This window comes from Oncorhynchus mykiss, chromosome 7 (assembly GCF_057628025.1).
Source record: "Oncorhynchus mykiss isolate SJ-2025 chromosome 7, ASM5762802v1, whole genome shotgun sequence".
NCBI classification, from domain to species: domain Eukaryota; kingdom Metazoa; phylum Chordata; class Actinopteri; order Salmoniformes; family Salmonidae; genus Oncorhynchus; species Oncorhynchus mykiss.
This window is the reverse complement of record NC_143028.1, coordinates 67,319,415-67,426,502: the sequence shown is the minus strand read 5'-3', so window position 1 is coordinate 67,426,502 and position 107,088 is coordinate 67,319,415. Positions and strand designations below refer to the sequence as shown.

At 42.9% G+C, this 107,088-nt stretch overlaps 2 protein-coding genes and 1 long non-coding RNA gene across 8 annotated transcripts; 2 read left to right on the top strand and 1 right to left on the bottom strand.

The window, feature by feature from the left end:
• The first annotated feature begins 20,388 nt into the window (after window positions 1–20,388).
• pcsk1 (proprotein convertase subtilisin/kexin type 1) lies at window positions 20,389–47,399 on the top strand. The gene is made up of 14 exons (XM_021610543.3): window positions 20,389–20,820; window positions 22,146–22,250; window positions 22,539–22,661; window positions 26,979–27,125; window positions 28,363–28,439; window positions 34,175–34,263; window positions 39,085–39,257; window positions 39,605–39,817; window positions 39,931–40,031; window positions 40,135–40,368; window positions 42,102–42,259; window positions 43,169–43,302; window positions 43,501–43,662; window positions 43,890–47,399. Exons 1-14 carry the CDS (start codon window positions 20,632–20,634, stop codon window positions 44,322–44,324), a joined length of 2,340 nt encoding a protein of 779 aa, XP_021466218.2. The 5' UTR covers window positions 20,389–20,631; the 3' UTR covers window positions 44,325–47,399.
• A 10,404-nt stretch (window positions 47,400–57,803) lies between these two features.
• Window positions 57,804–60,796, bottom strand: LOC149982648 (uncharacterized). The gene is made up of 2 exons (XR_016497539.1): window positions 60,358–60,796; window positions 57,804–59,628 (listed from the first exon to the last, which is right to left on the bottom strand). It is a non-coding gene; the product is annotated as an uncharacterized LOC149982648 (long non-coding RNA).
• An 8,067-nt stretch (window positions 60,797–68,863) lies between these two features.
• ell2 (elongation factor for RNA polymerase II 2) lies at window positions 68,864–105,406 on the top strand. Of its 6 annotated transcripts, none has more exons than XR_016497423.1 (13): window positions 68,864–69,272; window positions 79,353–79,400; window positions 80,212–80,333; window positions 80,550–80,701; window positions 84,594–84,853; window positions 86,092–86,216; window positions 86,328–86,400; window positions 86,631–87,360; window positions 89,725–89,788; window positions 89,967–90,138; window positions 94,688–94,732; window positions 102,024–102,250; window positions 102,598–103,381. XR_016497423.1 is itself a non-coding variant. In XM_021610542.3 (12 exons), exons 1-12 carry the CDS (start codon window positions 69,141–69,143, stop codon window positions 102,712–102,714), a joined length of 2,040 nt encoding a protein of 679 aa, XP_021466217.3. In that variant the 5' UTR covers window positions 68,864–69,140; the 3' UTR covers window positions 102,715–105,406. The 6 variants fall into 6 exon arrangements, 4 of the variants coding, with proteins under 4 accessions (XP_021466217.3, XP_036839937.2, XP_090097943.1 ...); XR_016497424.1 differs by having other exon boundaries at window positions 68,897–69,166; XM_021610542.3 differs by lacking the exon at window positions 102,024–102,250 and having other exon boundaries at window positions 102,598–105,406.
• The last annotated feature ends 1,682 nt before the right edge of the window (window positions 105,407–107,088 follow it).

The following is a 107,088-nucleotide window of genomic DNA, read 5'->3' as shown; positions in this document are numbered from 1 at the left end:
GAGAAAAAGGGGTCAAGTTAAAAAAATATATATTTAAAACTCCGGATTCCAGGCACTCTCGACGGCCAACGTGCGAAAATCAACCGCCTAGTCTGCCACACTACGGGAGTTGATGTAATTCAAGACGTTTACTGGCCGCCTCTCTCTCGGATACTCGAATACCTTCCTCACTTCTGCCATGAAATTCTGTAGATGACAACACATGGCGGATTGTTGCTCCCAAACTGCCGTAACCCAGGAGAGCGTCCTTCCCGACATTAGCATAATAACATAGGCTATCTTAGATCGGGCTGAAGGAAACGAAGATGGCTGTAGCTCAAAAATAAGAGAGCCCTGAGAAAGAAAACCCAAGCAGGTACCAGGATCTCCAGAACATCGCTCCGGTGGTGGTAAGCAGGGTTCTCGGGGAGCCGGGGTAGGCTGTACAAGGTCACCACTAATAGAAAACAAATTACTGGGTGATTGGGCTTTCTCAGAGGTAGCAGGCAGCCTCTGGGCTAACTCCCTGATTTGCTCCATAATCTCCTTAAACCCTTGGTCATGGTGTTCCGTCAAGGAACGGAGCCCTTCCAGAAGGTCTTGTAACAGCTCCTCATGTCTCCCAGCGTGGCGGAGCTGGTCCAAGTCTGCTGTGTCTGTCATGGCCAGTTCATACTATAAGGGCACAAGGCGAGACGCAGATGCAGACACAGGAGGCAGGTGGTTAGGGTCTTTGTCACACAAGGTGCACCTGTGTAGTGATCAGGCCACCAATAATGTATTCTGCTTATTGCTTGCATTAAACATATACTGAAAATAAATATAAATGCAACATGTAAAGTGTTAGTCCCATTTTTCATGAGCTGAAATAAAAGATCCCAGAAATATTCCATACTCACAAAAAGCTTATTTCACTCAAATCTGAAGCTGATTACTTCAGATTTGAGTGAAATAAGCTTTTTGTGAGTATGGAATATTTCTGGGATCTTTTATTTCAGCTCATGAAAAATGGGACTAACACTTTACATGTTGCATTTATATTTATTTTCAGTATATGTTTAATGCAAGCAATAAGCAGAATACATTATTGGTGGCCTCAGTGCCTGTGTGGTTCAGCACACATATGCCAGAGTCAGCATGGGTTCCAATCTAAGATCAACAAAATTGTTTTTGGATAAGCTCAAATGCACAAATATCTTGACAGCTTTATAAAATGAATTATTAAATCCTCATAATATAGGCTTACATTCCACAAGGATGACATCAAATGCCGGCATCAAACTGAAAGTACAGCAGTCAATCACCTGATGGTCCAAATCAGCTCATCAACTCGGCCAGGGAAACACAAACAGTAGCCTGTTATTGTTTTTCACACCTTTCATTGTTTGACAATCGATAGGCTAATGGCTGACCTACAGAATGTATTGGTGTTACGGTGCGTGAATGAGGACCCAAAAGCGAATTAACTTAAACAGAGCTTCTTTAATTACCAAACATAGGTAGGCTCAGACGGACCGGCAGATTCCGACAGGACAAGACAAGGTTACAGCAAACATGACGACAGTCTGGTTCAGGCATGAAACACAACAAACAAGAATCCGACAAGGACAGGAGCAGAAACAGAGAGAGATATAGGGACCTAATCAGAGGGAAAAAGGGAACAGGTGGGAAAAGGGGTGACGAGGTGGTTAGGAGGAGACAAGGCACAGCTGGGGGAAAGAGGGGGAGAAAAGGTAACCTAACAACGACCAGCAGAGGGAGACAGGGTGAAGGGAAAGGACAGAGACAAGACACAACATGACAGTACATGACAATTGGAATATGATCTAATAACAAAGGGGATATTGCAACCATCGATGGCACTAGATTAACGCCAGCTGATGTCTTGTTAAACCATCAATACGTGATAAATTCACCGGCACAGCTGATCTCAATTGCAAACATCATTGTTCACCTCATTCCAGATCCCTAAAAGATGCTGTCAGTGTTAGTCTAGCTTGCAACCAAAGTCTTTCAAGATATGTTCGCCCTCTGGTTGGTTTTATCATCGGAATAACTTAGTTATTTTGGAACAGACTAAGGATGATTTATCTATTTGGCAAGCATTCCTTACAATATAAAGTATTTCCTTGTTTACCAGAGCAAATCTACTGTGGCAATTTACCCAACACATTGTATGAATGAAACTAATGTTGGTGTAGCCTACTGTTATTATTTTATTTGTGTCCTATACATGTTATTCATTAAATACAACTGTCTTTAAAATAAAAGTGTCTGGTATGGTCATTTCTTATCAAGATCGGGGGTAAAATATCCCTGTACTGTCCATATTTTAAATGTGTAACTAAGTCAAGTCAATTTTGTTATTTTTCAAAGCAACTCTTTCATGTGGCATTGCGCTCCATTCCATAGGCTACGTCACTATTCTCAATGTCATCTTGTCTTACATCTGATATTATAGGCCTGTGTGTAATTTGTTTTGATAGGCTACGGTAGGCTATAGTTTAGGTGTAGCCTACTGTACGGCTGCATTTTGGATAAACTTGACATCTGTATGTCGTAGTGGAGACCAATATCTATCTTGTGTTATTTAGCTATATGAAACGCCACATGTTAATGTGTATGGATGCATTTCAGATACATTTGTGTAGATCGGAATGTTGTTGTAACATGACCTACAGGCCTGCAATAGCAGTAGAACATGTATTAATAATCTGTCTTGTGCTTTTTTTAACCAGCTGGCACTGGTCCGAGTGACTTGACTGCCCCTGCACGGAAAGAAAACTGTAGGTTGTCAAGCTCATTTGAATTTCATGATGCGCAGAAAAATATCTGTGACAAAAGAATGATCAAATTAAGACCCAACATCTGTACTGGGCTGTGTTCCCTTGGCCTGGGCTGCGTGTTTCTGTCTGTGTAACTGGAGTCTCGGGTGAAGTGGGGCTCCTCACTATATTTAGATACATGTCGTTCATTACAGTCCCATACTGCTCGTGTCACCAGACCTGGAACCACTGCCAAACGCTATGTCATAAGTCCCCTGGTCCCCTCATAAGTCCCTTCAGCTAGAAATGAATACAGATCTATTCAGGAGTATTTCTGTCTGTAATAAAGCCCTTTTGTAGGGAAAAACTCATTCTGATTGGCTGGGCCTAGCTCCTCAGTGGGTCATCCTATGCCATCCCAGGCCCACCCATGCCCAGTCATGTGAAATCCATAGATTAGGGCCTCATTTATTTATTTAGATTGACTGATTTCCTTATATGTACTGTAACTCAACAAAATCTTTAAAATGTAGACTAAAAACTTGTACAGAAGTAAGAACCAAAAAAACCTAGTCCCAGAGAGCCTTGTGAAACCAAATCACTGAGATGGCTAAAGAAAGGGATCCCATCAAGTGGATGGTGAAATTAGCAGCCTGCATGACCACCTGTTGCACCACTCATTCCTGTAACTGAGCACATGCCTCTTTACCCCACTCGAGGGCGATAAAGTCTCCAGAGTTAAAGTCTGACTGTTGACTCCCAGGCTAACATACTGTACAGTTCTGTGAAAAAGTATTTGCCCCTTTTCTAATTTTCTCTACTTTTGCATATTTTTAATACTGAAATTCAAATCTTCAACCAAAACCTAATATCAAGGGCGCCTGAGTGAACAAATAACACAACAATTGCATAATTATTTCATTTATTTCATAAACAAAGATATGCAATGCCCAATGCCCCTGTGTGAAAAAGTAATTGCCCCCTTACACTCAATAACTGGTTGTGCCACTTTTAGCTCCAACCAAAAGCTTCCTGTAGTTGTTGATCCGTCTCTCACGTTGCTGTGGAGGATTTTGTCCGATTCATCCATGCAGAACTGCTTTAACTCAGTGATATTTGTGAGTTTCCAAGCATGAGATACTCGTTTCACGACCTGCCACAACATCTCAATTGGGATTAGGTCTTGTCTTTGACTAGGCCATTCCAAAGCTTAAAATTCGTTGCACTTTTTGTTCATGGTCCCCCAGTTTAGAAGAGCAAAAGTATTGGGACTAATTCAACTACGTGTATTAAAATAGTTAAAATTAAAGTATTTGGTCCCATAAGTTTACAGACAAAAGGACAAAAAATGCTTCACTGTCCTGTCACATCTGCTCCTGCAATGCCCTCTAGTGCTCATCCTGTGTCTCCTTGACCTACCGCCACTCCCCCAGTGCTCTCTCCCTCTGTGTGTGTGTGTGTGTTGTGTGTGTGTGTGTGTGGGGGGGGGGGGGGGGACATGCTCAGTCAGTCCATGTTTCTAGCCGGTTGTTCCTGGTTTCCCTTGCCTGACGCTGTTTTCCGCTCCGCTACAGTTCTGTCCGCTCTGACTCTGGTCCCTGTCTCCAATCTGACTTCTTGTCAGTCCTGCTACTCTGTCCTGGATTCCCCACTCTACGGCTCCCTTGGATTCCACTCCGGACCTGCTGTGGTCCTACACCTCTCGCTCCAGCCTCAGCCTCCGCACCTGGTTTCCTGCAACCCGCCTTAGCTTCCCTTGGCCTGCACTCAATCTTTCCCCTGTGTTTCAATAAATACCTTGGTTACCTCACCCCAGTCTCCGCATCGGAGTCTGCTCTTGGGTTCACCTGTCCTGCTCCGCGTGACAACTTTTTCACGACACTGTAGGTCTTTAGTTCTCAGTCAGTTATTCATCACATAAGTGTAGTTGAGTGCACCACATCTGCACTAACAGTGGTAATTGGCATGTGTATCCGCACCATGATGTGAACATTGTTTAGAAGGGTCTTACCTGAGCCTTAGAGGCTGCAGCAGCTCGAGTATTATAGGGCCTGTCATCCACCTGCTGCTCTCCAAGTGTGGTACTAGAAGCTGTTCTCTGCTGCAAAAGACACACACATGTCCCTGTTCAGAAAGCTATACTGGAAATATATGAATACAAGTTTAAATGATTTAAAACAAATCCCTAAAATACATTTTTTGATACTAAGTGCATTAATTCTATTAACTGGGAATTGTACAAATATTGAATTCAATTGAATTTCACAGATTAAATGTTTTTACAATTCCATTCAAACAGTCCAAACAATTTAATTCCAATGAAATTCCAATTCTATGAAGATTGTTGAAATTCAAATTGAAATACAATAACTAACTGTACCCTTGGAAAGTCCTAAGGTCTGCTCTTGTTGTTGGCTATCTACCCGAGCATTCTGTTACAGCCACAGAAAACCACCTGGGTCTGGGAAGGAAGTGGTCATCTCCACCTATTGTTGTCTGATAGGTTACTAGCATTGTTTTGGATATTACAGTAAAGTCCCTAACTTTCAGTAAAGCCATAATTGTTATGAAGCCAATGAAGTAATGCTCCATTTTCTTTGAAAGCCAGAATCGTCGGTTTGATTCCTGCTGGGGCCACCCATACAAAAAATCTATGCACGCATGACTAAGTCTCTTTGGATAAAAGCATCTGCTAAATGCCATTTATTATTAATATTATTATACCCATTTATTATATTCTAAGAGTGACATTTACCTGTCATAACAGCCAACTTCAAGCCAACTAACATAACCCTGTCAAATTATACTGTAAAAAGTTCAATCAAAATTCAGATGGTGGTATGTAACTGCCATATTGGTGTCACAAATTATTATGATTATTATGATCTCCTTATGTGCCAATATGTGCAAGTGAAGATGTAAATAACAAATAATGAATCTGTCTCAACTTGAACTTGCACACTCAGGAGATGTTCAGAGACTGGATATACTGTAATGTTTTATCCAAATAAGAGTTAAAGCTGCAGGCAATGGTGCCTGCAGCTGAATGTGTATTTTATCATATCTAATGTTTAAACAGTCACACACCCTACTAAATAATGTTCTAGCCTGCCAAGAAATGTGTCCCAACCCTTTTTTATGCTACATAACATGTGATTCATTTCACATCAATAGGCTTCTTGTGTATTCTACTACTCATTGTAAACTAATACATCAACTTTGCCAAGACAATAGTTGGAATGGCTGTTTTGTTTCCAACAGTGGAAGTATATTAAGTGTCTAAAATAATGCTGCCTCAGATGGAGATGCACATGCCCAGATATATTACTGCCTGAAGGATATTATGTTAATTTAGACGTTGAATGAGAAATAGCTGGATAATAGCCATATACTCACAAGGCTCATCCAATAGGCAGCATACGCCATGGGAAAAACGGTGAGAAGCAATTAAGATGAGAAGAATCGACTATAGCCTACGGATACCTCTGTCCGAACATGTGTAGCATCTAGTCTAGCCTGTTTCCCGTGTCTTTTTTAAGCAGAATTATTTCCCATGCGTTTCGGGAACATAACCACTCCCTTATGTTCAAACAATGTTACAGTAGACTAATAACGATCTTACCCTAAACGAAGTGTCTATATGGGGCGGTTGTGGTGTCGTCAAGAGACTGCTAGGTTTGCATTCTACGGCATATAGCTTCATCTTTTTAGATAAGTTTAACCGACGAATCTATCGTTTCCGCATAACCAATTGACAGTCGAGTGTTGAACTGCATTCACAGCCTTTCATCCAAAACCATAATACGTGTTTTGGGTTGCGCAATTCGTGCGTAATGCAAAAGCACGTTTTTTAAAAAGCCTCAAACAAAGCCAGATTCTTGTAATATAGCCTATTCCTTTATCCATAAGGATATCAGCAAATAGTTTCTCAAAGTTTGTTACAAAAACTATGACCTCTCTCTGGCTACGAGTTAGATGACGCCAATTGAGGCAAAACTCGCGCTTACTCGTCGGACATTCCTGCATCCAAACGCATGCATGCGTTGGAACGTTGCTTTATCGATTGCACAGTTATGGCCACCTCTAGGTCTAGGTCTCTTAATTTTAAAATAGTTGACTGAAAAAGTAGCCTAACCTGCAAAAATAATTTTAAACGGAAAACTCACCTCCTGTGACTTTTTATGATGGCCATGGGCATGGCTTCTCTTTTTGTGCGGCATTGCTGGAACGCAAATATCTTATTTTCTATTGCCAAGGTTAACGGTGGCCCAACAGATATACTTCTGTGAACAGAATGAGTCAAATCTGCCCCTCTGTTGTGAAAGTACTTGCCCCTCCCGCCAAGAACTATTTCTTCACCTATGTTTTTGCTACGTTGCCTATGACAAAATCTATTTGCTCAAATGAAATCAGTGTGTGTGTGTGTGTAAGTAAATCAGGGGGTTTATAATTGCTTAAAGGGGCAATATCCAGTTTTACATAATTTTTTAAACTTATAAATTAATGATATGTAACCATTGATTCTTGAAGAATATAAATGCCTCGTGAGCTTAGTTCGACTGTAGTACCCCATCAAAACCCCAAACATACGCTTGTTTTACTTCAATGCTTGTAAACAAAGTAAATGTAAACAAACACTACATAGCCTCAAAACATGGTTAGAACTATACGTTTGCTATCATGGATCGTCAGTCATTGCATCCATAGCTCTGTCTATGAATTTGAGATTAGTTACATTTCTCCGGCCCCATTACCCAGCTTTTTACCGAAACAGGCTTCAACTGCTGATTAACGCTTTACGAAACTGAGGCTTTTGTATTTAATTTCTTATCAGATATTACCCCTCCTTGCTGTAGTTCCCCAGTAACTGTAATAGCTCAACAAACCACCCATAACACATACACAGTAGCCTAATTTGAAACCACATCCCAATCAAGTGTTTAGTGGAGTAAAAAAGTAAGACAGGGAAGGGTCAAAGCCAAATCCTCAAGCATAGGTTACATTTGGTATCCTGAGTAGCGTAGCGGTTTAAGGCACTGCATCGCAGTGCTTTAATTATCACTACTGGTTCAAATCCAGGCTGTATCACGTTTGGCTGGTGTAGGCCATCATTGTAAATACGAATTTGTTCTTAACTGACTTGCCAGAATAAATAAATAAAATAGAAAATCTATATAGGAACATATATATATGGTCTATCAAACAACTGATGTGGCTCTACGCATATGCTCTTTATGCAATCACATGTTATTGATGACAGCTTCACTGGTGTATTGTTGGTCTAATAGTCAGTTGTCTTTTTATCTAGATTGTGGATTTTTCTTTCTTTCGCTTAGGCTACTAAATGGAAAGAGAAGTTTTCTCGGTTGTAAACATACTCTTGGAGCTTTCACAGTCTTTCAGACCAGAGTGAGAAGCCACACCCCGTAATTACAGAGAACGTAGTCACCACCACGATTGTTTTGATTACGCTCCCAGTAGGAGTTCTATCGGTTATGCCACCTGGTGGTATTCAATGATACTGGTTGGCGCGGGGATGTTTCGTCATGGATATTCCCACACATTTGATCTAAATTCACAAATGAATCGTTATATTCTCAACACAAACACCTACGATAAAGCTTCCTCAAAAACGGAAGCGTTTTGGGGTTTAAAGTCCGTAAGGGGTGTTGTGTCTTATGTACGACTTCATTTGGGTAGCTAACAAAATACTTTTTCACAAATATAACTTTGAATCCACAACTCAACAACATCCTTGGTGTAATGGCTAAGATGTTAGATTGATAGTCCTAGGTAATAAAAGACAGTAATTGGTTGCAGGTATAGCGATGCTTCCACAGGCAGCAGCATGGGAGTTTTGTCCAGGGGGTGGTGCAATTTTACCATTTAACTGTTCTACTTTTATTTGTTTCAACGCTAATATTGTTACCATTTTCCCCCAAAACACTGTTTAGGTCTTAATTTGGCCAATTGCTGCAGTGGTGTTACTGATTTAACCCTACAGACATTTCATGGCTTTTGTCCATTTGCTTAAATGCTCCTTATTTGGAACATGGAAAAAATGCTTATACTTTTCTATATAATATCAGTAAAACGTGAAAAATCACATGAGCATATGGTGCTCAATATAAAACAACATTTGTAGCACAGGTTACTTCCAATGTAATATGTGGAACGTGTTGAGGGCATTTCATCAGAAGGGTTGGGTTTGGGAATGAAGCAGTGAAGCCCACCGCCCCACCCCCTGGTGTTCAGACAAGAGAGAGAAACATGCGTCACCAGCGAGTGTGTGAACATCAATTTGTGACCCAGGGATCAGATGTGTGTGTCTGTGTGTGCACGCGAGCTTGCAGGAGAAAATATGATGATGAATCTCTTTTTTATTTTTCATTTAACTTTTATTTAACTAGGCAAGTCAGTTAAGAACAAATTATTATTTACAATGACGGCCTAGGAACAGTGAATTAACTGCCTGTTCAGGGGCAGAAGGACAGATTTTGACCTTGCCAGACGCACCTTTCGGTTAATGGCCCAACACTCTAACCACTAGGCACCTGCCGCCTCGAATCTCTTTTCACCTGAGGGATACCGTCTGTAAGATATGGTTGCTCTTCAGAACTCACTGTTCCTTCACAGTCCTGCCGTAAGAATGGCACAATCTCTGTTATAACATAAGTTGTTATAATATTGTGTCAGTTAATGACAACACATAAATTACTTGTGGCTGTACACATCCTTCGGATGAAATGTCCAACCGAGGTATTACAGATTATGAAGTGTCCTGGCTAAATCCCCAACATGCCCCTTTTTCTGGTCACGTTCTTAGCTGACTACATTGCAGACACATTTGTATTTGTTTGTCAGTTAGTCAGATGCTCTTATCCAGAGCGACTTACAGTAGTGAGAGCCTACATTTTCATACTTTTTTCCTGACACATGCCAGATGTCACAACGCCTGGATAGGTGTTTAACATGTCAGATAACCACATATGATATAGCAATCTGAGGCCCGACTACCCATTCAATAACGTTTTTTTTTGCTTGTAAGCAATCATGTTTTCAAGACATGTAACTTTCAAAATACAGAAATCATCCCCGTATGATGCATTTTGCACCATATGATGCAAGTAACAGTTTTTGTGACAGTTTGTCTTTTACTGTATAATATGATAGACAAATGCAATGATTTTGCAAGAAATATGAGTATTTCTTTGTTTATAACCAATAATTACAGTAACACCCATGTTTGTGCATGGCCATTCATAACATCTGAACAGTCTGATGGTGCCCAGGTTATATCTGTTTACATCTTATTTGGCACTCTACAGGACCTCAAGACTATCTAAACTTAGTATAATTCATGTATCATTTATACAATCTTAATTATCACTTGTTTTCATAATTTGGCTACTTAGCTCAGGGTCATTTTAACGTGTTAAATTGCCCCGAACCCAGCAACCATGACAAGACTACAAGTGCCTAGCAAGAAACAACAATAGTGACACGTCATTCATGTCCATGTTTAGCCAACATATAGTGAAGACAATTATACTAGTTTGAATTATTGGACATTAATGCTCAGGGCAGTATACGAAAAATACAGCCAGTGGAAAAAAATCCTTCCACCCCTAAAAAAACTAACATTTGCCCATAAAACGTGCAAATAGTGAGATATTTGGCTGTAACGTTTCAAGCAGCTAGAGAACCTACAGTGGAAAGAAAAAGTATGTGAACCCTTTGAAAATACCAGGATTTCTGCATAAATTCATCATATAATATAATTTGATCTGATCTTCATCTAGGTCACAACAATAGACAAACAGTCTGCTTGAACTAATAACACAAAACAATTATACGTTTTCAATTATACACTTTATTGAACACACTGTGTAAACAGTCACAGTGCAGGGTGGGAAAAGTATGTGAACCCATGGATTTAATAACTGGTTGACCCTCCTTTGGCAGCAATAACCTCAACCAAACGTTTTCTGTAGTTGCGGATCAGACCTGTACAACGGTCAGGAGGAATTTTGGACCATTCCTCTTTTCAAACTGTTTCAGTTCAGCAATATTATTTTGATGTCTGGTATGAACTGCTCTCTTGAGGTCATGCCACAGCATCTCAATTGGGTTGAGGTCAGGACTCTGACTGGGCCACTCCAGAAGGCGTATTTTTCTCTGTTGAAGCCATTTTGTTGTTGATTTTCTTATTTTTTGGGTTATTCTCCTGTTGCATCACCCAACTTCTTTTGAGCTTCAATTGGTGGACAGATAGCCTAACATTCTACTGCAAAATGTCTTGATAAACTTCATTTTTCCGTAGATGATAGCAAGCTGTCCAAGCCCTGAGGCAGCAAAGCAGCCCCAAACCATGATGCTCCCTCCACCACACTTTACAGTTGGGGTGAGGTTTTAATGTTGGTGTGCTGTTCCTTATTTTCTCCACACAGTCTTGTGTGTTCCTTCCAAACAACTCAACTGTACTTTCATCTGTTCACAATTTTTTTTGCCAGTAGCGCTGATCCAGGTGCACTTTTGCAAACTTCAGACATGCAGCAATGTTTTTTTCAACAGAAGTGGCTTCTTCCATGGTGTCCTCCCATGAACACCATTCTTGTTTAGTGTTTTACGTACTGTCGTCAACAGAGATGTTAGATTGTTCCAGAGATTTCTGTAAGTCTTTAGCTGACACTCTAAGATTCTTCTTAACCTCAATGAGTATTCTGCACTGTGCTCTTGCAGTCATCTTGCAGGTCGACAACTCCTAGGGAGAGTAGCAACTTTCTCCATTTATAGACAATTTGTCTTACCGTGGACTGATGAACATCAAGGCTTTTAGAGGTACTTTTGTAACCCTTTCCAGCTTTATGCAAGTCAACAATTCTTAATCTTAGGTCTTCTGAGATCTCTTTTGTTCGAGGCATGGTTCACATCAGGCAATGCTTCTTGTGAACAGCAAACTCAAACTTTCTGAGTGTTTTTTATAGGGCAAGGCAGCTGTAACCGACATATCCAATTTCGTCTCATTGACTGGACTCCAGGTTAGCTGACTCCTGACTACAATTAGCTTTCGGAGAAGTCATTAGCATAGGGTTCACGTACTTCTTCTAACCTACACTGTGAATGTCTAAATGATGTATTCAATATAGACAAGAAAAATACAATAATTTGTGTATTATTAGTTTAAGCATACTATGTTGTGGTGACTTAGATGAAGGTTAGAAAAAATTAGATTACCAATTTCTGCAAAAATCCAGGTAATTCCAAAGTGTTCACATACTTTTTCTTGCCACTGTATATGTGCGTATTTATTTTTTTATTTTTTTATTTCACCTTTATTTAACCAGGTAGGCCAGTTGAGAACAAGTTCTCATTCACAACTGTGACCTGGCCAAGATAAAGCAAAGCAGTGCGACAAAAACAACAACATAGAGTTACACTTGGGATAAACAAACATACAGTCAATAACACAGTAGAAAATCTGTATACAGTGTGTGCAAATGAAGTAAGGAGGTAAGGAAATAAATAGGCCATAGTGGCAAAGTAATTACAATTTAGCAATTAAGACTGGAGTGATAGATGTGCAGATGAGGATGTACAAGTAGAAATACTGGTGTGCAAAAGAGCAGGAAAAAATATATATATATGAGGATGAGGTAGGTAGTTGGTTGGATGGGCTATTTACAGATGGGCTGTGTACAGCTGCTGCGATCGGTAAGCTGCTCTGACAGACGTGCTTGAAGTTAGTGAGGGAGATATAAGTCTCCAACTTCAGTGATTTTTGCAATTAGTTCCAGTCATTGGCAGCTGGGAACTGTAAGGAAAGGCGGCCAAAGGAGATGTTGGCTTTGGGGATAACCAGTGAAAAATAATACTCTGTGAGTTTCATCACTCAAGCTTGTTTCTGTTTCAAGAAATTCAAGGTGTTACAATTGCCCCCAGTCTCAACTATATGGTAAGGATTGTAAACAAGACTCCATTGCTCTATCTCTCTGTCAATGCTCATCAGCCTTTCTTCCCACTCTGTCCTCTGTCTCTCATCTCTGTCTCCTTCATCAGAAAGGGTGTGGATGAAGTGTGCAGCAGGGGTTTTGGCAGAGCTCAGCCCTGTGCCAGGAGGAACTGCTGGTATAGACCTGAGAGGTGACAATAACACTGTGAACCGTGGCAATGCTTTCACAGATACAGCTGACCTTCAGGCTGTATCTCCTCCACACTGATAACAGCCTATCGCTACTGCACAAACGTTGGGAGTGTTTTCCTCAATGTTTCCAAGGTCTACGAGCCCCATTGTTGTGTTGGAGGTTGGGTGACATTCAAGGTGACATTTTGACAGCGGTAAATTGTGGAGATATTGTCCTGAAAATATCTGTTTCAATCCCAATTGTGGTAGATGCAGATATGTATTGTTTGCTGTTGATTACGCTTTGAAATGCTATCTGTGGCAATTGAATTCTGGGCTGACATCCAGTTCTTGAGTCTCCTGCGGTTCCCTCCATTCACCTAACCTGAATGGAGAATCAATGGACTCTAAGGCAGACAGATGTGTCAGTAACTGTCTTTCACACACTGATGCTTGATGATGGCCTCCACTCTGTCCTCTCTTCACATTATTTGCTCAAGTAGCTGGTGTGTTTACCACACACACACACATACACACACACACACATACACACACACACACACACACACACACACACACACACACACACACACACACACAAACACACACGGCGACAAGCGAGGCTTGGCAAGGACTGAAACTGCCTGGACCTTGGCTCAATCTCAACTGGTCATATCAATACAGTTTCTCACTTGCTCCTCAATCTGGATTTCTCTCAGGGGAATCTATATGGCAGGAGTACAGAGGGAGGGAAAGTGTGCACATAACAGATTGGTATTTTGGTCCCTCTTTTGTCTCCTGGCATATAATTGTTTATGCTTTATCTATCAATTTTTCCAACAATATCATTTATATGCACATATTCTCATGTCCACGCTTCACTTGCTCCAGCCTGGTTGGTTGCAGTTTGTAGAACTGTTCCTGAACAGTTCCTGTATCAGTTGGTATGAAGAAATAGCCCATAGGAGACAGCAAGGCTAAGAAAGAGAAAACCTCTAATTATCTCTCTATCAATATCTCACCCTTTTTCCTTATGTTTGACTCCCCCCCCCCCCCCCCCCCCCTCCCATGGTTACCGAGTCCCCATTACTTCCAATCACTTCTTCCAGCAGTTAAGGTGGGACTTGACTAATGCCGAAACCCTCTGTATGGAATCAGGGGGTTCCTTCAGACATTGAGAATTCAACAGGAGCCCTTTTGTAACAACCTCCTTATGGTTCCCTATAGTCTGGCTAACACCTAACTCTTTAAGTCTGGAATGGCTCTTTGATGTCGTCAGCACAATGTGTTGATAATGAAGGGGGCTGTGCTTTTACTGGTTGGCTCTCCTCTGTGTCTTTCTCACTCAAACACCCACACGCACAGCCAAACACAGCCCCCAGCGCTGCCCCCTTCCATTACAATATCTCCCTTTTCAAATCCAAACAACGAGAGGTCTCTAAAGAATTTTGTTGTTGTTGAGAGAACCAATCAACCAATTTCTGAGCGAATATTGCATTAACAAACGGCCTCCTTTCCAGACCAGTGCGGTCACAGCTGTAGACAAGGTTACGGCAAAACATGGCTGTATCCGAAGATCGTTCCAAAGCAGGTGGTTCCGCAGGTTTGAGTTGATGGATGCAACACATTGGTGGTGGATGGGGTGAGCTACCTACCCCCATAGGTAGCCATTGGGAGCTTAGTGAAAGGCAAACAACTTAAACCCATTAATTATTATCATAATTATAAATAGAATGCTACGGACTTATTTGTTTTGTGTGTATTGTGTATGTCCACTGTCATTGGGGTAGATATATTTCCTCAGTTACATAAGATGGAGGGAGCCCTGAAGATCACCCTCCCTCGCTCTGACTCCTCCCTCCCTCTAACCATTCCTCTTTCCTTTCCTATAACTCCATCCCCCACCCCTTCTTGTCTGAGCAGATTGGTTTCTTCCCTCTCTCTGTCTTCTTTTCTAATCTGGGGGTTTTGTCATAGCTCGTTTGGTGAGATATGGGAAGAATTTAATCTGCTCCTTGTGTTGCCGATAAAGCCGTAAGAGAGCGAGAGAGAGAGAGAGAGAGAGAGAGAGAGAGAGAGAGAGAGAGAGAGAGGGAGAGAGAGAGAGAGGGAGAGGGAGAGGGAGAGAGGGAGAGGGAGAGGGAGAGGGAGAGAGAGAGAGAGAGGTGGTTGCTGTGACAACCACACATCCTTGACGAATGGCATGGTTGAACTAGGAGAAGTAGAGACACAGAGGAGAGGGGAAGAAAGAGAGATAGGGAAAATAAGAAGATAGAGTTTTTAATGAATGTCGGGGTATATTGTGATTCTAAATATGTTTTGGTTGATTTTTGGGATAGAGACTTCAAGACCATCTCTGTCATCTGCCTTTATAGATGTTTATCTAAGTCTCTGATTTTAGCAGTCACCACTGTCTTACATGTGATATTTGTGCTATCAACCATACCCATAAAGATTAGCTGCCCAAAGGGAAAATGTAGTGAGGAGTGGGTGTTCTCCAAGCAGCCTACAGACCATGCTGGGGTCTCCATTAGTCTTGCTGCTCTGTAAGCAATAGAAAGGACACTGAACTGTTAAATGGTGTGTGTGTGTGTGTGCGTGTGGATGACATACAGTATCTGTGTTGCCTACTGCAGAATGCATACAAATCTAGTGCACAGCATCAAGAACAAAGTCTGATTATGTTATTATAGAAAGAGATGCCACTGACGGCTCAGTGGGCTGCTAGCAACACCATGATTGTGGGTTCAAATCCAACACAAGTCACATATGCTGAATCAATGTGATACCTGTAATTTGTTTTGGATAAAAACATCTGCCACAATGACCATGAACTCTGTTAGCAGTAGCACTCTATTCCACAGAAAACAAGCGAAAACAAGTCATTGCTACACAGACGAGCTAGCTGCTGTCCCCCCTGGAGAGTGAGTTTCTAAACCCAGAGGCGCAACATCGCGAGACTTGCAGGAAAGCTTGCGAAACAGATCAAAACAGACCAGACCAAGGTTTGGGCTTTAAAAAGTAAATGAAATAAGTGGAAAAAGTATTCCTTAGTTTATAATTTTCTCAAAATATAAAGGCACAACGTAGATTCGAGCCAATGTCTTAAGTAGTTGAACTCCAACCTCATGAAAGCAGTGGCGGTCAGTGCTGTTTAAGATAAATATTTTTTCATGAGCATGGCCTTATTTCTATTACAGCATATTGGATGACTGTCATACATATTCCATTCACCCAGTTCAATGTAACATTGATAGGTTTAGGCTACTACATAATACTCAAATGTTCCCTAAACCCATCATTAGGCTGCTATAACCTAGCCTATGAATGACATAGTTTACAACATAGGTACACACAGGTTGAGAGACACATTACAGACACATGAACAGTGACACATGGACAGACAGTGACATTCAATACCATCTTGCACACTTTTTCCTGCATCTAGCTGATATACGGTGTAATCGTTACCCCAACAGTTGTAAACAAGAGTTTCTATTGGACAAATTCAGGTATGTTTATTCCCGTTTTGTTCCGTTTGCTTCCGTTTAAGAATGTATTTTTCAACAGAATCGGCGGAATGAATACACCCCTGATCACGCATAAACACAGTTCACTTTCATAGCAGCCACGTTGTAGTACTTCTCACATCTATGCGCTCTCCTCGTCTCACCTTGTCCCTTCAATCGTGGACTTCAATGCACAACACATCAGCTGTATGCGACCAGGCGGAAAAAACATTTCCAAGCCAAACCACTACACACAGCCTACTTTGTTGTCACCAAATTAGCTCAAATAAATTCATAGTCAGCATAGCTAATAGAACTAACACGTTCGTGAACTCGCTACAATCATCCAGTAACGTTACAGTCTACAGTCAGCAAGCAGTTACACCGGTGGGCACGGTGGCAATACATTTGTAAAACCAAAAGCTTACCTTGAATTGGAAGAGTTCCAGTGTTGTGTTGGAAAGTCATAGCCAGCTAGCTAACATAGCATCCTTCTCTTTGAGAAGGGTGTTCCAGTAGGCTAAACTAGCTAGCTAAGTAAGAGAAACTGAAAGTGAAAAAACTGACAATCTCTCTCTCTAGTTCTCGCTTGCTTCTCCTTCATTTTTAAAGAAATGAACTAGTTAAACTGTTTAACTACTGTCTTTCTCTCTCTTTGAGTCAACTACTCAGCACATTTTATGCACTACTGTGCTAGCTAGCTGTAGCTTATCCTTTCAGTACTAGATTAATTTTCTAATCCTTTGATTGGGTGTCAGTTTATGGTGCAAGAGCTCTGACAGGTTGGAGGACGTCCGCCAGAAGTTGTCATAATTAAGTCTATGGAAGGGGTGAGAACCAAGAGCCTCCTAGGTTTTGTATGGAAGTCAATGTACCCAGAGGAGGACGGAAGCTAGCTGTCCTCCGGCTACACCATGGTGCTACCCCACAGAGTGCTGTTGAGGCTACTGTAGACATTTTTTGGAAAATAGTGTTTTAATCGATTATTTGGTGACGTGATTACAGTCACAAATGTTTGTTTTATCTAGAAAATGATTGCTTTTTAAGTGTTTTACAATTTCAATTTTTATGAAATTCACTGAGTAGGATGGTCCTCCCCTTACTCCTCTGAGGAACCCACTGAGGGAAAGTGACAAACTTTCTCGTTAAAAACAATTTTATGTCGAAGGAGTGCCTTTGATTTGACGGCCTGCACATGCACAGTTTGGCAGGAGACAGCCGCTAGACCTGATGACAATTTTCTACGCATGAGCTTAGCTAGCCAACATCCCCATGACATCGCCTACAAGTGTGATCGGGGATTTCTATTGGAGAAGCAGTTTTAGCCTATCTTCATACGGTTCTGTCTTTTGTGACACGTTGACACGTCTCCTCGGCTGACAGTCTCCAATGAGAGACTATATACCTGATTCTATATACCTGATTTCAAAGAAGAGCTTGTGGGGTGTGTGTGTGTGTGTGTGTGTGTGTGTGTGTGTGTGTGTGTGTGTGTGTGTGTGTGTGTGTGTGTGTGTGTGTGTGTGTGTGTGTGTGTGTGTGTGTGTGTGTCCTGCACCCCAACAAGGAACACTGCATGAATGAACACTAATTTCATTGGTGAAACACACATCCCGTGACAGCTGCAGCTCATTTGTTCTACTAAATCCAAGATTGTCATTTTATTATAGCCTACTTTTGACCCTAAGTTATCTTTTGTAACACTTTACATTTAAGTATACAGTACTTTGTCAAGGGTTTATAGTAGTTCCTCTTCCCTCCCTCAATTTTTCCTCTTCTTCTTCCTCCTCCTCCATTTTACATTATAGCCTACCCTCTGTCCAAAATGAGAGGGCGGATTGGACACAAAAAATTATAAAAGCTTCAAAAATATTCCTTTGATGATTTTTTGTGTGTATTTTTTCTTGCTTACATAGCAGTCAAGGGACTAATAGCTTCACACAAAAATATGTTTCGGTTTCTAAAATATCTGAGTTATAGCATCTCTTCCTTTTCCTCCTCTGCAGCCTGTTTTTCAGACTAAAGTCTATCAGGCCATGTCTGAGTGGGTGTCCTGCTAAAGCAAATAGGTGTTGCTAGGTTGAGGTGGATTACAGATCAGATCAGGCAAGTCTCCACATCCTACCTCATCACTCTAGGCTCAATGTGTAGATTTAGTAAAAAGTTGAATGTCCAAATATCTGTAATTTCTTCAATGTTGGGGTTAAAGGTCATATTCACTTCAAATAAATCTGTTTAGTATACTGACTGTCTGTATTGGGCTATCATTTCAATTCCCTCATGAAAGGTCTGAAATGTTGGTTTGTTTATTTATGGTAGAACACGGAGATCAACAAAGTTGAGCAAAGTTGATTTTGTAGCCTACACAATTCCAGGACGTTCATTAGCAGGAGAATAATGATATTGATTGATACTGGCATTTGATATTGATATTTGATTTTTATATTTTATATTTCTGACTTGGTAAAGAAACCAGAAACCCTAACTAGCCATATTATCATGTAAGACCTACGTGTTAGACTTAATTTATAGAGCAGGCGTGCGTGAAGGAAGGTTCCCGCCAATGGGCAATTGTTGAGCGCACAACCTGGACTGAGGGCGTCACTCCAATCAGCATGAACAATACGAAGAGCAATTGATATTGCCGCTCGAGCTCAAACACAGCACAATAGCTTGCCAAGAAGTGAAACAACATCAAATAGAACGCTTTTTTACAACCAAGTGAGTTTGACGCACGACGCGCTTCTTGCTTTGATGAGATGAGAGAGCATAGAATTAGCATGAATTATGTGTGAGTGCGCGTTTTAAGTGGGCCGGGTTAATTTAACTCCAATGTCTCTTCTTAGAATAGACTACATTATAATGTTTGCTGTAACTACAGTCACAAATGTTCTTATGTAGACGATTGCTTATCATTGAATAAAACGAAGCACAAACTAATTTGTAAGTTGTTAATAGTGGTGGACATTTTAATAAATGAATCCATAACATGATACAATACCATACTCTACTTAGTCTACCAAATACCAATAGACTAGGTTACTTAGGCTACTTCAGTAGCCTTTTTTATGTAGTTGTTATAAAGAGAAAATTAGAAGGCCTGATCAAGCAAAATAGACTTTTATTCCTTTCCTTATGCCTAGTATTAGGTTATATGCCCATATTATACAGGCTGTTGTATAAAAGGCTATAATATACAAGCTATATTCAAAGCACACAGCAAATATATATTTCAATCATCCACGTTTTTCCCCGATGGAATCATTTCTCCATATGAAACCACCTGTTTGCTTGAACATTGTCATCGCCCGTGGAGCTGTCCAATACCGTGGTGCTGAAACCGCGTCTACACTCCAGTGATGTGCTGCACATTGCCGTCACCACAGCCTCCGTCGGAGTGAGCTCTCTTTTGGGGTGCATGTAACAGATACACTTGTTGAAAATTGTCAATCTAAGGTATCGTGCCATTATTTTACACATATCAAAGACCTATATTGCAATGCTGGCATGATTTGTCACACATAGGCTAATAGTCAATAGTGCCTATATTAAGCTATTATTGCTCTTGCATTTCCCTTGCACAGCAAAAACAAAAATCATAGAGATAACGCAACAATAAAATAATCATTCAGTTTTGGCGTGCTTCAGATGATAGTCTACTGGGTTGACATAGACTATGCGTTAGTGAGGCGGGGTTACGAGGGTGGGGGTCTCTTCTATTAAAAAAACGATATTCTTGAATGGGGGGAAAGTAGACTATCACGTAGGCTAAACATTAGAGAAGGATGGTGCTACATTTATTTTCCTCTGCATGTTTGGTGCACATGCATTACTATTACAGTAGTATTCATTGTCACCCCTACTAGCTTGAATGAAAAAATACGGGGATATTTTTAGATATAACTTTCCCCTCCCCTCTGACGCTTCTTCTCTCCTCGTGTCTCTCTCGGGACTCGAACATAGACCCTACCCCGTGGTATGTAGGCTCGTTGACGTCAGAGCCGATTTGTAATTTGACGTGTAAATATTCTCGCCCACTTCCAAGGTTTACTCTCCGCTTGCTTTCCTAGATGGTTCAATAAGGCAATAACGCCGTGACAGGTACTCTTTCCCACCCTGCACTTTGAAGGAAAAAATACATGCAAGTCGAGCCAATTTATTTAATATTACTTGCATTTTTGTTTTTAATTTGTTGTCTTGTATGCCTTCCAAGAGCATCAATCAAATATATTTTTAATCTAATCGTATTTTCTCTGAGATGGAAATGAGATGTCGCCGAACAATGGTGATGTGCTGTGCTCTTGCGGTTCTCTGCTCCATCGCTCGTTCCGTAAATGCTTCATTCGGGGACAGACAGTACCTCAACGAATGGGCGGTGGAGATTCCCGGAGGACTGGACGCCGCCAGGTCCATTGCCAAAGAACTGGACTACCGAGTAGTCCGCCAGGTAGGTTAGAGCCACAGCAACGCCCCGGTAACAAGTTTGCTCCCCACAATTGTGGTCTTTGAACCGTGTATCTCTTTACACTATACAATTAATATGCATATTTCTGTGTTCAGTTTGGCTCAGTATCTTGTCTTGGTAACAGTATTCCACTTTTTTATTAGTAATATTCATTCGGTTGTGTACATGCTGAAAGCTGAGATGGAGGGTGCCATGGCAGCCTTGTTCCTGATGTTGTAGTCTACACAGACAGCATCATTACTGAACTTATGCTTTGACTGAGATTTAAAAACAGCAACTATTGTGATTGGTGCACTCTGTCAATCATCTTCATAAGTCTGGTCAGAGTGAGAAGGGAATTTCAATAGTGTAACCCAGGGTTTCACAAACTCGGTCCTCGTGTAACCTATTAAATGTCCATTATTGGCTTTTTAGTTGTTTTACAATCAGTGTATTTGCGTATCACTGTTACTTTACAATAAGTACATGTATATCATCAAACAAGTACAAACAATTAGTCTATCAATGTATTTGGGCGAATGATGGGGATCCAATCCATATTTCATGTAATAGACTGTAACAATGACTCATTGTGTGCTGTATACTGATGATAGCCACCTTCTGTAAATATGTCGATCGCCAATGTTGTAATTCACCTTGTCCAAAACAAACACATTAGGCCTATACACCCCCAGGTTATCTCTCTCTAGTCTACTCAGAGGAAACTAGCGCTCTGACTACACAGGTCAATGGTTAACCTGTGTTTCCATTCAGCTAGGGGGATGGGTAGGATGCCATTTCAACTCCATAATAATAATAGGCCTAACCTGTGGCTCAGAGTAACTCGTATCCTAGATTAGTGTTCTTTTTCTTTGAAGCAGTATCTGTGATTGACTCATTATTTGCACAATGTGCATGCTATTCTGCTAAGCACTTTTAGATTCAGTGGGTTTAGCTGTGTTTCTCTTTCCCAGGAAATTGCTAAACAAGGCCGGCTATAAATATAACTAATAAGGAAACTAGCAGGCCTATTGCTGTTGTGGTGGTATTTGCCTTCCTGTCATTATAATATAATAATTTAATATCAACAGCTACCCATGTTTGAGAATGATCGAAGGTACTGATTCAACAAGCTGTTCAAGACATTTAAAGGGAGATGTCCTTCCGGGTGTAATATGATCCAAGGCACTTGATTAATATATAATTAATAATTATTGCATTAATAATTGCAGGCAGTCCTATGTTACGGGATTGACAGGAAGAGGATAATGGTATTACATCACCTCTATGAAATATTCAATAACCCACCACTCTCCTCCTGTCTGCAGATTGGGGCGCTAGAAAACCATTACTTGTTCAAACACCAGACTCATCCCAGCAGGACGAAACGAAGTGCCGATCACATCACCAAACGCCTGTCCGAGGATGATCGGGTAAACAGTCCTGCATCTGTAACATTGTCTATGGCCGTGTCTGAAATGGCACCCTATTTCCTTTATAGTGCACTACTTTTGAGAAGGGAAGTACACTAAAGGGAATAGGGTGCCATATTGGACACACTGTGCGTCTGTGTCTCTTCTGGTAGACTCCTCTCACGGGTAAATACCTCCAGTTTTCAGAATAAAACACATGTGTGTGTGAATTAGCTACGTAAGCGAATATACAGCATAAACCTAAATATGGCAGACTTCTCATATCTCTCTGTCTCTTTGGGCGTCAAGGTATCGTGGGCGGAGCAACAATATGAGAAGCGGCGCAGTAAGCGGGCGTCACTGGGGTCATGCCGGGACTGTCCGGTGGACGAGCTGTTCAATGACCCTATGTGGAACCAGCAGTGGTACCTGGTAAGTCCCAAATATCCACATGTTCCCATATGTTTCCTATAAGTCATGCCCAGTGTGTAAAATTACACTTTGAATAGTCTAGGTTATTTGGTTGTCTGTGTGGTTATTTGGTTGTCTGTGTGGTTATTTGGTTGTCTGTGTGGTTATTTGGTTGTTTGTCTGTCTGTGTAGTTATTTGGTTATTTCTTGTCATGGTGGCCAATAGCCAGGACCAGAACTGAAAAGCTGAATAAACAGCAGTCTAAAATATGTTTTCTGACCCGACTATCAGTGATGTCAGTTCAGATCCGGCTGGTGTCTGATGCTGCCTTCTGGTTGACCTGATTCACAAACACAATCCTAGCCTGGTCCCAGATCTGCTTGTGCTGTCGTGCCAATTCCTAATGGTCATAGTCATTGGGTATTGGAAAGACAGCACAAACAGATCTGGGACCAGGCTAACACAATCCCAAAGCCCCTGAGATTCAGCACTGGCAGGGACGGACAGCTTCCTAATGAGTAGAAGCTTTGCCTTCACAAGCCTTTTAGAGAAGTGTGTATAGCACCAGTTCATTAGAGGTCTTGCGTAAGACTTAGATGTATTAATGTTGTTGCCTTTCACAATTAGGATCTGTCCAAATGAAAGGAAAGCCTACATGTGTGAGGAACAGCATGTGTCTATATTGCCATGCACGTGTGTGAGGATGAGACAAGTATCTTCAGCGATCACACATGAATATGTATGTGCGAGACTTGAGAAATGTGAAAGAAAGGTTTTAACTCTGCGATAGTCAAATTAATTAGTAATCATCCAAAATCCCAGTAAAAATACCCATTTGTTTAATTGAACATGCTGGCCTGGCAGGAGATTGTAAGGGAACTCTCTCTCCAACCATGATCCAGTGGAACGGAAAAGGCTGTCACACATTAAGACCCAATTTAGCCATACACAATGGCTATTTCAGCCCACTGAGGCCAAGCCAGTGGAGGAGTGTCACAGCTATGTATTCCCTACCGGATACATTACAGACACATCCACTTCATCCTGTGTTTAGGATTTGGCTGAACCAACCTATACTCCATTTTAACTATTTTATTCTATGTCATTACTTTTACAAGTTGTGTTATAATTGCATGCCAATAGGATTTTGCTAACATTGATATGCTATTATGGCCCCCTTGCAATTATTGTGAGAGTGGAGAGAACTTTTGTAACAGTATTTGGTCATTTATTTAATGCAGCGAGTCATTAATTCTAATTTAGTTATTTGTTTTCCATGGCAGCAGTGCTGGCTAAGTCAACATCTGTTATCTCATAATGATAGGACATGTGTGTGCACGTGCGTGTGTGTTTGAGTACGTTTACGTGCGTCAGTGTGTGTGTGTGTGCGCACAGGCGTGTGTGTTTGAGAATGTTTACGTACATCAGTGTGTGTGCACGTGCGTGTGTGTTTGAGTATGTTTATGTGCGTCAGTGTGTGTGTGTGCGCACGGGCATGTGTGTGTGTTTGAGTATGTTTACGTACGTCAGTGTGTGTGCACGTGCGTGTGTGTTTGAGTATGTTTATGTGCGTCAGTGTGTGTGTGTGCGCACGGGCGTGTGTGTTTGATAATGTTTACCTACATCAGTGTGTGTGTGTTTTAATATGGTGACGTGCATGTGTGTGTGTTTGAGTATGTTTACGTACGTCAGTGTGTGTGCACGTGCGTGTGTGTTTGAGACTGTTTACATGCGTCATTGTGTGTGTGTGTTTTAATATGGTGACGTGCATGTGTGTGTGTTTGAGTATGTTTACGTACATCAGTGTGTGTGCACGTGCGTGTGTGTTTGAGTATGTTTACGTACGTCAGTGTGTGTGTGTTTTAATATGGTGACGTGCGTCAGTGTGTGTATTTTGTCCGTTCTTTCTATGTTCCCTGAACTTAATGAACTGAGTCACTCACTGTAGGACATAAGAAAATAAATCTGGATGGATCCTTTTTACTCATCTGAGCTGATGACCCTAATTGAATTGGTCATGACGTGCTCGTTTATGTCTGCCATTGAGAGGGCATAGCTGACAAACATCTACACCTGTCCACTCATTTGTTACAGACCTCTGATTGGTCTAGGCCAGACCTAAGGACTTTCAGTCAGGGATATCAAATATGAAAGAAAGAAAAATAAAGAAATAAAGAATTAAATAGTAGTAATCCCCAAGGGAAAATATAAATAAGGGTGTGTGTGGGAGGACATAAAACGAAGGATAGAGGAAGAGAGATAAAGCTAATGAGAGATATCAGGAATGACATGGAAGTTGAAGGGAAAAAAGTGATAGTGAAAGGAGAGGGGATAAGGAGTGTGTAGAGAGGCAAAAAGGCGGAGGGAGGAATGAAGAACATGACTTGGACAGAGGGATGGAGGTACTGATGGATAGAAGAATTGAAGGAGGGTTGGAGTGAGGGGAAGAAGGCAGTGAGGGAGAAAGACAGAATGGAGAGAGGGAGGGATGGAGAGAAGGATTGGATGGTGAAAGTGATGTTTAGATAGGAAGATGGAGAGAGATAGAGATTGTAGGAGTGGGTGACTGCCTGATAATGCAATCAAAGTAGTGACTCATAATACATTTAGATTACTCCCTCTGTCAAGTGGTGTGTGTGTGTGTGTGTGTGTGTGCGTGTGTGTGTGTGTGTGTGTGTGTGTGTGTATAGGTTTCAGTTTGTGCACATACTGTAAGAGTGTGTGGATGCCGATGTGTTTGTTTACTGTAAGTGTCCATTCTAAATGTTGGCTTGTGCGTGCGAGCAAGGCTGTTTGGAGCCCACAGCTTACGTGCCAGTCAATAGATGAGTCATCCAATACGATACCAAGACAAAGGAGTTACAGAAGCCGTCAACAGGACCCCACAGCCTGATTTCTTACAGAATATTTGATAGTCTGACACATTTATACGTTTTGGTCATTTGGTAGGATATCTATAGGGGGAAAATGTTGTACATTTGATTGTTTTGTCAACCGTCCCTGTTGTAGAAATTAATGGTGTGGTATTTGTGTTGTAAGGATGAATCTGAGGGTTTTGATGATCATTCAAACAGAGTCAGTCTCCAATCTCCCACTACCACCCCCCATCTCTTCACTTCCTCTAGAAGTCAGAGAAAAACAGAGAGAGAGAGGGAAGATGAGTGAGATGGCCCAAAAGAGAAGAGAAATGGGAAAGAAAGAGGGATCAAGAGAGAGAAAAAGAGAAAGAAGGGGTGCAAAAGAGATAGGAAGAAGAGAGATAGGAGAAGAGGAGAAATGGGGAAGAAAGACGGAGCAAGCGAGGAGAAAGAGGAGAAAGGAGAAAAAAGGAGAGCAAGAGAGAGATAGAGAGATCACAGCGATGACTCATTGCACTGGGTGGCGTTCTGCAGTGTCTGTGCATAATGCGGGAGGGAACACAGCAGCTCCAAGACTTTCCTAGTCTTTTTTTAGTCCCTTCTCCTGCTCTGAATCATCCCATCTCCCCTCAGGGAGGACCACTGCACTCTCACTCCCTACTGATTAGCCAATTAACACTAGTTGGGTACCCCAAACATATACACATATATCTACATGAAATACATTAAAGGTATCACTGATTAGACAGAGGCTTGGTAGAGGTGATAGAGGCTTGGCCTCGCACAATGGCACAATCATGAAGTATTATTGTTTTATTATGCGTCGCAAGATTCTCAACCTTAGTGCGGTCTTCAGTGATCCACTTAGTTGAGTAATTTTGTTGTATGGAAGTATTAACCTGCATGCTCTTTACGCCAAGGGTTTCCTACTGTAAGTGGTCAAGAGAGTGGACTCAGCCAGGACAAAGAAAGCAACAAGCTGATAATGAATTCCTGAAGGTCAACTTTGAACATGACAGCCTCCATTAGCGAAGAGGGAGCTAGCAAAGCGAGGTGGCCATCTTCAGTTGACCTTTCTCCGTTGTTTTGGATACTGGCCTATGATACTTGATATTCACAGACGCAATTTAGTTGGAGTACCTCACTCTTAAGGCACCACAGCTGTGCTGTTCTTTTTCCATTGTTTGAGTCGTATGGGAGCTAAATCCTATATGGAAATCCAGTGCCAATGTCATGAGATCTTGTCTTATAGGGATTCTTCAGGATTTTGTCAAACTACACTCAGAGAAATAAAATGGTATCCATGAGTTCATCTGACTCTAGGGAAGTAGATAAAGGGCCTCGTTGCCAAAATCCTGGAGTATGCCTTTATTGCTTAATGTACTGTGCACATGATTTAACTACAAACAACTTAAACTACTCTCCCTCTCCTTCTCTCTCTCTCCTTCTCCTCTTCCCCCTCTGTGTCGGCCATTCCAGCAAGACACTCGGACGTCGTCCTCCCTGCCCAAGCTGGACCTCCACGTGATTCCTGTGTGGAAGAAAGGGTTCACAGGAAAAGGAGTGGTCATCACCGTGCTGGACGACGGTCTGGAGTGGAACCACACCGACATCTACCCCAACTATGTAAGACCATGTTTCCACGGCAACAGTAAGGGAGAGCGTTCCCATAGCAATGTCAGTGACACTTACACAGCCATTCATGAAGCAGTAATAAATTGCTATATGATAGGTGGTGATGACGGTTGTATAGTGTGCATTGAGGACAGAACTGGACATCAATAATAGGAGGAGTTATTGTGGTTCTAGATTGTTTTGTAGTTGCTGCTTTGACAGATATAATACTTGGCTAGTATAACTGCAAAGTTGTCTTTAGCATTTACCAACGTTTTTCCTCAAGTTGGTTAAAGGTTATAGTGAAGAAGTCTTAGCTAGTGACTATTGGTGTTTGCTCATTTTGAAAAAGTTTCTGTCAAAGTTTCAAATAATCAACATTTAGGTCGCCAAACCCAATTGCAAGTGAGACGATGGCTTTGAACAATATTTTTTTGGGGGTCAGGTGTTTTTGTAAAATTAACCAAAGCTCATTAGACAGTCATGTTGGCACATTTCTCAAATCTTGAAATGAGAGGAAATCTGTGAATCTTGAGATATCTGCGTTTTGGTGGCAAACAGTCATTTCTCTGTCTGACACCAGGCATTGACAGACTAGCACTAGAATCTCCATATAGAGAGGCAGATTGCGAGAGAAAGAAAGACAGAGAGATAGAGAGAGGGGGAGGGAGAGAAAGTATGACAACAAGGCTGATAGAATAGACTCTGACTATAATTAGTATGGCTGTGATTAATCAATGGACTCAAGTGAGACGCTCATCCATCTTCACTCATCGATGCCCTCTGCTTTCATTTGCATAATTTTCACAGATTAATTCTTGCCTTAATTGACACTAAAAGTCATTTTCTTGAGCTTATTTGTTTTCATGTACATTAGAGCAGACTGGTTTTAATGATTCTGATTCAAAATAAAAACTTTAGAATTATTAGATGCATTGTCCACACGCTCATTTTAACTGCAGATTATATTGTCTTGTTCAGTTACTTCAACCTTTTAGCAATAAACCTTTAAGACAAAGACATATTGACAAGTGTTATACATTCCCCTCTCTCAAACCGAATGGCTTTGTTTCAGCCCTAAATCATTTCCTCCGTGTTCCTCTTGTCTGGGGTTCAACCATCCATAGATGTTATTTATACAGTCCATCTCAGTGACAATAGGTTGGCCCTTGGTCTAGTAACCTGTTAAGTGGGTTGCCAGATTGGGTTCTGAATCCTGCTGTGATTTCCCTGTCTCGTCCTTATCCAGGACACAGCAGCCAGCTACGATTTCAATGACAACGACCCTGACCCCTTCCCCAGGTACGACTCCACCAATGAGAACAAGTAAGTTGGTTATTTATTTCAGGGACATACCTGCTATCATGGCTATTTGTGACATATGGGAGTGTGTAGGTAGGGCTTTAAGTGTGTAGGTAGGACTTTCGCACACATTCATCTGTTTTCAAACCATAATGTGTATATTCATGATTTACATGCATACTGTATGCCTATATTTATGTGGGCTATCTAGCATAGTATCCCATCAAAATGAGTCATCTCCAGTAGTAATAGAGAATGTTATTCATCATGGATCAAGGTCCCATGCAGTCTGAAGGCCACCATAAAACCCATGTAATTCACTTCCTAGTTACGGCATCCTCTCTGTCGATTAAATAACCATATCAGAAGGGGGCAGGCTTACAGTAACACCCTACCTCTGTGATTGCCAACAAAGGGTATATAACAAAGTATTGAGATACACTTTTGTTATTGACCAAATACTTATTTTCCACCATAATTTGCAAATAAATTCATTAAAAATCCTACAATGTGATTTTCTGGATTTTTTCCTCATTTTGTCTGTCATAGTTGAAGTGTACCTATGATGAAAATTACAGGCCTCTCTCATCTTTTTAAGTGGGAGAACTTACACAATTGGTGGCTGACTAAATACTTTTTTGCCCCACTGTATATGGATGAGCGATGGTCGAGCGGCATAGTCAAGGTGCAGTAGATGGTATAAAATATAGTATAAACATGTGATATGAGTAATGTAAGATATGTCGACATTATTCAAGTGACATTATTTAGAGTGGCATTGTTTAAAGTGACTAGTTATCCATTAATTAAAGTGTGAAGTGATCGGGTCTCAATGTGGGCAGCAGCCTCTCTTAGTTAGTGATGGCTGTTTAGCTGTCTGATGGCCTTGAGATAGAAGCTGTTTCTCAATCTCTCGGTCCCAGCTTTGATGCACCTGTAGTGACCTCACCTTCTGGATGATAGCGGTGTGAACAGGCAGTGGCTCGGGTGGTTGTTGTCCTTGATTTTCTTTTTGGCCTTCCTGTGACATCGGGTGCTGTAGGTGTCATGGAGGGCAGGTAGTTTGCCACCGGTGATGCGTTATGCAGACCGCACTACCCTGTGGAGAGCTTTATGGTTGAGGGCGGTGCAGTTGCCGTACCAGGCTGTGATACAGCCCGACAGGATGCTCTCGATTGTGTATCTGTAAAAGTTTGTCAGGGTTTTGGGTGACAAGCCAAATTTATTCAGCCTCCTGAGGTTGAATAGGCGCTGTTGCGCCTTCTTCACCAAACTGTCTGTGTGGGTGGACACCCAGGAACTTAAAACTTTCCACCTTCTCCACTTCGATGTGGATAGGGGGGTGCTCCCTCTGCTGTTTCCTGAAGTCCACAATCATCTCCTTTGTGTATCAGACACACACAGATGATCCAACTGGAGCTGTTGATGTAAAATAATGTTATAACAGTCATATTGATAGGGTTCCTCGTTGACTTGCTTTATATATTACGGTAAATGTGAATTTTTTTAAATGAAATACATTTCCCAGGGAATCTATAGACTGACCAATTTTCAACATTTACTGGAAAATGCTGTATATTGAATTATTCTACTACATGTCCAAGAGATCTAGCCTGGGAGCCATATACTTCGTAACTGAAATGCATTCCAGGTGACTACCTCATGAAGCTGGTTGAGAGAATGCAAAGAGTGTGCAAAGCTGTCATCAAGGCAATGGGGGGCTACTTTGAAGAATCTCAAATATAAAATATATTTGGATTTGTTGAACACTTTTTTGGTTACTACATGATTCCATATGTGTTATTTCATAGTTTTGATGTCTTCACTATTATTCCACGATGTAGAAAATATTAAAAAATAAAGAAAAACCCTTGAATGAGTAGGTGTGTCCAAACTTTTGACTGGTACTCTATATGTTGTACTGTAGGTTACAGGCTAGTGTAACGGTCTTCTAGGTGTGAAGGAGAGTCGGACCAAAATGCGGCGTGTAGATTGCGATCCATGTTTATTGTGACTATAGCAACATGAATCCAAATACAAACAGTGCAAAATAATAAACGTAATGAAAACCGAAACAGCCTAAACTGGTGCAAACTAACACTAAGGACAATCACCCACAAACACACAGTGAAACCCAGGCTACCTAAATATGGTTCCCAATCAGAGACAATGACTAACACCTGCCTCTGATTGAGAACCATATCAGGCCGGACATAGAAATAGACAAACAAGACATCCAACATAGAATGCCCACCCAGTTCACGTCCTGACCAACACTAAAACAAGGAAAACACACACGAACGATGGTCAGAACGTGACAGTACCCCCCCTCCAAGGTGCGGACTCCGGACGCACAACTTAAACCTATGGGGGAGGATGTGGGTGGGCATCTGTCCGCGGTGGCGGCTCTGGCGCTGGACGTGGACCCCACTCCATAACAGTTTTAGTCCACCTCCTTAGCGTCCCTAGATAGGTGACCCTTCTTAATGACAGCTCGGGACAGAGGGTCAGCTCGAGACAGAGGGGCAGCTCGGGACAGAAGTAGCTCGGGACTGATGGGTAGCATAGCACTGAGAGGAAGCTCAGGCAGGTAGTTAGATCCGGCAGATCCTGGCTGGCTGGCAGTTCTGGCAGATCCTGGCTGACTGGCAGATCTGGCTGCTCCATGCTGACTGGCGGCACTGGCTGCTCCATGCTGACTGGCGGCCCTGGCTGCTCCATGCTGACTGGCGGCCCTGGCTGCTCCATGCTGACTGGCGGCCCTGGCTGCTCCATGCTGACTGGCGGCCCTGGCTGCTCCATGCTGACTGGCGACCCTGGCTGCTCCATGCTAACTGGCAGCTCTGGCGGCTCCTTGCAGACTGGTAGCTCCTTGCAGACTGGCAGCTCTGGCGGCCCCTGGTTGACTGGCGGCGCTGGCGCTGGGCTGACTGGCGGCACTGGCGGCCCCTGGCTGACTGGCGGCACTGGAGGCCCCTGGCTGACTGGCGGCACTGGCGGCCCCTGGCTGACTGGCGGCACTGGCGGCTCCTGGCAGACGGGCGGCGCTGGCGGCGCTGGGCAGACGGGCGGCGCTGGCGGCGCTGGGCAGACGGGCGGCGCTGGCGGCGCTGGGCAGACGGGCGGCACTGGCGGCGCTGGGCAGACGGGCGGCACTGGCGGCGCTGGGCAGACGGGCGGCACTGGCGGCGCTGGGCAGACGGGCGGCACTGGCGGCGCTGGGCAGACGGGCGGCACTGTCGGCGCTGGGCAGACGGGCGGCACTGGCGGCGTTGGGCAGACGGGAAGCTCCGATGGCGCCGGGCAGACGGGAAGCTCCGGCAGAGGCGCCGGGCAGACGGGAAGCTCCGGCAGATGCGCCGGACAGGCGGGAAGCTCCGGCAGATGCGCCGGACAGGCGGGAGGCTCCGGCAGAGGCGCCGGACAGGCGGGAGGCTCCGGCAGAGGCGCCGGACAGGCGGGAGGCTCCGGCAGAGGCGCCGGACAGGCGGGAGGCTCCGGCAGAGGCGCCGGACAGGCGGGAGGCTCCGGCAGCGCTGGAGAGGAGGAAGGCTCTGGACGGATGGGCCGGAGAGACAGCCTGGTACGGGGAGCTGCCACCGGAGGGCTGGGGTGTGGAGGTGGTGACGGATAGACCGGGCCGTGCAGGCGCACTGGAGCTCTTGAGCACCGAGCCTGCCCAACCTTACCCGGTTGAATGGTCCCGGTCGCCCTGCCAGTGCGGCGAGGTGGAATAGCCCGCACTGGGCTATGCAGGCGAACCGGGGACACCGTGCGCAAGGCTGGTGCCATGTAAGCCGGCCCAAGGAGACGCACTGGAGACCAGATGCGTAGAGCCGGCTTCATGGCACTTGGCTCGATGCCCACTCTAGCCCGGCCGATACGCGGAGCTGGAATGTACCGCACCGGGCTGTGCACCCGCACTGGGGACACCGTGCGCTCCACAGCATAACACGGTGCCTGCCCGGTCTCTCTAGCCCCCCGGTAACCACAGGAAGTTGGCTCAGGTCTCCTACCTGGCGTAGCCATACTCCCTGTTAGCCCCCCCCCAAGAAATTTTTGGGGCTGACTCCCGGGCTTCCATCCACGACGCCGCGCTGCCTCCTCGTACCAGCGCCTCTCCGCTTTCGCCGCCTCCCGTTCTTCCTTGGGACGGCGATATTCTCCTGGCTGAGCCCAAGGTCCTTTACCGTCTAATTCGTCCTCCCATGACGCTCTCTCCCACTGCGGCTGCTGCTGCTCCTGCTGCCTCTGTTCCTTCTTCGGCTGCACCTTGGTGCGGCTATACTCCCCTGGTTTAGCCCAGGGTCCTCTCCCGTCGAGGATTTCCTCCCATGTCCAGAAATCCTTACAACGTAACTCCTCTTTTTGCTGCTGCTGCTGCCTGTTGACACGCCGCTTGGTCCGTTGGTGGTGGGTGATTCTGTAACGGTCTTCTAGGTGTGAAGGAGAGTCGGACCAAAATGCGGCGTGTAGATTGCGATCCATGTTTATTGTGACTATAGCAACATGAATCCAAATACAAACAGTGCAAAATAATAAACGTAATGAAAACCGAAACAGCCTAAACTGGTGCAAACTAACACTAAGGACAATCACCCACAAACACACAGTGAAACCCAGGCTACCTAAATATGGTTCCCAATCAGAGACAATGACTAACACCTGCCTCTGATTGAGAACCATATCAGGCCGGACATAGAAATAGACAAACAAGACATCCAACATAGAATGCCCACCCAGTTCACGTCCTGACCAACACTAAAACAAGGAAAACACACACGAACGATGGTCAGAACGTGACAGCTAGTGTGTGGGTCAGTAAAAGTAGTTCATAGGAATGAAAGTCAGGCTAACGACTAAACCTTTCCACTATCTGCCATTGTGCCTAGTAGTGTTTGCTTGGGTGGTAGATCCCATAGACGTAGAATTACAATATTACAGATAGTATAATTATAGTAAATCTATTAATATGGTAGATCCTAACCATAACAACTGAAAAGAGTCAATTACACCACATCGTCGGAATTTGATTTGAAGCCGAGGAAGAGAGAGAAAATGGCTTCATCTGTTGGGAAACGTTAAAATCACACAGAAAACCACTTACTAAAACCCTCAATGTTTCAATGCTCCTTCCCCCCCCCCCCCCTCTCTCCCTCTCTCTCTCTCTCTCTCTCTCTCTCTCTCTCTCTCTCTCTCTCTCTCGCTCTCTCTCTCCTTTAAATGAGGACTCACTCTATAACAGCTGTGAGGATCACACACAAAAACACACACACACTCAACCCACCCCACTACCCACCCACTCTTTTGTTGTCAATCTACTCTGGGAGCTCTCTGTATAATTTAGACTACAGCAGCAGGCTGTTTATTGTCTCTTATAAGCATGCCAAATGACATGAAACCAAAGGGCCTTTCATTTTCAATTGACAAGATTTCCCCTCAGTATCAATATTTTCTATGGCAAGCACATAATGAGATGAAGGATCTTAGGTATCCAAAACCGAAGTAAATCGAGTGACACTGGCACTCTTCCAGAGGTTTTATAGTGGATCGGCAAAGTTTTGATGAAATTTAAAGCTTACTGTAAGCAATACTGAGATTTACCATAAACCAGTTCACAAAAGTTTGGATCAGACTGGTGTATTCTGAATCCACTGCTACATGTATATGAAAATATAACTTCATTCCGTTACGGACAGATTGTAAAGAAAAAGTTATGTTTAGTTGTAATTGTGTTTTCTGTTTCTGTATGTACTCAGGCATGGGACCAGGTGTGCCGGTGAGATCGCCATGCAGGCAGACAACAATAAATGTGGAGTCGGGGTGGCGTACAACTCCAAGGTTGGAGGTAATAGATGTAACGCAAGCACACCTGGTGTGTGTGTGTGTGTGTGTGTGTGTGTGTGTGTGTGTGTGTGTGTGTGTGTGTGTGTGTGTGTGTGTGTGTGTGTGTGTGTGTGTGTGTGTGTGTGTGTGTGTGTGTGTGTGTGTGTGTGTGCGTGCGTGCATCTGGGTAACCCACACAGCAGCTGGAAGGGAAGTTGTTCTGGTGGCAGCCTACTTTTTTGAGTGGATGATTACGCAACACCACTTTACCAAATGACTGAGCAACAATTGGGCACCTGTTCCACAGAGGAGGTAGCTAATATTTAATATTAAAATGAGAAAATCTATCAGATCTTTATGTAGGCCTACACCAGTTAACCAATTGTGCTATTGTGTGTTTTTCTCCCGCGTTATTTGTAGCTTATTTTGTACATAATGTTTTGTACATAATGTTTCTGCCTCCATCTCTAATGCCCGAAAAGAGCTTCTATCAGGAATCAAGGTAAGACCCAGATGCAGACTGTCGAAGTACGTTTATGTTTATTGTAGCAACAGGGGCAGGCAAAGACAGGTCAAAGCAGGCAGGGGTCGAAAATCCAGAGGAAGGCAAAGGTACAGGACGGCAGGTGAACTCAGGGTCAGGCAGAGTTCAGTAATCCAGAGGTGGAGCAAAGATACAGGCAGGCAGGCTCAGGGTCAGGCAGAGAGGTCAGGTGGGTGGGTACAGGGTCAGGACAGGCAAAGGTCAAAAACCAGGAGGACAAGGGAAGAGAGGCTGGGAAACGATAGGAGCTGACAGGAAAAACGCTGGTTAGCTTGAACGAACAAAGCGAACTGGCAACAAACAGACAGAGAACACAGGTATAAATACACAGGGGATAATAGGGAAGATGGGCAACACCTGGAGGGGGGTGGAGACAAGCACAAGGACAAGTGAAACAGATCAGGGCGTGACAGCTTCTAGATATCAGGACAGCGATTACTCACCTCGTACTGGAATAAGATTTTTTCTTTAACGAGTCCGACACCAAGGATTTACTTCAGACAAGGTGATTCGCATGAGAAAGAGATGGAGATATTGGGGACGTAGGTGGGGTGACTTGTTAGGATCCTACGGCGAGTGGGTAATCTGCCTCTACCATCAGTACTGCTAGCCTACGTACAATCATTGGATAACAAAATAGATGAACTACGATCACACATATCCTACCAACGGACATTAAAAACTGTAATATCTTATGTTTCACCGAGTCGTGCTTGAATAACATACAGCTAGCAGGTTATACACTGCCTGGGCAAGATAGAACAGCCGCCTCCGGTTTGACAAGGGACGGCGGTCTGTGTATATTTGTAAACAACAGCTGGTGCACGAAATCTAATAGTAAGGAAGTCTCGATGTTTTGCTCACTCTACCTCAGGTGAGCAAAACATCGAGACTTAATTATATCCTCCTGATTCCTGCTTACAAGTAAAAACTGGAGCAGGAAGTACCAGTAACTCGATCAATAAAGAAGTGGTCAAATGGCGCAGATGCTAAGCTACAGGACTGTTTTGCTAGCACAGACTGGAATATGTTCCGGGATTCTTCCGATGGCATTGTGGAGTACACCACATTAGTCACTGGCTTCATCAATAAGTGCATTGATGACATCGTCCCCAGAGTGACTGCACGTACACACCCCAACAAAAAGCCATGGACTACATCAGCACTGAGCTAAAGGGTACAGCTACCGCTTTCAATGAGCGTGACTCTAACCTGGAAGCTAAACATGAACGTGCATAACTATTCACCCCCCCAAAGTCAATACTTTGTAGAGATACCTTTTGCAACTATTACAGCTGCAAGTCTCTTTGGGTATGTTCCTATAAGGTTGGCACATCTAGCCACTGGGATATTTGCCCATTCTTCAAAACAAAAGTGCTCCAGCTCCTTCAAGTTGGATGGGTTCCGCTGATGTACAGCAATTTTAAGTCATACCACAGATTCTCAATTGGATTGATGTCTGGGCTCTGACTAGGCCATTCCAAGACATTTAAAAGTTTCCCCTTAAAGCACTCAAGTGTTGCTTTAGCAGTATCTTAGGGCCATTGCCCTGCTGTAAGGTGAAGCTCCGCCCCAGTTTCAAATCTCTGGAAGACTGAAACAGGTTTCCCTCAAGAATTTCCCTGTATTTAGCGCCATCCATCATTCCTTAAATTCTGACCAGTTTCCCAGTCCCTGCAGATGAAAAACATCTCCACAGCATGATACTGCCACCACCATGCTTCGATGGTGTTCTCGGTGTGATGAGAGGTGTTGGGTTTGTGCCAGACATAGCGTTTTCCTTGATGGCCAAAAAGCTCAATTTTAGTCTCATCTGACCAGAGTACCTTCTTCCATATGTTTGGGGAGTCTCCCACATGCCTTTTGGCAAACACCAAACATGTTTGCTTATTTTTTCTCAATAAGCAATGGCTTTTTTCTGGCCACTCTTCTGTAAAACTCAGGTCTGTGGAGTGTACGGCTTAAAGTGGTCCTATGGACAGATACTCCAATCTCCGCTGTGGAGCTTTGCAGCTCCTTCAGGGTTATCTTTGGTCTCTTTGTTGCTTCTTAATGCCCTCCTTGCCTGGTCCGTGAGTTTTGGTAGGCAGCCCTCTCTTCACAGGTTTGTTGTGGTGCCATATTCTTTCAATTTTTTAATAATGGATTTAATGGTGGTTCGTGGGATGTTCAAAGTGTTGGATATTTTTTGGAGAGCTCCTTGATCTTCATGGTGCCGCTTGCTTGGCCCTTGCTTAGTTGTGTTGCAGACTCTGAGGCCTTTCAGAACAGGTGTATATCTACTGAAATCATGTGACAGATCATGTGACACTTAGACACTTAGATTGCACACACTGCTGGACTTTATTTAACTAATTATGTGACTTCTGAAGGTAATTGGTTGCACCAGATCTTATTAAGGGGCTTCATAGCAGAGGGGGTGAATGCATATGCATGCACCACTTTTCACTTTTTAATTTTGTAGAATTTTTTGAAACAAGTGATTGTTTAAAATTTCACTTCACCAATTTGGACTATTGTGTGTATGTCCATGACATGAAATCCAAATAAAAATCAACTTAAATTACAGGTTGTAATGCAACAAAATAGGAAACACTCCAAAGGGGATGAATACTTTTGCAAGGCACTGTACCATGTGAGGTAAATTACTTCCATGCTCGCTTTGAGGCAAGCAACACTGAAGCATGCATGAGAGCATCAGCTGTTCTGGACGACTGTGTGATCTCGCTCTCCGTATCCGATGTGAGTAAGACTTTTAAACAGGTCAACATTCACAAGGCCGCAGGGCCAGACATATTACCAGGATGTGTACTCCAAGCATTCGCTGAACAACTGGCAAGTGTCTTCATTGACATTTTCAACCTGTCCCTGTAATAACTGAGTCTGTAATACCAACATGTTTCAAGCAGACCACCATAGTCCCTGTGCCCAAAAACACTAAGGTAACCTGCCTAAATGACTACCGACCCATAGCACTCAAGTCTGTAGCCATGAAGTGCTTTGAAAGGCTGGTCATGGTTCACATCAACACCACTATCCCAGAAACCCTAGACCCACTCCAATTTGCATACCGCCCCAACAGATATACAGATGATGCCATCTCTATTGTACTCCACACTGCCCTTTCCCACTTGGACAAAAGGAATTCCTATGTGAGAATGCTATTCATTGACTACAGCTCAGCGTTCAACACCATAGTGCCCTCAAAGCTCATCACTAAGCTAAGGACCCTGGGACTAAACACCTCCCTCTGCAACTGGATCCTAGACTTCCTGACGGTCTGCCCCTAGGTGGTAAGGGTAGGTAACAACACATCTGCCATGCTGATCCTCAACACGGGGGCCCCTCAGGGGTGCGTGGTCAGTCCCCTCCTGTACTCCCTGTTCAATCATGACTGCATGGCCAGGCACGATTCCAACACCATCATTAAGTTTGCCAATGACACAACAGTGGTAGGCCTGATTACCGACAACGATGACAAACTTATAGGGAGGAGGTCAAAGACCTGGCTGTGTGGTGCCAGGATAACAACCTCTCCCTCAACGTGATCAAGACAAATGAGATTATTGTGGACTACAGGAAAATGAGAACCGAGCACGCCCCCATTCTTATCAACGGGGCTGTAGTGGAGCAGGTTGAGAGCTTCAAGTTTCTTGGTATCCATATCACCAACAAATCATGGTCCAAACACACCAGGACAGTCGTGAATAGGGCACGACAAAGCCTATTCCCCCTCAGGAGACTGAAAAGATTTGGCATGACTCCAGCCACCCTAGTCATAGACTGTTCTACCTGCTACCGCACGGCAAGGCTTCTGAACAGCTTCGACCCCCTGAACATCTAATCAAATGGCTACTCAGACTATTTGCATTGTCCATCTGTCCCCCTCTCTTTTACACTGCTGCTACTTTCTGTTTACTATCTATGCATAGTCCCTTTAACTCTACCTTCATGTACATATTACCTCAATTACCTCGACTAACCTGTGCCCTTGCACATTGACTCTATACCGGTACCCCCTGTATATTTCCTCGCTATTGTTATTTTACTGCTGCTCTTTAATTATTTGTAATTTTTTACTCATCTATTTTGTACTTAATACTTATTTTTCTTAAAACTGCATTGTTGGTTAAGGGCTTGTTAGTAAGCGTTTCACTGTAAGGTGATGTATTCGGCACATGTCTCAAATCAAATTTGATTTGATGCATGTTTTATATATGGGCACAAGACCGCACAACGTGCAAAACACTTCAACTACAGTCAATCAAATATATCCTGTTCCATCATGTTGACTTGCAGGGATCCGCATGTTGGACGGTATCGTGACGGATGCCATCGAGGCCAGTTCTATTGGCTTCAATTCGGACCACGTGGACATCTACAGTGCCAGCTGGGGACCCAACGACGATGGAAAAACGGTCGAGGGTCCCGGTCGCCTTGCGTCAAAAGCCTTTGAGTACGGCATCCAGAAGGTAACAAACCAAAGTCCTCTCGTTTTCCCTTTAAAAAAATAGCATCCCATGAATCTACATCATGTTATTCTGTTGTATCACCAAGTTCATATTGATTATAAAATTGACCGTTCAACAGCACTCCACACTTCATAATGACTCATTTATAAATAAGGAACTCATATTATTATTCCAATATAATTATTCCATTTTAACCACATAGAAGTCAAAACAAACTAAAATCCAAACAAATAATCTAAATACATTGAAATTAGATTTAAAAAAAGGGAAGCTAGACAAGGAACCTAAGCAAAAGGCTAGTAAAAACAAACTTAACACTAACTCCTCACCCATCTCCTTCCCCTCAGGGCCGGGGAGGGAAGGGCTCTATCTTCGTGTGGGCATCAGGAAACGGGGGCCGCCAGGGGGACAACTGCGACTGCGACGGCTACACAGACAGCATCTACACCATCTCCATCAGCAGTGCCTCCCAGCAGGGCCTGTCCCCCTGGTACGCTGAGAAGTGCTCCTCCACCCTGGCTACCGCTTACAGCAGCGGAGACTACACCGACCAGAGAATAGTGAGTGACCTTAGCCCCCAGGTCCCCCACACCACTGTATATTGAGATGAGTGTTTGTGTCACATTTTGTTGTAATAACTATGATAACTTTGTTTACTTCTGTCTTCCTGCAGACCAGTGCTGATTTGCATAATGAATGCACAGAGACACACACAGGAACCTCCGCCTCCGCCCCACTAGCTGCTGGGATATTTGCCCTCGCACTGGAACAGAAGTAAGGCAACAATCATGACTTAAACGATTTCCACTAATGAACTAGGTGTTTAGAGACATGTCGGACTTCTTATTTGTCTATCCCCACTAACCCCTCACCCCAGCCCTGAGCTGACGTGGAGGGATCTGCAGCACTTGGTGGTGTGGACGTCTGAGTTCGACCCGCTGGCCAACAACCCCGGCTGGAAGAGGAACGGGGCAGGCCTGATGGTCAACAGTCGTTTTGGCTTCGGCCTGCTCAATGCCAAGGCCCTGGTGGACCTGGCCGACCCGGCCACCTGGAAACACGTCCCTGAGAAGAAACAGTGCATAATCAGGGATGACTCCTTCCAGCCCAGGTACAAAGACACTTGAACATTCTAGTATACCAGAAACATCGAATCCTTCTGACATAACATACTTGCATTTGTCATTAACATTTTAGTCATTTAGCAGACGCTTTTATCCAGAGCAGGAGCAATTAGGGTTAAGTGCCTTACTCAAGTGCACATTGGCAGATTTTTTAACCTAGACGGCTCGGGGATTCGAAACCAGTGACCTTTCGGCTACTGACCCAGTGCTGTTAACCTGCCCCCATGTATTGCTCAATTCAGACTAATTCCGGTGGACAAGCAAATTCATAGAGTGCACCGATAATTCCATTAGGGACAGAATCCCGTGTCCTGAGATGTCCTTACATTTTGGCTCTTCTAATGACATCTGTAGTTTGACCTGTTTCTCATATGGAACAATTATAACAACAGTCAAATGAAAGCTAGAGATTTGTGTTTTTGTGTGTTTATGTTATGTGTACGTGCATATGCGCACATGTGTGTATGTATGTCCACGGTCTGTATTGATAGGAAAGCTAGGATTCCGACTTAGATTTCTTTAATGGAAGGCTCAAACAATCTTTGGAGAAATCTTCTATTTACTAATAACTTTAGGTTTTTAGGCTTTAGAAGTTTAAAGCTAGAGCTAAAGCTAGCTGGCAAATGTTGCATAGCCAACATTTATTTCCAGATTAAACCTCTGAAGGAAGGATTTTTTTTTATCTGAGCAGATGTTTTGTTTACCTTCATTTCGGATTAACTGCTTTAGGACGTGTGAGCGCTAGATAGTTTAGTCACCAGCCCTAGGCTACATCCTCCAAATGACCTTCAGTTCAAAGAATAGGTTTGGTATTTTAGAGTTTACAGTTATGGTTCCTTACCCTGACAGTAGTTTACAGGCTATAAGAGACTGTAGTCCACAGTTCGGATTTCCTTTAACAGCCTTACTTGCCTCTGCTAACCAAACATCAATGGAAGAGATTAGGTTATGAAGACAATATTAGCTATGGATAAAGTTATTTGTGACTACAAACACAAAGGACAAACACAAAACATGTCTGTACAACCCAATTCTTGATCATGTCCCTTTGACAGGCAGCTGGGATTAAGCGACTCATTGGCATGCCACCCAGTTCCCTTTTTACCTAGGCCAGGGATCATCATTAAGTCTTTTATGTCCAACAATAAAAACAAATATGTATATTTTTAAAAGCATTATTTATTTTGCTCAGAAACTTTTGAGGGCCACATAAAATCCCTTTGGGCCACCAGTTAGGTAACTCTGACCTAGGCCATCATGATCACGCCACTCTGTATAATCCAGAGTATTTAAGCATCCATGTGTGTCATTGCTCCAGCCATTCACATCCTGGGTGAATATACGGATTAACCCTGATTCTGAGCTAACCACTGGCCATCCAAATGTATGTGTTGTCATACCTGGTCAATATAACATGTCATAGTTATGTACCTACTCTATACTCAGACAGACAACTCTCATTAGAAATATGTCAGAATGTTGACATGTATCCACAAGTAATATGCCACTTGTGGATACATACCAATATAACCAGTAAATAATGGTTAAATGTCACTATTTTGATTTATAATGAGAACATGTTTTGTCTGACTGTATTCGATTGTACAATATATGAATCGTGGCCAGTATACGTTGAACCAATGTCGTTTGGTTTGGTATGTTATGTTATGGTGGTAGTACAACCACAGTACTAACTTCCTGTCCTTTGTCTTTTTCCCAGGGCATTGAAAGCAGCAGGAGAGATCACCATTGAGATCCCCACCAAGGCCTGTAATGGCCAGGACAACGCTGTCCTCTCACTGGAGCATGTGCAAGTGGAGGCCAGCATCGAGTACACCAGGAGAGGAGACCTACACATCACACTCACATCCCCATCAGGTTAGACACACACACACTATCCTTGTGGGGATCAAACAATTGATTCCATTTCAAAATCCTATTTTCCCTAACCATAACCCTTAACCTAACCTTATCCCCTAACCCTAACTCCTAAGCCTAATTCTAATCCAACCCGTAATTGTAACCTTAAAGCATGAAGCACACCGAGGTACTTATCACAGTGGGAGGACGTTACTTATCTTGCTAGAACAAAAGTGGTACCTGCTGCGTGCTGACCCGGAAGTGACAAACCTACCCTTTGTAGAATAGTGACCAACAACTTGACTTGAGCCAATCAGAGAGCACGAACCCCCACATGGGGCAGCCAACATTGGTGACAACAAACATTTTTATTTTTAAAGATGGCATTTTCTCTGTACATCCACAGATGAGCCAATCACACTTCATATGCAATGTAGGATATGGGATGGTAGCTAGTTATAGTAAGTACACAGATGCAATACACACAACACTAAAAACTTCCTCCAAACTAGCTAACCACTGTAGCAAGTATTGACCTTACAATTAAATCACAATGGATTTGCTGGTTTACATGAAACAGCTGCCTGTGTTAGCTGCCGAATTAGAGCAGTGTCCTTTAGCAAATATGCTAACGCTAGCTAGCTAAACAGTTGGCTATGTGTTGGCACTGGCAGTATGGAATTATGGAGAGTGAATTAAAGTATTTCTTCGTCATATTGCTAGGTAGTTATCTAGCTGTGGCCATCTGGCTAGTATCAACAAGGACTTCTACAAAATACCAACATTAGCGCAGCTAGCTAACACTGGAATCTAGACCATAAGCAACACACACAGACATGCATTGACAAACAACACATACATACAATAGAAAACTGAAAACTGGAGCCAAACAAGGCTATATGAACCATTATTATTTTCTGGTATCAGGCACTAGCACGGTCCTGCTGGCAGAGAGAGAGAGGGACATGTCATCTAACGGCTTCAGGAACTGGGACTTCATGTCTGTTCACACCTGGGGAGAAGACCCCACTGGCACCTGGACCCTCAAGATAACTGACACGGTCAGTCAAGGGATAGTTCCAATCCATTACTTTCCAGTAAAGTTTGTTTAGACGAGTTCAAACTTTATAGAAAATGGAGCTGGCCATTTACAGTGGTCGAACTGCTCCAAATGCCACATAGCATAGGCATTGTGTTGTATCAACATATTGTCTAAACAGGGTGTTTTTTTACACTATTTTTCTATTTCCCTTTGTCAGTCCGGGCGGATGGAGAATGAAGGCCAGATCCTGACCTGGAAGTTGATTCTCCACGGCACGTCAGAGAAGCCCGAGCACATGAAGAAACCCAGAGTGTATGTCCCTTACAACGCTGTCCAGAATGACCGTAGAGGAGTAGAGCACATGGACGACATGATGGAGGTGAGTGTGATAATTAAAGGGACTTTTCACCTCTTTTTAACTTCATATTTATTATCTCCTGAACCATGCTAGTGTCTACATATGAGATAGTTAGATATACATGTGCAAATACGGTCTGTCGACTGTCGTCAGACCTCAAATGCAATTCTGTGTAACTTACTTACCTCATCCACTAAACCATTTCTGTCTGTATGTTTGTTTGTCTTTCTCTCTATCCAACCCTATAGGAACTGTCCACCCAGGCTGAGGCCCACTCACCGCAGAAGACTCAACCCCCTCCTTCTGCCACCCCCAAGATGAAGCAGATGAGGCCCTCCTCCCCACCCCTGTCACCCTCCCTGGCCCTCCTGCGTCTCCTCCAGATGGCCTTCAACCGGCAGACCCCCGCCGCCCTGCCCCAGTCCCCAGAAAAGGCCCCCTCTAGCAGGGGAGAGCAGCACCAGGGCAGGCCATACTCCATTCCAGGGGGAGCAGGCCCTCGCATCACTCCCCAGAAGCTGTACCAGGCCCTGGACAGGATCAACCAGTACCAGCGGGCCGGGCAGGATGAAAGCCTTTACAGTGACTACAGTGACGGCTTCTACAGCGCCAAGCCCTACAGGCACAGAGATGACCGGCTGCTGCAGGCACTCTTCAACATGCTCTCTAACGACAGGCAGTGAGGGGGGGGGGGGCATGGGGTGGAACTCAGTGTGTGCAGGCTTTTGTTCCAGACCCAACATATCCACCCCTGTAGGATTCAGGGCCGATTGAACTAATCATGGTCTACATTGAAGATTGTGCTTAGTTAACTACCGGTAGTTGAATCAGGTGTGTTAGTGCTGGGCTCAAGCCTACACATCCCTGCGGTTCTCCTTGGTCAAGATTGGCCACCCCGGGGTAAGGTGTGAGAGAGATAGGGTGAGGAGGCGGCGGCTGGGCATGGAAGGAGCATGCGAGAGCGGGAGAGTGAAAGCCAGAGAGAAACTCTTCCAGCCAAATGTGTTGTTGTTTTTCCAAATCTCTGCTTTTCTTAACTTGCAGCATTCTATCCTGTCTCTCTGTCTATCTGTCTTTCATTCTGCACAGTTGTAGGTCGGTTGCATCTCAATTCCCGGAAGTAGCTTCCCTTCCTCCTCCCCCTCCTCCTAATGTAGTGAAACCTAGCTAGCCCATAGACTTCCACCATATTGTTTAAGTCTTCTAAGATCAGTATGCATGAAAGAAAAGGGGGCCCAAATAGAATACTTAGATTCAACTAGGATTCCATTCCACCCGCCTCCACCAGCTATCTATCCACCATCATTCCATCCCTTCCTCCAGCCATCTTTCCACCTCAGGATGGGTCCCAATAGTCTTAAAGGGACACTTCACTTCAAAACAAAAGTTAGTAAGATGTTTTCAGGCCTCAAAAGTGGTCTGGTGTAGAGATGAGTTCACGTACCAGGACAAGTGTTTTTTAGATCCAACTGTATGCCTCAACCCCAAATTAATGAAAAAATATAGACACTGAATAAAATGAGGAAATGTATTTCCATTCATTCCAGATTAAGGAAAGGTATTTCCATTCATTCCAGATTTGGCATATATATGTAGCTGGATCTACTCAAGATTTGACACGGGACATAGACTCATCTGTTCATAACTTTTTGGGTATGAATCGTCAGACAAAACAAACTTAATTTTTGAGTCCCAAGAGACAGAGAGAAAAATATTAATAATTGTATATATTTAGTATATCAATTATATTTTGAGGTTCTATTTATCACCTTTACCTATCAGTGGTATTGAAGAAATGGAGACAAGAGAAGGAGACAAGAGAAGGAGATAAGGAAATAACATTAAGACTTTTGGGACACAGCCCTATTCTCCCTTCACTCTACCACCTGCTTGAGCATGCTACCTTCAGAATATACATTTCATAATTGTATTATGACTGACATGATCAAATATTATACAAAGACAATGATTGTTATGTTGTTTTTAAATATACTTGGACTCTAAAATATCCACCTCTCTAAACTCCAACTCTGAAATATCGATTTAATATTTATACTTTGACATGTTTATTTTGTCATGTATTTGTTTTCTGTAAGAGTAGAAGTACTCACTGTGCTACTGTATCTTAAACCCAAATCCTAATTTGAAGAATGTGATTTTAAGATAAATGCACAATTTCAAGTTAGGTTTACGACTATACTTTAATATGCATAAAAAATGCAGTCCCCGTACTGATTGTTTTTCAAACTGAAAGCTCAAAGATGTTGATATGTGGCATATTCTTCACAGGGTGTCAACAAAGCATTGGAGAGTTTGAGAACAGCAGTCTTTTACCCGGTCCTCTTGAGAAAAAGAAGTTCAGTTCTTGGGGAAATTCTTCAAATATTTAATTTTTTAAACAACAACATACAGTCTAAAACAAAATATTTATTTAACCTTTATTTAACCAGGCAAGTCAGTTAAGAACAAATTCTTATTTTCAATGACGGCCTAGGAACAGTGGGTTAACTGCCTGTTCAGGGGCAGAACGACAGATTTGTACGTGTCAGCTCAGGTTTTTTTTTAACTTGCAACTTTCCGGTTACTAGTCCAACGCTCTAACCACTAGGCTAACCTGCCGCCCCACAAAATAAATTGGGAAGATAACTGACCAAGAATCAATTGGTTGTGTCATTTTTATGGATGTCATCCGACCTTATAAGATATATATAGATATGATGAATATGATTGAAGCTTTTGCAAATTGGCAATGTTGAAACCATCTGAATACTTATGTATTTTAACTGCTCATATAAAATAACTATAAAAAACATTTTCTTAAGTATCATACAAATGTTGTGCAATTTGATTCATTTTATATTCAAAAGTACAATGCTGCATTAAATGAAATATTTTTCTAAAAAAATATATATATATGTATATATTTATATATATATATATATATCCCTTAAAGTCATTTTATTTTAGATTTAGTCAAATTCTAGGTTTATATTAATACAAACTAAATGGAATTATTAATAGAAATGAACACTGCCAAACTGTTGTGCTGCCAAATTTTGTAAAAGTTTTCCTGTGTTTGGGTGATTGTAAAACAGGCTTCGATGTTGTTGCTTCATTTACAAACTCATATTAATACAACTACATGGTTATATGCAACTTATTGGATATGTCCATTTATACAATATTTTGGTATTAGTGGACTTTCCTGATTCAATCCAGTTATACTTTACTGTAGGCGGGGCTTCACACCAAAAAACCATAACACATTTATAGTATAATGCCTTCATATGCCCTACATAAACATTCACGTTTATGCTCAACTGCAGGTTGGTAGATGTCACTGCATTATCTTATGGCAACTTGCGGCTGATAAGCTTAGCTGACATTTGCATGTATAAATGCTTATGTAGTGATTATGACAGTGTTAGGAACTGCTATGAATGTGCTACGTAGCCCTATGTATGTAAAGCCCCATACACTATAGTGTTAAGTATCCCCTGTTTTCTGTGGTATTCGCTCGCTCTACTCTCTGCCAAACAAGGTGAAAGATTGAGATGACAGATGAAGAATGGTTTACATGCATCCTGTAATTTATACATCTTTCAATGTAGCCAGTGTTGTAGATCTGTTTGTTAATATTTTGGATTTGATTGATGCTTCTGTCCAATGTTGTTCACAACAGCTGAAATATGTCGCTATTTATGTATGGATGTACAAAATGAGATTTATCGTAATAAACTGCAAAGTAACCTGGTGAATGTGTCTGAGTTGTTGGGATTACAACTGTGATCTGCCATTTCAGTTTATATAGACATTTCAGTTAATATGGACATTCCAGGTCATATAGCCATTTTTGTTCATACTACATGGACATTTCAGTTCATTTAAAATTTCAGTTCATAGGGACACTTCAGTTCATATAGTCATTTCAGTTCATATAAACATTTCAGATCTGGTAGAGACTTTAAATCATATAGACATTTCAGTTCATATAGACAACATTCTGAGTTCTATCACTGTAGTTCTATATTCCAGTTACAACACAACTGGACAGGTGAAACCAGACACAGGTTGACATTTATTAGCATGAATCTTGTCCTGGAGGCCGAGCTGAACGGTTTCCACTAGATGGGTCAGAGGCATAGTCAAAATTTGCTCTATTGTAAAAATGTGCTTTTTGGACTTAATTTAAGTTTAGGATTAGGCATAAGGTTAGCAGTGTGGTTAAGGTAAGGGTTAAGGTTAGCAGTGTGGTTAAGGTAAGGGTTAAGGTTAGAATCAAATGGTATTACTTAATGTAACAGCAGCTTAGGTAGTGAGGACCCTGCAGAGCTGCCTCCAGTACATGAGTCATCCAAATAAATGTCAACCTGCAAAGAGGACTCTCAGCACCTCATCGCTTTCACCTATCCTGTATTTTCAGCATTGTACAGATGAAGGCACCTTCATTCCTCTTCTCTAATTTCCTCTCCTCCATTCCTTATCATCTCCGTCCCTCTCCATATCTTGTCTCTCCAAACTCATCCTATCAGCCGAGATTCCTAACACATCTGGTTGCTTTGGTCCGAGAAGAGAAGAGTCCAGATGCCTGATGGGGTAAGAGTGAAAGGAGAGGGGGGAGAAAAGAAAGAGAGGAGGGAAGCCAAGGGAGTGGGATATGAGATAGAAACACAACTCACAAATACAGATGATGGAGAACAAGAATTGATAGCTTTACAAAGAGTGCTAGACGTAGAGAAAGAGAAATAATAGTTTCCTGGAGGACATCCAGGCCTTAGCCCAAAGCCATGTCATGCTGCAGAGTCTTGTCTGTCCAGAGCATGGTGCTGTTCCCACTCGGCAAACTGCTCTCAGGTCAGTCCAACTTTGCCACCAACACGCTTTCACGTCACCATTTACTCGGTCTCTCACTGTTGCGCTCCTCCCCCCCTCTCCTTTTGCTTTCACTCTCCTTCTTTCACTCTTTATTTCTTTCTCTCTATACCTCCCTTTTCTCTCTCTGTGAATACTCACATCTCAGGTAATTGTAAAATGGGTCATGGCTGTCATTGATTTCATGGTCTTTATAAAAATTGACACAGCCTACAAGTTCTGTAATGATATTGAGAGATAATTTCACTACTTAAAGAATTCCAACTTGTCACGCTTCGAAAGTGTGAGTGCATTCTTCTCATTCCCAGTGTGGACTTACATTTCTTCCCAAATCAATGCTTCATTTTCAGAGCCAGCTATTTTCTAACATGTATTGACAGCGGGTTGAATACTTATATAATCAAGATACAGTGCCCTCCGTAATTATTGGGACATGTTATGCGGAGTGGAACAGGGGAACCCAAGAGCAGATGAGGAGACTGGGATGAAGTAACCAAGGCATTTGTTGAAACACACGGGGGAGTTGGAGTGCAGGTCAGGAGCAGCTCGGGCGGGTTGCTGGAAACCAGGTGCGGGAGGCTGAGCCTGGAGAGAGAGGGGTTAAGACAGGGTAAGCAGGTCTAGAGGGGAATCCAAGGGAGTAGTAGAGTGGGGAATCCAGGACAGAGTAACAGGATGACGAGACGTGGGACTGGAGACAGGGATCAAAGTCAGAGTGGGTAGAACTGCAGCGGAGAGGAAAACAGCGTCAGTCAAGGAAAACAGGCACAACAGGATCTGAATGGTAACAAAAGGCTAGACATCTAGAAGTGTGGAAGTGGCAGGGTATTTGTCGAGGTCTTGATTATGGAACAGGTGAGCTGGTGGGGATCTGCTCTGACTCCAGCACACCTGTCTACGCCCACACACACACACACACACACACACACACACACACACACACACACACAGAGAGAGAGAGAGAGAGAGAGAGAGAGAGAGTGGGAAAGAGTACTGGGGGAGTGGCGGCAGGTTATCACACCCTAACCTTAGTTATCTTTGTTTTCTTTATTATTTTGGTTAGGTCAGGGTAGACAAGGGTGGTATGTGTGATTTTGTCTTCTCTAGGGTTTTAAGAATATCTATGGGGTTTTGGTTTGTCTAGGTAAATGTATGTCTATGGTGGCCTGAATTGGTTCCCAATCAGAGACAGCTGTTTATCGTTGTCTCTGATTGGGGATCCTATTTAGGTTGCCATTTTCCATTTTGGTTTAGTGGGTTATTGTCTATGTGTAGTTGCATGTCAGCACTTGTGTGTAAAGCTTCACTTTCGTTTGTTTAGTGTTCTTCGTTTAAATAAAAAATAATGTATTCATCTCACGCTGCGTCTTGGTCTCCTCGTTATGACGAACGTGACACAGGTCAAGGAGACACAGGATGAGCAGTAGAGGGCATTGCAGGAGCAGATGTGACAGGACAGTAATGCATTTTTTCTCCTTTTGGCTGTAAACTTATGGGACCAAATACTTAATTTCCTACTACTTTAAATACACGTAAGTGCATTTGTCCCAATACTTTTGCTCTTCTAAAATGGGGGACCACGAACAAAAAAAGCTGTCATTTCTAAACGATATGAAAGAAAATACCATCAAATTAAAGCTGACTATTCTGAGTGTTATTTTTCATAACATGTTTAGAAATATTCAAATTTTTCTTCCACTTTCACAAGAATAACATTTTAATCCCACTTTGTAACACAGCAAAATTTTGAAAAAATCAAGGGGTATGAATACTTTCGGAAGGCACTGTATGCTATCTGCATATCTGTTGGTTTAATCATCAAACAAACAGCTACAGTTCCTTTTTATACACTGATTAACGTTAAACACTGATTAAAGGGATAAGTGATTTTGACATGCTACTAGAAGAATGCTGACAGGGGTCCTATACCACTAGTTTTTAACTCAATAATGCTAAACTGTTGATAAGAAAACAAACACAGATGTAGGATCACGGACTCTCTAGGTCCTTAGCCTACTTTCTACTTTCTCATTACATGATATGACTAGGTTAGACCAGTTGTACCTCACCTTGCAGCTTCTAGCATGATGGCTAGCAGCATACGGTGACTGATTAATGTAAATGTGGTTCTTTAAATGTGGTTCTGTCAAAGTGCCATATTATTCTGACAGAAAACATATTTTGAGAACGATACATCTCAATAAACACGACCACAAGAAAATTCATCATTGAGCACACTTTTTTCCCCCAATAATTCTGTCAAATCTATTATTGGGCCAACTGAGAACAAATCGTCATTGCAATAAGGACCTGGACAAGAATCTGAAACTCTTGAGGGTCTCAATTTCAGAATAAGTACAAAGGTGGCCTATAAACCCATATGAAAACATAATACAGTTTGCTATAGAATTCTGTAGTAAACTGTAGTATACTGCAGAATACTATACTACAAATTGTAGTATCCCTTGATCATGTGTAGTACTTAATATATACTGTTGTAGTATACTGTAGAATACTATAGTAAAAACTACAGTATTATCAACAAAAGAACACGGTAGTAAATACTACAATAATGTTCTCAAGAACACTACAGTCCACAAAAACATCACACTTGTTTATCTATAGTAAATACTAAATGATTTTATTTGCATATATTCCCTACAGGTTATTCGTTCAGACCCCAGTCCTACCTACCTACAGGTTATGGCAAATTATTTCTCCAGTAGGTTTCCTTAAGGAGAAAGCCTCCACTTCTATGTCAAATCTACAAAAACGTTTATAACAATGGTATTCAGTGCCTTCGGAAAGTATTCAGGCCCCTTGACTTTTTCCACATTTTGTTACGTTACAGCCTTATTCTAAAATGTATCAATTTGTTTTTTTCCCCTCATCAATCTACACACAATATCCCATAATGATAAAGCAAAAACAGGTTTAGAATTTTTTGCTAATTTATATATATTGGTTAAACCGGATATATGACATTTACATAAGTATTCAGACACTTTACTCATTACTTTGTTGAATCACCTTTGGCAACAATTATAGCATCTAATATTTTTGGGTATGACGCTACAAGCTTGGCACACCTGTATTTGGATCTCTGCAGATCCTCTCATAGCTTTCCTCAAGACTTGAGAACATATCGTTTGGAAAGTTTGGTGTTTCCCTATATATTGGGAACTTTTGTGGGTCAAGGAGGGCAAGAAACATGAGCCTTTCATGGTCATTGTGTCACGTCCTGTCACGTCGTTGTCTCTAATTGGGGATAATGCTTAAGTAGCATTTTTACCACCTTATGGGATATTGTTTAAAGTTTTCCACCTAGCATCTCTGTAGTCACGATTCGTTGTTAGTTTATTGTTTATTTGTTTTTTGTCTTTGCTAAGTTTCACTTTATTCATTAAAATTATGTGGAACTCAACATAGTCCGATATTCATTCCAACGAACGTGACAGAATATCCCATCAACAAAGAACCAAGCAGCGTGCCCAGGAGGAGGAAGTACCCTGGACTTGGGAAGAGATTCTGGATGGGAAGGGATCCTGGACTTGGGAAGAAATCCTGGCAGGACTGGATCACCTTCCATGGCGGGAGACGACAAGGAGAGAATGGAGGACAGCGACGACGACAGGGTTCGCGGCCACGATGCAAGCCCAAGAAGCAGCCTCAAAAAAATATTTGGGGGAGGCACACAGGGTGGTCGGCGAAGTTGAGGGGTGAGTCAGAGACCGTCGAGGAGTTATTGGATAAATTGGAGGAGAGTGAACGGAGGGGAGAGTTAGAGACCTTCGAGGAGTTGTTGGATAAATTGGAGGAGAGTGAAGCGAGAGAGCTGTTGGTTTGGTGTAGTATGCATGGCATTCGCCCTGAGGAGCGTGTTAGCCGTCCGATGCCACCTGAGTCAGATCCCCGTACTCGTCCTGAGAAGTGTGTTATAAGTTTCGGTACAATTGATGCAGGCAGGCTATACGCACCAGGTTTCCAGTGCGCCTTCACAGCCCAGTACGTCCTGTGCCAGCTCCTCGCACCTACCGGGCGAGGTGTGTCATCGAACTGGTACCATTGATGCCGGCTATAGGCACCAGGTCTCCAGTACATCTCCACAGCCCGGTACGTCCTGAGCCTGCTCCTCGCACTCTCCCTGAAGTGCGTGTCCCCAGTCCGGTACGTCCTGTGCCTGCTCCTCGCACTCTCCCTCAAGTGCGCCTTCCCAGTCTGGTACGTCCAGTGCCTGCTCCTCATAATCTCCCTGAAGTGCGTGTTCCCAGTCAGGTACATCCTGTGCCTTCTCCCCGCACTCCCCCTGAAGTACGTGTCAATAGTCTGGCGCCACCTGTCCCGGCTCCACGCACTAGGCCTCCAGTGCGCCTTCCCAGTCCGGTACGTCCTGTGCCTGTTCCTCGTACTCTCCCTGAGGTGCGTGTCACCAGTCCGGTACCAGCAGTGCCGGCCCCCCCGCACCAGGCTTCCTGCGACGATCCCCAGTCCAGAGCTTCCGGCAACGGTTCCCAGTCCAGAGCTTCTGGCGACGGTCCACAGTCCGGAATCTCCAATGACGGTCCACGGTCCGGAACCTCCTGAGACGGTCCACGGTCCGGAACCTTCTGAGACGGTTAACGGTCCGGGAACCTACTGCGACGGTCAACGGTTCGGAACCTCCAGCTCCATGGCCGGAGCCTTCCCCTGCGACGATCCCCAGTCCAGAGCTTCCGGCAACGGTTCCCAGTCCAGAGCTTCCGGCGACGGTCCACAGTCCGGAATCTCCAATGACGGTCCACGGTCCGGAACCTCCTGAGACAGTCCACGGTCCGGAACCTCCTGAGACGGTCCACGGTCCGGAACCTTCTGAGACGGTCAACGGTTCGGAACCTCCAGCTCCATGGCCGGAGCCTTCCCCTGCGCCGATGCCCAGTCTGAGCACAGCGTCCAGTTCAGCTCCAAGGCCAGAGTCTTCTTCTGCGTTGGTGCCCAGTCCAGGCACAGCGTCCAGTCCCGCTCCATGGAAGGAGCCTCCCCCTGCGCCGATGCCCAGTCCAGACACGGCGTCCAGTCCAGCTCCATGGCAGGAGTCTTTCTCTGCGCCGATGCCCAGTCCAGACACGGCGTCCAGTCCAGCTCCATGGCAGGAGTCTTTCTCTGCGCCGATGCCCAGTCTAGACATGGCGTCCAGTCCCGCACCAGAGCCGCCCCCGATGTTGGCGGATCCGCGGGATGAGCGGGTACTTCGCCCCGCACCAGAGCCGCCACCGACACTAGACACCCCCCCCCCCCAACCCTCCCTTTTTATTTCAGGTTTTGCGGTCGGGGTCCGCACCTTTGGGGGGTGGGGTAGGGGGTACTGTCACGTCCTGACCATAGAAAGCCTTTCTTTTCTATGGTAGAGTAGGTCAGGGCGTGGCGAGGGGTTTAGTCTAGTTTATATTTTCTATGTGGGGTTCTAGTTTGTTTTTTCTATGTTGGTGTTTTGGTATGATTCCCAATTAGAGGCAGCTGGCTTTCGTTGTCTCTAATTGGGGATCATACTTAAGTAGCATTTTTTCCACTTGTGTGTTATGGGATATTGTTTTGAGTTATTGCACGTAGCATCTCTGTAGTCAAGGTTCGTTGTTAGTTTATTGTTTATTTGTTTTTTGTCTTTGCTAAGTTTCACTTTATTCATTAAAATTATGTGGAACTCAACAGCCTTGGTGTCATGAGAATTTTGTTCTCAATGTTCATAACCCAATTTAATTATATTACTCTCAGCCTGAAACCCAGAATTTATAGGAAACTGGTTGAAATGAATCAGGCGGAGGCCCAGCTACAATAGTCAAATGTTTATTCATGGGAACGTTCCCCTTATTATTTCCTGTACATTGGTCTATATACCTCACATTTCGTCACAAATGTCCCTCCTCCTCTCAGATACATTGGCAATATAGTTCACAAGTCTTCTCACATTGTCTGCCACCTGTTAAACAATCTACTACAAGCCCAAGGTCTCTCCACTCCCTGGGTAGGGACAGAATGTCCTGTAAGGAACACAGTATTCCAGCCGGTCTGACGACAGCTCCATTTGTTTCTAACAAGGAACAGAAAGTCCTTGTTCTAATTCTTGACTAAAACTACACACATCAGATTTAGTGTTATGATTCTAATAAGATTCATATAATCATACAGTGACAGGGTAGTATTCTGTTAAGTTATAGTTCTTTGTTAAATGTATACATCATTTAGTCATTATTCATAAAAAATCCCATAACACTTTGTCCGATATTCATTCCAACGAACGTGACACATTGAACTTGTTTCTTGGCTGAGTGACAATGTTGTTGATGATCGCACTGTGTAGCTGTTGGTACTGCCCGCGAACGTCTCCTTGCATATGTGTCCTGCACCCCCTTGGAACTCTGGTCTCACTCACAGTGTCCTCGTAGATGGAATCGAATTTCCCTTTTTCCCTTTCTGTGGTGTTGCAGAAGTCTGCATGTCAAACTCCCTGTTCTGCAATATTCCAAACAGCATGTCGGAGTATGCAAATATGGAGTAGAACGCACATAGCAGGAAGCAGAACTCTAAACTTGTCAGGTGCATTGTGTATCCATCTGCGCTGTGATTGGTGTCTTCATCAGAGTCATCGTGATGGTCCACTATGTATTCAAAGAGTTTACTGGGTTCAAAGAGTTTACAAGGTAGTGCTCACCTTGTCTTCTCCGGACAAGCTTTTTGCCGGATGCCTCAAACAATCGGAAAGGCGATTCATCAGAGAAAATTACTTTACCCCAGTCCTCAGTAGTCCAATCCCTGTACCTTTTGCAGAATATCAGTCTATCCCTGATGTTTTTCCTGGAGAGAAGTGGCTTCTTTGCTGCCCTTCTTGACACCAGGCCATCCTCCAAAAGTCTTCGCCTCACTGGGCGTGCATATGCACTCACACATGCCTGCTGCCATTCCTGAGCAAGCTCTGTACTGGTGGTGGCCCGATTCCGCAGCTGAATCAACTTTAGGAGACGGTCCTGGCGCTTGCTGGACTTTCTTGGGCGCCCTGAAGCCTTCTTCACAACAGTTGAACCGCTCTCCTTGACGTTCTTGATGATCCGATAAATGGTTGATTGATGTGCAATCTTACTGGCAGCAATATCCTTGCCTGTGAAGCCCTTTTTGTGCAAAGCAATGATGATGGCATGTGTTTCTTTGCCGGTAACCATGTTTGACAGAGGAAGAACAATGATTCCAAGCACCACCCTCCTTTTGAAGCTTCCAGTCTGTTATTCAAACTCAATCAGCATGACAGAGTGATCTCCAGCCTTGTCCTCATCAACACTCACACCTGTGTTAACAAGAGAATAACTGATAACTGGTCCTTTTGTGGCAGGGCTAAAATGCAGTGGAAATGTTTTTGGGGGATTCAGTTAATTTGAATGGCAAATAGGGATTTTCCAATTAATTGCAATTCATCTGATCACTCTTCATAACATTCTGGAGTATATGCAAATTGCCATCATACAAACTGAGGCAGCAGACTTTGTGAAAATTAATATTTGTGTCATTCTCAAAACTGTAGTACAGCCACGACTGTACTATAGTATTTTTTCATGTGGGAAGTGGTTTTAGTAAAACCCTGTGAAGGTGGGGGGAAACACAAATTAATATATCCACATTCTGGATGTCTTACAAATGCTATTTCCAAGACAAATTCAGGCTTGTGATGAAACATCAATATCCTAGAATTGACCTCAGTTCTGGGGCATAACCCATTCATTAACAGCACCTCTGGGTATTGGCAATGGAGAAAGAACATCTTTATCTCTTTGTGTACTGATTAGCGGCTTCAGCGGCAGTCCAGTGAGCATGTGCTGTTGTTGATTATCACCGATGAGGGAACCTGTCCAAATAGCACAGTGATTAATGATTGACTTTTCTTGTCCCTCAAACTAGAATCAGTTGGGAGGAGAGTCTGAGTGCCAGACAGGTGGAGAAGGAGAGTGTGTATTACAAAATGAATGACAATCGTAAGAAAAGAGTTCTACTATGTACATATGGATATAGGCCATTCAGCCACAACCGGTCTCTCTGTGATGCACATTTCCCAGCTGTCAAGAATCCCTGTGCTTAATTTTACCTGCTGGTATTCACAACACATTGTGAAATTAGCCTAATGATTCCAAAGAAGCCATTTTGGATAAAAAAGTGACAAAGACAATTTAGGGTTAGGCTATGTGTTTTATTATTAGTTTGCCATATTTAGGTCAATGTCATGATCACTTTCACTTTAAAATCAACCTAAACAAAGAGAGGAGTACTCAAACGGATGTCTTTCTTTGTCTAACATTATGCAAATGTCACTGAATTATGCCCAAAGCCTTGTTGCTTTCTTCCGTGACACAGTGTACAGTAGATGCTGTAGGATGGCTTAGGCTGTCGTAAAAACAATGGCTGTTAAGTGAATTAGTCCAATCCCATCCATTGCACATTATGTGCCAGGCATGGGTGCCTGGCTGGGATAGGAGCAGTCTTCAGGACCTCTTCTGTCCCCACACAGTACTGACAACCTGGGACAATGAGCACTTGCGTCATCAAAGAACGGGCACGCTGCAGAGGAAATGTAATAATTTGCGAGGACGTGACTGTAATCAATGTAGTCATATGAGATTATCTGAATTTCACTCTGTGATAAGAGTCACTGACTCAAAGCCACAAGAGTGTAGAACATATTTAATTATCACTGTAATTGTGCAATAATTCCTGTAAGACAATGAGGACCATATGTCATCTGGGTATGTTGGTTGGTTGGTTTATTGAGTCCGGATGACTGTTTCAGGTAGGTGTGTGTGTGTGTGTGTGTGTGTGTGTGTGTGTGTGTGTGTGTGTGTGTGTGTATGTCTGTGTGTGTGTGTGTTCTTGTCTGTCTTTTTGTTTGAGTGTAAGTAATTCGCTGTGTTTGTGTATGTTCATGTTTTTTTTGAGTAAGTAAGAAGCCTTAAATGCACGTGTGTGTGTGTGTGTCTGGATGGGTGTGGTGGACAGGCTATAGAGAATCCAGTAATCTGCTGGATTCAAACAGGCTTTCCCACACCCTGCCTGAGGCTACACCACATCAAAATACACTCCCTTCTGTAGGGACTGACAGCAGGGAGAGATAGTACCGGTGTGTACAGACAAGGAGATGTGCTTTAATGACCTTTTGAGTCCACTTCCCAAGCCTGATAAAAAAAAATGCATTATACACCAGTGGTTGTCAACCTGGGCTAGCCTAGATGTACCCCTGGAGGTACTTGGCCTATCCACAGAAGGTACTTACTTGCGAATAAGTTTCAAGTTTCATGTTTTATTGTCACATGCACAAGTACAGTGAAATGCCTTTCTTGCTCTTTCCCAACAATGCAGTACTCAATATCAGTAGTACTATAAAACAAATGAAAGTAGAACAAAAACACATCAGAAAGAACATGATAAAGTAAGTAAGCTACAGTATATACAGCATCAGTTCCATGATCAGTGCCAATACCATATTTACAATGTGCAGGGATACTGGAGTGGTAAGGGTAAGTAGGTGTGTATCGGCATAAGGTGACTAGGCATCAGGATGTATGATAAACAGAGTAACAACAGCATATATGATGATCGTATGTGAGTGAGTGTGTGTGCGTGTGTGTAGAGTCAGTATGAATGTGTGTGCGTGTGTGTGTGGGCAAATCAAGTGTGTATGTGTGTTTGAGTGTCAGTATGAGTTTGTGTGTGTGAGTGAGTGTGTAGAGTCCTGTGAGTGTGCATAGTCTGCAAAAATACAAATAAAAGGGTCAATGCAGACAGTCCGTATAGCCATTTTGTTAGCTATTTAGCAGTCATGGCTTGGGGATGGAAGCTGTTCTGAAGCCTGTTGGTATCAGACTCGATGCTCCAGTACCGCTTGCCATGCAGAAACAGAGAGAACAGTCTATGGCTTGGGTGGCTGGAGTCTAACAATTTTCCGGACCTTCCTTTCACACCGCCTTATATAGAGGTCCTGGATGTAGAAGCACCTGCATTGTGTCTCTCTTCCTGACTAGTTCTTCTGGAAAAATGTTACATAGTCATGAACATAAAATAATTTTTGTAAACTTGAACCCAAAATCTACCCTACAGGTTAGTTAGAACTGTAACAACTTGTCAGCTGTTTTTTGTATATTTTTACTTAAAGCTCAGTCTTTTGTTCTTGTTTGCTGACTTATAAGTCCAGTCTTTGAGGTTTAACTAATGTTTGCCCAGACCTTGCTCTGAGTGTAGCAGGTACATCCATGATTACCTTGTGTGTTGGTGGTAAAATAATATTTTGAAGATAAATACACAATGCAGAGGATGAGAGGACGAGAGTACTAAAAACTAAATAGAGTACTCATGGTCAGTAGGGAAATGTCAATGTAAATAGGAGTTGGTTTTCAGTTCAACAGCTGTTTAGAATCTGTGGAACGTCAGTCCTGAACTCAGAGCTACATGTGCTACGTGTACTGTGTTCTGTACATTGAGTCTGGAGCAGGATACTTGTTATTTGGCCATTGGCCCAGTTGTACTGCAAGGAATTCTGATTGGTCAACCCCAGGCTAGGGTGGGGGGTTATAAGTGGCATCCTGTTTCTTTGTTCTGAGGAGAAAAGCTGAGGACAGTTCTGGATCTGGAAAATCTGTGTGTTAGAGTGGTGAAGACACTTGAATCTTCTCCTGCGTAGCGTTGTTGTTCTCAGGTCCATCCATAGAGATGAGGTGATGTCTGTTCCTACGGACGGGCTCTAGTGCATCTAGTGCAAGTTTAACAATAGGATTTGGGGAATCTCAAGTAATACATATCAGAGGAATCCGTGGTTTCAGCTTGATGGTATATGGTTGTTATACTGTGCCAAGACCACTGCACAGCTTTGGATGCTTTCTTTCAGTGTCTGTAAATCAATGCTGTCAAGTCGAGCAACTAGCTCAGGCATTGTGATAGCTGGCCTGCCCAGTAAAGCTGTGTGTAGATCTCTGACATCATACACGTCCTCCAGTGTCTCCTTTTCTGCCTTCGAGCACCACACTTGGAACACCTGATCACGTCCAGCGGTGCTCTTTCTGCTCCTAGCAGCGTTTTTTGGGGGCTTTTGCAGAGCTGGCTTGCTGGTTCCTGCAAAAAATGTGATTTAGCACATTGTCTGGGATAAGTCACATCGGCACCTGTTTCTATTTTGAATTTAACATTTCTGTCCATCACTTAAATATCAATCAATACCTCCTGCTGTTATTGTTCCTAGGAAAATGCTATCATCCTCTTCTTAAACCTTGTTTATGGCTCTTGATGATGACTGCTTTTTGTCATTAGCATTTCCATGGCTAGCTCTCTCACGCTGAAATTTCTGTTTGCACTGACACTGGCTGACTTTCTGCATAACTCTATCCACTGAGCATGCCTCTTTTGTTGTTACTGTGTCACCTCGCAGGCAACTTTGATGCTTTTTTACTTCAGTTTGCCTTGCCATCTCAATGGCTCTCTCTAGCGTGAGATCTTTATCTAGCTGCATCCATTCTGACAGACACGTCTGCAAACCCAACGACTAGCCTGTCTCGAATTAGTTAATCATGCACAAGTCCATAGTTGCTATGCTAGGGCATATACGGCTGTGACAAAATAATCCAGTTTAATTTCCCCTCTGTCTCCACATGTTAAAGCGGGCTCTCTCATAGATCACATTCTTTTTCACAATAAAGAATGTATGAAATCTGTCTCTTACTTGTCCATACCGTTGTTGCTCGAGTTTGTTTAGGTTTGGACCTCAAAACGTCACCTGCTTCATCGCCCAAACAGTATATGAGGTTGTTCTCCTGATTCTCCTCGGTAGATGTGAAGATTACTCACCTGACAAAAGCGCTCGCAACTCCTAATTCATTTGGTCCATTCTTGCGGTTTAGAAAAATCAAACAGCTCTAGTGGCTGTAAACTGAATGTAGCACTTGGGCCTGTTTGCGTGAGTATCTGTGCCCCTCCGGCTGCACCTTGAACAGGAGCCTGGCCTCTTCCTCTACCCACTGCTGCCAGTGGCTGCTGCGCTTCTCCTGCGACGTCTTCCATGCTGATTAGCCTCTTCAATTTTCTTACCAAAACTTTTTAACCCGATAAGCTAAACTCTGTTATTAAATACACTCGTTCTAGTCCCCTTCTGAAACCATATTGTGTAATCAGACTTGTCAATACGTGAGTAAAATAAAGGTGTATCGTCATGAAGGCAAATGTATTGCTAACTTGACATTGCTTCACATTACAAGCCACATGAGAGAGACGCTTTCTTCATGAACCTTTAAATTCCCACTTCATTCGCATATGGCCAATCAGGATGCAATATGTAAATAACACCGCAAAAATGACATTAGATCATTTAGCTTGGTATGAAAAAACAAGAAAAAATGACATTTTAAGAGAATTATAAAACAATATGAGATATTTAGGCTTGTTTAGATTTCACTTTTTGCAGTGTAGGGTTTGGACACCGAGGAACTTGACACTCTCGACCCGCTCCCCTACAGCCCTGTTGAGGTGGATAGGGGCGTTTCCTGTAGTTCCCGATCAGCTCCTTGGTCTTACTGACGTTGAGGGAGAGGTTGCTGTCCTGGCACCACACTGCCATGGAGAGGCTATACAGACACCTTGGTGTCCAAATTGATGATGTATGTCATGTAGCTGAGAGCCAAGTCTGGAGATGAATGGATTCGGTTCAGTTGTCCTGATGAGCCCTTCCCAGCTAGCTAGTTTATATACAGGGCTGGCTAGCTGGCAACAACAGCATCACGGTGCTAGTTAAAACGTGTTTATTTTGATGGGAGAGGGAGAAGTAACTTGTAGTATTGGTAACCATCTGGATGTCACCGTGACATGCCAATTAGCTAACATAACAAGCCGGTGTGAATGACAAGTGCAATGGTGTTGAATCGAGGTGCTTTCCCGACATCAGTTGCATCCCACTGGGCAGCAGTTGCTTCCCATGGTGCAGTCGGTAGCTAAAGTGGCCAATTTCTTCCATCAAACTTGTTTATATTTCAAGTAGGATAGCACCCTACATGAAAAATAACTCGTAATATTGGTAGTAAGCATCTGGATGTCACTGTGATACAGTCCATTGCTCAATGGGGAGAGTTTGCGCTGCAAGCTGGCAACACAATAATACAGGGAACAGTGTCCTTTTCTCCTGCAGTACTTCTTCTTTGGTGAGGTTTAATGGCGGTTGGCATCCAATTTATGTTCCATTACCGCCACCAAGTAGACTGGGATATAAATCCATTATTCTTTGACCCACAAAATGGAAGAATTTAAAAGGAAATAAATAATAATAGTAATTAAAACCCACCACCCTATTCCACTATTTAACCCTATCTGTCCCTACCCCAGGCCAACGGACACCACCACCTGTAACTCTGCTGAAGTCAAATCTCATACCCTCAAATACTTATTTCCGCTGCCACCACAACATCTATTTTCTGTGAATTACATTCCATCTTTGCTGTACAGTTGATAACCATAGCTATGAACGCTAAAAATCCAACCTTGCTGAAGCATATATCACTCATTGATCTATCCCTGTGTGGTGGCACAGATCTACTACTCACGGATATACTCTCAGGATTCCAAACCCTTGATCCATCTTCCTCTACTTTTTTCACTGCCTCAGGATACAACACCCTCTCCACTACACTAACCCTAGTAATTTCAACCTGCCTCTCTCGCACCGGACACTTCTGATCTCCAGTATCATGTCCACCCCTACAATTAACAAATACAGTGCCTTGCGAAAGTATTCGGCCCCCTTGAACTTTGTGACCTTTTGCCACATTTCAGGCTTCAAACATAAAGATATAAAACTGTATTTTTTTGTGAAGAATCAACAACAAGTGGGACACAATCATGAAGTGGAACGACATTTATTGGATATTTCAAACTTTTTTAACAAATCAAAAACTGAAAAATTGGGCGTGCAAAATGATTCAGCCCCCTTAAGTTAATGCTTTGTAGCGCCACCTTTTGCTGCGATTACAGCTGTAAGTCGCTTGGGGTATGTCTCTATCAGTTTTGCACATCGAGAGACTGAAATTTTTTCCCATTCCTCCTTGCAAAACAGCTCGAGCTCAGTGAGGTTGGATGGAGAGCATTTGTGAACAGCAGTTTTCAGTTCTTTCCACAGATTCTCGATTGGATTCAAGTCTGGACTTTGACTTGGCCATTCTAACACCTGGATATGTTTATTTTTGAACCATTCCATTGTAGATTTTGCTTTATGTGTTGGATCATTGTCTTGTTGGAAGACAAATCTCCGTCCCAGTCTCAGGTCTTTTGCAGACTCCATCAGGTTTTCTTCCAGAATGGTCCTGTATTTGGCTCCATCCATCTTCCCATCAATTTAACCATCTTCCCTGTCCCTGCTGAAAAAAAGCAGGCCCAAACCATGATGCTGCCACCACCATGTTTGACAGTGGGGATGGTGTGTTCAGCTGTGTTGCTTTTACGCCAAACATAACGTTTTGCATTGTTGCCAAAAAGTTCAATTTTGGTTTAATCTGACCAGAGCACCTTCTTCCACATGTTTGGTGTGTCTCCCAGGTGGCTTGTGGCAAACTTTAAACAACACTTTTTATGGATATCTTTAAGAAATGGCTTTCTTCTTGCCACTCTTCCATAAAGGCCAGATTTGTGCAATATATGACTGATTGTTGTCCTATGGACAGAGTCTCCCACCTCAGCTGTAGATCTCTGCAGTTCATCCAGAGTGATCATGGGCCTCTTGGCTGCATCTCTGATCAGTCTTCTCCTTGTATGAGCTGACAGTTTAGAGGGACGGCCAGGTCTTGGTAGATTTGCAGTGGTCTGATACTCCTTCCATTTCAATATTATTGCTTGCACAGTGCTCCTTGGGATGTTTAAAGCTTGGGAAATATTTTTGTATCCAAATCCGGCTTCACAACAGTATCTCGGACCTGTCTGGTGTGTTCCTTGTTCTTCATGATGCTCTCTGCGCTTTTAACGGACCTCTGAGACTATCACAGTGCAGGTGCATTTATACGGAGACTTGATTACACACAGGTGGATTGTATTTATCATCATTAGTCATTTAGGTCAACATTGGATCATTCAGAGATCCTCACTGAACTTCTGGAGAGAGTTTGCTGCACTGAAAGTAAAGGGTCTGAATAATTTTGCACGCCCAATTTTTCAGTTTTTGATTTGTTAAAAAAGTTTTAAATATCCAATAAATGTCGTTCCACTTCCTGATTGTGTCCCACTTGTTGTTGATTCTTCACAAAAAATGTGGCAAAAGGTCGCAAAGTTCAAGGGGGCCGAATACTTTCGCAATGCACTGTACATTTCCATCAATTCCCATTATTAAAGTGGCTGGAGTTGAGTCAGTGTGTTTGCAGCAGCCACTCAATGTTAGTGGTGGCTGTTTAACAGTCTGATGGCCTTGAGATAGAAGCTGTTTTTCAGTCTCTCGGTCCCTGCTTTGATGCACCTGTACTGACCTCGCCTTCTGGATGACAGGCAGTGGCTCGGGTGGTTGTCCTTGATGATCTTTATGGCCTTCCTGTGACATTGGGTGTCCTGGAGGGCAGGTAGTTTGCCCCCGGTGATGCGTTGTGCAGACCTCACTACCCTCTGGAGAGCCTTACGGTTGTGGGCGGAGCAGTTGCCGTACCAGGCGGTGATACAGCCCGACAGGATGCTCTCGATTGTGCATCTGTAGTTTGTGAGTGCTTTTGTGCTTTTGGCGACAAGCCAAATTTCTTCAGCCTCCTGAGGTTGAAGAGGGGCTGCTGTGCCTTCTTCATGACGCTGTCTGTGTGGGTGGACCAATTCAGTTTGTCTGTGATGTGTACGCCGAGGAACTTAAAACTTACTACCCTCTCCACTACTGTCCCATCGATGTGGATAGGGGGGTGCTCCCTCTGCTGTTTCCTGAAGTCCACAATCATCTCCTTTGTTTTGTTGACGTTGAGTGTGAGGTTATTTTCCTGACACCACACTCCGAGGGCCCTCACCTCCTCCCTGTAGGCCGTCTTGTCGTTGTTGGTAATCAGGCCTACCACTGTAGTGTCATCCGCAAACTTGATGATTGAGTTGGAGGCGTGCATGGCCATGCAGTCGTGGGTGAACAGGGAGTACAGGAGAGGGCTCAGAACGCACCCTTGTGGCGCCCCAGTGTTGAGGATCAGCAGGGTGGAGATGTTGTTACCTACCCTCACCACCTGGGGTCGGCCCGTCAGGAAGTCCAGTACCCAGTTGCACAGGGCGGGGTTGAGACCCAGGGTCTCGAGCTTGATGACGAGTTTGGAGGGTACTATGGTGTTGAATGCCGAGCTGTAGTCGATGAACAGCATTCTCACATAGGTATTCCTCTTGTCCAGATGGGTTAGGGCAGTGTGCAGTGTGGTTGAGATTGCGTCGTCTGTGGACCTATTTGGGCGGTAAGCAAATTGGAGTATGTCTAGGGTGTCAGGTAGGGTGGAGGTGATATGGTCCTTGACTAGTCTCTCAAAGCACTTCATGATGACGGAAGTGAGTGCTACGGGGCGAGGTGGTAGTCGTTTAGCTCAGTTACCTTAGCTTTCTTGGGAACAGGGACAATGGTGGCCCTCTTGAAGCATGTGGGAACAGCAGACTGGGATAAGGATTGATTGAATATGTCCGTAAACACACCAGCCAGCTGGTCTGCGCATGCTCTGAGGACGCGGCTGGAGATGCCGTTTGGGCCTGCAGCCTTGCGAGGTTTAACACGTTTAAATGTTTTACTCATGTTGACTGCAGTGAAGGAGAGTCCGCAGGTTTTGGTTGCAGGCTGTGTCAGTGGCACTGTATTGTCCTCAAAGCGGGCAAAAAAGTTATTTAGTCTGTCTGGGAGCAAGACATCCTGGTCCGTGACGGGGCTGGTTTTCTTTTTGTAATCCGTGATTGACTGTATTCCCTGCCACATACCTCTTGTGTCTGAGCCGATGAATTGTGACTCTACTTGGTCTCTATACTGACGCTTAGCTTGTTTGATTGCCTTGCGGAGGGAATAGCTACGCTGTTTGTATTCGGTCATGTTTCCGGTCACCTTGCCCTGGTTAAAAGCAGTGGTCCGCGCTTTCAGTTTCACGCGAATGCTGCCATCAATCCACGGTTTCTTGTTTGGGAATGTTTTAATCGTTGCTATGGGAACGGCATCTTCAATGCACTTTCTAATGAACTCGCTCACCGAATCAGCGTATTCGTCAATGTTGTTGTTGGAAGCAATGCGGAACATATCCCAGTCCACGTGATTCAAGCAGTCTTGAAGCGTGGAATCAGATTGGTCGGACCATCGTTGAACAGACCTGAGCTCGGGAGCTTCTTGTTTTAGTTTCTGTCTGTAGGCAGGGAGCAACAAAATTGATTCGTGGCCAGATTTTCAGAAAGGAGGGCAGGGGAGGGCATTATATGCGTCACGGAAGTTAGAATAGCAATGATCCAAGGTTTTACCAGCCCTGGTTGCGCAATCGATATGCTGATACAATTTACCACACCTTCCCCTTCACTTAGCTTGCCCTAACTAACTTCCATTTCACCTCTAGCACTCGACCTGGCGTAATGCTCACTCTGTTTGTACTTGCCACCAGTCTTCGCCCCCCTATCTCCCTTTTTATCCCCATTTTCATTCATTTCAACCTCAACCGTCCTCATTTTCTTCAATGCCTTCTTCCTCTTCCATTCCTGACAGCTGAAACAGAAGAGTGTCTCGTGCAGCAGTTAGTCCCCACACTCATAACAGAAGTTCCTGTGGTTCCCGCTTGTCTCTGTAGCCTTTTTACACTCGACTGTCCCCACAAAATCAACGCTCCTCTGCTCCTGCAGTAAGGAGAGGGAAGTACCTAGATAGTGTCTCCAAAATCAAGCTAGTGTTACAGCTAAAGCACATTTATTGTAGGCAAGTTATTTTCACAGAAAATGTACAAATCATTTTTTTTTTTGTACAATTACACCGATAACAATTGAATGATTCTGAACACTCTCCCAAGTCCCAACTTTGGCAGACAAGTTTCAAATTCTTGCTGAAGCCACAAGCACCAACTAGCTAGCTGGGAATGGCTCATCAGAACGACTGAGTGAACCAAATCTGTTCCGTCTCTACTCGACTCTTGCTACGTGACATATGTCATCAACTTAGGCACCAGGCGTGTCCATTTAGCCTCTTCCACACTGCCAGGTCACTTTTTGCTTTCAAGACAACTGGGAACTCCAAAAAATCTGAGGTCAAATCATGACATCAGTGATCTTCGGGTCAGACATTCTGATCTCTAGAAAGATGCCTGAGTTTCCGTCTTGGAATTCCGAGTTTGATGAACGTTCAAAAAGAAATCCCAGTTTGGATCTCTTTTTTTTCAGAGTTAACAGTTGTCTTGAATGCACTGAAGTCAGAAGTCCGAGTTCCCTGTTGTTTTGTACGCGGAAACAATACAATCATCAAGTTTGCGGATGACACGATGATGGTAGGCCTGATCACCGGCAACTGGGAACTTGGATCTGGGAAATCTACAATTTACAACTTCAGGGAATTCAAGACAACTAGGGAATTCTGGAAAAATAAACAAGCTCCGAATTGGAAAAATAATTTTGAACTGTCATCCAACTCGGAATTCCAAGTCGGAAACTCTGGCATCTTTCTAGAGCTCCGACCTGAATGTCACTGACATCATGATTTTACCTTGTTTATTCCCAGAGTTCCCAGTTGTCTTGAAAGCACCATTTCTGTCTTGCATGGCCACCCGCAGGTTAGCGTATTTCGTCTGGAGGCAGCTCTGCAGAGAGGTCACTAGCCAGCACAGCCACAAAGTCATAACATCTGATTTTAAACCTAAACCTGACCTTAACCACACTGCTAACCCTAATGTCTAACCTTAAATTAGGACCAAAAAACTCAAATTTGACTTTGCAGCTGGCCTATCTAAGGGGAAATGACTCAGTTCGGCCTCCAGGGCAATACCTGCTGGCCACGCAGTCGTGGGTGAACAAGCAGTACAGGATGGGACTAAGCACACCCCATTGAGCTTCATAACAACATAGGCCTACTGGTAAATGCACAAGGGGGTACTTCGGGGGTACTCTGGTATAAGCAAAATATTTAACCAAAAAAGGTTGAGACTGCTCTTCCATGGTTACTGGTTTGGCCATTATGCCTCTAATATACTTACTTACTTACTTACTGACTTTATTGTCCCCATGGGGACATTTTGTTGCAGTGTCATGTACACATTTAAAGTGGCATTTAAATACAAAACCAAATTGATAATACAACTTTCATAACAGTTACGCACCAATAAAAATAATAATAGTAAGAAATAAGTAAAGTAAAACATGAAATAAAAAAGAAGAAAAGACTAGCCTGCTGGCCTTACGGAGTCAATGGGAACATTCCCTGAGCTATTTAGGAGGGATATCACACCTGGCACAAATGATTGTCTCGTTCTCTTTTTCCTGCTGAGGGGTGCCCTATACCTGCGCCCAGAGGGGAGTAATTCAAAGTCCAGGTACAGGGGGTGACTTGGGTCTAAAATGATTTTGTGAGCCTTACAGAGGGCCCTGACCTTAAAGATCTCATCCAGGCCTGTCTGTTTGACTCCAAGTACCCCATGTCAGGGTTCTGTTTGTTGACTTTTCTTCTGCCTTCAACACAATCCAGCCTTACATTCTGGCACAGAGACTCATTCGGGACTTCTCCTTAGATGGGGGGCTGGTTTTGTGGCTGTTGGACTTCCTGAGCCAATGCTCACAGCGAGCCAAAATAGGTCCCCATGTGTCAGATATATGCAATACCAACACAGGCTCTCCCCAGGGATGTTTTGTCCCCACTTCTGTGCATCTTGTACACTAATAGTTGTACTAGTTCCCATACTGACAGACACCTCGTTAAGTTCGCTGATGGCACTGCCTTGATCAGCCTGTTGCTGAGTGTCCTTTTGGACAATAAACTTCAGTGGAGTAAATGTACAGACTTGTTCTACAAAAAGAGCCAACAGAGACTGTACTTTCTAAAAAAAAGTTGGGTTCTTTTAATATAGACTGTACTATACTGACTCTGTTTTACAAATCCTTTATTGAGAGTATTTTAACTTTTTGTATTGTTTGTTGGTTTACTATGGGGGTCTCATCTTTATGAAACCATAAAATGAATATATATTGTTTTCACTATAAATTATTGTGAGAGAATCTGGATCCTGTCAGTGAAAAGCAATGGGAAAAAATCTTTGAATTTAAAGTAATACCTGTCAGTAGTAAATAAATAACAACGATAAAAACTTTGTAGGTGTCAGTCAGCAGCATACATTTCCACTAATTCCAAGTGGACATTATGATACCGTATTTTTCTATGACGTAGTAGTGGACAGACCACAGCTGATTCGATCCATTCCTTTCACTTCTCAAAATAATGAGTTCTACAACGACAAACTCTAGCATTCATACACTGAGGGAGTGAAGTCTGAGGAGGGCTGAAATTACATATGGTTATTAGAGAGGAAAGAAAAAGTAAGCCCAATAAAAAAATAGAACAAGCCCTTGGGGGAGTCCCTCCCTTGAATTTGTGCTAGGTAGAGTATCTATATGCTCGGACATAAAACCCAGACGATGTTAGAGGGTTGGTAAAGATGGCGGCGCTCTCCGTGGATGGGAGGTATGGACTGAATTGTGGCCGACGGAATACAGACCACGTCACTGTATTGCACGTAAAATTGACAGAGACAGCTTTCAGAGCGATAGAAAAGTACCAAACCTCTAAGGTAAAGTTGAATACATGTCTTATAGCTTACCTTATACAACTACCGATGCTATCAAAACTGGTGAACTAACTGCCACGCACAGTCGGGTTGAGCAAACGTTATTCAAATTACCTTGCTAGTTAACGTAATTTACTGTCAACCCAATAATGCATATGCCATGAAGTGAGTTAGCAATTTGTGGATTACAAATCAAAGTTTGAGAGAAATGGATTTGTGTAGTCGATGTACTGTAGCTAGCTACATTTGGCAATGCAGCTAACGTTAGCTGACTAACCAAATGTCATTTCCCCAACAACAAAAAAGTATCCTTTTCCCCAGCCAAGTCCACTTTTTTTTCTACTCAAGTCGGTACAGAAATGTGACACTAATCGCACTGTTTGGTGAAATCGATGACTATTTTGATGTCAATTTCGCGTGACAACTTTACTTAACTTTAGCTAATTTACCATATGTTCTTAAGCCACGGATTGGCACTGCAGTCAGTATTTTGGCGTTTTGGAGATGTTAGTATATATATATATATATTTCTTTTTTTTTAGCTAGCTACGGTAACTATCGTAACCCTTGATCATGACTCTGTTCCTTTGCACATTACAGTAGCTAAGTCATTGGACGAAGGCGTCTTCTGTACGGGGGAGTTTTGTTAAGAGCACCGATGCTTGGTCTGAACATTAACACGCATCAGTTGTGGTAGCATGATAAGGACCTTAACTTTCATATCAGCTAGAAACAATTTTCAAAAAACATAACGTTAAATGAATACACGCCATTATAGGGTTAGTGTTCCCACACGGCCATATCCCCATGTTACAGCGCGTGTTTACGGAAGACCGCCAAAACAGCAAAATACTCCTATCTAAACGTGAAGTCGATCATCAATTGCGATGTGATTCTAGAAACATAAAGCCCTTTAATTTCATATCACATCAAAATAATTTAACAAATTCAAAATACACACATACTGTACTTTTCAGTGACAACACCTTTTTGCCTGCCTTCCGTTACACACAGGAGTTCAGAGCATGCTAGATAGTAAATTAGCACTACCTCTGAAAATAAGATATAAGGTCCTTGGACCTTAAGGGTGCAATATGCAGAAAACGTTGCTAAAATTATAATAGTTCGCCTAATGTCAGTTTGTGACAGAACAAGCTGCCATTGTGTGGAAAATAATTGTACTGTCTAAACTAGAGGTCGAGCGATTATGGTTTTTCAAGGCGATACCGATTTATTGGAGGATCAAAAAAAGCCAATACCAATTAATCGGCTGATTTTAAAACGTTTTTTATTTTTTTTAATATATATAATAATAACAATTACAACAATACTGAATTAACACTTATTTTAACTTAATATAATACATCAATAAAAATCCATTTAGCCTCATAAATAATGAATCATGTTCAATTTGGTTTAAATAATGCAAACACAGTGTTGGAGAAGAAAGTAAAAGTGCAATATGTGCCATGTAAAAAAAGCTAACGTTTAAGTTCCTTGCTCAGAACATGAGAACATATGAGTTGGTGGTTCCTTTTAACATGAGACTTCAATATTCCAAGGTAAGAGTTTTTAGATTGTAATTAATAAAGTATTTATAGGACAATTTCTCTCTATACCATTTGTATTTCATATACACTATTAGATGTTAGACTATTGGATGTTCTTATAGGCACTTTAGTATTGCCAGTGTAACAGTATAGCTTCCGTCCCTCCCCTCGCCCTTACCTGGGCTCGAACCAGGAACACATCGACAACAGCCACCCTCGAAGCAGCGTTACCCATGCAGAGCAAGGGGAACAACCACTCCAAGTCTCAGAGCGAGTGACATTTGAAACGCTATTAGTGCGCAACCCGCTAACTAGCTAGCCATTTCACATTGGTTACACCAGCCTAATCTCGGGAGTTGATAGGCTTGAAGTCATAAACAGTGCTGTGCTTGCGAAGAGCTGCTGGAAAAACTCACAAAAGTGCTCTTTGAATGAATGCTTACGAGCTTGCTGCTGCCTACCATCGCTCAGTCAGATTGCTCTATCAAATCATAGACTTAATTATAACATAATAACAAACAGAAATATGAGCCTTTGGTCATTAATATGGTCGTATCCGGAAACTATCATTTCGAAAACAAAACGTTTATTATTTCAGTGAAATACGGAACCGTTCCGTATTTTATCTAACGGGTGGCATCCCTAAGTCTAAATATTCCTGTTACAATGTACAACCTTCAATGTTATGTCATAATTACGTACAATTCTGGCAAATTAGTTCCTAATGAGCCAGGCTGCCCAAACTGTTGCATATACCCTGACTCTGCGTGCAATGAACGCAAGAGAAGTGACACAATTTCACCTGGTTAATATTGCCTGCTAACCTGGATTTCCTTAAGCTAAATATGCAGGTTTAAAAATATATACTTCTGTCTATTGATTTTAAGAAAGGCATTGGTGTTTATGGTTAGGTACAGTCGTGCTACGATTGTGCTTTTTTCGCAAATGCGCTTTTGTTAAATCATCCCCCTGCGTTGCATTGATTATATGCAACACAGGACACGCTAGATAAACTAGTAATATCATCAACCATGTGTAGTTAACTAGTGATTATGATTGATTGTTTTTTATAAGATAAGTTTAATGCTAGCTAGCAACTTACCTTGGCTTACTGCATTTGCGTAACAGGCAGGCTGTTGTCAACAGTGGATGTTAGTTTACTTAGCTAGCCACTGTCACCAGCTGCTACCATTAGGTCAAACCTGTTTAAGATGACTAAATGTGTAGTTTACAAATTCACACCACCATTGTCTACCAATTTTTTAAATTTAAATGTGATTTTTTTTATATACATTTGTAGCTAGCTATGTTAGCACGTTTTATGAAATTCTCAACAAAAATCACCTTTTTATACAAAAAAAAAATCTAATTCACTCCGTTGTTACTACTTATCTGCATCAATACATTGGTTTCATTCCAAACTATTTTTGGAATAGCAATACACCTTATTGTAACAATGTTTTGGCTACAGACCTATCTAGTTGCTCCACACTGAGTTTGTCAGTGTACGTTATGTTCATGATTCAACTATGTTCATGACTAAACTCTTGACTTAAATGTGAATGTTACATTGGCAAGCTCCCCAGGCAAGAAACTTTATTGCCAATCTTTATAATTAACATACAGCATAGGCTACTTGACTGTTTTTATATAAAATTATAGGCCTACTTAACGTTTGATTGGGTTATATGCTGTTTTCTTCAAAATACTAGTCGCTGGGGTTTTCACTCCTTTTACTTCTAATCTTGTGCTTGTTCTCTTAAAGCTACAGTAAAAGTTCATGATAGCATGAATCCTTTTTAAACTAGTGCTTTTCAAGGACTTTCTGGATGGAAGAGGTTCCATTTGCACAATGATTAATATAACTACAGCTATTTTATTGTAAGAAAACATTACATATGTTTGCAAAACAGTTCGCACATTAGACCTACAAGATATTCACAGAAAAGGGCGAACAGCAATTATTTTATTTTTTTACATAGTTTTGCCCAAATTTAGAAAATCTGACATGAATATGTTTTTTCTTCTGTATTGGCCAATACATTTCCTCTGTCTAATCGACTGTCCTGGTGGGCAGTAGTGTTGGTATGTGATGTGGATTTGGTCTCATTCCAGGGCTTTGCATTCCAGGCTTTTCTCAGTGGCAAACACAGAATCATGACTCAGGAAAAAAATCATTGTCACAGTTGCTCAAATCCCTATCACGTCAGCCTCTGGTGATTGTGGGCCCTTACGGACTCTTACCAAACCAATCTGTAAGGACCAAATAAAGCTAGCGTGTTAATCCCATGGCCATACAACCTGTATTATCTGGAAGCACCTCAACAGAGATGCACTTAACGGGCCTCTGGGGCCTGTGATCAACCGAGGCCAGGAGTCCTGGGAATTTCAATGGACTGTCAACAACATTTACATAATTCCAGCAACAAGCTAGTCAGACTCTGTAGCATATTCCCAGAATGTTCAGGCCAGGGACTAATAAAAACATTTTTTAAAATCCTAATCCAAATGATTGGATTTGAAGTTGAGAAACTGGGCCTAAAGGATTTCATTCAGGCACGGTTGGGACTTAGTGTGTTGAATCAAGAAGTTAAGATCTTGTCCTGTTAAGTAGCCTAATTCAAGTCAGTGGTAGAAAGGGTGTCAGGAGGGGATATGGGAAGGAACACTGCCTTGGCCAATAGGAGCTTCGAACAAGCTGACAACAAGCCAATCGAAGTTGGAAGAAGATGGGAAGAACATGGCTGACGTTTTACATTCTCCCAATCAATTGTGCAATTATTTTTTGGGCGTTTTGTGTAATTTATTTTTTAACCTATTGTGTACATAACGTTGCTGCTACTGTCTCTTATGACCGAAAATAACTTCTGGACGTCAGAAAAGCCATTACTCACCGCGGACTGAAATACACTTTTTCCTTTAACCAGTCCGACGAGGATATCCTGCTTTCACTGGAACAGGCCCAGATTCACACCTTTTGCAAGAAGAAAAGATTCCGGAAAAGGGGACGCAGATCGGGGATCCTTCTGAGAAGCCGGAGGCGAGCGAGTGAACTCCCAATGCCTTCCATTCTCCTTGCTAATGTGCAATCATTAGAAAATCAAATTGATGACCTACTATTAAGATTATCCTACCAGCGGGACATTAAAAACGGCATCTTATGTTTCACTGTGACGTGGTAGAACAAAGAAATGGGCAATATAGAGCTGGTGTGATTTTCCATGCACTGGTAAGACAAAGGGTGGGGGTGTGTCTTTTTGTCAATACCAGCTGGTGCGCAATGTCTAATATTAAAGAAGCCTTGAGGTATTGCTCGCCTGAGGTAGAGTACCTTATGATAAGCTGTCGACCACGCTATCTACCAAGAGAGTTCTCATCTGTATTACTCGTAGCCGTCTATTTACCACCAGAAAGCGAAGCTGGCACTAAGACCTCTATCAACCAACTCTATAAAGCCATAAGCAAGGAAGAAAATGGTCACCCAGAAGCGGCGCTCCTAGTGACCGAGGACTTTAATGCAGGCAAACTTACACCAGTTTTACCAAATTTTTACCAGCATGTCACATGTGCAACCAGGGGGGATAAAAATCCTAGACCACCTTTACTCCATACATAGATGCATACAAAGCTCTCCCCTGCCCTCCATTTGGCAAATATGACCATAATTCTATCCTCCTGATTCCTGCTTACAAGCAAAAACTAGTGGGAAGTACCAGTGACTCTAAATACGGAAGTGGTTATATGACGCGGATGCTATATTACAGGACTGTTTTGCTAGCACAGACTGGAATATGTTACGGGATTCATCCAATGGCATTGAGGAATACACCACCTCAATCATCGGCTTTGTCAATAAGTGCATCGACAACGTCTTCCCCACAGTGACTGTACGTACATATCACAACCAGAAGCAATGGATTAAAGGCAACCTCCGCATCAAGCTAAAGGCTAGAGCTGCCGTTTTCAAGGAGTGGGAGACTAATCCGGACGCTTATAAGAAATCCTGCTATGCCCTCAGACGAACCATCAAACAAGCAAAGCGTCAATACGTGATTAAGATTGAATCCTGCGCTGACGCTCGTCGGATGTGGCAGGGCTTGAAAACTATTACGGACTACAAAGGGAAACCCAGACGCGAGCTGCCCAGTGATGCAAGCCTACCAGATGAGCTAAATGCCTTTTATGCTTGTTTCAAGGCAAGCAACACTGAAGCATGCACGGGAGCACCAGCTGTTCTGGATGACTGTGTGAAGACGCTCTCGGTAGCCGACGTGAACAAAACCTTTTTAAACAGGCCAACATTCACAAAGCCGCTAGGCCAGACAGATTACCAGGGCGTGTACTCAAAGCATGGACGGACCAACTGTCAAGTGTCTTCGTTGACATTTTCAACCGCTCCCTGACCAAGTCTATAATACCTACATGATTCAAGCAGACTACCACAGTCCCTGTGCCCAAGGAAGTGAAGGTAACCTGCCTAAATGATTACCGCCTCGTGGCAGTCACGTCGGTAGCCACGAAGTACTTTGAAAGGCTGGTCATGGCTCACGTCAACAGCATCCTCCCAGACACCCTAGACCCACTCCCAATTCGCATACAGCCCCAACCGATCCACAGATGACGTACACCACACCGCCCTTTCTCACCTGGACAAAAGGAATACCTACGTGAGAATGCTGTTCATTGACTACAGCTCCGTGTTCAACACCATAGTGCCCACGAAGCTAAGGACTCTGGGACTAAACACCTCCCTCTGCAACTGGATCCTGGACTTCCTGACGGGTCGCATCCAGGTGGTGAAAGTAGGCAACAACACGTCTGCCACGCTGATCCTTAACACTGGAGCCCCTCAGGGGTGTGTACTTAGTCCCCTCCTGTATTCCTTGTTCAATCACAACTCCAACACCATCATTAAGTTTGCTGACGACATAACAGTGGTTGGCCTGATCACCGGCCATGATGAGACAGAGTATAGGGATTTGGTCAGAGAACTAGCAGTGTGGTGCCAGGACAACAACCTCTCCCTCAGTGTGAGCAAGACCAAGGAGCTGATCGTGGACTACAGGAAAAGGCGGGCCCCCATTATCATCGGCGGGGCTGTAGTGGAGCAGGTCGAGAGTTTCAAGTTCCTTGGGGTCCACATACATTTTTTCTGAAATGAAATGATATTGACCTCAAAAGTGGCTTTCTGTGATTTTTGGCCTTGTTTTGCCGTGGTATCGAGTACCCCTATTACTAGCCTGTTCAACCTCTTTTGATATCGGCTGAGATCCCTAAAGTTTTAGCTGCTGCGGTCATCCCTCTCTTCAAAGGGGGAGACACCCTAGACCCAAACTGTTAGACCTATATCTATCCTACCATGCCTTTCTAAGGTCTTCGAAAAGCCAAGTTAACAAACAGTTCACCGACCATTTCAAATCCCACCGTACCTTCTCTGCTATGCAATCTGTTTTCCGAGCTGGTCATGGTTGCACCTCCTAAACGATATCATAACCACCATCGATAAAAGACAATACTGTGCAGCCGTATTCATTGACAGTCGAAAGCCTTGGCCAGGTCGATCACCATATTCTTATTGGCAGACTCCACAGCCTTCGTTTCTCAAATGACTGCCTCGCCTGGTTCACCAACTACTTCTCAGACAGAGTTCAGTGTGTCAAATCGGAGGGCCTGTTGTCCGAACCTCTGGCAGTTTCTATGGGGGTGCTACAGGGTTCTATTCTCGGGCCGACTATTTTCTCTGTATACATCAATGATGTCGCTCTTACTGCTGGTGATTCTCTGATCAACCTCGACACAGACGACACCATTCTGTATACTGCTGGCCCTTCTTTGGACACTGTGTTAACAAACCTCCAGACGAGCTTCAATGCCATACAACTCTCCTTCCATGGCCTCCAATTGCTCCTAAATGCAAGTAAAACTAAATGCATGCTCTTCAACCAATCGCTGCCCGCCCGTCTAGCATCACTACTCTGGACGGTTCTGACTTAGAATATGTGGACAACTACAAATACCTAGGTGTCTGGTTAGACTGTAAACTCTCCTTCCAAACTCACATCAAGCATCTCCAATCCAAAATTAAATCTAGAATCGGCTTCTTATTTCACAACAAAGCATCCTTCACTCATGCCGCCAAACACCCTCGTAAAACTGACTATCCTGCCGATCCTTGACTTCGGCAATGTCATTTACAAAATAGACCCCAACACTCTACTCGGATTGCATCCAATTTGCTATCACAGTGCCATCCGTTTTGTCACCAAAGTCCCATATACTACCCACCACGGCGACCTGTGTGCTCCCGTTGGCTGGCCCTCGCTTCATATTCGTCTCCAAACCCACTGGCTCCAGGTCATCTGTAAGTCTTTGCTAGGTAAAGCCCCGCCTTATCTCAGCTCACTGGTCACCATAGCAGCACCCACCATGGCACGCGCTCCAGCAGGTATATTTCACTGATCACCATCAAAGCCGACAACTCATTTGGCTGCCTTCCAGTTCTCTGCTGCCAATGGCTGGAACGAACTGCAAAAATCACTAAAGCTGGAGACTCATCTCCCTCACTAGCTTTAAGCATCAGCTGTCAGAGCAGCTTACAGATCATTGCACCTGTACATAGCCCATCTGTAAATAGCCCACCCAACTACCTCATCTCCATATTGTTTTTTTTTTCTTTTTTCTCCTTTGCACACCAGTATCTCTACTTGCACATTCATCTTCTCATCTATCACTCTAGTGTTTAAATGCTAAATTGTAATTATTTCGCAACTATGGTCTATTTATTGCCTTACCTCCCTTCATTTGCACACACTGTATATAGATTTTTCTATTGTTATTGACTACGTTTGTTTATTCGATGTGTAACTGTTTGTGTCTCAATGTTTTTCTTTATATTGGCCAGGTCGCAATTGTAAAATGAGAACTTGTTCTCAACTGGCCTACCTGGTTAAATAAAGGTGAAATTTAATTAATTAATTAAAATCGTGATGGTAAACCTGGTCTGTGTATTGTGACACCGCGAGCAAGTTTACTTGCACTTATAATTTTTAGTGTACACTGTAAAGGGAAATTTGCCAAAGGGAAGTTCCTGAAGTTTCAAAACAGCCAGGAAAGAACCTATTCTGCCGTGCCAATGATTACTCATGCAGCTACCATTATACGTGACCTGTTGACGTAATCTGACCATGTGATTTACTTTATTATGATCAGACATACAGTGCCTTTGGAAAGTATTCAGACCCGTTGACTTTTTCCACATTTTGTTACGTTACAGCCTTATTCTCAAATGGATGAAATGAACAGAAATCTTCAAACCGGTTTATGTAAATCTTTGTTAATGTATTACCTAAGTATCCTGTTTCCATTGGTCATCCTTGAGATGTTTCTACAACTTGATTGGAGTCCATCAATCTTAAATGGAAGAAGTTTGGAACCACCATTACTCTTCCCAAGACTTTCAGACCATGAGAAACAAGATTATTTGGTCTGATGAAACCAAGATTGAACTCTTTGGCCTGAATGCCAAGCGTCTCTTCTGTAGGAAACCTGGTAACATCTCTACAGTGAAGCATGGTGGTGGCAACATCATGCTTTGGGGATGCTTTTCAGCAACTGGGAGACTAGTCAGGATTGAGGGACAGCTAAACGGAGCAAAGTACAGAGATCCTTGATAACCTGCTCAGGACCTCAGACTGTGGTGAAGGTTCACCTTCCAACAGGACAACGATCCTAAGCACACAGCCAAGACTACACAGGAGTAGCTTTGGGACAAGTCTGAGTGGCCCAGACAGCGCCCGGACCTGAACCCGCTCGAACATCTCTGGAGAGACCTGAAAATAGCTGTGTAGCAATGCTCCCCATCCAACCTGACAGTTTGAGGATCTGTAGAGAAGAGTGGGACGAACTCCCCAAATACAGGTGTGCCAAGCTTGTACTGAGTAAATGGCCTGAATACTTATGTAATTTCTGTTTTTTATTTTATATACTAGCAAAATTCTCATCCTGTTTTTTGCATTGTCATTATGGGGTATTGTGTGTAGGTTGATGAGGAGGGGGTGGGAAATGTAATACATTTTAGAATAAGGCTGTAACCTAACACAAAATGTGGAAAAAGTCAAGGTCTGAATACTCGCTAATTCTGAGGTAATGTTAATGTGACCATTTTGTCTGAGATGCCTATTATTTACACTGCTTTCAACACAAGTGGGAGTTTTGTATTCCTACTCTTACTGTACATTTTTCTTGTTGCAAATTCATGAAACTATAAACATGCTTTTGCTATCTTGCTTCTTTGCTAGTTGATTTGCCAGATGAAACACAATATATGCTTACCAATAGCATATGAGATGTGACTGGTTGACAGAATGCTTTTGTCACTTAATGAGAAACGGCTCTGTATTTTTCTCAACCACATCTGTGATAGTCCAGTTGGAACTGAGTGACATTCACATTATTGTTATGATGGAACAACTTACAATCAATGCTTATATTGAAAATGTGATTGTAGAGTCGAAACCCTTCGTCTCTTTTTCAGAATGTAACGTCCTCATGGCCAACAATGCAATTCAAGGGACTCCAAGGGGTAAGTATGTTCACATGTCAAATCTTCATTTTGACTTGAACTACAGTACTAGTTATGGGTCAACCCTGTGGGGGGTAAACTGCATTTTTAATGCAACCATTATTGAAGATTTAAGCAATCTATCATTTGAGCGCTGGTGGTATACACATTAAATACAATTCCTACCCAAGCTGGTGTAGACCCAATGTTTTGTGTTTTCAGTGAAATATACATTTGTTAAGCTACGAGTTGTATTTAGAGGCTTGGGGCCTAACTCTTTCCACCCTTCTGAAAGCATCTGGTTAACCCCTGACTACCTGGGCTGTACACTATGAATAGTTGAACTCTCCGATGTCTCAATATCTGTAAATACTTCTCTGGCAGTCTGCAGCTGGGCCCAGAGCAGTGGGAACACACACACACACACACACACACACACACACACACACACCTAGCAACTCAGACCTCTAAGATCTGCTTGTGTCATGTAAGCTCATGTTCTAATTAGTCTCAGATCCCACCGCTCAGATCAGTCTATATTGACAGATGCAACACACTGAACATCACTGTAATGGTTAATGTTTTTTACAGATGGTTCGCTATTTGGCATGACTGACTCTGTCACATTCAAATATGAGCAAAATCTCTTCTTCCGTGCTTTACAGTAGTAGAGGAAAATGAAATCCCATTTCCCTTCAGAATGATCGAGTACCTCTGTGCAATACGTCACTCCTGGCAGTTTCATGCATGTAGGGAAGAGAGAGACGCTCCTTGTTTTCTGTGGTTGATTAATATTTTTTTTATTAATCTCCTTTTGATGTGACCCTCACAGCGTATTAAGATCCCAAGGACTGACTCTCCAGATGGATCTCAGAACTTTGACTTCTACCTGTCCAACCTGGGCAAGGACAACCCTCAGGGAAGCTTTGAGTGCATCCAACAATATGTGTCCAGGTAAGCACCCTCTGGAATGAAACCAAGCATGTGGCAATGCTCGCTACTGAAGACCTAGTGTAAGTTGTTGTAAGCTGGTTAGTTAACTGAAATAATTGTCACTCTGGTATCAGAATTTTGTCATTGAGCCTTGTTAATGAGTAATTGGTTGAATTGAGATGGTCCATGTTGAGAAACCCTGTGCTGTGGGACTGAAACCCCCCCCGTCCTCTCCAGTTCGGGGACCCCGCACCTGGTGTCCTTGGGGGTGGTTCAAGACAAAGTCACGTTATGTGCCACCAACGACTCCTACCAGGTGACTCGGGAGCGCATGACGCTGGCTGAGGAGGATGGAACCAAAGTCCTCAAGCATGGAGGCCATTTCAAAGGCAAGTTCCATCCATTTAAGCCCACATTTCCTTTGTTTGCGCCTGACTAAACCCTTTGGGTCCAGCCCATTAAGGCTTGTTCACATTGGCAATTTGAAGTGACTCCACTCAATTTTTTGCATATCCGATTCAATTATAACATTTTTTTCCTGCAGTCTAAACAGCCAAAAAGCACATGGAATCAGATATTTCAAGACCCATTTCAAACTACATTCGTAGGTGGTTTGAAATCAGAAACAAATCTGATTCCTGGCCATGTGACTTGTTTGAATGCATATAAATCAGATGTAAGTGGTTTTTAGACCTTTGGAATATCTTGTTGCTTGCTAACTACTCTGACAGTTTGACAAGAACGTTTGGTAGTTAACTAGCTTGTTAATTGTTTATAAACAAGTTAGTAAATGTGCTAGAAAGCTATCTAGGTAGCTGATTAGCTTGTTGACTGCTGTGATTAGCCAAAAAGGACTCATTTTGAAAGCTAGTGTTAGTGCACTGACATACTAGATGTTCCCATAGACTTCCTATCATTGAATGGCTATACATTTAAAAGCGCATCTCTGCAGATATAATTACGTATTTTTTGCAGCGGTGGCAACAATTCAGCAGTGTTTGGTCACCACTCCTAAATTAATATAGGGGAAACACTCACTTATGAGTATTGACACTGTATGCCATATCTGGGTTAGTCGCACTCTGCAAATAGTTCTTATTTAACACAACACTGGCCTACAGCCAAACCAATTGTCTTGCCTTTCTATTTCTAATACACTACGACTGGATTAAGGTTGGCCACGTGTAAAAGGGAAAGTAAATCTCGGGCTAATCTAATTTGGCTCTCTCGTCCCGTTTTTCCGGTGGAGATACGCTGCACATTCTCTCGATCTCCTTTCCCCTCGTAACAGCTCACTGTTGCTGTAACTGGTCAAGCAAAATCTACCTCCACTGACCTGGGAGTGGACGGAGTTCTCCCACAGCAGAGGGCCATAAACTGAGTTTCACTGGCAAAGTTTTTCTTCAGGCGCCATGTAACGACATAGATTTGATGTCACCCAAATGGCCCATTTGTCACCAGTTATGTTACTCTAAAAGGCAGTGTGCCCCATAGGCTTCTTTGTATGTGATTATAATTTGAATGCCTTGTGTTTTGCGCAATTATGTGACATGCCTGGATTTGAAAGGTTTATTGAAAGATTTTTCATCACTGTTCCATTTTCATTATGCCAGATGGTCCAGCACCATCATCAGACAATTGCTTTAATTTTTGGTGTAATTCTCATTACGGGATAAGGCCTAAAATACAGGATAAAATCGTGCTATGTCACATGATTGCGCAAAACACAGCGTCTACCAGTTTGTCTGAATAGGCGTTAGTTTAGACAATCGTATATAGCAATGTTCATAAAGGGGGAGATGTTCAGGGCTTGTCCAGTTTCTAATAGAAATATAGTTCCAGTTATCTACATGAATTGGTATTGTTTATTTAACATGGAATTGCATGTTTTCTCAACAGTAAGCAGATTTGCGTCTTTGCCTCTAGGGCTTCTCTGGAACTATATTTAATGCTGCAATATGTAAGTTATTAGGTGATCTGACCAAATTTGCAGATGTGTTTTTTGAAATGTCATTCTCAATGAAAGCAAGTCTAAGAAGTGGTAGATATGTTCTATGTATGCTATTTATATGCTTCCCATTCTCAAGTTTTGTTTTCATCTTTCACTTTTGGTGTTGTACACCAGCTTCAAACAGCTGAAAGTACAATATTTCTGCTTATGGAAAATGTATTTCACAGCAGTTTAGATGGTACAATGATTCTCTACACTAGCTTGTTTATTCACAAACTTAAATTTGGCGAACTATTAGAATTTTAGCAACCAGGGAATGGCTGGATAGTGCATCTTTAACTGCAGGAATCCATGAAATCTTTGCTCTCTGTACTCTCAAACTTGAAAAGTCAGTTAAACCAACCTTTCGGTCTAGTTTCTGCCCGTGGGGATTAATTTGCATATTGTGTCCCAGATGGAAACTGAGAGGGGAGCAGAGGAAAGGGGTGGAGTTTGGGCATGTAACAGCTGGCTCAGTAGAAGCACTCCTATTAACATGTGCAAAATTAGCCCTAGCCTTCATTTATTTAGTTTGTTTAGGCTTTGTCCGTTATGTATGTTGGCCTGGGACCTTATGCAATGTTTGTCTTAAATGGGAGACTCATTTACTTGATGCTATTCCGAGTTTAGTACGCCAAAGTGAAATCATAAACACACAGCACTGCTACACGGCAGGTCTGTTGGTTTGAATGACATGCATCAAATTTTATTGGTCACATTGTTGTGAATGGTTAGATACTACTGCACTGTTGGAGCTAGGAACAAAAGCTTTCGCTACACCCGCAATAACATCTGCTAAATATGTGTATGTGACCCATCAAATTGAATTTGATGCATGTCATGGCAGAAACTGTAATTCTGATAACAAGCCAACAGAGCTGCTGTGATGGGTAGCTGTGTTTTTATTATCTCCCATGTAAAGTCACTAGGCTGGCCAGCGCTGAAAGCAAAGCTGATTAGCAGCTGATGCAAGCAACTCACCTACTTCAGTCTCTCACCAGGCCTTGAGACAGCAAAAATGGATGTGTGGTTTGTGCACATAGACTGCGAGATCTCTATCTGCATTTGCCCGGAGGAGGCGGCAGACGAGGGTACACGTTTCTCTCTAACCTTTAATCTTGTAGAGCGCATTAGAATTTCATAATCACTGGAGAGCATTATGGAGAAATGTCAAGGCATCCTGACTAATCAGACATCATGAGCTGGGGGCCAGATTCTCTGGATCCTCTTAATGACATTGACTTTTACATTGGGAACTCAGTCTCTCCAAATCAGGCTTCTATGATGTATCTTGTACTAGTAACGTACAGTCAGTTCAAATTCAGTCCACATCCAGATCCGAACACACAAGTAGCAACTGACTCTTTAGGGCAGGGTTCCCCAACTGGCAGCACCCGGGCTGAATTTGGCCCGCAGGTGGTTTTATTTGGCCCAACAAAAAATCACTCTGAGCATTTAAAAATATGTATTTTTATTGTTTGTCATAAGACTGTAAAAAGACCAGGGAATCATCTCCAAGTGATTTTAATTTTGGAAATCTGTTCAAGTATTCCCATGCATAATAGTGAGATACATGATCTTATTCAAATGTAAGTGATATTTGAAATAGTTTGTCATATTATACTTAATGAAAATATAAACACAGCAAAGTAAAGTGTAAAGTGTTGGTCCCATGTTTCATGAGCTAAGATTAAAGATCCCAGAAATGTTCCATACATACAAAGGTTATTTCCCTAAAATGTTCTTCACAAATTTGTTTATCCTTGTTAGTGAGCATTTCTCCTTCATCAAGATAATCCACTTGACAGGTGTAGCATATCAAGAAGCTGATTAAACAGCATGATCATTACACAGGTGTACTTTGTGCTGGAAACATTAATGGCCACTCTAAAATTGTGTTTATCTGTTTGGACTTTCAATTTGACCAACCATCCGTATAAGAAAAAATCTGCCTGCTGATAATTGATTTATCCCTGCTCTAGTGTTCCAAGTGCCTGCTGGCTTTCATACTCCTCTTTCAGTCAGTGTTCAATAACATTATTATGATGTCATATTAATAATAAAAACCTTTGTTAGTGACTAAGCTGCTAGTTAGCGAGGAGTGCCGTTTCTGCTGTAAACTCAATTGAGGTAAGCAATACAACATTTTAAGTATCAGAGAAACATGATCAACTAAATGGACTGTGTAGTTCTTAGGTTCCATAATGCCATGGTCTCAACGGATATTGGTTTTGGACAGATTGTGTGCCATTTTTCTCAGCGTCACCTCCTTCGCCCCCCTCTAACCTCAGGTAAGAAAGTCCAGATCCGCAAGCCAGCGCCGTCAGGCTCTGAACCAGTCGCGGAGCGCAAACGCTCCACCCCCATCAACCCAGCCAAGACCATCCGCAAGTGCCTTGCCAACAACCTGGTTTCCCAGCGCCCATACCGCGACCGCCTCGTCCACTTGCTGGCGTTGCGCTCCTACAAGAAGCTGGAGCTACTGGCCAGGATGCAGCGGGACGGGGTCAGTCAGAAGGACTGCAGCTCTCTTGGGAGTACCCTGCAACAAGTAAGGCTTAGGCTAGCGCCTTGCAACGCGTGAGGCTAGAAGCCAATTTATGCTTGGTCCGAAAATGTAGTTGGATGCTCCGTATAGAGGGTGTGATGTAATTGTAGCACCTCCAGAGGCATGCAGAGGCCAAAATTGAGCTCCACACTGCTGTGCGCCTTCCAAATTTTGTAACAATGTGGAAGGGCTTGCTCCGCATTGACATGATTGGTTAACGGTAGGTGGGGGTGGGAGGCCCTGTATAAACACAAACTCACTTCCTTAACAACTGCTCTACGAAGCACAAGTATGAATGCCCTGCATTCTGCAGAGGCTGTATCGCAGTAAATGCTGTACGCCACTGCAGACGCCAGATTGACCATGCAGATCCTTTGAGGCTAGTAGTACCCCTACAAGTAAAGAGGCGGCTAGTACCCCTGCAATAAGTAAGACTAGCAGCCTGCAACATGTTTGGTTACAACTCTGCAACCATAATGGCTAGCATCCTGCAACAACAAGAGGGGGGGTAGAACCCTAAAACAAGTAAGAGGGGGGAGAATAGTACTTTTATTGGTTTCATATAAAAGTGAGGAGGGGGGGGTCCTAACTATTTATGTCAAGTATGAGTAACTGGCAGCACTGTGTATGAGAAGACAAATGTTCCTGTTTACCCTTAGGACCCTTCACCCTTCTTAGGCATTAAACACCGAATGCAAATCAGTCTAGGAGACCAATTCCCTGTAGTACAATGACCTTCATTCACAATTACTGAACACGGAAAGAACCAAGCAGCCATACATGAAAGCCATTAGTCTTATTAGACACACACACATAGCAAGAACCAAGCACGCACAGATCACACAGCAAGAATCAAGCACACAGACACACTTATACTAGCTATTGCAGATGATGTACTGAACTACTCAGACTGGTTTACTTGGCAACAGCAACTGTGGTTAAGCTGACTACCCATGCTTGGTATACAGAAAACACTATACTCATACTTGTTTGGGGATTTGCCTAATGTTGTGATTGAATACAGAGATTGGATTTGAAATGCAGTGATTTCATACCCAGGTTGAGATGCAAGTAGGGCATTTCATTAACGGAAGAAAAGTCTAACTCTTAAATTTTTTTTTTTTTAAATAGGAAAAAAAGTAATACCAGTGGTTGTATTTGAGTTGCTTTTAATGCTCCCAAATGATTGGAGAGCACTTTTTTCAAATGGAAATCTTGTTTGTGGGTATATTTGTTCACAGGTGGCCAACCTGAACCCCAAAGATAACTCGTACACTCTGAAGGACTTTGTGTACCGTGAGGTGCAGAGGGACTGGCTGGGCTACTCTGAGGACGACCGCGTTCAGGTCAATGGGATTCTGGCCCGGTAGGTCACAATACATTTCACCCTCCTGAACAGGCCCCTGCATTTCTTGCTAGCAGAAACTTGTGGTGACTATGTAGCAGTGGCTCACAGTTGGTTCTCCCTCTCTCTCAGGAAACTGGGCCTTCCCACTGAGCCGCTTTCCTCCAGCGGTCCTCCTAAAAATGGCTTCCCGGGTTCCCCACAGGTAACGCCTCAACTCTACACTCTGTTAGACACACACCTTCAGTATTACTTGCAAAAACCAGCGTGTAAGTTAACAGACAAGCCAAACCTGATGACCAGGTCTCTCCTGTAAAGAGACATTTTATCTCAAGCCTATGCAAATAAATGTTTACTAAGATCAAAAATAGCCTTTTATCACTCATTCACAGTAGAGATATTTTGTGTTTTGGATTGTTTGTTTGTGTCTTTCAGAAGTGCCAGCCCGAGTTGCCGAGTCACTTCACTGACCCCTTGATGCCCAAGAAGCCCCGCATTTCCCATGTCACCAGCCAAGGGCCACCCACCACCCCCACCTCGTCCTCTAGAGTGCGCCGCAGCGCCACCAAGGGGGACAACAGCCACCACAGCGCCGCTCCCGCCACCACCAAACGCTCGTCTCTCCCAGCCAGGCCCACCACGGCTGGCCCGCCCCTCAACCACCTCCCCCCTCCCTCCCAGCTGCCCGTTTCTCACCGCCGTTGTATGTCTCATCACCCTGGCCTGGGCTCCAACTCCAGCTCGCCCAGCACGCCTGAGGGCCGTGGCACCCAGGACCTGCCCCTTGACCAGAGCTCAACCTGCCTGGACCCCTCCTCACCGATAGCCAGCCCCCCAGGCAGGACCGCCGACCGCTATGGCTCCGGCATGCTGCCACCGGCCAGCTCCAGCCGCCCAGCCCTCACCATCTCCTCTTCATCATCCTCTTCCTCTACCATTATCCCCCCTCCTTTGCCCAACAGTAGCAAGAAGTCAAAGAAGCACAAAGGGAAGGACAGAGAGAAGGAGCGCTGTAGGGAGGGGCACAGCATCACATGCGATGGTGTCAGCCCCCCAGAGGTACAGGTTGAGGACGGCCAAAGGCCCAGGAAGAGAGACCGCGCCAACGGGGAGGAAAGACGAAAGCCAGTCATCCCCGCCAAAAGCCTATTCTGCTCAGACGAAGGTAGTCTACCTTAATGCCTTGGTTTGGCTTCATGCTTTAATGCCTTGTTAAGAAGGGAAAGGTGTGAGTGCTTGCTCATTATCATGTAAGGCCTGATTCCAATCCATGGTTTTGTAATGACAGCAATGCGCAACCAGGCATTGAAAGTGCACTCATGGTGTGTGTGCGCTTGGAAAGGGCAAAGTGTATGCATGCTTTGAACATGATGGGCTGCTTGCGTATTGGAGTACGTTTCTCACTTGAGTTGTATGTATGTACAGCAAGTCGGAAATGTACATACTTAGGTTGGAGTCATTAAAACTCGGTTTTCAACCACTCTCCAAATTTCTTAACAAACTATAGTTTTGGTAAGTCGGTTAGGACATTCTTTGTGCATGACACAAGTAATTTTTACAACAATTGTTTACAGACCGATTATTTCACTTATAATTTACTGTATCACAATTCCAGTGGGTCAGAAGTTTACTGTGCCTTTTTAAAACAGCTTGGAAAATTCCAGAAAATGATGTCATGGCTTTAGAAGCTTCTGGTAGGCTAATTGACATAATTTGAGTCAATTATGTCAATTGTGGATGTATTTCAAGGCCTACCTTCAAACTCAGTGCCTCTTTGCTTGACATCTTGGGAAAATGAAAAGAAATCAGCCAAGACCTCAGAATTTTGTTTTTAGACATCCTTGGGAGCAATTTCCAAACGTTCATCTGTACAAACAATAGTACGCAAACATAAACACCATGGGACCACGCAGCCGTCATACCGCTTAGGAAGGAGACGCATTCTGTCTCCTAGAGATGAATGTACTTTGGTGCGAAAAGTGGAAATCAATTCCAGAACAACAGCAAAGGACCTTGTGAAGATGCTGGAGGAAACGGGTACAAAAGTATTTATATCCACAGTAAAACGAGTCCTACATCGACATAACCTGAAAGGCCACTCAGCAAGGAAGAAGCCACTGCTCCAAAACCGCCATTGAAAAAGCCAATCTACGGTCTGCAACTGCACATGGGGACAAAGATTGTACTTTTTTTTTATAGAAATGTCCTCTGCTCTGATGAAACAAAAATAGAACTGTTTAGCCTTAATGACCATCATTATGTTTGGAGGAAAAAGGGGGAAGCTTGCAAGCCGAAGAACACCATCCCAAATTTGAAGCACGGGGGTGGCAGCAGCATCATGTTGTGGGGGTGCTTTGCTGCAGGAGGCACTGGTGCACTTCACTAAATAGATGGCATCACGAGGCAGGAAAATTTGGTGGATATATTGAAGCAACATCTTCAGACATCAGTCAGCACTTCCAAAGTTGTGGCAAAATGGCTTAAGGACAACAAAGTCAAGGTATTGGAGTGGCCACCACAAAGCCCTGACCTCAATCCTATAGAAAATGTGTAGGCAAAACTGAAAACGTGTGTGTGTGTGAGCAAGGAGGCCTACAAACCTGACTCGGTTACACCAGCTCTGTCAGGAGGAATGGGCCAAAATTCACCAAACTTATTGTGGGGAGCTTGTGGAATGCTACCTGAAATGTTTGATCCAAGTTAAACAATTTAAAGCCAATGCTACCAAATACTAATTGAGTGCATGTAAACTTCTGACTCACTGGGAATGTGATGAAAGAAATAAAAGCTGAAATAAATAATTTCACATTCTTAAAATAAAGTGGCGATCCTAACTGACCTAAGACGGGGACTTTTTACTAGGATTACATGTCAGGAATTGTGAAACTGAGTTTAAATGTGTTTGGTTAAGCTGTATGTAAACTTCAGACTTCAACTGGTATGTATGATGACTGATTTAGTATGTATGTGCCAATTCTTCTACATCCAACCTTACAAACCAATTTTCTTTCATCCTTTGGACTCAAGCTCAGCATTTTCTACTCTGTCTCTGCCCTGTAATTGGTGCCAACAAACCTTTAATCATGGAAGTTAAATTCACTGATATACCTTGTCTTTATGATAAGTAAAGATTGGTCCGCCCTGAGCAGCACACTCAGAAATCTGTCCAAGGGTTCACTCTGACAACTCTTTCAAGACCAGTACTTTTGAATAGCTTGTTTTACATTTTCGTTACAGTTTAGTAATTTAGCAGGAGCTCTTATCCAGAGCGACGTATAGTTCATTTTAAGATGGGTGGGACAACCACATCATCAGTTATAGTAAATACATTTTTCCTCATAGTAGCTTTCAGCAAATTTAGAGCTAGTAAGAGGGAACCTCGTCAAGTGCGAGTGTTAGTTTACAACAACAAATAATTGTGTGTGTGGGGGGGGGGGGGGGTGCTAGTCATTATTTTAAGGCTAGTAAAGAGAGCTGTTCTGATGTCAGTTGATGTAATTGTCTGATGTGTGTCTTTGTTATTCCCCAGACAATAAAAAGAGGCCAGTCCACTCCACAGACTCCTCCACCACTGTGATGCCAGATTACATATGGTGAGTACTTTTATTTACTGACTTAATCCTCTTTGTTCTATGTTGAACATGAAGCTTCCATAAGAATGCCACTGCTGCCAATCAACCTTTTTTGGGATGGTACCCCCCTTTAGCCCTCTGAAATACAATTGAATGGCACGTGTGTGTGTCACTGTCCTGTGCTGCTGTCCCGTTACAGTAAGTACATGGCAGTGGTGTCCATGGACCAGAGGCAGACTTACAAGGACAACTTCAATGCAGAGTATGAGGAGTACCGCATCCTGCATGCCCGTGTGGAGAAGATCACTCGCCACTTCACCCAGCTAGACGCTCAGTGCAGGAGGCTACCGCCTGGCACCAAAGAGTACCAGGTCAGATTATAACAAACTACACCACAGTTACAACCAGGTCAAAACACAACAATCTATGCCACATAACTTGAGGGGTATACTACAATGCAGGTTCAATGAGGTAGCTAGCTAATTTCATTAAACAGCCAGAAATTACTATTGATTTTCTGGTTCATTTTAAGAAAGCTGAACTTTGATACAGTGCCTGGATATCTGAGCATGTCCTTCTCCAAGCTGATACAGTTTCTTCAGAAAGTATTCACACCCCTTGATTTATTCCACATTTTGTTGTTAGAGCCTGAATGTAAAATGGATTACATTAGTTTTTTCTAACCCATCTACACACAATGCCCCATAATGACAAAGTGAAAACATGTTTTTAGAAACATCTCATTCCAAAATCATGGGCCTTAAATGGAGTTGCCCCCCTTTCTGCTAAAACAGCCTCTACTCTTCTGGGAAGGCTTTCCACGAGATGTTGGAACATTGTTGCGGGAACTTGCTTCCATTCAGCCACGAGCATTAGTGAGGTCAGGCACTGATGCTGGGCGATTAGCCCTGGCTCACAGTCTGTGTTCCAATTCATCCCAAAGATATTCAATGGGGTTGAGGTCAGGGCTCTGTGCAGGCCAGTCAAGTTCTTCCACACCGATCTCGACAGACCATTTCTGTATGGACCTCGCTTTGTGCGCTGGGGCATTGTCATTCTGAAACAGGAAAGGGCCTTCCCCAAACTGTTGCCACAACGTTGGAAGCACAGAATCGTCTAGAATGTCATTTTATGCTGTTAGTTCCAGTGAAGGGAAATCTTAACCTAAGGGGCCTAGCCCAAACCACGAAAAACAGCCCCAGACCATTATTCCTCCACCAAACTTTACAGTTGGCACTATGCATTCGGGCTGGTAGCATTCTCCTGGCATCCGCCAAACCAGATTCATCTGTCGGATGGCCAGATGTTGAAGTGTGATCCATCACTCCAGAGAATGCGTTTCCACTGCTCCAGAGTCCAATGGCGGTGAGATTTACACCACTCTAGCCAACACTTTGTATTGGACATGGTGATGTTAGGCTTGTGTGGCTGCACGGCCATGGAAACTCATTTCATTATGCTTTGGTCATTTTCCTGTTGGAACGTAAATCTTCGCCCCATTCACTTTCATTCTGAAGCAGGATCTCGTCAAGATCTGGTCACATGCGCCGAATACAACAGGTGGAGACTACCGTGAAATGCTTATTTACGAGTCCATTTCCAACAATGCAGAGTTAAAAAGACGACAGCTTTTCCTTTAAAAAAAAATATATATATTTAACGCAATAAAATAACAATAACGAGGCTATACAAGGTATCAGTACCGCGTCAACGTGCAGTGGTACTAGGTAATACAGTGTATATACATTATGTAAGTGTAAAAGTGACGAGGCAATCAGGATATTTAACAGAGTAGCAACAGTGTGTGGGAGTGTCAGTGTAGTATGTGTGTGGGTAGAGACTAGTGAGTGTGCATAGAGCCAGTGCAAGAGAGTCAGTGCCTGTATTTGGCTCCATTCATTGATCCCGCCATCCATCCAGTCCCTGCTGCTGAAAAGCATCCCTATAGAATGATGCTGCCACCATCATGCTTCACGGTAGGGACGGTGTTTGACAGGTGATGAGCTGTGCCAGGTTTTCTCCAGACATAATGCTTTGTGTTCGACCAAATAAACTTTTTACCGTCACCTTTTGCTTTTATGATCGGAGTCTTTCACTGGCCTTTTTGCGTACTCCAGTCGTGCCTTTTTCTCAGGAGTGGCTTCTGTTGGACACTTTTTCATAAAGCCCAGATTGGTATAGTGCTGTAGATTGTCCTTCTGGCAGGTTCTCCCATCTCAGCCAATGAACTCTGTAGTTCTGTCAGGGTGGTCATTGTGTTCTTGGTTATCTTCCTGATCAAGGTCTTGCCTGTTTGGTCAGATGGCCAGCTCTATGCAGAGTCTGTGTAGTTCCATATTTTTTTTCAATTTCCCAATGATGTAGACCACTGTACTTCAACATTCTAGAAATTGTTTTAAACATTTGCCAAGATTTATGCTTCATCACAATTCTATCTTGAAGTCCAAGAAACTGTCTGTAGATCTCAATGGTATAGTTTTTGCTCTAACCTTTTTTTATATTAGATGTGTTTCTTTCTAAACCATGTTTAAACAATTGAATTGGCCACAGGTGGACTCCAAGTTGTACCCACTCTTCCACCAAGGCACCTGCAAGTTCCTGGACATTTCTGGGGGGAATGGCCCTAGCCCTCACCCTCCGATCCAACAGGTCCCAGACGTGCTCAATGGGATTGAGATCCGGGCTCTTCGATGGCCATGGCAGAACACTGACATTCCTGTCTTGCAGGAAATCAAGCACAGAACGAGCAGTATAGTTGATAACATTGTCATGCTGGAGGGTTATGTCAGGATGAGCCTGCAGGAAGGGTACCACATGAGGGAGGAGGATATTTTCCCTGTAACGCAAAGCATTGATTGCCTGCAATGACAAGCTCAGTTCGATGATGCTGTGACACAGCATGACGGACCCTCCACCTCCAAATCGATCCCGCTCCAGAGTACAGGCCTCGGTGTAACGCTCATTCCTTTGATGATAAACACATCCGACCATCATCCCTGGTGAGACAAAATCGTCAGTGAAGAGCACTTTTTGCCAGTCCTGTCTGGTCCAGCGATGGTGGGTTTGTGCCCATTGGCGACATTGTTGCCTGTGATGTCTAGTGAGAACCTGCCTTACAACAGGCCTACAAGCCCTCAGCCCACCCTATTGGGGACAGTCTGAGCACTGATGGAGGGATTGTGCGTTCCTGGTGTAACTCAGTCAGTTGTTGTTGCCATCCTGTACATGTCCCGCAGGTGTGATGTTCAGATGTACCGATCCTGTGCAGATGTTGTTACACGTGGTCTGCCAATGCGAGGACAATCCGCTGTCCGTCCTGTCTCCCTGTAGAGCTGTCTTAGGCGTCTCACAGTAAAGACATTGCAATTTATTGCCCTAGCCACGTCTGCAGTCCTCATGCCTCCTTGCAGCAGGCCTAATGAACGTTCACGCAGATGAGCAGGGACCCTGGGCATCTTTCTTTTGGTGTTTTTCAGAGTCTGTAGAAAGGCCCATTTTGTGTTCTAAGTTTTCATAACTGTGACCTTAATTGCCTATCGTCTGTAAGCTGTTAATGTCTTAACGACCGTTCCACAGTTGCATGTTCATTAATTGTTTATGGTTCATTGAACAAGCTTGGGAAACAGTGTTTAAACCCTTTACAATGAAGATCTGGGAAGTTATTTGGATTTTTACGAATTCTTTGAAAGACAGGGACCTGAAAAAGTGACTTTTTTTGTGTTGAAATATTATTTTAGATTTTTTTTCTCAGCTGTTTTATATCCTAAATATTGGACAAACACTTCAAAACCTTGTTATACATTTTTTGACCTTTTTCTGTTTATGAATGTTATTCAATGTTTTCTGGGCTATAGTAGTAAAGGCCAAATTCAATATTTGACCATTTGTATTTTTTTTTCAAATGTCTTTACCTAAAGTCCTGAAATAGTATGACTATGGATGATTTTTATTTATTTTTGTCAGTTAAGAACAAATTCTTATTTTCTATGACAGCTTAGTGGGTTAACTGCCTGTTCAGGGGCAGAATGACAGATTTGTACCTTGCCAGCTCGGGGGTTTGAACTTGCAACCTTCCGGTTACTAGTCCAACACTCTAACCACTAGGCTACCTTGTTTTACTATATAGCTATCGTAAAACAATTCCATATGTCAGCTTAGAACCCTCCCTCTCCCAATGGACTTTTAAGAATTCATTTTCTGACTTTTTATTTGAAACTATAGGCTGAGAATGCGCATGCACTGCAGACTCAATTAGCCTAGCTAGCTTAACTAGCTTTTCCCAGTTTGATGCAATCAAGACATAATACATAATCATATTTGATTATAAATAACCTAGCTATTAGTCTACTGTAGCGTGAGTCGGCTTGGTTGGTTGCGGTCTCTTCCCCCCTGCTCCCCGTGTCACTCGCTCACAGTATAGCCCTTCCCCTGCCTCCTAGAGCTGCACCTGTCTCCTTCCTCTCGCGCTTTATCAGCTCCGATTTTAATAAAGTAGCTTAAACTTATTCAGCTTCCCGCACTGATCGGAATGGGTCTGGATCCGACCAGGTCTCTAAAAAAAAAAAATGTAATGCTTATTGGGTCTGGGTGGGAAAGCCCCAGGTCCATTTCAAAATGGGTCTAACTTGTTGGACCCTTGAAGACCTAGTATGATTACTTTCTGAAGGCACTGTATGCATTTTTGGTCGTTGAGTCAATTATACCTTGCCCATTTTCAAGCTGATCTTTCAAAAAATATATATAATTAAGAATATTTAGGCAAATTTAGCTGGCTACCTCATTGATTCTGCTTTGTAGTATACCCCTCAGGTCATATAACAACTAGGTCTACACCAAAGAGTACCAGGTCAGATTTAAAGTCTGGTCTCAATGGAACACATGCTCATGTAAATGAAAGCGACGTTGTTTCATCTTTTGCAGGAGGTACATGAAGACGTGATGAAAGAGTACAACAAAATGAGACTAGTAAGTAAAACAAATATTTCAATAGCAAACTTAGTCAATGAGCTATTAGCTAGCTAATGTATGTAAATCTGAATTTGCTAGGCAAAATAGTGTTTCCTTGCGTAGTTGCGTCAAGACCCAATTTTGGGCCAAGCACTTGTTTTTGCGATGCAGCATAGCCATTTTCAGTTTTGCATTACACACTTAGTTCATTCGGAAGGAATTCAGACCACTTGACTTTCTCCACATTTTGTTACGTTATGGCCTTATTCTAAAATTGATTAAATAAAACATTTTTGCTCATCAATCTATACACAATATGCCATAATGGCACAGAAAACAGGTTTTTATAAAATTATACAAAAAAAGGTATAGCATTGCAATGCTAGCTGTACCACTAGAGATTCTGGGTTCGAGTCCAGGCTCTGTCATAGCCGGCCGCGACCGGGAGACCCATGGGGCGGCGCACAATTGGCCCAGCGTCGTCCGGGTTAGGGGAGGCTTTGTCCTTCAGGGATATCCTGTGGCTGGCCGGGCGCAGTGCACGCTGACACGGTCGCCAGGTGTATGGTGTTTCTTCCCGACACATTTGTGCGGCTGGCTTCCGGGTTAAGTAGGCATTGTGTCAAGAAGCAGTGCGGCTTGGTTGGGTGGTGTTTCGGAGGACGCACGGCTCTCGACCTTCGCCTCTCCCGAGACCGTACAGGTGTTCCAGCGATGAGAAGACATTAACTGCCAATTGGATTCCACGAAATTTGAGAGAAAGGGGTAAAAAAAAAAAAGTTTATACCTTATAAGTTCTCAGACCCTTTGCTATGAGACTTGAAATTGAGCTCCGGTGCATCCTGTTTCCATTGATCAACCTTGACATGTTTTTACAATTTGTTTGGAATCCACCTCTGGTAAATTCAATTGATTGGGCATGATTTGGAAAGGAACATCTGTCTATTTAAGGTCCCACAGTTGACCATGCATGTCAGAGCAAAAACCAAGCCATGAGGTCAAAGGAATTGTCCGTAGAGCTCTGAGACAGGATTGTGTTGAGGCACAGATCTGGGGAAGGGTACCAAAATATTTCTGCAGCATTGAAGGTCCCCAAGAACCCAGTGGCCTCCATTCCTAAATAGAAGAGGTTTGGAACCACCAAGACTCTTCCTAGAGCTGGCCGCCCTGAAAACTAAGCAATCGGGGGAGAAGGTCCTTGGTCAGGGAGGTGACCAAGAACCCGATGGTCACTCTGACAGCGAAGGCTGTAGTCGCTGCCAAAGGTGCTTCAACAAAGTACTGATCAAAGAGTCTGAATACTTATGTACATGTGATTTCCATTTTTGCTTTGTTGTGTGTGTGTGTGTGTGTGTGTGTGTGTGTGTGTGTGTGTGTGTGTGGATTGATGGGGGACATTTTAGAATAAGGCTGTAATGTAACAAAGTTGGAAATATTCAAGGGGTCTGGATACTTCCCGACTGTACTGTACATGTGGTATAAATTAGCAATGACACTAATCGCTAGCTACTCTACCGTTCAAAAGTTTGAGGTCACATAGGAAATTCCTTGTTTTAAAGAAAAGCGCAAAAAAATTGTCCATTTAAAATAACATCAAATCGATCAGAAATACAGTGTAGACAATGTTGTAAATGACTATTGTAGCTTGAAACTAGAGGTCGACCGATTTTATGATTTTTTTCAACGCAGATACCGATTTATTGGAGGACCAAAAAAAGCCGGTACCGATTTAATCGGACGATTTAAAAAAAATAAATAAATAAAAAATGTAATAATGACAATTACAACAATACTGATGAACACTTATTTTAACTTAATATAATACATAAATAAAAATCTATTTAGCCTCACATAAATAATGAAACATGTTCAATTTGGTTTAAATAATTCCAAAACAAAGTGTTGGAGAAGAAAGTAAAAGTGCAATATGTGCCATGTAAGAAAGCTAATGTTTCAGTTCCTTGCTCAGAACATGAGAACATATGAAAGCTGGTGATTCCTTTTAAAATGAGTCGTCAATATTCCCAGGTAAGAAGTTGTAGTTATTATAGGACTATTTCTCTCTCTACCATTTTGTATTTCATATACCTTTTGACTATTGGATGTTCTTATAGGCACTTTAGTATTGCCAGTGTAACAGTATAGCTTCCGTCCCTCTCCTCGCTCCTACCTGGGCTCGAACCAGGAACACATTGACAACAGCCACCCTCGAAGCAGCGTTACCCATGCAGAGCAAGGGGAACAACCACTCCAAGTCTCAGAGCGAGTGACGTTTGAAACGCTATTAGCGCGCACCCCGCTAACTAGCTAGCCATTTCACATCGATTACACCAGCCTAATCTCGGGAGTTGATAGGCTTGAAGTCAGGTACTTCTACACCTGCATTGCTTGCTGTTTGGGGTTTTAGGCTGGGTTTCTGTACAGCACTTTGAGATATCAGCTGATGTACAAAGGGCTACATAAATACATTTGATTTGATAAACAGCGCAATGCTTGACGCATTCTGAGAAATGAAGGATATTCCACGCGCGAAATTGCCAAGAAACTGAAGATCTCGTACATTGCAGTGTACTACTCTCTTCAAAGAACGGAGCAAACTGGATCTAACCGGAATAGAAAGAGTGGGAGGCCCCGGTGCACAACTGAGCAAGAGGACAAGTACATTAGTGTCTAGTTTGAGAAACAGACACCTCACAAGTCCTCAACTGGCAGCTTCATTAAATAGTACCCGCAAAACACCAGTCTCAACGTCAACAGTGAAGAGGCGACTCCAGGATGCTGGCCTTCAAGGCAGAGTTGCAAAGAAAAATCCATGTCTCAGACTGACCAATAAAAAATAAAATATTAAGATGGGCAGAATAACACACACTGGACAGAGGAACGCTGCCTAGAAGGCAAGCATTCCGGAGTTGCCTCTTCACTGTTGACGTTGAAACTGGTGTTTTTTGCGGGTACTATTTAATGAAGCTGCCAGTTGAGGACTTGTGAGGAGGCTGTTTCTCAAACTAGACACGCTAATGTACTTGTCCTCTTGCTCAGTTGTGCACCGGGGTCTCCCACTCTTTCCAATCTGGTTAGGGCCAGTTTGCGCTGTTCTGTGACGGGAGTACTACACAGCATTGTACGAGATATTCAGTTTCTTGGCAATTTCTCACATGGAATAGCCTTCGTTTCTCAGAACAAGAATAGACTGACGTTTTCTGGCCATTTTGAGCCTGTAATCGAACCCACAAATGCTGGCGCTCCAGATACTCAACTAGTCTAAAGAAGGCCAGTTTTATTGCTTCTTTAATCAGTACAACAGTTTATAACTGTGCTAACATAATTGCAAAAGGGTTTTCTCATGCTCAATTAGCCTTTTTTTAAAATTATAAACTTGGATTAGCTAACACAACGTGCCATTGGAACACAGGAGGGATAGTTGCTGATAATGGGCCTCTGTATGCATACGTAGATATTCCATGAAAAATCTGCAGTTTCCAGCTACAACAGTCATTTACAACATTAACGATGTCTACACTGTATTTCTAATCAATTAGATTTTGTTTAATGGACAAAAAAATGTGCTTTCAAAAACAAGGACATTCACAAGTGACCCCAAACTTTTCGTTTCAAATATTTTTTATTAAACACACACAAGAATGGTGTATAGGTAGGTATACAAGACAGGTATACAATTCTTATCTAAACATAAAAGAGCATACAGGAACAACAAGACCCAGAGTTCTAGGTGCAAACCAAATAATACCAAACACGACATACAAAACAAGGACACGTAGAGGGAAGATGTCCCCCCCCAACTGCTCAGGTGGCAGGGCCAGCACATGCTGCCCAAAGGTAGATTAAAATATTACAATTGAGAGTGCGTTAATAAGTACAAATTCACAGCGCCGACTCGTCCAAGTAGGAGAGGAAAGGCTGCCAGATTTGATCAAATGTTGATAATTTATTGTTCAGAATATATCTAATTCTTTCTAAGTGTACAGTGTTTGCCAATTCACTAAGCCATAATTTGGTAGAGGGCGCTTCCCTCTTTTTCCAAAACAACAAGATTAGTTTTTTTGCCGAGATGAGATTGTGACCCCAAACTTTTGAACGGTAGTGTACATGCACCAGCAGGAGTGAAGTTGAAGTCTGGCTGTCTACTTGTCCTTCACGAGTCATAACCCATTTTGGAAGGGAGACTTGAAACACGTTCCAGTCTCACTTTAAGAAGTGGACATTGTATTATAAGGAGGATTGGATCCACCCAAATCATTTGGGATCCTGAATCCTTTCACAGCATTATTAGGCTTCGTTGAGACAATGACTTATCAATAACCCAAGTCCAACTCATTTAATCCCTACTGTTGTCATAATGCTTCAGCAAATGTACATTATCCTAGGGGTGTTGAAAGAGACAATGAAAGTAACCTAATTTATGTCACTCTTACTGCCCTGAATGCCTCTGCTGATCCTACAGCTATTGTATGCAGTAATCATATGCCTATGAACAAGAGTAATACTGTTAGCACGGAGTTGGTGTGCCCTATTAGTAAGTCCATTGTGTGCAGCTCACCCTGCACTAATAAAAATAACCTGAGCCATGTCTACCTCTGCTAAGTTTCACATTTTAAAGCAAGAAAAACAATTTAAGCATCACAGGAAAGTGTTTAAATATAGCCCACATTAACATATGTAGCTTAAGAAATAAGGTTCATGAAATCAATTATTTTGCTATTAACAGATGACATTCATATTCTGACTATCTGAAACTCACTTAGATAATACCTTTTTTCCAGGGGTTAGCAATACATGGTTGTAAGACCTATTGAAAAGACAGAAATGCCAAAGGTGGAGGTGTGGCTGTTTTTTAAATTCAGAACCACATTCCTGTAAAGCTTAGCGAGGATCTCGTGTTAAATACTGTTGAAGTAATATGGCTACAGGTTCATCTGTCTCACCTTAAGCCCATTCTGGTGGGACGCTGCTATAGAACACCAAGGGCTAACAGTCAGTATCTGAATAACTTGTGAAATGCTTGATAATGTGTGTGATGCCAATAGGGGGGTGTACTTTCTGGGTGATTTTAAATATTGATTGGCTTTCAACAGGCTGCCCACTCAAGAGAAAGCTTCAAACTTTAACTAGTGCCTGCAACCTGGTTCAGGTTATCAATAAACCTACCAGGGTAGTTACAAACAGTACAGGAATGACATCAACATGTATTGATCTTATCTTTACTAATGCAGCAGAAATTTGTTTGAAAGAAGTATCCAAATCCATCGATGTGATCACAATATAGTAGCCATATCTAGGAAAACCAAAGTTCCTAAGGCTGGGCCTAATATTGTGAATGAGGTCATACAAGACATTCTGTAGTGATTTCTATGTTGTGAAGAATATTTGTTTGTTCGCAGTGTGTAATGACGAGCAACCAGAACATTGCCCTTGACACATTTAAAGAAGAAACTACACTAAAACAAAGATAAATGACATAAAGAATGCTAGAAAGAGAAAAAAAAGCTTTGGAGCACCTTAAGTGACTATTTGGCAAAAAGCCAAACTCTACTCCATCATTCAATGAATCAGATGGCTCCTTTATCACAAAACCTACTGCCGACTACTTTTTAATGATTTTTTAAAATTGGGTAGATAAGCAAATTTAGCCATGACATGCCAGCAACAAACGCTGACCTATATCTGACCAAATTATGAAAGACTAGCATTGTAATTTTGAATTCCGTAAACTAAGTATGGATGAGGTGAAAAAATGGTCTATCAACAATGACAAGCCACTGGGGACTGACAACCTGGATTGAACATTTCTTGAGGATAATAGGGGACAATATTGCCACATTTTCGATTGAAGCCTACTAGAAAGTGTGTGCCCTCAGGCGTGGAGGGAAGCAAAAGTTATTCCCCTACCTAAGAATAGTGAAGGCCCCATTACTGGCTCAAATAGTCGACCAATCAGCCTGTTACCAACTCTTAGTATTATTTTAGAAAGAATTGTTTGACCCAGATACAATGCTATTTTACAGTAAACAAATTGACAAGACTTTCAGCACGCTTATAGGGAAGGACATTCAACAAGCACAGCACTTGTGGAAATTAAGTATAGTTTAGTTTTAGTTTTTGGTAAGTGTTGCAATTCTTCAGCCATTCCTGGACCTGTGACCAAAAACGAGCTACATATGGACAGTACCAAAATAAATGATCTAATGGTTCTGCCTCCTTGCAGAAAAATCTGCAGAGCTGGGAAGATTGTATCATTCTATTGGTTGCAAGAATTTTGTATAATTTAAATTTAGAAGTTTTGAATCCGCCGTTGTTTTGCGTGTCAATTCAATGTGCCATGGAATCGGTACGTCAAAAATCGCACAGTATTACATAGAGCCATGACTACATGGAACTCTACTACACATCAAGTAACTTGTGCCAGTAGGAAAATTTGATTTAAAAATGAGAATACACTTTATGGAACAGCAGGGACTGTGAAGCAACACAAACAGACACATGCATACAAACGCACGATAACATACGCACTATACACAAATGTACACACAGATTTGGTGTTATAGATATGTGAGAGTAGAGGCCTGAGGGCATTTTTAAAATGTATAATTGCCTTTATTTTGCTGGACCCCAGGAAAAGTGCCTTGGCAGCAGCTAATGGGGATCCATAATAAATACAAATACAGCCAAAGGGTGGGCTGGCTGGCTGGCTAGGTAAAGTACTTTAGTTAGCTAATGTGGCCAGCGCTAATTACTAGCAAACTATTTAGGGATATTTTGGTAATGAGGCCCTTTTATCTACTCCTCCAGAAGTACTCGTGCATAACATTTTTGTGTCTGTCCAGTATGAAGGATGTTAGAGGTAGTTTCTGGAAGCCTATGGGTATCTACTAGCATGTTCGCGAAACTACCTAGAACTTCCTTCATACTGGACATTGTGACACAAAAATGGTATACAAAGTTTATCAGACTCGAGGGAAGTAGATAAAGGGCCTCATTGCCAAAATCCCGATATCCCTTTAATGACTTTAAAAAATGGGCTAACCAAGGCTAAATCTTAATCATTCATTGGATTTATATAGCGCTTTTCTGTAAATTTACATGGTAGGGAGAAACTCCCCTCATCCACCACCAATGTGTAGCACCCACCAGGGTGATGCACGGCAAGCATTTTTGTCAGAACGCTCACCACACATCCGCTCTCAGGTGGAGAGAAGTGAGATATGCCAATTAGGAATGAGGTTAGGTTGGGAACTTATCGTATGAGTGTTGACCCCATTGTCATTGATAAGTGCCATTTTTATGACCACAGATTCAGGACACCCGTTTAATGTTCCACCTGAAAGACTGCACCCTATGCAGGGCAATGTCCCCTTCACTTCCCTAGGGCATTGGGATATCCTTAGACCAGAGAGACTGCCCCCTACTGGCCCTCCAACACCAACACCACTTCCAGCAGCAGCTGGTCTCCCAACCAGGACCGACCCTGCTTGGCTTAAGAAGCAAGCCAGCAGTGGGATGCAGGGTTGTATGCTGCTGGTGTGTTCTGTTGATGGTGTATTTATTTATTTATTTTTCAATTTATTCCTCGTAATTATTTTAATTTGTTTCTTTCTGCATTATTGGGAAGGGCCCGTAAGTAACATTAGATGATTAATTGACTTTGCTTAGCTTGGTTACAGCTGTCCAGGGAGGCAGACTAACAAAACAAGCATTCTGTACAGTTCAAGGCATTGTGTTTTATGAACCAAACACAGCGCCGGAACATTGAGCGGTCAAGTAACTAATTCAACCCCTCCAAAAAAAGTTATGAATGGCTTTCTAAACACCTGCATATCAGGTAACATTATGGAGTCTAATTTCTTTGTGTATGTGTCACCCTGCAGCACAGCCCAAACTACCAGGTGGAGAAGCAGCGCTGCGAGTACCTGCACAACAAGCTGGCCCACATCAAGCGCCTCATCGCTGACTTTGACCAGCGCAGTTCCCAATCCTGGAGCTAGAGCAACAGTTTCAAGACCACACAGTTTTGAGGTGGTTTAAGGGGTGTGCGGAGCAAGGGGGTTTCAACTGGCTTTTATTTATTCAGACCCCCCTGTCTCTGCTGCCCCCCCCTTCTCGTAATGGTTTCTCATGAAGCTCCTCTTCAATTATACAACACTGGTCTAGAGGAAGGGAACTACATGCATGTGGGGGTAGGGGGGATACTTAACACTTTTAGCCTTTGAAGGACTTTATCCAAAAATGTAACTTATTTTTGAAAGCAGAGAAAATATAATACTTGTATTTAAGTAAAAAAAAAAAATGTATTTATTTTGGACTGTTCAGATGTGTGTGTGTGTGTGTGTGTGGTCCACACATGATTTATTGTTTAAAAAGTTTATTTTCCGAAAGCAATGCAAAAAACATGGGCCTTATGTGTTTGACTTTCTGAAGCCATTTTGCACATGAGATTCCGAGTGGCGCAGTGGTCTAAGACACTGCATCTCAGTGCTAGAGGCGTCACTACAGACACTGGTTCAAATCTAGGCTGTATCGCAACTGGCCGTGATTGAGTCCCATAGGGCGGAGCACAATTGGCCCAGCGTCGTCCAGGTGTGGCCGGTGTAAGCCGTCAATGTAAATAAGAATTTGTTATTAACTGACTTGCCTAGTTAAAAAAAAAGAAAATCCAACGTATCCCAATTGTCAGCACTTCCCTTCACCCTCTTCCTTCATGGTGAAGTAGATGGAGAGGATCCACTTTAGACCATTGAGACGCAACACCAATATGGGTTATGGGGGGGGGGTTACATTTAGGAGGATCATACCCTGATAGCAGGGGGGCGCTACCCTGCGCAACATCAGTGTTTCTGCTCTCTGTGCAAAAGGGTGCCTTAAGGTGTTAGTTTACATGGGGGAATTACAACCACCTGGCTACAGGTCTCACACACCAGCATGAGGTGTGTGTCTGTCTGGGGGGGGGGGGGGGGGGTGTCAAAGAGGGAATACAAAGGTCAGGGAGGTGTGTGTGTGTGGGCGGCTATGTAAAATGGGGGGAGTAAGATTTGAGGGGGAACACGGGAGGGTGAGAAAATAGCTAGGTTTCCATCCAATTCACGACTGATTTTCATGCAAATATTATAAAATCGTCGGATAAAAGTTTGCGTGATGACGTAGTGCACATTTTTAAAAAGTTATTGGTTTCCATCGCATTTTCAACTACTGATGGTTTTGTAAGAGAAATGTTGCATTTTACAGTGCCTTGCGAAAGTATTCGGCCCCCTTGAACTTTGCGACTTTTTGCCACATTTCAGGCTTCAAACAAAGATATAAAACTATTTTTTTGTGAAGAATCAACAAGTGGGACACAATCATGAAGTGGAACGACATTTATTGGATATTTCAAACTTTTTTAACAAATCAAAAAACTGAAAAATTGGGCGTGCAAAATTATTCAGCCCCCTTAAGTTAATACTTTGTAGCGCCACCTTTTTCTGCGATTACAGCTGTAAGTCGCTTGGGGTATGTCTCTATCAGTTTTGCACATCGAGACACTGACATTTTTTCCCATTCCTCCTTGCAAAACAGCTCGAGCTCAGTGAGGTTGGATGGAGAGCATTTGTGAACAGCAGTTTTCAGTTCTTTCCACAGATTCTCGATTGGATTCAGGTCTGGACTTTGACTTGGCCATTCTAACACCTGGATATGTTTATTTTTGAACCATTCCATTGTAGATTTTGCTTTATGTTTTGGATCATTGTCTTGTTGGAAGACAAATCTCCGTCCCAGTCTCAGGTCTTTTGCAGACTCCATCAGGTTTTCTCCCAGAATGGTCCTGTATTTGGCTCCATCCATCTTCCCATCAATTTTAACCATCTTCCCTGTCCCTGCTGAAGACAAGCAGGCCCAAACCATGATGCTGCCACCACCATGTTTGACAGTGGGGATGGTGTGTTCAGCTGTGTTGCTTTTACGCCAAACATAACGTTTTGCATTGTTGCCAAAAAGTTCCATTTTGGTTTCATCTGACCAGAGCACCTTCTTCCACATGTTTGGTGTGTCTCCCAGGTGGCTTGTGGCAAACTTTAAACGACACTTTTTATGGATATCTTTAAGAAATGGCTTTCTTCTTGCCACTCTTCCATAAAGGCCAGATTTTGATTGTTTTTCTATGGACAGAGTCTCCCACCTCAGCTGTAGATCTCTGCAGTTGATCCAGAGTGATCATGGGCCTCTTGGCTGCATCTCTGATCAGTCTTCTCCTTGTATGAGCTGAAAGTTTAGAGGGACGGCCAGGTCTTGGTAGATTTGCAGTGGTCTGATACTCCTTCCATTTCAATATTATCGCTTGCACAGTGCTCCTTGGGATGTTTAAAGCTTGGGGAATCTTTTTGTATCCAAATCCGGCTTTAAACTTCTTCACAACAGTATCTCGGACTTGCCTGTTGTGTTCCTTGTTCTTCATGATGCTCTCTGCGCTTTTAACGGACCTCTGAGACTATCACAGTGCAGGTGCATTTATACGGAGACTTGATTACACACAGGTGGATTGTATTTATCATCATTAGTCATTTAGGTCAACATTGGATCATTCAGAGACTGGAGAGAGTTTGCTGCACTGAAAGTAAAGGGGCTGAATAATTTTGCACGCCCAATTTTTCAGTTTTTGATTTGTTAAAGTTTGAAATATCCAATAAATGTCGTTCCACTTCATGATTGTGTCCCACTTGTTGTTGATTCTTCACAAAAAAAATACAGTTTTTTTTATATCTTTATGTTTGAAGCCTGAAATGTGGCAAAAGGTCGCAAAGTTCAAGGGGGCTGAATACTTTCGCAATGCACTGTATATAGCGAATGTGCCCACTGGCAGTGGCATGTGCGCTCCAGCCAACAGCTCCAGGTACAGTGCTAGTAGGCTACCTACATGAGAGCGTTTTCATTATTTTAATTTGTCAAATGGCAGCCAAACATCTATCATGTTATTAGAATAGACCCTCAATATTTATTGGAAAAAAGCATCAAGCTCATCACTGCACTTTCACCACCCTGTGAAGTAAATACCTTATTTAATCTGTAGCATAAGCTGTATGCTTTCCCGTGGTGTAGTGGGAGGACCACATGATATGATTGTGTGACTCCCAAGTTTACATCAATGGTTATTATATCAATATTTGCGCGTAAAGGCAACCGCCATTTCTCGCATCATTAATTTTATTGAAACAAAAAGATCCCACCTTGTCTAGTGTATTTTGTTTTGTCGACATTTGGAAAGTTGACCGACATAAGTTGTTGGATAGAAAACATGTTTATGAAAAACGGGGTAAAAGGCTGCTGTAGTCTTTTGTTGTTGTTTGACTAGCCAGAGCACTCAGGATCAACCTGGCTAAAGTTTGTGTTTTTAATTGGGCTGTTCTAGAGTAGCCAATCTCTTTATTTAAAGGAAAACAGGCTGTTCTGCTTGATAAATTAATGCATCCACCAGAGGACAAATCTGTATTACAAAGACATGTATTTTCTCCTTGATTCCAGTTTTGTCAGTGCAGCAGAACTATGGAAGAACTGCGAATAGCATTTCTGTTTTAGTTTTTGAATTCATCTCATGCTGATTTAGTTTGACAGACGGATGAATGCATGGATTAAGGATGAACATTTCATGATATCATTAATAAACAAGGTCTTGAGCTCAAGGGAAATATGTTTACAAACCTGTGTTAGAATTTTTGTCCCCAAAAAGTGAAATACTGTTCTGGTATATATCTACATACTGGTTCAGCCTTTATTTATGAGGCACTGATACTGGAGACAGGATATAAAATGTGTTCCCTGGAAGATGACATTTCTGTTAACTTTTTTCTCTCTGCTTTCCTAGTGGGGGGGACAAATCCAAAATTGTAAGTAAGAAACTGAAGATTATGCACTCTTGATGCAGAGACCCATCCAACGGAAGCCCCAATGATGTACGGTCTGATGGTACTGTCATGATTGGGGCTTCCGTTGGGTCTCTGCAGCAGAGGTGACTTTTTAAAAACAGGAAGGCCCTCTTCAGTCACAATTCAAACTATAAGTGTTACTACATTTCAGTTTGAAAGTCAAACTCTGCAAGGACCATGAGCTCAACATGTTTTAGAGGGATTTGTAGACATGAAAAATACTTATTTGGAGATCTCTGAAGCATCTTGACAATGCTTCAGAGATCTCCAAATGAGTCCCAGCAGACTACTACAGTACAGGGTCCACTCCCAGCAAAATGGTGACTTTGTTGGAGTTCAGCAGTCTTACTGAGAAGTTGTAAAGGGCAAACAAGTGTTTAAAAGACATCTCAATGTTTTGGTGTGAAAGATGACTCAGAACTGTATGGATTGTGAAGGAGTACTGAACCTGCCCACCTGAAAATG

Excerpts from the sequence above, each read along its gene's own strand:
- pcsk1 (XM_021610543.3), top strand. The coding sequence starts at position 20,632 with ATGGAAATGAGATGTCGCCGAACAATGGTGATGTGCTGTGCTCTTGCG. Across the intron at positions 28,440-34,174 it reads GACTCCACCAATGAGAACAA|GCATGGGACCAGGTGTGCCG; the intron begins GTAAGTTGGTTA and ends GTATGTACTCAG. Across the intron at positions 39,818-39,930 it reads ACTACACCGACCAGAGAATA|ACCAGTGCTGATTTGCATAA; the intron begins GTGAGTGACCTT and ends GTCTTCCTGCAG.
- ell2 (XM_021610542.3), top strand. The coding sequence starts at position 69,141 with ATGGCGGCGCTCTCCGTGGATGGGAGGTATGGACTGAATTGTGGCCGA. Across the intron at positions 69,273-79,352 it reads AAAAGTACCAAACCTCTAAG|AATGTAACGTCCTCATGGCC; the intron begins GTAAAGTTGAAT and ends TCTCTTTTTCAG. Across the intron at positions 89,789-89,966 it reads GTGATGCCAGATTACATATG|TAAGTACATGGCAGTGGTGT; the intron begins GTGAGTACTTTT and ends GTCCCGTTACAG.